The sequence below is a fragment of the Lissotriton vulgaris genome, chromosome 3_1 (genome assembly GCF_964263255.1).
Source record: "Lissotriton vulgaris chromosome 3_1, aLisVul1.2, whole genome shotgun sequence".
Classification (NCBI taxonomy): Eukaryota; Metazoa; Chordata; class Amphibia; order Caudata; family Salamandridae; genus Lissotriton; species Lissotriton vulgaris.
In genome coordinates this window covers 1,432,172,857-1,432,317,035 of record NC_141689.1, presented here as the reverse complement: position 1 = coordinate 1,432,317,035, position 144,179 = coordinate 1,432,172,857, and positions in this window count along the sequence as shown.

Here is a 144,179-nt window from a genome sequence, read left to right as displayed (position 1 = left end):
GCCTCGTCTGGGTGCTGATCGCAGTCTCCGTCACCTCCGTGGGCCAGAGGGAGATACAGGAAATCCTGCGGGTACGCGTAATGGTCCGTCTTGACTTATGGCAGGGGGCAAAGGTTGCAACGCACCAACCGGCGCGTAAGGTGGGGGAGGGGTCCCTGTTCGGGCGCCAAAATAATGTGGTAAATATTTGATTTACCGTCCTAATTTCTATGCAGGTAAGTACTTAAACAAAAATAACTCAATCGGAAAGAAAGACGCAGAGTCCGTGGTGTTAGAGTTCTTAGGGGTTTTATTCCTTAAAAAGGAATGGTTCTGGTACCGGATATCGGGTTCCTGACACCACTGGGGTGCAGGAAGGGATAGAGCATACATTATTGACAAGACATAACTTTTATACTTAAACCATATAATGAATACCAATACAGTAGGCGTAACAGCTGAGAGAAGCAAGATAAAAACACACACGTGTTAGCAATACGTAATCAAAAGGCGTGAACTAGGCGTGAACATAGAGGTGTGTGCTAGAAACGTCACATGTAAGTGTCACAAGGAGGTGGGTACAAAACAGAATTTTGCAATGTCAGCAGAAATCTGAGGCCTGGATGCGCGCGCAGCTGCATGACGTGTGATTGACGTGGAGCTGGAGGGTGCAGGGGACTTGACATTTACACTAGCGGAAAGAGACAGAAGTCTGGCATGTCAGATCAACTCGTACCTATATCATATCTGATATCTGATGTTTGGGAACCATGTTATCTAGAGGGAAAGGTCTCTTGGGCAGAGGCTATTCTATACTGACTGTGAGTGCGTGTATAAGCGTCTACGTGTCTGCATGAGATGCGAGGGGGCATGGGCCTACCATGGTAACAGAAGCTATGAATTACTTGCACGGAGACAGTGAGGCCGGGCCCTTTGCTCTGCAGCTGGAAGGATGTTTACTTGAACTAGTAGGCAGGAATGTATGTTTGAGGAGCGGAACAGATAATTCGAAGGTTGAATACAGTCTTGGCAGGCAGCAGGCTGAGCTAAGCGCCGTTAGCCGCGCAGGGAGTAAGGCAGGGGTCACGGGTACAGAGGCAGCCCAGGCTGAGGCGTTCAGAGTCAGGAGGCAGGAAAAGGCTCGATGGCAGAATTCAGAGGCCTACTTCGCCAGAGCCGAAAAACGTGTAAAGTACACCACAAAAAGACGTTGGCATGGCATACTTAGGAACGGAATATTCAACCCGTTCAGGGTGGATCTGAAAGAGGACATGTTAACGTTGGACGCAAATGTATTTGCGTCTTCATAGCTGGCACAGGAGGGAAGTTACATGCACTTTAAGCTTGTACATGGAGACGGTGGGGTACACGTTAGGGAACATTTCTTGACCATAAAATTTATATTTCCTCACACTGCTGGCCTGCCTGCACATCTACTTTTCCACGGCTTTCGTTTTCCGCTTGATTGGTTGCTTTGCTAATGCTTGTCTTTCAATATTTCTGTGCAGACCTGCAGGATTCCTGGCCTTCGTTGTTTTCCACCCCATGTGTGTTCGGCAAACCTTTTAGACAGGGTTTGTGTGCTCTGTGGCGTTTTCTGAGGCAGATCTGACATCTTGCGCATCGAGCACACACCACCTCGCCCCAATACTGACTAGAGACAACTCGGCACGGGAGAAATGCTTATTTAGTCAGAACATATTTCCTCTCAGACTGGAAAATGGAAATTCACGTTTGCTGACAAACCAGAGAGAAAAGAGCACTGCTTCCATAATAGCGGGTTGCACCAGAGGCAGCAAGCCCAAAATTCGGAGTACCATATGGTTAAACTTCTATTTTAGTATTAAACAGCAAACACTACGTGGTGCAGTGGGACCCCATGCAACAGATATAAACACGACCGTGAAGTAAAAGAACCAAATAGCTGACCAAAAAATGAAAAAGAATGACATATAAATCTATATTTCTCCCTACGCTGCCTTGACGTTATTTTCACAATGTGTGCTGGCGTCTAAAAGTTACTTTCTGAGTTTCTTTGACTTGAAAGGGATCCCGGCTGCACGCAATAAAGCCATGTTTTCGTGCGCTCAGCACAGTAAATGGACAGCCATAATGGTGTGCCCGTTTCAAAAGCAGGCTATTTACCACTTTTCAGCGGGCCGACTCTATCCACAGTGCGCCGATGTGACCTTTGTTCAATTCCTATTCATATTGTGTTGCCCACCCCTGCCGTGTAATTACAGGTCTTTACATGCTTTTGTCGAAATGAGAGGCCTTTGTGCATCTTATGCCTTCGAGCACCGCCATGCTGTAAGTAACTGGAACTTGTATTTCTTTACAAACAAAAATCTCTCTTTTTATCCGGTGACAGCCACTGATCCCACACGAGGACCCGTCTCACGTCATGGCTGTACGGGGGTGGGGCACACAGCAGGCAGCTGTGTTTACTCCTGAACGCACACAAATCCTGTTTTATAATCAGCTGACGTGACTGTACTGCACAGACACATTGTGCCGCCGACCTTCCGAAACGCGTCGGCACGTGAAGACAGTGTGTGTTGCCCACCCCTGCCGTGTAATTACAGGTCTTTACAGGCTTTTGTCGAAATTAGAGGCCTTTGTGCATGTTATGCCTTCGAGCACCGCCATGCTGTAAGTAACTGGAACTTGTATTTCTTTACAAACAAAAATCTCTCTTTTTATCCGGTGACAGCCACTGATCCCACACGAGGACCCATCTCACGGCATGGCTGCACGGGGGTGGGGCACACAGCAGGCAGCTGTGTTTACTCCTGAACGCACACAAATCCTGTTTTATAATCAGCTGACGTGACTGTATGATCAGAAGTAGAACCAGCCTGCTGCAGCAGAGAGCTAGAACGGAGCACTTTAAAACGATGCTGCTGCACCAGACAAAGAGAAGATATTGTTTTAAAGTGGCGGTGCTGTAAGTACAGCTCACCGATTACAGTGGTGCAGTGCTAATCTGGGCGGACCAAATCACAACCCAGCGGTAGTACATATGTGCATAAAACTACATATGTGCATTTCAACTGACATCGCACTGAAAATGTCAATTTTCAACTTTGCGCTTGTTGAGAAAGCACTTTTCAAAAGTCAGTCATGCGCTTCCTTCCACTTTCACAGTTTCAAATAAAAGCGGCTATTGCAGTGCCAGGGTGCATATTCACAGCTTCTCCCTTGACTCTGGAATTAAAAACGCTTAAGGGTGAATACAAGTATGTGCAAGTTTGTGTGCTTTGGTACTGAGCGGGGGAGATGACTGGTTCATGAAGTCGTGCTAGTTTTGTTTATTGTGACACTGGGTTTTGGTCACATTATTACATACAAGGCCATGTTGAGTTGACTGATTTGATATGGTTCACTGCCATATTGTAGCATTAGGACTGTTGCTGACTGTTCTTATATTGGCACTTTTACAATTTTGTTTCCTGCACATGGTGCACATATTGGTTGATCCACTTTTCCGCCACTCATTGTCGAGTGTTAATCAGGAGGTCAGCACATCAGGGTTTGGGAGAATATCACCCTCACACCCTCCCAACCCTCTCACCCTCACACACCATCACACCCTTGCCTTCACCCTCACATACCCTCACTCACCCTCACTCACTCACCCTCATACACCCTCATCAGCATAGCATAACAAAACATAGCATGGCATAACCAAAAAAGCATAGGATACACAACCTCACAACCCTCTCACCCTCACCCTCGCTCTAACACACTCACCCTCACTCACCCACCCACCCACCCTCACTCACCCACCCTCACCCACCCACCCTCACTCACCCTCACCAGCATAGCATAACAAAACATAGCATAGCATAACAAAACAAAGCATAGGATAGGAAAACATAGCATAGCATAACAAAGCATAGCATAACAAAACACAACAAAACATACCATAGCATAACAAAACATAGCATAACAAAACAAAGCGTAGCAAAACAAAACATAGAATAGTATAACAAAGCATAGCATAGCAAAACAAAACATAGCAAAACACAACAAAGCATAGCATAACAAAACATAGAATAACAAAACATAGCATAACAAAACATAGCACAACACAACAAACCATAGCATACATAACAAAACATAGCATAGCATAACAAAACACAACAAAGCATAACAAAACACAGCAAAGCATAGCATAGCATAGCATAACAAAACACAACAAAGCATAACAAAACACAGCAAAGCATAGCATAGCATAACAAAACATAACAAAACATAGCATAACAAAATACAACAACACATAGCATAACAAAACACAACAAAACATAGCATGGCTTAACAAAACATAACAAAACATATAGCATAGCAAAACACAGCATAGCATACCAAACACAGCAAAACATAGCATAGCATAACAAAGCATAGCATAATAAAACACAACAAAGCATAGCATAGCATAAAAAACATAGCATAACAAAGCATAGCAGAGCAAAACATAGCATAGCATAACAAAACATAGCATAGCATAACAAAGCATAGCCTAGCAAAACACAACAAAACATAGCATAGCATAACAAAAAACAACAAAACATAGCATAACAAAACAAAGCATAGGATAGCAAAACTAAACATAGCATAGCATAACAAAACAAAGCATAGGATAGCAAAACAAAACATAGCATAGCATAACAAAACATAGCATAACATAATAAAACATAGCATCACATAACAAAACATAGCATAACAAAACACAACAAAACAGCATAGTTTAACAAAACAAAACACAGCATGGCTGAACAAAACATAACAAAACATAATAACATAGCAAAACACAGCATAGCATACCAACACAACAAAACATAGCATAGCATAGCAAAATAAAGCATAGCATAATAAAACACAACAAAACATAGCATAGCATAACAAAGCAGATCAAAACATAGCATAGCATAACATAGCATAGCATAGCAAAACATAGCATAGCATAGCAAAACATAGCATAGCATAACAAAACAGCATAGCATAGCATAACAAAACAAAACATAGGATAGCAAAACAAAACATAGAATAGCATACAGCATCACTCAAGTCAAGTCAAGTCAAGTCAAGTTTGAATTTGTATAGCGCACTACTCACCCAGAGGGTCTCAAGGCCCTTGCGGGAGGGGGGGAGCTTTACTTATCAAATATCCAAGTTTTTAGATGTTTTCTGAAGGAGAGGTGGTTTTGTGTAAGGCGGAGGTGGGTGGGGAGAGAATTCCAGGTCTTGCCCGCTAAGTAGGAGAAGGATTTTCCCCCCATGGTGGATCTTTGGATGCGTGGGATTGCGGCGAGGGCTTGATTGGACGATCGAAGTTGGCGGGTGGAGGTGTAAAAGGGCAGGCGCGTGTTGAGGTATTCGGGTCCTAGGTCGTAGAGGGCTTTGTGTGCGTGGGTGAGAAGGCGGAACGTTATTCTCTTGTTGACGGGGAGCCAGTGGAGGTCTTTCAGGTGACCTGGAATGTCAAGGATGAGTCTGGCTGAGGCGTTTTGGATGTGTTGGAGTTTTTTCTGTAGTTTGGCTGTGGTTCCGGCGTAAAGGGTGTTTCCGTAGTCTAGTCGACTTGTGACCAGTGCATGGGTGACTGTTTTTCTTGCTTTGGTGGGGATCCAACGGAAGATTTTCTTGAGCATGCGTAGGATGTTGAAGCATGATGATGAGATGGCGTTGACTTGTCTGGTCATCGTGAGGGAGGAGTCCAGAATGAAGCCCAGCTTACGAGCGTGGTCCGTTGGTATGGGTGCGGTTCCCAGGGCCGGTGGCGACCATGAGTCGTCCCAGGCAGTGGGGGATGATCCTAAGATGAGGACTTCCGTTTTGTCCGAGTTCAGTTTTAGATGGCTGTTCTTCATCCACTCGGCTACTTCTTTCATCCCTTCGTGTAGGTTGGTTTTGGCGGTTTTTGGGTCTTTGGTGAGGGAGAGGATCAGCTGGGTGTCGTCTGCATAGGAGATAATGTTGAGGTTGTGTTGGCGCGCAATGGATGCGAGGGGACTCATGTATACGTTGAAGAGGGTGGGACTGAGTGAAGATCCTTGGGGTACGCCGCAGATGACTTCGGCGGCCTCTGATCTGAAAGGGGGGAGGCGGACTCTCTGGGTTCTTCCGGCGAGGAATGAGATGATCCAGTCCAATGCTTTTCCTTGCATTCCGACGTTGTTGAGGCGTTGTATAAGGGTGCTATGACAGACTGTGTCGAAGGCTGCGGAGAGGTCAAGTAGGATGAGGGCAGCTGTTTCTCCTTTGTCCGGTAGGGTTCGAATGTCGCCTGTTGCTGCGATGAGGGCGGTCTCGGTGCTGTGTTTGGCTCGGAAGCCGGACTGTGAAGGGTCGAGGGATTTGTTGGATTCAAGGAAGGCGGCGAGTTGGCTGTTGACGGCTTTCTCAATGACTTTGGCAGGGAATGGGAGGAGCGAAATGGGGCGGTAGTTCTTAAGTTCAGTGGGGTCTGCTGTAGGTTTCTTCAAGAGGGCGCTGAGTTCGGCATGTTTCCAGCTTCCCGGGAAGGTAGCGGAGTTGAGGGAGCAGTTGATGACGTCTCGGAGATGGGGTGCGATAATGGAGTCTGGTTTGTTGAAAATGTGGTGGGGACATGGGTCGGTTGGTGATCCTGAGTGAATGGTGTTCATCAGGCGGATGGTGTCTTCAGTGGTGATTGGGTTCCAGGCGCAAAGGTTGTTGGAGGGGGGTTCAAGTTCGGAGGTGGGTGGGGTGGACTGGTCTCCAAAGCTGTTATGCATGTCAGCGATTTTGTTGTGGAAAAACAAGGCTAGAGAGTAGCAGAGGTCTTGGGAGGGAGTGATGTCGTTGGTGCCGGCGGTGGGGTTGGTAAACTCTTTGATGATGTTAAATAGTTCTTTGCTGTTGTGGGCGTTATTGTCGAGTCGATCCTTGAATGATGATTTCTTGGTGGATCGGATCAGTTGGTGGTGTTTGCGGGTGGCGTTCTTGAAGGTGGCCAGGTTGTCAGTGGTTGGGTTTTTTCGCCAGGCTTTCTCGAGGGTGCGGCAGATCTTCTTGGATTTCTTAAGGTCATCATTAAACCAGGGGGCTTTTTTGCTGCCTTGCTTGATTTGATGGTTTTTCAAAGGTGCTAATTTGTGGGCGCTGTGGGTGATCCATTGTGTGAGGTTGGTGGCTGCTTACTTTGGGTCCGATGATTTTGCGGGGGGGTTTTGGTGAAGCGATGTGAAGAGTTGGTCGGTGGTAATTTTTTCCAGTTTCTTCGTGGAATTGGTTGTGGGTGGTTGTGGGTCGTAGTCTTTTTGAAGTTGAAGTGAACGCAGCTGTGGTCCGTCCAATCGAGAGCTGTGGTGTGATTAAAGGAGATGTGCTTGCTGGAGGTGAAGATTGGGTCGAGCATGTGCCCGGCATAGTGGGTGGGGGTGTCAACAAGTTGTTTGAGTCCGAGATTGTCGAGGTTGTCCAAGAGGGTGGTAGTGTTGCTGTCATTGCTCTTTTCCAGGTGGAAGTTGAGTTCTCCCAGTAGAATATAGTCCTCAGAAGGGAGGGCGTGAGGACTGATGAAGTCAGTGATGTCTTCGCTGAATTGTGTGCGGGGTCCGGGTGGTCTATAGATGAGGGTGCCTCTGAGAGTGGTCTTAGGGTCGGTGTGGATCTGGAAGTGAAGGTGTTCGGCGGTTGTGAGGATGTCATCGGAGCTGGTTGTGATGTGGATGGTGTTCTTGTGAACGATGACGATTCCTCCTCCTATTTGCTTGATGCGGTCCTTTCGGATGATTTTGTAGCCGTCCGGGATGGCTATTGCGATGTCGGGCGTTGATGAGGTGTTCATCCAGGTTTCTGTAAGAAAGGCGACGTCCGGCGATGTGGTGTCGAGTAGGTTCCAAAGTTCAATGGCGTGTCTGTGGACCGAGCGGGTGTTGAGCAGGATGCATTTCAGGTGGTTAGTGTTGGAGCTCTGTTTGGAGTATATGGATTTGCTGTGGGTCTTAATTCAGTCAAACTTGCAGGAGTGGCAGGTGAAGGATCCATGGGTATGTCCTGGAGCGGCTTGGTAGCAGTTGGGGAGTCGGCCGGGGTTAAGTGCAGAGAGGGTGGCGGCGTTGTACGTTATGCGGGCGGAGTGGAGTTTGCGGGGACCAGGGGGTATGGCGCTGGGCGCGGGCCAGGTGCGGGCGGGCGTAGACGGGCTTACCTTTGGCGCACCTTCGGTGCGCATGGGGCGCAACTGCTGCGCGTGAATGCTGCGCGCAAAAGCAACTGTCATAAGTGGATAGTGGAGGGGGGGTGGGGCGAGGGAGGAGCAGCTGGGAGGCGGGAGCGGGTTGGAGAGCCGGGCTGGGAGGCACAACAACAAACAACAAAATGGCAGCAAGCCAAAAGCGAAACAGGACGAGATTGGGGCACGAGCTATGAACTGGGCAGCACAGTCAGGCAACAATTATCAGAGCAGGCAAAGCGAGTGGCACAGTAAATAACAATGGCACAGTAAATAACAAAGCACGGTCTAATAGTAAAGCGCTACGATAACTTAATATTCAGCAGTGCGAGCAAGTCTGGCAATAAGCGCTACGATGACAAAAAATTCTAGCAGTGCGAGCAATGCGTGCAATGCGTGGCAATCAGAGCGCTACGATACCAGGTGGATGAGCAGGGAGCAGCGAGGGGAGCGACCGCTTCTGAGAAGCTCAGGACGGTTGACTTGACTTGACTTGACTTTTATAAGATTGCTACTGGCTCTACCAGCCAGTACTCCCCTGATCCCCTTGAGAATGGATCTAGGATTAAGACCAATAGATGAAGAAGTCGGTCTACGCCCTCCAACATACTGGCGTAGATTGTGGGTCACCCCAGAATTGTATCATTTCAGAATGGAAGTAAAAGAATTTATGGGTTTGCCTGGGACAGACAAATTGCAGTGGTTTGCCTATATAAAGAATCAGAGCAAGAGGTTGGGCAAATTGGAACTATGGAGCAATCCTGAAGTAGCCTGCGCAGAGTTGTCACGTGCTGACCTGGTGGGACTCCATCGAAAACACCAGAGGATGGATAACCTAGGCAACTCCGCGATGGGCTCATAAACTACAAAGTTCCTTAGAATTAAAGAGGAGTATAGAATGGAGCCCTTTCTGGATATGATCTTGCCCATTCCAGCAAGGAAACTCTATGTACAATTTAGGCATGGTACATTACCACTCAGGGCTCTCTCACACAAATGGTCCCAATCCAGGCTCCTCGAATGCCCAGCCTGTGGAGAATTGGAGGAAACTGAGCTCCACGTTTTCTTTTTCTGTCCTCATTACAAGCTTATAAGACAGCGCTGGCTAGTCCAGCTGTGTAGGAATCTGGGGTTCAAACATTATCACCAGGCCTTTAGAATTTTGAAATATGATACTTCTCCACCAACTGTATTTTCAGTTTCACGTTTCTTGCTCGCCATGTGGCGCAGGCGCTGGTCTTTTATGAATAATATTCCTTGATGATAGTGTTACCCTCAGCCCATTTTCTGGTTTGCTACATCTGTAATGCTCATTTTGCACAGTCCATCCTGTTCCTCCATTTTTAATCACTTTTAATATTTGTAACCTTTTGTATAACGTTTTTTAAACAATTTCTTGCTTTTTATGATCTTCAGTCGGATGTTTTTAGATGGATGAGTAAATGTATAAATGTTGTTTTATCGAAGTTAAGATTATTTGAACTGAACTGAAATTTTTATTTTCATGCTAAAACAAGCTTCGATATTTTAATTTACCAATCCAAGTGTTGTCCACCATTTTAGATTGATGAATAGAAAATCAAGCATATGACGCCTGGGTCATACCTATGACAGATGTCTGTGCATACTTCATCACCCATGAACACACCAGTAGCATGACACAACAGCCAGCAGCAGTGGCGTCATTATTCCTTTTTTCTTACAATATTGCACAGCATTAGGAAAAAGCCGGATGAGCATTGTCAAACGGCATTGGCAAAGACAATAGGCTCCAAAGACAAGACCTATTGGCTTAGCCAAAGCTTGTTATATTTTAATCTTTCATAACTCTTTTTCTCAAGTTCTTTACACAGATATGTACATTTGAACAATAAGAGAAGGAGTCACAGTGACAGTTCCAAGATTTGGAAACAGTGGTAAACTACTTACGTAATTTTTCTATTACTTTGGAGTAGATTTCTGACTTTAAAAACATTTTAAAAGAATCCTATGAATACAGAAATGTGCATTTGCAAAAGCAGCATGTATTTTAATTTTGTCTTTTCTCTTTCCTACCCTGAAAGCCGTTCACCAGAGAACAATTGTGTTTGTTACTGTGGTTGTCAACTGTCTACAAAATGTTTGTGATAAGACACAAATGTATGGATGTGTCTGCTGTCCCTGCATTTACATTGCCATCCATTTTGGAACGACCCCTTTATAGACCATAACCATAAATGTATCATCCTGGATAATCCATTGTGCAACTAATAATTGTAAAATTCCCAAAATAATTACTCATTGAATCAAGATGTAGAAGTTACTATGCCATGGAAGTAAATCATCAGTCAGGTGAGAGGCATTGTTTGAAATCTAAAACTGAGTTGAGCAACAATTTCATACATTTGACTGTGAACTAATAACTCTTGGGCACTATGATGATTAGTATCCAGTGTTTTATTTGTTAAGATTGTTTCCTAATTTATTTTGTCTTTGGGTGAGTATTAGTGGTTGTTAGGTCTTTATGTCAATATGTATATTCAGAAATGTTGCTGTTATTTTGTATTTGTATTGTTGATCGCCATTGGTTTCTCCTCATTTGCGGTCCATCTTTTGTTGGTTAAAAAAATATTGTTGTAATTCTTTATGGTACTTATAAAATGAATGCCTAAGGATGTGATGATAACTTAATCAAAAAAACACCATTTAAAAAATTGAAAATATTTCAATGTTTCCTTTCTCGTAAGGGTAGGCCCTTGAAGAAGAGAATATAAAAAATCCAGTGCTATAGAAGTTTCATCGCTTGTGCTCTCTACAAAATGAATAGTAGTCTGTGTGCGTAAAATTATTCAGTCAGTTCTAAAAAAAAGTTTTATGTTGTATCGGTATGGAGAATACAAGACCAAGGATTTGCGACAAACATGGAAAGGAAAATTCCCAAATGCAAATTGTCGTTTATGTGGATATCACAATGAATCGTTATGCCACTTGATGTGCGTCTGCCCTTCAGTGAAAGAAGCAAGAAGGAGACTTTAAAAACCAATTTTAAAAGAAAGTAACATTCACACCTGTAGACAAACCATAACTTGTTGGATGGGGGGAACATCAACCATCTTAATCTGTCGAGGAGTTGTTTCTTACCTTGAATTACAAACTGTTGCAAATAGTGGACAATGCTAAATGAATCAGATTATAAATGAGTTGGAAACCTTGCATGAATTGTAAAAAAATGTATAAATGATTTTTTATGAAATTTTGTTTTAAAACTTTGCAACTGATTTTTAATAAAATTTTTAGTATCATGCTTTATGGTTGTGAAAACCAAAGAACGTTTTTCGTGACTGACTATTCAGTCAGTCAGTAAAATCTTTATTCAGTTTACATTCAAGCCATAAAATAACATCCATTTGTCCAGCATATCACATGGCATGTATAAAAAATATCAAATAACATTATATTAAATAAAAACCTAATTGGTACATTTTGTTAATACATTACAAATACATCGGCAGCATCCATAAGTTGGCAGAAATCAATTGATGTATTTACATACAGCCTGAATACTAATCAAAATTCTTCTACCATATTTCAGATTTTAATGGCCTGGCAGATACAACTAGGTACTACTAGACAAACTTCCAGTGTTTGTGATAGCTGTAATAAGACTGTAATAAGACCAACGCCCGTCTACACTACACTGAATTATGCTTTATAAGCATCAGGTTAACATAGTGAACCGTTGGTGTACGATAATATTTACAAAAAAACATAAGAAGTAGCGTGCATTGAGTGGAGTAACTATAGTATGAACACCTTTGAAGATCTCTGGACCAAGCATGTCATCTGGGAAAGGAGACCAGAAAATAGTCAATATTAAGCCTAAACCGGGTTAACACAAACCTTCGATGTAAATTCGTCACTAAATCAAAATCAGCTTTATTCGGTTTAAAAACAAACCATAAAAGCACACAACAATTTCAGAAGTTAAGTACCATTTCCACGGTTTCTCAGAGGGTACATTCCATCTGGTATATACTTAAAACCAGAATTAAAATATATAAAAAGTTCAACATAAATGTGGCAACTCAATAATTCTTTCTAGTGGACAATACACATAATTCAAAACATTGCCACTCATACCCTTGGTGAGCCCAATTTCTGCAGAAACTCTAGTGCAGGTTAATACTATCTAATATTTGTCTCAAATCAGTTCAGGTTCCTTAATTTGGCACAAATATTGTTAAAAAGGCTGTGTACACGAGTAAAAACAACGTAAGATCCAAGAAAAATATACAAGTATTTCCAATCATCAGTGGTCGCTCCTACGCTATGGCGGAGAAGCCTCGCCCCACTGCTTTCTCGCAGTGCGAGAAGCCAAAACATAAACTGGTAATAACTTTTAGTTGTTACCATTTTATGTTTGCTTTGCAGGCGGGTGATAGGGCGGGCTGCTCTGCTTTCCGAGCAGGGCAGGGGAGGAGTTGTTTGCCCACTCCTGAGTGTGCACAGACTGTTTGGTCGGCCCTCTCAGGCCGTCCAAACCAGTCATGCGCACTTTGCCCTTCTCAATGCAGGCTGCATTGCAGACTGCATGAAGAGCAAGCACACCCCTTTAGCCCCTATTGTGTCATGGCACTCAAGACCAATCACAACACGGCACGCAGCGTTGTGATTGGCTTAGAGGAGGGAGCCTGGCTGTTCTGTTGGAGCCAGGAGAGCAGGAACAGTGAAGACTCGGGACCCCGGTGGAAAGGTAAGTTTTAAAAATCTTTTTTATACATTATGAACCCCCTCCTAAGTGCACCTCCCGCGCGACACCCCCGCATCTGCCCCCCCACCCGTGAGCCATGCCGGCCCCTACTGCCAATCTTCGGTAGCCATAGTCAAATTGTGATTCTCCCTGACCAAGCGCAGTGTCCATTTTGCACACACCCAGACAATGAACAAAGAAGATTCACTTAACCCTCCATCGTTATCCTGGATCTCACCACTGGCTTTAAAAATGCACAAACACAGTGGCAAATGCCAGAGGTGCTCAACAATTGCAAATAATATAAAGCATCTCTACATTTCCTGAGCCTCAAGGATTTCAAAATTGGCTTGATGTATAATATAAAAAAGGTTTACTACTCTGAGTGTCCATCACACAGGCAGGCCACCACCGACATCCCTAAATGTACGTACGAACCAGGGAAGTTCGAAAGTCAAACCACGTGCATCGAAAAAGTCTGATAAATCCAGGACTTGAAAGACCTTTTGTATTTAACTCAACTAAGGGATAAAAGAGCCCCTATCCAGTTTCACACAGTCCAGAATAATGTCTCTGCTCGCATTAGCCTCAGAGTTTGCCCATACAGTGACCCAGAGTAAATGGGTAGCCATCCTGGCTTTATCTATGATATACCTAAGCCTGAGCTCTGAGCGTAGGATAACATGGAGACTCAAGAGGGTAAATGCAGGAGCTGCCTACAAATTCGGATTCTAGCTGCTGGTATTGACATTGCAGTGGCCCCAAATCTCTGCACCATTAAAAGCAGCGGATATAAACCAGGCATTATAAAGATTCAAAAAGGGAGATACCATACCCCATCTGGCGGCCTGGGGCAAGTTAAATAGGGCACCAGCCGCTATGCTAAGCTTTAGGTGTGAGATTCTTATCTGCGGCTGCCAAGTGCCTGTGCTATTAAAAATAGCACCACCTAATTGAAATCAGTCACGCCTACTCTTGATCTCCCCCTCACCATCAATTTGAACATGTACGTTTTTCCTAGCCTATATGCCATGATGTGTGATTTCCCATAGTTATTAAACAAATCCAACTCACTCATAACAGATATGAAAGAGTCCACCGGCAAACTCAAAGCAACCAGAGTCCATGCCATGAATACCACATCATCTGCACAAAGCAGCACTGGTAAGGGGACTAAATAAATCATTGGGTCATCACTGGATCAGAGTGGGGCATAGATTAATAATTTACAGAACAAATAATAGAGGGGCCAGTATGCAGTCTTGGCACACCTTACTGGGCTAAGGGGAACATCAGAGAGTTCTCTAGCCAAACCGTACCTAACCTTCGCTTCCAGGTTCCTGAGCAGGATATACAGGAAGTTCACTAAGGCAGCCTCCACCCGTCATCACCATTTCAAGATATGGTTGTATACTGCCCTTATTTATTAAAAGTAAATGGGACAAAATGGTTGTTTTTTGGCACTTCTTCTTTGCTCTGGCCTCTTCACAAAATGTAGCAAATAGGAGTTTAATATCTCCCTACTAATCTCCTTCATGCAATTGGAATACTCACAGAATTCAAGTCTCCCAAGACCTTCACACAAGTCTAAAGATTAACAATCACATAAGACCGCTCCAAAAATAACACGGCCTTTTGGAAAGTTATCAATCAATCATTTTTTGGGAACCTTCAGCCCCATTAATTGATTCATTAATTTCCCCACATGAGGGATATCAAATCTTCAATTGTTGGGCTTAAAGGCTCCCTAAAAAGGACTGATTGATAACTTTTCAAAAGGCTGTGTTTCTTTGGTCTCACTGGCTACGACAAGGGATGACCAGGCTTCCTCGTTTATAGTTTTCTTCCTCTCTTGCAAAATAGTCTTATAAATACGTCTACATGTTTGCACTTCTTCTTTAGTTCTTTGTGTTCTTTCTTATGGCTACTCATAATCTTTTATGAACCCTCATACATGTAGAATCAAACCAATAATGCTGTTTTTCGCCCATTGCAAAATACGGTAACGTCAGAGCTGACTTAGACCTTGATTTGGAGTTTGGAGGATGGGTTACTGCATCACAAATGTGACTGATATCCCATCCACCTTATTACAAGTGTCATAGTATGTAATGCACTTGTTATAAGGTGGCCACGACACCCATCACGTTTATGACGGACTAACCCATACGCCAAACTCTAAATCAGACTCGTCTTTCCTCAGGAAATACATCAAATGCATTCTTGATGGTCGAGTCGACAGCTACCTTATCGGACCTCAAAATACTTTTTATTTTCTCAAGCTAGATATTAGTCCCTCAGGGTTCACACTCCTCCATCTAATCATGACGCCTTTACTTTCCCCACCTCAATATCAACTATAAGCTAAGGCGGTTTGATCCTACCAACTCCCACTTTATTCTCCAAAGTTAAAAGGTTATGGCCAGTCGTACAATAATTGTCAACTAAAGAATTGGTGGCAATGGGACTATGGTTCTAACCATATAGTATAAAATCAATAGTGCTGTGTGCACCTCTCCCATTAGAGATGGGTAGAGGAGAGGTTGATGAGGCACAAACCTCAAAAGTTATTTATTGCTTCGCAATATAAGTCCCCCGACACCACCACAAATCGACCATACCACAAACATCTTTTGGTGGAAGAGTACACAGGTGAGCAGTAAAGTTTCCCACCCACATAATACATGGCTCTTAACTCATGTTCTGGTTAAAAAATTCCATATCCCTTTCTAGAACTGTGATGATTAAATACATTGTTGTAAAAGTTTTAAAGCAAATACAATGCTAAAACATATGTTCATCTACAGACTCAGCATTTGGTAGAAATTGGAATGGCGAGTGGTGTTTAACACTGTACCTGGAATAAGAGTTATAATCATGGTTGATAACCCACCTTGTGCTCTACTGGATCAGGAAGGAGAAGAAGGGGTGTTATATATTGTATACCCATCTAAATAAAAGGCATTAGTGGCCCAGGTTTCTTGAAAGCAGAAAACAGTAATCCCATTAATGAACCTCAACCAAAAACAATGGTTGACCAATTTAGCTCTAATCCCCTCCATATTCCAAGAAATTAAATTGATTTTCATCCCATGAGTTACAGCCTGTAACACACTACCTTAATATCCCATGTGATTCACCTCATCTCATACGATTGGAGCACAAGGAGTGGAAAGTACACATGAAAAATGAGCAGCCCCACCATCTACCAAGGACCTGTTAGGCGTCCCATCCCGACTAAATACAAGTAATTCTATTTTTTCCCAGTGAACTAAAGGGTAAAAAGCAATTAGCAGTCTGACCACTGTCACTATTTTCTAAGTACTTTTATTTAAGCCCACTGAGTTAGGAATATGCTGTTTTTTCATAGTCCTGAGGTCTGTTAAAAAAAACATAGAAACAGCAATGTTTAAGCTATAAGGCAGCAAGGACCGACTCAAGTTGATCAATATCCTCTCTACAATTGCTAATGTCCTAAAATTGACCACCACAAAATTGCCCTTACACATATTCATACCCTGCCCACCCAACGTACCTTTTGAACCATGTTTATATCCTTAAATAAAACATGTGTATAATCCACCTGATTACGCACCCACGGTACCACATTATTTTTAGGTTCATCCCAGTCCTCCTTCTGCTTAAACTAAACATTTTCAGAACCATCACATATGGTACAGCTTCTGGGGATAGCTCTAGACACCATGGTGATTTATAAGAGATTATTTCTTACCAGGATGGACTCAGGGAAGGGCAAATGGTACCTCTTGTGCATGTGAAAATCTATTCCCTTTTCTAATCATATCAATCTGTGTGTGTCCTTTGCTGTGTGGGCCATCCTTCCTTTACCAAACCCTCTGTCTGTACTCCTTGGTTTGATAATTGTTCCTTCATAGACCTACTAGATGGTACTTGTATCAAATGACTCATTTTGATAGATTTAAGATCATTGCCAGCTCTAAACAATTGGTCATGGAAGATTCCACAGACTTCAGCCTGTTGTGGACCGCATCAAGCATACCCCATAAGAAACCTTCCATTGCAGCTATACATATATTAACCTTTTCTAAAAGGGCACTTTGTACAACAAAAAGTTCCTCTTTTTCAATACTCCCATTTGTTCCCCAACAATGGCATTTATTGTCCTCAGTAAAATTAATAGCTGGTTTGTTTCTATGCTGAGTATCTTGAGCTCTTTTTAGCTGGGGTGAACCAGGCGAAATGGTGAGTGAGAAAGATGTATTTGCAATTGCCTCAAAGCAAACACAAGGATTGCTCAAAGGCAGTCTACAATTCTCAGCAGACCTTAAACTATGGTCGGCCACTGTAGGCTCTGGGGCAAGGGGCTATGTCAGAACATCACAAACAGCGTGCTATGTAACTACCAATCTTTCCTCAATGTTGCTGATTCCTTTGCCCTGGTCATAAAATGAATAATAGAGGTAGATGGATTACATTCCTTTCCACCATGGAGCATTATCGATTTATTTTTGCACATGATCCAACAACTAGCTAAAAAACGAAATATTCAAAAACATACACTCCATAGGAGTTGGCCCAGCCCAGCCTCTGCCACGTTCTGATGGACTCATCCGGGACCACCTTGGACCGGTCTCTGTGAACATTGTTTTATCTTTTCTAAACTTCCAATGTATTTGAAATCGAGCTTGCGCTAACATAACCAAAGGTGTACTATCATCTATTGTGAATAGGCGCCGCACAACACCACATGATAATTGTTGCTTTTGCCTTTGCTCTAACTGAGAATTGCAAGCTTTGCCCATCTATGGGATTAAGATGTACCTTACCAAGAACAACCTCGCTGTCCCAGACTGCTCTGTACACAATGTTGCTGTTCATATTATCTGAATTGACTCTGGGAGCCTCTGAATATTATGTAATACTATTATAAGCGAATCTTCAAATGTATTCTGCAGTAAAAGGTTTTTTTTGCCTGTTCCTCAGTGGTGCATATCCTGAGAATGTGTGTTCATGTAATAGTGTGTGAAATCCTTTGTCTAAAGTCTTAAAAGAGGACCTGCATTTCTCATGCCAATGAAAACCCTGTTTTCCCACTCTTAGAATGCAAATCTACGCTGGATTTCAAAACGACCTAAAAGGGAAAGAAAAAGTTCTATGTACTAATGATCTGAACGATTGATGCTAACTGATCAATGCTATTTCATGGACCTTGCCTAACAATCCTTTAAATAAAGACTTGAAATGATGACCCGTATCTGTGATTTTTATTGAGAATGTCTTGGTCCTAGTTCATTACTGCATCATAAAAGAGATAGAGACAAGTCCAATTGGGGAGCACCAAATTTGGATCAGGAAGTACACCACTCCTGGTGTAATCTGTTTGCGCACACAGGGTAAGTCAATTTGATACTGATTTTTGTGCCAACAGATCCTGTAGCAAAGCTGATGTTTCAGATTTCATCTGATTATCATTAACTGAACCCATTTGGCTACAGAACTGACTACTGTACCTTCATGGTTCAGCAGGTTTCGCTCCGAGATTCAAATTAATTCTGCCCAATCCACTCCTGGATCCTGAGGACGAGGTAGCGGTAACCTAAAGAAAGACGAGGTGAGTATCAATAGTGACTTATGCGCATGCGACTGGTGAATGAGAAGTGAGCCTTAAGGCAGTCTACTTTGGGACATGTAGTAGGTGCATTGTGGTGCAATGCAGTGGTCGGACGATGAATTTGTTTGCTATGTGGCACTAGTTCTTGGACTTGTAGGGAGGCCAGTTATTGTGTATTTGATGAGATCTTTCAATTTTGTATATATTACATGTATACGGCATAAAATTGAAGAGAGGTATCTCGGTTAGATTTTGTTGAATTGTTAAACTGTCTGCTAAGGTTAGGTGTACTTTGCGGCGCTATCAGTTAAAGCAAGATAGGAACATAACATTTCTATCACGCAAGTGCATTATTCGAGCTCAGTAGCAGTTCAATCCTTGGGGCATGGGAGTGACCTAGCTGAGTACAGCAAACCCTGCAGGTCAAGAGTATACTGGTGTTTGAAAGTATGTAGTCTTCCTGGTATTGTAAAGGCTTCTGATTAGGTGAAGGGACACAACAGTAATTGTAGTGAAAGGAGTTCAGGACAGCTTGGGAGTAGTCAGGTGTTTACGTCATTTGGTGCCACGCATGGTTTGGCTGGAGGACACTGAAGCTGCGCTGCGATAAGGAGACTTTGACCGAGATGAGCTGCCATTGATAAGCAGATTGTGAATACAATCCTACAGAGATAGCATGGGATTTGGGTAAGTGACTGAAAATACTATCAGAATGGGAAATCATTTTTCAAAACAGAGAAAGATGTAAATAAGGAACAGAAATTCCCACTAGAAGGTACTTCACCTAGGAAAATGGCGTCAAAGTAAGGGTTGCACACGTTCATGTGTCTTAGTCAATGGCACAAATAAATCTCTATGAATTGGGATTCTCATTGTGCGGAAACTTTTACATTCCCAGAATCACAAATTTAAGGCAGAGAATGTATGACATAAAACCTCAGCCTAGATACCCACAGTTTGAGGCCCTAAATCCTTGGGAAAAGTTGCAAAGCAGAAAAGGGAAAGAAGTTTGCAATACAAATCAGTCGCAAGGCTTATTCATATATGAATGCTCAGTAAGATGAGAGGCAAAATATATGGAGGGAGGAAGTGATTTAGACAATTGGAGCTTACCCACTAGTAGAGGGTGAGGAAATAGAAATTGAAAAACCTAGTGAGAAAACAAAATCTAAGGACAAGGCAGAAGTAGAGATCAAGGAGAAAGATGCCTTCATGGATGTGCTTCTTAGATTAAGACCTCCCCCCTATAATGCACATATCGCACCAAGTGCTACAGCATAAGAGGATGAAACCAACACAAACACTGAGGTCACCCAGGAAGTCAGTGCAAACCCAAGTTACTCAGAGACCGCTGTTCCCCCTCCTTTACAGAACTTGACCCCCATAGCAATGGATATTTCACACTCATCAGTAACTCTGAACATTTACACTATTGCAACTGCCTTTAACATGTCACAGAGTCATAACCCTCTGAGAGTCGCTCAGGACATCACAATGGTGTCCAGCATAATGGCGTCATGCCCACCCTAGGGAGAGACTTTGGCAACCTCTGTGGTGGTAGTTCACAAGATCACTGTGACTCTACCAGTGAACACCTATAGTAAGGGACATGCCCTGCAAAGACTACATTTCACCCAATTGAAAGCAACATTTAATGAAATTGTTTAGGGTATTGTAGGGATGGGTTTCTTATGGCACTATGAGGAAAGCAAATTAATTTACATGAGCAAAGAAGCTGTCAGGGTGGTGCAAGAGGTATATGCAGATGGAGAGAGTGGCAGATGAATATGGATTTCATTTGACACAAAGAAAGAAGTTGCGAAAAAATGTCAGGATGACGAAGAGTGACAAAGAGTTGAAGCTGCTGAAGCCGAGGGGGCTAATGACACGTGTAAGAGAGTTTATTGGGAACATCAGGGACTGGAGGAAGACTGAACAGTTCGGGGAGTTGTGGTCCAAGAAGGTGAGGGCCAAGGTAAAACTGAAAAAAGGATGTCATTAAGGAGGATGAGGGAAAAGTTGCCGGAGAACTCGCAACAGCATATCCTTTAAGGGAAGTACAGGGAGGAGAATTTTTGCATGTCCCATAGTCTTGAGCGATCTTTTACATTTCACAAATTCTCTCACCAGGTTGAGGGAAAAACTTATAAGTGGTAGACCCAGAGAGATCAGATAGTTACCATTTCAAAAGTCTTATGGGAGGATTTGTGCATGTTGTTTGGTTTTGGTACATCTGTGAGAGGAATGTAAGCGAGCAGTGGACTGGCCGACGTAAGAACTCCCAAATACCCCTAGAGACTGTGGGCCCTATTAATCAAGTAGCTGTGTCACACTTACACCACGCAATGGGGTGCATGCGCAATGCAACTACTAAATGCGATTAATTCAGCCACACAAGGACACCCTGCATGGCCCTGAGTGGCATGATAAATCTGGAGTAACACAACTCAGTGCAAATTACTGCATTGTGTGTATTCGGCCCAAGGGAGACATTGCATGGTGGTGTGTGGGTGTTCCCACGCAACACCCTGGATGTTGATGCATTGCTAGATTTACTATAAGTGGAAGACCTGGGAATGCAAACAAACTGATACACCTCCCCAGGTGAGGCATACAAGGAGAAATACTTTTATTTCTCCTTGTTTTTCCTCTTTCTTTGTGTGTGGCATTCTGCAGCACGAATTGATAGAAGAAAATGTACCAGGGGATTGCTTTTGTGCTGGAAGGTGGCCCTTTTTGCACAAAAACAATCCTGATTACAATACTGTCACTCTTGCACCATGGTGCAAGAGTACCTGCATTGGCAGTAGGCTGCACAATGTGCACTAGTGCTGTGAAAAGGTAGGAATATGCAGTATTATGTTCAAAATTATGTTTTCCTGCCCTTTCCCTGTCACGCCGTGCAGCGCATCAGATGGCTAGCTACTCTGCTATGTGCTGCGTGACATATTGATAAATATGCCCCTAAGGTTCCCCAAAAGGAGATGCATTGTCCCAAAATCATCCGAACATCCCACGAACCCAAGAAATCTGTACATGCGAGTTCGAAAGGTTTATGGAGGCCAACGGGGAGCATAGCAGTCTAAACGAACCGCTCTTGGATAACATGGGAGTTGTTTCTTTTCTTCTTCGTGCAACGACTGCGACCTGATTTGAAGAATGAAATCATACAGGGACTTCTTTGCTGGCAGAGTAAATTCTAAGACAAGAGCCTACACTATAAAAAATAATATAGTGAAATGTTAGAGGATTAGGGCCATATGTATCAAGGAACCAATTTGCGATTCTGTAATAGCGATTTTTAAGAAATAGCTATTTCAGAATCGCAAAATGGTATGCATCAAGAAAAACACATTTTTTTGCAATTTCTTGATATTTCTTAATTGCGAATTTGCAAATTGTGAATTCGCAATTAAGGAATACTTTCCCATTCATTTCTATGGGCCAGGAGGCCCATACGAAGGAATGGGAATCTTTTCTCAATTTGCGAATTCGCAATTTGCTAATCGCAAATTGAGAATAATTTCAAGGGTGCATGGGTGTCCAAAGGACACCCTGTTGCACCCCTGAAATAAGCATAGGTGCACATGTGGTGCACATACATGCCCTAAGGGCATGTATGTGCGTCACATGGCACTTTGAAAAATGCAAAAATGTGCATTTTTCAAGGAATTCGCAACTTACCACCAACTAGAAGTTGGTGGTAATTTGCGATTCCTTAAGGCCATTTAGCACATTTTTTTGCCTTCTTACATTGCATTTCAGGAATCGCTAAATTTGCTATTCCTTAAATGCAATCGCAAAATAAGGAATCGCAAAGTTTGCGATTCCTTATTTTGCATTGGATTTTCCTTCATACATATCATTTTGCGAATTCCCATTCGCAAAGGGCGAAATTCCGCGAATTTCGGCCTTTGCGAATGCAAATTTCAATGACACATATGGCCCTAAATGTAACTGGCTGAAAAAAAGGTTCATGATTGCACAGAACCAGTGGGCACAGAATAAAGGAGAAAGGGGACATAAATTACCCATTCAAGAACTTTTGACCCCAGTGCAGGCATAAATATGCAGGGAGCATCGATAGCTTATGGATGGAATGCCCCAGACAACCCTGATAAAGCAATGATCGATGCCCAAGCCTCAAACCTCACAGTGCAGGGATTACTTCCCTGAGCACACCGACCCCCTTTGCATACTTTAAAGGTCCGAAGTAAGACATGCCACAGAATTCCCCTGGGCCATACAAATACAAGGAGGAAATCCCCACTTCCAATTAAGCCACTGAGTTCCCCATAAACCATTTACATCTCAGACTACCCCAATTCCTATGATGTTTGAGAGTTCCACAGACTTTGAACATTCCCAGTCCATCTCGCACTGGGATAGGCCTCATGAGGACACCACTGGAGAGTAGGCATCACGGCCAAGTACGCACAGGGAATACCAGTGAGCCACCTCTGAATCATCCCAGTTTACTTTACCCCACGACTATGCGGGGCCCGGTACACTCACCTACTACGTGGCCAGTCCTTGTGCTGTGGGCAGGGGAACAAAACCATGTAACCGCAGGTAAAGAGGAGGCTGCAGCAGCAGAGAAGATGGTGTGGAACAATTCCCGTCAGGTGTCCCCAGCGGACACCTGCTGAACAGTTCACTGACAAAATATGGGGTCCCATTAGGATGGCGGGTGGATCACCCCCCCTGGCCGGCAGCAGTCACTGCTGGCCCAGCGGGGAGATCCGCCTGCCATCCATACCTTAAAGACCCCCCGCCACATTAGGATGGCTGGGGGGTCCGCGGCAGACGGAAAGACCGTCCGCCGCTTTTCCACCAGTCGACTGGGCGGAAAAAATGCTTAATATGGTGGCGGTGTCTGCAAGACACCCCCATCCATATTATGATTACAGCGGAGATCAGCCTTTCCATGGCGCCGTTGCCGCCATGGAAAGGCATGCGGTCTTTGCTATCGGGGGCCGGTAGCGGGCCCCCAGAAAGTTGGGTGGTGGGAGGGTGCACATGGCAGTGGCATGGATAAAGTGGCAGGCACTGCGCAGTGCCTGTCACCTTGTGCATGGCAATGCACAACGTGCATTCCCAGCATTGTGGTGGGCGGTGCTGTGAGCACCACCCGCCAAATTCCTGGGAATAGGGATGCCACCACCACAGTGGCTGTGGCATCCTAATTGCAGCTGCGGGACCGCCGCACCACTTGCAGACTGTCCCGCATTTTGTTACGGTGGCGGGCGGATCATAATGGACCCCATAGACTCTAAATATTGAGTCAAAAATATCGTTATCAAATATATCGACTTTTTATACCTATAATTAAAATTGCAAACATATCAAAAAAAATATATATCGTCGCTAATATAGTTGTCTAAAATATCGATTTTTAAATATATATACATTTAAATAGTAAACATTAATAAAATTAAATAATAATTTTAATATAATAAAAATAAATATATTGAATATAGTATCTGAAAAATATAACAATTATTAATTTGAAATAAAACTAAAACAAACATATATATTAACATATTTATTTTTTACATACATCTAATTTAATATTAATAATAAAAGAATATTTTATTTGATATTTAATAAAACAAAATGTTAAATGTAATATAAAAAATAAATATATATATACATATATCCAATAACATACACATGTTTTTTTAAACATTTTAATTACAATTAAAAAATGAAGCAAACTAAAAAAATACAAAAAATAAATACAATATTAAAACCATTAATAATTATAAATATTATAATTTTACATAACCAAAACATATTAATATAAATGAAAACAATATAAAGTAAATTAGATTTTTTACAATTAATATATATACTATTCCCACTACAATTTATACAAGAGTAGACAAAGTGTTGTACTCAGGAAGTGTAAAATTTGCAAGTCCCACTACGCTCAATACATCAGTACAGGAAGTGTTGAATGAGGAAGAAGTAAAATTAACTATTGCCACTCCAGTCAGTTCAAGAGAAGGAAAAATGTTGTATTGTGGAGGGGTAAAATGTACTATAACCACTCCAGTCAGGGCAACAGTAGGGAAAGTGTTGGATTGTGGAGCGGTAAAATATACTATTCCCACTGCAGTCAATGAAACATTAGAAACAAACATATTCTCTTCAACGTAATAAAATAATTTCAGAAACATAGTAAACAAATAAATATAAATATGTTAAAATAAATACAAATATATTTTATATTAAATACTACATCAAATAAATACATATTATAATGTTAAATACATATAATAAATAACTACAAATATTATAATTAAAAACAAAAATATTTTTCATGTAAAGATATATTTTTATTTATAAATTATTTGTTAACAAAGCAATCTAAAATGTATTTAATTTAGTTACTACTCACATATTTCCCTACAAAATTCCCAACCTGGACCTAAAACAACTTTAAAAAGCTAATTATTTACACTATCAACATAAATATTTATCAACAAACTAAGGGCCTCATTACGATGGCGGTGGGACTACCACCGTCAGGCCATCGTGGCGGTCCCACCACCATCGGCCCGTGGAGGACAGTCCACCACAGTATGATGGTGGGCGGGTGAAGGCCTGGCAGAGAGACCATCCGCCACGCACTAACCGGCTCGAGGAACCAGTCGGACCGTTAGAGGGACTGCACTCCCTACAATAGTGGTGGTGCGTGCTTAGGCACTACCGTAGGGATTACAATGTCCCTTTCCGCCTGCCATTTCATAGTTGTCCACCTGTCATAAAAAGGCAGAAGGAAAGGGACTTTTTGGGCCTCTAGTGGGCCCCCCTCCCCGGCCCTCATCTCAGCTTTCTGGTGTGCACCTTTGGTGCCCCACTAAACATCCCTGCACTGTGGGGCAGCACCGCATGGTGCCTTTCACAAGGAGATGTTTACAAACATGTCTCTTAGCAGTGAGGCTTGTGGTGCAGCCATTTTTTGGGCCGCAGCACAAGCCTCAATGCAAAGAGGCATGTTTCCGACCACCTCCACGCGCTCAAATAGTGATCTGTCTGGCGGGACCGCAGACTCCCTGTCGGCCAATCTCATTCCCGACAGGATGGTGGTAGGACACCCGTCCGATCGCCATCATATTCAGGCCCTTATTATCATTAATAAAAAAATATGCATTAATGAAACATAAATAATTTGCTTCCCACAATATACCCCTAAAACACACAACAAACTCCTAAAAGTTTACAAAAAATGTATTGCACAATTAAGACACTTAAATAAGTATTATCAAATAAAACATTAGTTATTACCTAAATAAAATTTATTTTCCTTACACCATATACTCCTACAAAACCCACAATGTACACCAAAAATTTGAATTGCATATATTTAATTGCACAATTAAAAAAATTAACTATCAATTATATAATTAGTAATCGAGAATATAAATATAAATTACTTTAAATTAATTTACTTCCCAATCTGTACCCCTATAAACCCCACAACTCATATCTGAAATAAAAACTAAATTGCACTATTAACATAATTAATTATCAATTAAATAATAAATACAAATTAACTAATTATTAATTAATTTGAATTAATGTACTCTCCACCCTGTACCCCTATAAACCACACAGCCCACATTTAAATAAAATAATTCCTCAATTAACATAATTATCAATTATATAATTAATATTAATTAACAACTAATTATTAATTCATTACAACTAAATTACTTCCCATTCTCTACCCCTATAAACCCCACAACCCACACATAAAAATTTAGTAAAAAAATCATTGCACAATTAGCATAATTAATTATCAATTGAATAAATAATATGAATTAAAAATAATCATTAATTTATTAGAAATTAAATTACTCCCCACCCTGTAGCCCATATAAACTCATAACCTGACACAGTACTAAAAATCAAAAAAATGAATTCAATTAAATGTAATACCTACTAAAAATGTAACAACTGTATTAAAAAACATACAAGTCAAGTCAAGTCAACAGCAAGCTGTATTCGGTTAAAAAAAAATTAAAACCATCAAAGCACAGTGCCACAGAAAATTCATAAAGAAAAATCACTACATACATAGGATACGATTAATACCAACATACATGTTTTATAATTATTAGGAAAAGACCATTTAAAATAACTTTGCCCTTACAAACACAATACTTGGCATTCAATATATAATTAAAAAGATTGTCACCCACTGAAAATACATTTTAAAAATTCCATAGCAATAAAATTTCATACCAATAAAAATTCCTCAATCATGAAATCACCACAAGTACAAAGGTAGAAATCTCATATCATAGTACCTGCATCTTATTTCTTCGTCTAATTGCCCCTGTGATATAACTGGCCACTCCAAAACATACCATCGGGGACCTCAGACATTGCAGATATATTAGGGCTCGCCTGACCTGTTCAAAGTCCAAGCCCTTTAATAATGGCAATATGAATTTCTTGCTTATTGAGACATAAAAATCGCAAAAGAAAATCATATGTAAGCTGTTCTCGTCTGAAAAGTTGTCACAGGGGCATGGCCCAAGGACCCCCTCCTTCGAGAAGCCTTTTGGTAAAGAAAGTAGCCAGGGAAGCATGTTATACTTAAATCTTGTCAATACAAACAAATAAAATGGTTTGTTTATATACATTAAGTATGGCTGGATTCCTCTCCCAGTACTTAAAATTACAAAGCTTCTAACTGAGGGGTTGACCAGCTCACCTTGTTCCCTCGTTGACATAGACCTGTTAAGGAACTGGAGTTTAATGGCTTTAATAGCCACCTTGTTCAGCACCCTTGGGTTTGTACACAAGTCAGGGCTGCCCAGAATGTCCATTTGGGTTTTAACATATCTGAGCCAAGGAATATCAAGGGCTCTATCTAGGGACATGCAATCCTGGATTGCTTCTTGATTCAGATGGGGCAGTTGCTTAGCCCAAATTCTTAGCCAGCCTAATAATGGGGCCACAGCAATCTGGTCTTGGATGTAGCCAACTCCTAGGTCCTCATGTACATTAAAGTTAGCAGTGGAAACTGGGAGCGACAATAATTTCTGTAAAAAGATATTTTCTGCTACTGGTATTTCTCTAGCGTCTGTGTAGCCCCATACCTCACTCCCATATAAAGCCATGGGGACACACTTTGCATTGTGAATTTTCATAAGGGCTGGGAGTGGCTTAGAGCCTATCCGCTTGGCGAACCCCAGGACAGCCCATGTAAAAAACATACACAATAATTATATAATATACATTTAAACAATATTCTAAAATACCTAGCAATAATTAAAAAATGAAATTATAGCTAACTATATGTTTGCAAACTATATTAATGACTCCAATATTTAAAAAAATATTACTTACCTTAAATTTGATATACTTGACAACAATATTCTTGCTTATGATATTACTGTATCACAATATTTTTGACTCAATATTTTGTCTGAACACCCTGCCAGATAGCCCTGGCCTCTAAATTGCCAACCGCAGCCCTTACAGAATCAAAGCAGGCAGCAAGTAAATCCTATGTCTGGGATTGTATACTTCCGTGCCCGCTCACCACATGGGAGACCACTCCATGCCCGAAATCTGCACATCAGTGTCATACCATCGGGCTGGGATTGTCACAGCACTGATGGCCTGTATTTAACCAGCATGCAGTCTAATTGTTAGGGGTGGTCGGATTTGACCCCATTCTTGAGTGTTCAATGTAGATTCCTCAGGGCTGCGTAGAATGCTCTTTTCTGCAAACCTTATTGTGCCCCTGAGATCCTTTTGTGACTTTCCCTAAACCTCTTACAGACTGAAGCTACGGTATTTTGAGACGCTCCCTAATTAGCAGAAAAGGGAATCTCACCCGCGAATCCTTGCTTAGCTTACTGTTTGGTTAGTGACCACGCCCCCTCTACTCAGCATTCTGCTCCGTGAGGTTCCCGTAGCATTCTGAGATCCTGCTTTGCCTTAGTGATCCCGTTTGTGCTCTTTTCCTGTTCCTGTGGTTTTCGCCCTTGTGTCACGGTATTTCTGTTCCTGGCCTGTGTCCTAGCCGTTGTTTGTACCTCCCGCTCTGCTCCGCTAACTTTCTCCTTCTCGGCACTCCCTTCCCCTGTGCCTATCTCTCCCTTCCGCCTTGATTCCCCGTCTCCCCTTCACTCCTCGTTTTTGTCAGTTTCTTGCTGGCGATTCAGCTCTGTTATTCTCAGCGGTCATTTCTGTGATCGAAGGGGTTCTGTTTATGTGTGTTTATGCGCTACACTCCGTCTTTAGTTTACGAGTGGAGTGCTGCTTGTCTATCTCGTATTGTTACATGTACGCCCGCTCCGCTCTGTTCTAAGTTTACGAGTCGGACGTAGTGTGTTTATTGTCCGTGTTCTACGTTGTTTGTTCCCTCACTCCACTCTGTCTTAAGCTTAGGAGCCGGAAGTGGGGATTGTCTGTGTTGTATGTTTGTTTCTCACTCTGCGCTGTCTTAAGTTTATGCGCTGGAAGTGGGAATTTCTGTATCACTTTGTCTTTAGCTTTATAAGTGATACCAGTTTGTCATCAGCTGGCTTGTGGCCCCAGTCCTGCTCTGTCTTCAGTTTATGAGCAGGACTGGATTTGTGTGCATTCTGCCTTGGAGGTATCCTTGCTGGTTGTCACCCAGGTTCCCTTCTGTACCTCCTGGTTCTCGCCTTGACTACTAGCATAAAGCCCTGACGCTCACCTGGTGAGGTAAGTGGAATGCTATGTTGAACACTTAAGTATCAGCCCTGTAAATTACTGGTGAGGCTAGTATTGTTGTACGTTTATTTTCCAGTCATCTCCTGCCATCAAGACTGCAGCTACGTCACCTTGCTGGGGGAGAGTGGTATACTCCCTGGGAAAATTCCCCCCACACTTTTTGGTAGCAGCTGACTTTGAGCGAAGTTATGTCTTCTCGCTTGGGTCGTTGTTGTCTGGAAGTGTGTGGGACATTCATCTTTGCTCTTGTGGATGAACAGCCTCCTCTACCGAGGGGGATCCTTGACACTAATTTGATTAAGTAGAATCCCACTGTCTTGTCGGATGTTGAAGGATTACCGGGCCCCAAGCGGGAGTCTTGAAGCAACACATCCGTCATCTTTACGGGTTGGCCACTCCTCCCGGTCATCAAGTATGTATAGGACACAATTTTGACCCCAGCATTGCAACCTACAACCACGGGAGAAATAGATTTTTGTCATTCCAGTGAAACGCACAGTAGCTAAGGAATATTGAATATATGTTGGAAGAGTTAATATTGTATGAATTTATTTGTGTATGATTTCCTACTGAGCACTGTTTGACCCCTTCAGATTATGTATGTATATATTATTATTGTAGTGATCTGAGAGAGAAAGTGAGAGAGAGAGAGCGAGAGAAAGAGAAAGAAAGGGGTAGAGAGGGATAGATAGAAAGAGAGATAAAGAGAGAGAGTGAGGGGGTTAGTAAAAAAAACAAATAAAAAGTGTAGCGCCCAAAGTTTTTCTTAGGAGTCCTCAGCCAGTACTGCTGAATGCTGGTTGCCAAATAACAAAGGCATCCTAGTCTTCATTCCACCTCATGCATCTTCCTTCCCTAACCCTACATTTCTCTCTCTTTATTTCACTTTTGCAGGTTCTTTTCCAGGTGGTTTCATCATTCTCTCTGTTTTTTCTCTTTCTCTTGCCATTTTCTGCCTTTTGCTCGCTTTCTCTGGGTCACTGTCTGAAGATTTAACACAAGTCCAGGTCCCCATAAATGATTGCTGATGTCAAATGTCTGCAACCACAGCACAAATTAGGCACTAGACGTTAGACGTTAGACGTTAGATGTTAGACGTTAGCTAGACGTTAGATGTGCATTTATAGAGCGCGAATTGCTGCCCGGGGGCGTCCAAGCGCTAGGAAATACCGTGGACCCTCACTATGGCTCATGAGGGGAGAGAAATAAGCGGTACTTAGACTGGGTGAAATAAAAAGGTTTTCAGCTGTTTACGGAAGGCTAAACGATTAGGGTTGGCTCTGAGATGCAATGGAAGGGCGTTCCAGGCCCTGGCAGCATTGTATGAAAACGTCCTGCCACCGGATCTAGATCTTTTTATTCTGGGAGCCATTGCAAGGAAGGTCTGACTAGAGCGTAAGCTTCTATTGGACGTGTAGTGGGTAATGAGGTCCTGAGTAATCAAGGGGCCAGTGTTTAGGAAGGCCTGGTGTGCTATGCACAAGGCTTTAAACATGACTCTCTGGCGCACTGGCAGCCAGTGGAGGGCTACCAGTCCGACCCTCACTGACTGTCTGCAGGGGATGTCAAGTAGAATACGTGCTGCGCAGTTCTGAACTATCTGAAGCCTTCTCAGAGTGGAGTCCGGGGCACCAAGGTAAAATACATTATTAAAATCAAGGCGTGACTGAATTAGACCTTGTATGGCTGCTTGTTTGGCTTCCAAGGGAAGGAGAGGGAGAATTCTCCTCAGCATCCTTATGATGCCAAAGCATGTGGCTGAGAGTTTAGTGGCTTGTACACTAAAGGACAGAGATCTGTCCAGCCAGACTCCGAGGCTCTTGATACTGTTTTTGGGTGTTGGCAGGGAACCCAGACTAGGCGGCCACAGGGAGGCAGGAATGCTGAGGTCTGGGGGGCCTAAGAGCATCAGCTCAGTTTTGTCCCCATTCAGTTTTAAGGATGATAGGGACATCCAAGTCTTCACTTCCTCTAGGCACTCTCTAAGCCCGCCGGATGCTGGTGGATTGCCTTCCTGCGTCAAGGAGACCACCAGCTGAGTGTCGTTCGCATAGGAGATGATCATAATCCCAAATGGGCGGACGACATCCGCCAGTGGCCTCATGTACAGGTTAAAAAGAGCAGGACTTAGAGAGGAGCCCTGGGGGACTCCGCATTTCAAAGGTCTGCTGGTGGACACAGACTCACCTTCGAACACACGGAAGGATCTATCCTCTAAGAAGGACTGCAACCAAGACAAGGCTTTATCCTTAATCCCGACCTGGGACATACGGTGCAGCAGTGTGTTATGGCTGACCGTATCGAAGGCCGCACTGAGATCAAGAAGGATCACTGCCACTGATCCTCCTTGATCCAGGATTTTTCTGGCTTCCTCTGTAACCATGAGGAGGGCGGTTTCGGTCCCATGTTTTGGTCTAAAGCCCGTCTGGGTGGGGTCCAGTAGGTGGTAATCTTCCAGGAAGTTTATTGGATGTTGATTTATATATTTCTCCAGGATCTTGCTTACCCATGGGAGCAGGGAAATGGGGCGGTAGTTACTCAGGTCAGTAGAGTCCAAAGTAGGCTTTTTTAATAAGGCTCTGACCATGGCCTGCTTCCATACTGTCGGGACCGTGCCAGATGAGATGGAGGCATTTAAAACGTCCCTTATGATGGGCAGGGTGGTCTGTGAGGCTGCCATTATTATATCTGGCGGGGCTGGGTCATTAGGGGATCCGGATTTTACTTTCCGTGCTAAGGGTTGGAGGGAGGCGAGATCCAACGGAGGGAAGTGAGTCAGCAAGGGTAGATGTTGGTTGGAGGGGGGGGGGCTGTAGGAAGGAGAGGAGGGGCTGAGGGAGTTGGATTTCTCGGAGGAAAAGCAGAGTAGATGGAGCTTATTTTCTGATGAAAGAATTCGGTGACATTATTGCTGACAGCCAATAATAATTTAGATTCAACTCCCCTAGGAGTAAGTGTAGGCTTTTCGGGTGAGTGTGATGTGGTTTTCCAAATGAAAGTTGAAATCGCCATTGCTGCTCTGTTTAGCACTTTTTGGAGCCTTGACAGGACACTCAAAATTCAGGGTATTGCTATTGATAAGTCTACATGAAAAGATGACTTAAGTTACATTGGCTTAAAGATTGGAGGATCAACTGGGCTATAGGTCACATCTATATATTAGACTATTGGACGTGGCCTTTTTTGCACCGTTATCCCCACTTTACCACAGCTATTCAGTGCTTATGTGCATGTGCTCTCTCATTTAAACATGGTATGATTGGCTTGCGCTTGTTTGGCATATTTAAGTTACCTGTAAGTCCCTTGTACAATGGTATCCCATATACCCAGGGCCTGTAAATTAAATTAAGCTAGTAGGCCTGGAACGATGCTTGCACAACCCACAGAAGTAGTCTTTCAATCATGTCTCAGTTTACCTCCACATTGAATTGTCATTTAAAGTTACTTGCCAAGCCTGAAACTCTCCTTGTACTACATATAAGTCACCCCTAAGGTAGGCCCTAGGTAGGCCAGAGATAGCTGTATGGGCAGGGTGCTGTGTAGGTAAAACGTAAGACATATGTCTTTATTTTGTTGCATGTCCTGGTAGTGACAAATACCCTATTTAGTTTTTCAAAAGAGAGAGTGCTGCTCCTCTCATAGGTTAGCATTGGTAATTCCCTACTATGGGGCCGATTCCTACCTCGTTCGGAAATCACCGCGACCGAATCGTGTCCGGAATGCTTTCCATATGACTCGTGTCTGGGGAGTCAGACCCAACAAGTACGATGCATTTGAGTGCATCCGGATACGATTCGGTCGGACTCATATTGACTTCAATGGGAACCTTTGTACCAAACGCACACACAGGTTCGCATTGACAAAAGGGGTGGTTGGGGATAATCGTGCACCCTGTGGCAGGCACCCCTTGGCGCCTGCCACACTGTGCATGGTTGGAAGGGAGGGACCCTTGGGTACTCCCACGGGCAAGATTCAGAGGGCCCCGGGTGAAGGGGCGACTGCTACGGGCCCCCAAATACCAATTTCAGCAACCTTTTTTGATGCGGGCAAACCGAATCATAAAGGCTGTCTGAATCGTTCATCGTACTTGCTCACTTGGAAAACCTACTCCATAGAGCTGTACGATTCAACTCCAGAGGGCTTTATCTCTCCAAAAGCCTTCCGGAACCAATTTGGTCAGCTAAGGCTTACAAGGCATTGTACTTGGTCGTTCGGAACTGTGAACGATTTGGTCGGGAACAATGGGATCCGGATCGGATTAGGGAATTCTGCATTCGATTCGGGGCCCTTCCGAATAAGATCGGAATCGACCTCTATGTTTGTAAGTGGTAATTTCTGATCTGAAAAGAGTAGCATTGCCATGCTTTGTATGTTTGGAATAGTGATGATAAATCCTGCTTATTGGTGTAGGTCACGGGTACTCATAGTACGGCCCGCAGGCCACCAGCGGCCCAGCATGCCTTCCCTGGCAGCCTGCGAACCTTGCAGACATCTACCAGTGTGACTCGGAGACTCTGCTGCTCTGTGGGGGTCAGCCATAGTCAGAGTAGAGCTGCCGCACTAAAAGGTGAAATACAAAAGAGCCTCATTAACATGCGAATGGTCTTTTAAAGACCTGTTAAGTGCTCGGGTGCGGCTCTGTGTGTATGTGCCCCGAAGCTGTCTCAGCCCGGGCACACACAGGCAGGGTGAGATGACGGAGAGGGAGGGACAGGGAGGGAGATAGAGGGAGAGGGAGGGAGGGAGGGAAAGGGAGGGAGAAAGAGGGGGAGGGAGGGAAAGGGAGACAGAAGGAGGGAGGGTAAGGGAGACAGAGGGAGAGGGAGGGAGGGAGAGAGAGGGAGGTAGGGAAAGGGAGGGAGAAAGAGGGGGAGGGAGGGAAAGGGAGACAGAGGAAGGGAGGGAAAGGGAGACAGAGGGAGAGTGAGGGAGGGAAAGGGAGACAGACAGAGGTTGAGGGGAGAGGGAAAGGGAGGCAGAGTGAAGGGGAAAGGGAGACAGGGAGAGTGAGGGAGGGAAAGGGAGACAGAGACAAATGAGGGAGAGTGAGGGAGAGAAGGGAGACAGAGTGAGGGAGGGAAAGGGCGACAGAGGGAGAGGGAGGGAGAGTGAAGGAGGAGGGAAAGGGAGGCAGAGGGAGACGGAGGGAGGGAAAGGGGGGAGAGGGGAGGGAGACAGAGGGACAGGGAGGAAGGGAAAGGGAGACAGATAGAGAGGGAGGGAACGGGAGGGAGAGGGAGGCAGAGTGAGGTAGGGAAAGGGAGGGAAAGGGAGAAAGAGGAAGAGTGGGGGAGAAAGGGAGACAGAGACAGAGTGAGGTAGAGTGAGAGAGGGAAAGGGAGACAGAGAAGGAGTGAGAGAGGGAAAGGGAGACAGAGGGAGAGTGAGAGAGGGAAAGGGAGACAGAGGGAGGGAGAGTGCACGAGGGAAAGGGAGACAGAGGGAGAGGGAGAGAGGGAAAGGGAGAGAGAGTGGGAGGGTGGAAAAGGGAGGGAGAGGTAGGGAAAAGGAGGGAGAGGGAGACAGAGGGAGGGGACACACAGGGAGAGGGAGACAGACTGAGAGTGAGGGAGGGAAAGGGTGGGAGGGAGAGGGATGGAGGGAAAGGGAGGCAGAGTGAGGGAGGGAAAGGGAGGGAAAGGGAGACAGAGGGAGAGTGAGGGGGAAAAGGTAGGCTGAGAGAGGGATAGAGAGTGAGGGAGGGGAAGGGTGACAGAGGGGGAGGGAGGGAAGGGGAGGGAGGGGGAGGGAGGAAAAGGGAGGGAGGCAGAGGAAGAGGGAGACAGAGGGAGGGAGGGAAGGAGAAGGGAGAGGGGGGCAGAGGGATAGGGAGGGAAAGGGAGGAAGAGTGAGGGAGGGAGAGCGAGACAGGGGGGAGGGAGGGAAAGTGAGGGAGAGTGAGGGAGGCAAAGGGAGGGAGAGGGAGGGAGGGGAAGGGAGACAGACGGAGTGTGAGGGAGATAAAGGGAGACAGAGGGAGAGGGAGGGAGGGAAAGGGAGGGAGAGTGAGGGAGGTAGAGGGAGACAGAGAGAGAGGGAGGGAGACAGAGGGAGGGATGGAAAGGGAGAAAGAGGGAGAGTGAGGGAGGGAGAGGGAGACAGAGGGAGAGTGAGGGAGGGAGTGGGAGAGAGAGAGAGAGAGAGAGAGAGAGAGAGAGAGAGAGAGAGAGAGAGCGAGAGAGAAATGTGTATGCCGAGTCTGGTGGCTCAGTGGACGAAGGCATCCGCTGCAGGGACCAGTGATGAACCTCATGGTCAGTTTTATTTGTTGCTCTAGCCCCGCCCCCTCCCCCACTGACCCCGCACCCACTGGTGCAGCCCTCAGACACAAACCATACTGTAAATTTGGCCCCCGAGAGAAAGTTTGTGAGTACCCATGGTGTAGGTGGATCTTGCATTACTATTGCAGAAATGCCACTTTTAGAAAGTGGCCATTTCTATGTGCTTAGGACACTTTGAGCTTTGCAGTCTACATCCAATCCACTTCTATGGTAGAGTGACAGCTAGGCTTTGTGCATACTTTCCAGACAGCCATCACACAGGAAGGATTGGGTGTAACAGGGTTCCATCTGTATTCATGTGCATACTGAATGGTCTTCCTGTGCTGGGAGAGAGGGAGCCAGGTTGCACTTACATTTGTATGGGCTGTGACCTGCCCTCACACAAAGGGCTTGATTACCCCCTACTGATGTCTGGAGCCAGGGCTGGAGTTGAAAAGGGGTGTTGTGCACTTCTGCAATTTCTTTGAAGTTACCTCTACATCAAAGACTTTTTGAGTATAAGCACAGGGGCTCTGACCCCATGTTTTAAGATACTGCGTGGGACTTGTAACGAGACACGGCTGGCTCTACATGCTGCACATTACCAGGAGGGACCACCTTTGGGACTATCTGCTTTGTTGTGTGGGCATGTTCGCCTGGGCTGCTGGAAAGACTGCCACCTTGCAAGCTGCTTTTATCTACTGGCCTGTTTCCTGCTTGTGTCCAAGTGCTCGTCAAAGAAGGGGTGGCTTGCCCTTTCCTACTCTTTTGGGACCTTCAGGGATTTAATTAAGCCAGTGTGCATCAAGCACTTTTCACCTTCCAGAGAAAATTGTGTGTGTAGCGTGTCCTGAGCACTTCCTATTGTGCTGCCCTTCAAAGACCAAGAATTTTGTGCTTAAACATAAGCCGGCGCTGACAGCTCATCGGCTGGGCTCAGCATGCTGTGAATTTAGTGCCTGTGCCACTCTACAAGAAATCCGAGCTCACCGCCCGGCGAGAGGTTAGCATTGCCCTAGTGAGAAGAAGGGGGGTCCCCAGTGATGCAAGAACCACCCCATGTCAGAGAAGTGCTGTGCGTTTGTGCCATTCACCAGTGCTGGTCCTTATGAGTGGGTGACTGACCGTGCAAAAACCCACCCAATGTATTGTGGCTGAGATCAGAGACCCGCAGGGTCCCCTGGGATCACTGGGACCCACGCAGCAACTTCTGGCTGTTGCTTGCATCTACCTGGAGGACCCTTGATCTGTATTTCCACAGCGTGTGTGGCCCAGCCCCCCTTGCCTGCAAGTGCCACAGTTGCCGTACCGGTCCCGAGGGGCCGTACTTCACTGTACTTGAGAGCTCATTGCTGAATTTACCACATTACATTGAGTAGGTGTGAAGGGAGAATCTTGCGACCTATGTTGCCTACCCACATTTATCCTGCATTCCTGTGGTGTGAAAACTGTGGAGAGGACTGCTGGAGTGACGCGAGGACTGGGGTTAAATTCAAGGTGCCCCCGGGGGAATAGTAATGCCTGAGGTGACTTCCCGGGTGGGAACTCACTGAAAATACTGTAATTGCTGTAGTAGGTGCATTGCGGCTTCGGTGCCCTACAAAAGGTGCTTACTCTTTGTAGAGAGCATAATAGGAGCAAAGGTGTGTAGAACAAGTCAGGTGTGTTCTTACTGACTGACCATTATTGAGATACTTTTGGTAATTTGTACAGCACCGGTGATGTATAGTAATCTGTGGTGACTTGAGTGTGATGCTGATACCATGCTGCATTTCATGCCATGGGGGTTTAAGATATACTGTTTTTGATCCTTGCACTAGTCAAGAGAACGAGTATTACTTCAGAGACAGTATAATATGCACTATAATGTTTTCTTTCCCAATGTTTTGCCATGTAACAGTCGTTCTTTGATTACCTGCATTGTGATTTTTTAACAATTGCCTAGTTGGCGAAGTAATCACTGTTTTATGATGTTTTGGTCTATGTGATGTGTGTAATATACTAAGTATTTTATATATTCCTGTGTGCAGTCTCTTTTGTGGTGTATTTATTGTGTCACTGGTGTGAGTATGTTGCTCAAATGCTTTATACATTGCCTCTGGGCAATGTGGCCCATTGCCACATTGACTGACTGCTCTGGCCAAGCTACCAAGGGGGTGAGCAGGGGTTATCTTGGATGTGTAACTCCCTTACCCTGACTAGAGTGGTTGGTTCTGACTGGGTTGCGTGCATACCCTAGCCAACCAGAAACCCTATTTCTAAAAAAGACCATGGTAAGGGAATGCTAAACATATCCAATGGTGAGAATTATGGATTCAACCCAGTGTGGCCTGATAAAAAAGTTTTTTCTGTTTCAAACTAGTCACCAACATACTTCTAGAGCTTCTCATGAACAACCCTGTCAAAGCCAGCCAGCTGCTGCAATAAGTTCAGGATTGCCCGTTGGACCTCTCATCCACTATGCCAAAGATGTGTACTCCGACTTCCAGTGCTCCCCTTCACCCCACTGCAGTGGGTCACATAGGGAACCCCTGCTATACAATTCACATAGGGAACCCCTGCTATACAATTGAAGAGCATGTACAAACCCCTGGGATGCAAAGAAGTTGCTGTATTTGAACCATTACTGGTTTGTAACCCAGGTCTTATTTTGTGCTGTGACAGATGTACTGAACCATTTCAGGGCAAATTTAACTTTTGGTATGAATTACAGCATCCTTCCTCACTAACTCTAATGAGACAGGATTCTGTTTGTGAATCCTACCAAATGGACTGGGAATGCTGGGATTGAGGCTTGTGCATAACAGAAGATTCCCATTCGCCATTTTTTTTATTGCTGCCCCTGCCACTATACATCATGGGAAAGTGTGGCAACCGTCTAATCTCTCTTTGCCTAGCAAATCATAAAGGTTTGCAAAGTGTACATTGAGACTTTCAAAGCCATTAGGGGGTAAAAGACTAGTTTTTCAAAGTTGAAAGCTTTTTTTTAAAAACAGTACATATTCATTTCTGAAACATGTGCTCCTTTAAAAGAAAACAAAGGTTCCCGTATGGATATAAATGCATACTAGGGGATCCTGCTTGCTGTTTCTTGCAGGCCGCCATGGCTGTATTTGTAACCAAATAGCAGGGCATCAGAAACACCAGCTTGCCTAATTAATATCAATTGGGCAGGTCGTTCTGTATCCCCCAGGACTGAAAATATTCATTCATTCATTAGCTCTTTATTTAGATTAGCATCAGGAATCATAAAAATACAACAAAAACATCAATAAATGAATGACCATAGCATGGAAATATCATAACACGACCAATTAGCGCACAGGTTGCATTTCAAAATTAAAGACGGGTCACAAAAAGCCTGTGTACAGTTTGCAACCACTTTTTGAGACTTTTCGCTTAGTACTTCTGGCCCTAAATGACTTCTTTTTTGTTTGCCACACATGCATAGAATAGGATTTGATGCACGGGTGATTCATTTGCGTGGCAGGAAGCAATATTCCGCACAGGCTCACACAGAGACGCATATTCCATTTTATCAAGGGTATTACCGTTTCTACGAAGATCAGAAAATGAAGGGGAAATCCCTTGAAATTCGCGCGCAGAGCTCCCTAGCTACCTTCTGAAGAGGCATCCGAGAAGGCTGGCTGGCTGGCGGTCGTGAATGAGCTTAATGCTGCTTGCTTTTTTGGGGGGCGTGGCTTGCGCGCCGGCAATAGAGGACGTGTTCTCCGTGAGCTCCGCTACGGACTTTCCGCGGATGCCGTGAGAAATCAACAAAACCGCTTGTCGAGCGGTTTTCCTCACAACTATCAGCATCGGAAGGTGGGGACTCCGCAATGAAGCTATTTACCGACCGGAGAGACCTTGTTATCAGTGACAATTTGCTTGGGTAAATATTCCTTCACTGCGCAACGTGAATGGCCGCCATTTTGTATGCTGTCGATCCGGATATTTTCTCTGCAATGTTCCTGCTCTTTCCCCCTTCGCTCTGACGCTACTTTGGCAACATTTTTGTACATTACCCTACTTCATTATTGAGTTGCTGTGATCTATTTTTCACTATCGATGCTACTGCCGCTTTTCATTTTAAAAGCGCAATTTTTCCTCTGAGGTGGAACGACCGCCATTTTGTGCCTCTGGATGCCTGACCTCCTCCTCATGCTCGACGACTGTGATGAACGCCTCAGCGCCTCTACAGGTTTTTTTTTTGCTCTTCTCACCTCTAGTGACCACCAGTCTCCTTCAATTCCTTAATGCGCTATATATGTCTACATATGAATGTCTTGGCGCTGTGCTTCTTTTAATCTGATACTCCATATCGCCATGTCGGTTTGCCACAATATCAAGCCTCTGAATTAGTGGATGCTTCCTGTTTGTCCTCGTGTGGCTACTTTCTCACTTGCACACTGATAAATAGTGTGTCTCAGTACATTCTTTTTTGCCACAAGGTGTGCCCCTTTTCACGTTTGGGCGTCCACGCTCTATTTCATAGTCAACAGCATTACTGGACAAAGCTTTTTTCTTTCATCCAGCATCATGGCAAATATCTCCACTTCACCGAAGTTAGCGCAAACAGGTACAAAACCCAAAAGACATAAGAATGATCCACCCTCCCCCATAAACTCTTCGACTAATCCTGTTTTGGATTCCATCCTTGACGAGGTACGTGGTCTTCAACCGTTTATGTCTGCTACCAATGCTAAACTTCAGCAGATTGAGGAGCGCTGGGTGGTCATGGAAAATAAGGTTTTGAACTTAGAGCAACGTGTCAGCGATGTACAAGACCTCTCAAACAAGATTCCACTTTTGGAACAAGAAATCCACAAACTCAAATTACACACCGAGGATTTGGAAAATAGAAATAGACGCAACAACCTACGCGTTTATGGTGTTCCGGAAAATTTGGAGGGGTCTGACATGGTCTCTTTTATTCGGAAGCTTCTTCAAGAACTTTTGGAACTCTCCCCATCGACTCATCCTCTCAACATCCAGAGAGCGCATCGACTTGGTCGTATCAATTCCAACGCATCCAAACCACGTGGAATCATTATGCTATTCTTGGAATTCACAGAACTCATGGCTGTTCTAAAAGCTGCCAGGACCAAACGTCGTCTACAGTGGTCTGGCCACAACATCTTCATTTCCCAAGATCTCTCTTCTGCTACAAATGCTCGACGTAAGGAATTCCTGAACCTTCGCCCCACGATGAGACAACTTAATATTCAATATGGAATTCTTCATCCCTGTTTCTGTAAGATCACACACAACGGTCGCACCAAGTCATATGATGATCCACAGAAACTTCGAGACTACCTGATGAGCATCACACCGTCCACCATGGAAACTGCCAGCTAATGCCTCTTCTCCTATCAATGTTTTTCCTCTTCCACCGTCATTGCTTTAATTTATCTATCTTCACTTATCATATCTCCTCCTTCTATTTTGTTCTACACTTTCCTCTCACATCCTTGTGTTTAGCCTTTCTAATATGTCCGTTTATGGTTTGCTCGTGGGTCCTGTCCTCTCTCTGGTGTACCCGCGTCTCATGAATTTTGGTTACTGTTCTCCTTTCAGATCAAGCCTTTGTGCCTTGACCTGTTTTCTAATCCTATCTCCTTCTTTTTTGTCTCTTTCCTCTCTCTTTCGCTTCTCTTTCTTTCCTTCCTTCCTTCTTCTCAAGCTAACTCTGCTGTTTTATTTACTTTTCCGTCTCTCTCTTCCATGCTATTTCATCTCTCATTCTCTTCTTGAAATGAGCGTTCTTCCACTTCAATGTTTAACCGTTATTTTTTGTATTCCCCTATATAGTGATCTCCCTGCTGTGTGTTGCCTCCGCCCTTCGTCAATTCCCTCCTCCTTCCGACATGTGTAATTTTGTCTCTTGGAATGTTCGTGGTCTTGGTCATCCTGTCAAGCGTCAGAAGGTATTGTCTCATTTAACCAAATTTCATTCACAGGTTGTCTTTCTTCAAGAAACTCATTGCTCGGACATTGATTCTCTTAAATTGAAAAGACAATGGGTGGGTCAGGTTGTATTTTCTCCTGCGGTCAACAAAAAAGGAGGGGTTGCTATATTATTTCATAAGTCTTTAAATGCACAAATTATCTCCTCCCAAAATGATGATGAAGGTCGTTGGGCAATGGCAAAAGTGGTTATTCATAACAAAACAATGGTCCTATTGAATATTTATGGTCCTGTTCGTCCAGACCCCAAATTTTGGAAAGACATTAAACTGCTTATTGCATCCATTGACTGCCCTAATTTCATCGTTGCTGGTGATTTTAACCAGTGGTTAGACCCTTTTTCTGATCGTTTGTCTTCAAGTAAATTCCAACCTGACAAAACCCATAAGGCCTTCCAATCTGCCATTGCCTCTCGTCCTCTATATGACTCGTGGAAAGTGTGTAATCCTGATTTACTAGAATATACTTTTTTCTCTAATGTCCATCATACACGCTCAAGGATTGATTACATTATGCTTAGTAAGTCTCTCCTTCCCTCCCTTCAAAAATCTGTTATTGGCTCTATTTTTATTTCTGACCATGCACCGGTTTATACTACCCTGGATCTATCCATTAGTCCCTCCAGTTTTAGTCGTTGGAAATTTAACTCTTTTCTTTTATCTGATGCCACTTTTGTGAAAAAATGTACTGAATTTTTTCATGAATATTTCTCCCTAAATGACCCTGTGGATACTTCCATTCCCAACACTTGGGATGCTTTTAAAGCTTCTTTTCGTGCTTTTACGATTTCATATGTCTCTGCCAAGAAGAAGCTTAATAAGCAAAAATATGAAGATCAACTCAAACACATTAAATCACTTGAACACACTTACTTTTCCTCCAAATCCCCATCTGCCCTTAAGGACTTGATCCATGCCAAATCAGACCTTAATAAAATTATAACTAATGAAGCTTGTCATACCCTCCTTAAAATAAAATCTAAATACCATGGGGGTCAGAACAAAGCAGGTAAAATGTTGGCCAACTACTTGAAAATCAAATCTGAACGCAAAGCCATCGGTCCAATTTTTAATGATTCACTCAACAAGTTAGTTACTTCCGATGAAGACATTGCCGAAGTTTTTCACAACTATTACCAAGCATTATATACTGATGATACTCACCCTTCTGATGCTAACTTAACGACTTTTTTTGACGGCCTCCCATCCCCACCAGCCCTCCCTGTCGAATTTTCACACCTAGAACGTGATATTACCCTCCAAGAGATTACCTCAGCTATTCAATCCCTTAAGAAATCAAAAGCTCCTGGTCCTGATGGACTTCCGATTGAATTTTACTCCTCTTTTCATTCGTTTTTTGCTCCCAAACTCCTTCTTTTATTTAATTCTTTTATTTCTGAAGCGAAGGCCTCTGGGTCTTTTTTGGAAGCCCTCATTGTCATCATCCCGAAACCTGATAAGGATCATTCCCAATGTAAGAATTTCCGCCCCATTTCCTTAATAAATTATGATTGTAAAATTTTCGCTAAAATCCTTGCCTCTCGCCTTGATTCCATTATCCCTCGCCTAATCAACACTGACCAAGTGGGATTTGTTAAGGGCAGACTTGCTGCGGATAATGCCCGTCTTTTTTCCAATGTCCTTTCTCACAGCAAAAATGTCAAAACCCCGTTAGCAGCCCTTTCCCTAGACGCTGAAAAAGCTTTTGATCGTATTAATTGGCAATACATGTTTCGAACTCTCACCTGGTTTGGCTTTGGACCAAAGTTTATTGCGTTAGTCAAACTCCTTTATTCCTCTCCCCGTGCCAGTATTTTTGTTAACAACCAATTCTCCAGATTTTTTTCTTTGACAAGAGGTACAAGACAAGGCTGTCCCCTTTCCCCGTTATTATTTATCCTTTGCCTTGAACCCTTTTTACAGCGTATTCGTTCTAACCCTCACATCACGGGTTTAAAATTCCCCTCTGTCGAAACCAAACTTTCAGCATACGCTGATGATGTCCTCATTTACATGTCCAATCCTGAATCTTCCCTCCCTCCCTTTCTAGATGAAGTTCAGTTATACTCCTCAATATCAGGATATAAGCTCAATTTATCTAAAACTGAAGTGCTTCCCCTTAATTCTTTGTGTTTTCAATATATGTTCAACAATACTGATTTTGCATGGTGCCCTTCTAAAATTAAATACCTCGGCATATGGTTTTCTTCCTCTCTAAAAGATACTCTCAAAATAACATTTGATTCGTTATTTAAGAAAATTCAATCCCTTCTGCAGATTTGGTCTCCCCTATTTCTTTCTTGGTGGGGTAGATTAGATACTATCAAAATGATGATTACCCCTCATGTTTTATATACAGTCTCTATGCTCCCCTTCAAAATCCCTAAATCCTATTTTTCCCGTATCAATTCAATATGCACAAAATTTTTGTGGAACAATAAACATCCCCGCATTGGATTACAAAAGTTGGTTCGCCCTAAAAATGAAGGTGGTGTTCGCTTCCCTGATTTTGGCTCCTATCATTCTGCCTTTCTTATCAAACAATCCTTCTCCTTGGCATATGATTTTCTTGATACTCCTGTTCCTAAATGGGTGCTCCTGGAACGCTCTTTTTTGAAAGATTTCTTATTTCAACACGTTCCTTTCATGTCCAATTGTACCTTTATATCCAAGTATCCTATTTTAAAACATTGCCAATCTACCTTGCAAAAAGTTTTTTCCTCTTCCCTTTCCCCACTACAATGTTTTCTATCATCTGTAGTTTGGTACAACAAATTTCTTAGATATAAAGGTAAATCATTTTACTTTAAACACTGGAAAGAAAAGAATATAATGTTTGTACATCAATTTTTTCTTGATTCTAATCTTCTTTCTTTTGTGGATCTACAAAATAAGTTCAACTTACCCTCCTCTTTTCTTGCTGAATACTCTATTATAATCTCTGCTATTCAATCTCATTTATCCTCGTTACCCTCTTCCTCTGACTCTTTTTCTTCCTTTACTCCTGTCACCCCACTTTATCCTCTTTTTTCCACCCAACAACCTAAAGCTGCCCTTGTATATTCACTCTTATTGTCTAATTGCTCTGTCCGTTTTAAGTCTATAGTGGAGACTGCTTGGGAAACTGATTTGGATGTCTCCTTTGACACTGCATTGTGGGATCGTATATGGTCTCGACTCTTTAAAGTTTCTATTGCTGCACGCATTACCCAATCCCTACTTTTTATTTATCACAGAGTTGTTATTACACCGGTTACTATCCATAAATTTTCCCCATCCTCCTCTCCTTTATGTTGGTCCTGTTCTAAAGACCCTGGTACTCTACAACACCAACTTTATTATTGTTCACCAGTTTTATCCTTCTGGACTGAAGTTTGGAATATTTGTATGAAAATGTTATCTCTTTCTTCGCAATTGTCGTTTATACACATATTTTTAGGTTCTTTAGCTGATGATATAGATATTAGTACACCTTCCTCTGCTAAGTTGTTTGACCTTTTTATTGCACTTGCATTTAAAGTCATTTTATCGTGCTGGAAAGATAATTCTAAACTATCGGTCCACACATGGTGGAATTATATATGTGATGAACATAGAATTTCTATTGCCTCTTCTACCTCTATCCCTTTGAAAATTAAATCTGACTTACTATGGCTTCCCTTTACTTCCTATCTCTCTTCTAATCCTTCTCCCTTACCGCGTGCTCCTTGTCCCTTATGATCCCTTAGTTTTACTTCCTTATCTTCCTCTTTCCCTCCTCTTCTCTTTCCTTGTCTTCTGCTTTCCTACTTTTCTTTTCTCCTTTTCACTCCTTTTCTTTCTTCTTTCTCCTTTCTATCATTTATGCCTTTCCTTTCTCTATATAAATTTCTGTAGATTGATGTCTTTCAATTATTATTATTACTCATATGTACTTTTTCCTAATTTTTCATGACATGTTTCTTGTATCATTGTTTTAATGCTTAATAAAAATTTCTTAAACAAAAAAAAATGCTGCTTGCTTTTTCCTACACTTGAGGGAAATGAGCTCGGTTAGAAAGCATGACAGTGACAGCCACGGAGAGGCTAAAAATACCCGCGTCTGCCCCTAGAGTGTTTCTATTTCCCGCTGGTTCCCTTCCTTAAGCTGTGCAGCCAAGAAACGGAAAGCTGACTTCTCCACATCCGACGTCTGTCAACGAAGCAGCCCAAGTTGTTTTAAGAAAATGGCGCCCATACGTCAGAGCAGCAAGGTAACAGCGGAAGGCTTGACAACCACATCCCAATGTTATCATGTAACAAGTGCATTAGGCTTATGATAATCATCACCCACAACTCAAACGAACTGGCAAATATCAATAAACAAAAACATGCACCCTCGTGCAGCAAGTCTGTAGGGAAATTTATGGTGCCTGCTCTCTCTGTGAAAGGGACATCAGTGGTTAAAATCGAAGCAGGGTTGCTTCAGAAGGTACTCTATAAATTGAACATAACTAGAGGCTAAATTGCGCTTGAAAGAATGGAAAAAAGATTTCTGTCTTCGTACTAACTTAATATATAACAGTACAGAAAAATAAAGGCCTAACATACTAATGGATTTTCGAATTGCAAATCCCGCATTTCGCAAAAATCACAGGCTTTGCAACTACAAAATTCAAGGTCGCAAGTAACAACGCTGCATTTTGGTCAAATGTACAAAAATGTATACTTTACGACCCATTATCAATACATCAATAGGAAAATGAGGTGTGTGTTTTGTCCTGCTGGACACATTCTAGTTGTTCGAGTGTAATCCTACACTAAACACCCACCCACCACTGATGTCACAAGTGCACGTGACACAGTCAATAAAAGGAGCCGAGCGCACGTGCTCGGGGCTCATTTTTTTTTTTTTTTAGTTTAATAAGGTTTTTATTTTGGTTAAGAAAAATAGTACAGCATAATATAACAGAATGACATATAACAGAACCAATATGAGATAATCATGAAAGATAAGTGGAGATGAAAAAAAGGTTCAGAAAAAATATGAAATGGAAGAAAATAGTAGAGAGAAAGATAGATAAGAAAAGAAAAGAGAAAAAGAGGGAGAGAGAGAAGAAGGAAGGAGAGGTTAGGGAGGGGGATAAGAGGATAAGAAGGTAGAGAAAGGTAGCCAGGTAAGATCAGATTTAATTTTTAAGGCGACAGAAGAAGAAGAGGCAATTGCAATTCTATGCTCATCACATACAAAATTCCACCATGTATGCACAGATACTTTAGAGTTATCCTTCCAGCAAGATAAAATTACTTTGAAAGCAGTTGCAATGAGAAGATCAAACAATTTAGCGTTATACGAATGTAAGTCCAAAACATCAGATAAGGAACCTAAAAAATATGCAACGATGAAAATGGTTCAGAGAAATGAAAAATACGCATGCAATAATCCCAAACTGAGCTCCAAAAAGTAAGAACTAATGGGCAATCAAACAAGAGGTGTTTGAGTGTGCCTGGGTGAGAGGAACAGGACCAACAAAGGGGGGAGGAAGAAGGGGAGAATTTTGTTATGCTTACGGGGGTAATAAGAGCTCTATGGTAAAGAAAAAAAAGTGACTGAGTAATACGGGCTGAAATCGAAGTCTTAAATAGTTTAGACCATGTCAAGTCAAGTCAAGTCATAAAATTTATATAGCGCACTACATACCCAGAGGGTTTCAAGGCGCTTAGGAAGGGGAGGAGGATTATTTGTCAAATATCCACGTTTTAAGCTGCTTTCTGAACGCTAGGTGATTCTGGGTGAGGCGAAGGTAGGCGGGGAGTGAGTTCCATGTTTTGGCAGCCAGGTAAGAGAAGGATCTACCTCCCATGGTGGTCTTGTTGATGCGAGGTACAGTGGCGAAGGCTTGGCTGGAAGAGCGAAGTTGGCGGGAGGGGGAGTAGAAGGACAGTCGAGAGTTGAGGCAATCTGGTCCGATGTCGTAGAGTGATTTGTGTGCGTGGGTGAGCAGTCGGAAAGTAATCCTCTTATTGACGGGTAGCCAGTGGAGATCTTTAAGGTGACCAGAGATGTGTTCGTTGCGTGGGATGTCTAATATGAGCCTGGCTGAGGCGTTTTGGATTCGTTGTAGTTTCTTCTGGAGTTTAGCGGTGGTACCTGCGTAGAGGGTGTTTCCGTAGTCCAGTCGGCTCGTGACCAGAGCATGGGTGACTGTTTTCCTTGTTTCGGTGGGGATCCAGCGAAATGTTTTTCTGAGCATGCGAAGAATGTTAAAGCAGGAAGAGGATACGGCGCTGACTTGTCTGTTCATTGATAGTGAGGAGTCCAGGATGACGCCAAGGTTCCGTGCGTGGTGTGTCGGGATGGGTGCATTTCCGAGGGCTTCCGGCCACCAGGAGTTGTCCCATGCAGAGGGGGATTTACCTAAGATGAGGACTTCTGTTTTGTCTGAGTTCAGTTTCAGTCGGCTTTGTTTCATCCATTCGGCGACTTCTTTCATTCCTTCGTGAAGGTTAGTTTTGGCGGTGCTGGGGTCCTTGGTGAGAGATAGGATCAGTTGAGTGTCGTCCGCGTAAGAGATGATGTTGAGGTTGTGTTGGCGGGCGATGGCCGGGAGGGGGCTCATGTATACGTTGAAGAGGGTGGGACTGAGTGAGGATCCTTGTGGTACGCCGCAGATGCAAGCGATCCCAAACATCAACAGATAGTGAGAAAGATAAATCAGTTTCCCAAACAGTTTCAGTAACGGTTTTAGGCCTAAGGCCAACATTATCTAATAACAGTTTATAAATTAGAGCAGCTTTGGGGATTTGTTGAGTAAACATAGGATATAGAGGAGTGGAAGGAGTAAGGGAAGGGAGGAGATCAAAAGTAGGAAGGGTAGATAGATGAGATAAAATGGCAGAAGTAATAATGTCAAATTCTTTGCGAAAATGTGCAGGTAAATCAAACATAGTTTGCATTACATCAAATGAAATAATGGATGAATCAGAGAAAAATTGGTACACAAACATAACATCCTTTTCTTTCCAGTACTTGAAATAGAAAGATTTACCCTTGTACTTAAGATATTTGTTATACCATACGCTAGAAGAAAGAAAAGTTTGTAAGGGGGATTAGTCTTTCGAGAATACATTGTGCAGTAGAGTATGTGAGTATTTCAGTACAGGGTGTGTAGTCAAGAATGAACACTTTGACATGAAAAGGGATTGTTGGAAAGTAAAGTCCTTTAACAGGGACCTTTCGACAGCAATCCATCTGGGTAGAGGGGTATCATTGAAGTCGAATGCCAGTGAGAAGGCTTGTTTTATTAAAAAGGCAGAATGATACGATTGGAAATCAGGAAAGCAAACCCCACCTTCAGATTTTGGGCGTATAAGTTTATGTAAGGCAATACGAGGTCTTTTATTATTCCACAGAAATTTGGAGCAGATGGAGTTCAGCCGATTGAAATACAATTTAGGGATTTTCACAGGAAGCATGGATACAGTGTATAAAATATGTGGGGAAATCATCATTTTGATGGTGTCTAAACGACCCCACCATGAGAGGAAAAGAGGAGACCATAATTGAAGGAGCGACTGAATTTTTTGAGTGAGGGAGGTAAAGGTCAGTTTGAGTGTGTCACGCAAGGTAGGGGAGAACCAAATACCCAGGTATTTGATCTTGGAGGGACACCATGCAAAATCAGTTGATGCAAACATATATTGGTAACAGGATGAGTTGAGGGGTAGGACCTCCGTTTTAGAGAGATTAAGTTTATAACCAGAAACAGAGGAATATAAGCGGACTTCTTCTAAAAATGGAGGAAGGGAAGAGACAGGGTTAGCCATGTAGACCAGGACATCATCGGCATATGTTGAAATTTTTGTCTCAATCGATGACTGTTTGAACCCCTGAATTAGAGGGTTGGAACGGATTCTAATGAGGAATGGTTCAAGACAAAGAATAAAGAGTAAAGGGGAAAGAGGACAACCTTGTCTTGTCCCTCTGGATAAGGGGAACATTTTTGAGAATTGATTATTAACAAAAACACTAGCACGGGGAGGGGAATAAAGTAGTTTAACTAAGGAAATGAAGTGGGGACCAAATCCAAACCATTGTAAAGCTTTAAACATGAATTTCCAATTAATTCGATCAAACGCTTTCTCAGCGTCTAGGGATAGGGCAGCTAGAGGGGCTTTAAATTGTTTACTGTGGGAAATAATATTGGCAAAAACACGGGCATTGTCAGCTGCAAGTCTACCTTTCACAAAGCCAACTTGATCGGTTGTGATTAGTAGAGGAATAAGGGATTCGAGGCGGGCCGCTAAAATTTTGGCAAAAATTTTACAATCGTAATTAATAAGGGAAATGGGGCGATAGTTTTTACACAGGGAATGGTCTTTGTCAGGTTTGGGGATTATGACTATTAGGGCGTCCAGAAATGAGCCAGATGCTTTAGCATTTGCAATAAAGGAGTTAAAAAGTTGTAAGAGATGGGGACAAAAATAGAATGCATGTTGGCGAAAAATTCAATTGGGAGACCATCTGGACCAGGGGCTTTCGCTTTCTTGAGGGAGGTAATTGCCTTGAGAATTTCCTGAGGGGTAATTTCAGACTCTAGTTGATGGAATTCGGTAGGGAGAGATGGGGGAGGAGGGAGGTCTTCGAAGAAACGGGAGAGGTCATCATCATCAGGATGTGTATCATCAGTATATAGGAGTTTATAGTAGTTATGAAAAACTTGTGCAATATCCTCATCAGAGGAAACCGTTGTATTTGTTACTTCATTGAGAATAGAGCCAATTGATTTTCGTTCAGATTTAATTTTGAGATAGTTTGCTAGCATTTTTCCCGCTTTATTTTGACCCCCATGAAATTTAGATTTAACCTTCAAGAGGGTGTTACAGGCTTCAACTGTGGTAATTTGATTAAGATCGGATTTGGCTTTGATTAGTTGGAGGAGAGCGTCAGGATTCTTGGAGGAAAAGTAAGAGTGTTCTAGAGTCTTAATGTTGGAGAGTTGGGCGGTGTATTTGTCACGATTGAGTTTCTTTTTCCTAGATACATAAGAAATTGTGAAACCTCGTAGAGCAGCTTTAAAGGCATCCCAATTATTTGAAACAGATGTTTCGGTGGGTAGATTGAGGGCGAAGTATTCAGAGATGAAATCTTTAACTTTAGACATAAATACAGAGTCAGAGAGAAGGGAAGTGTTAAATTTCCATCGATTGAAAGAGGAGGAATTTTGGGCCAGGTCAAAAGTGGCATAAACAGGTGCATGATCTGAGAGAAAAATGGAACCAATTTCAGATTTGTGAATCGCAGGTAGAAGGGATTTGCTGACTAGAATGCAATCAATCCTGGACCGGGTATGGTGAACATTGGAGTAGAATGTATATTCAAGTGAGTTCGGATTGCATGTTTTCCACACATCGAAAAGGGGACGGGAGGCAATGGCTGATTGGAAGGATTTATGTGTCTTATCAGGCTGGAATTTAGAGGAAGATAGTCTATCTGAAAAGGGATCTAACCATTGGTTAAGGTCACCAGCTACGATAATGTTAGGGCAGTCAATGGATGAGATGAGGATTTTGATATCAGTCCAAAATTTAGGGTCTGGTCGGACAGGGCCATAAATATTGAGGAGCACCATAGTTTTGTTTTGTATAGCCACTTTTGACATAACCCAACGACCTTCATTATCCGACTGTGAAGATAGAATTTGAACATCCAAACCTTTACGAAATAATATAGCAACACCACCTTTTTTATCAAAAGCAGGAGAAAATACAACTTGACCCACCCATGCCCTCTTAAGTTTCAACGATTCGACATCAGTACAATGAGTTTCTTGGAGAAAAGCAATCTGAGCATTTAACTTGGATAAATGGGACAATACCTTTTGACGTTTAACAGGGTTGCCAAGACCACGGACATTCCACGTTACACAGTTACACATGATGGAAGGCAAGGGAGGAGGGTAACAACTGGGTCCAATACACTGCAGGTAAGGAACTACAAGGAGAGACAATGGAGACAGACATGTTAGAAATGAGAATTAAATACCAAATATAAACAAAGGCAAGACAAATCAGGTAAATATAGAGATACGGTAAACAAAGATGCAATACAGTCATGAGGCAAAGCGAAAAGGAACAATAAGGAGTACTGGGAAAAATAATAAGAAAAGAAATAAGAGACACAAAGAAGAGAACGGAACAGAACTGAGCAAGGGATAAACATGAATGGCCTGTGAAAAGAGGAGGAAAAAGAAGTGAAAGAAAAAGAAGGAAATAGATAAGAAACAGATCAAGGTAAAGATGCCTGATCTGAGAAAAAAAGAGAATACGTAGATAGTAGGAGCATGGAGACACCAACGGGGGCGCCCACCCTACAGAGCGAGGAAAACGCGGGAATATAGATAGGATATAATCAACACGAAGAAAAGTCGTAGTAAGTAATGACGAGAAAGAGACCGGGACAAGGCCACAACAGTCGTCAAGACAGAAGATAAGTGAATGCAAAAAATAGGAAAAAGTTATTTTCAGTCATTAGTGTCCATCGTGGAAGTAGAGACGGTTTAGAGGTATTCTCGAAGCTTCTGTGGATCATCAAAGGTACGGGAACGACCATTGTGGGTTATCTTGCAGAGACAAGGATGAAGAATTCCATATTGAATGCTCAATTCCCTCATACGTGGACGCAGATTAAGGAACTCCTTACGACGTGCATTCGTAGCATTCGATAAATCCTGTGCTATAAAGATGGTGTGGCCCGACCAAATGAGGCGACGTTTTGATCTTGCAGCTTTAAGAACAGTCATCAATTCAGTGAATTCAAGAAAAAGCAGGATAATACCTCTAGGTTTGGTCGGGTTAGACGTTGGACGTCCCAGACGATGAGCACGCTGTATGTTTAGAGGATTAGATTCTGGTTGGAGTTCCAAAAGTTCGTAGAGGAATTTGCGGATGAAGGACACCATATCGCCCTCACCAAGGGACTCCGGAACACCATAAATACGGAGGTTATTCCTCCTGTTACGATTTTCAAGGTCCTCTGTGTGAAGTTTCAACTGCTGTATCTCCTTTTCAAGAATAGGAATTTTCGTAGAGACATCCTGGACGTCACTGATGCGTTGTTCCAATTGCAGGACTTTGTTTTCCATGACGACCCATCTGTCTTCTATCTGCTTGAGCTTCTCATTTGTTGCTACCATGAAAGGCTGTAAACCACGAACCTCTTCTAGAATGGAATCCAGCACGGGGTTTGGAGAGGTGCGAATTGGAGATGGAGGGTCATTTTTAGGGCGTTTTGGCTTGGTTCCGGTGACAGACGATCTCGCATGGCCTGCATCCTGAGACATGATGTCAACAGAGGGGCAAACTGGGAGGACCGCAAGAATGGAAGCCACACCGTAACAGTAGAATTATTGAGACCCTATAAGCAGAAGTATACAAAGTACTGGAAAGAAGAGGTCATGTAGGAGGTAACATGTGGCAATGGAGAAGTAATACCACAAAACCTACACAGTAGGTGTCGAAATGCAGCAAAAATCAATTTTATGCGAAGCCAAGGAAACCATCCAGGAGTATGGCATTAAAGAAACAGCAAAGCGTCCATGAAATATGGGACCCAAGGTAATTATTAAATGTGTCACGATGGATTACCAGCATAGGAATGGAAGGTATGAAGTAATGCGCAATGAGCACCTCAAAATGGCCGCCGAGATGTATTGGTAATGAATTAGAAGTCCTGAGGAGAGCTTTGGCGGTAAAAGTCATGAAAAACGTAATGGTAGCAGGAGGCACATAATTTGGCACATACCTTGTAGCAAGTTGAGCATTCAGTGCAGCAAACGGGCCATTGGAGCGGAGGAAATGCCAAAAAACGGGACGCGAGCGCGGCGGCACAAAATGGCGGCCGCCCGCGTCCCGTGACACTTGGAGAGGAGACGGCGGCAAAAAGATAAGAAAGCGGCAATTACGAGCGCCGCTGCTGCTCGTAAGACACAGGGACCATGTTCCGCCGCGAAATGATGCCGTTTGCCGGACTCCGTGTGCGGAGAAACTTCAAGGAAACAGTCAGGATTCCCGCGTAGGTCCGGAGCTCACGGATGAAGCGCCATCCCACGCCGGCGCGTAAGCCACGCCCCCCGTGCTCGGGGCTCATTAACCCACCAGCTAGTGTGTGCCTGCGTCCAGTCATTACTCCAATGAGGGCCTAGGGCCCTTGACACAACATTGGTGACGAGGAGCGGTGCCTGTGCCCAGCGTGCAACAGCCATTTTCGTCGTGGGTGAAGGGGGGAGAGAGAAGCAGGGCAACATCGTGCCCCCTCCCCTCCCCCAGGATCGGCGATAGCCTGCAAAGCGGCCCACAGGGCTTGTGCCTTGCCCCAGGCACAGAGGTACATCACAAGGTGACCGGGAGCTCACCCCGCACCTCTCGTGTCCACGGTGAGCTGCCCTGCAGAGAGAGAGCGCCACTGATAGCGCTGACCGACCGGAGCCCACTCGAGTCGGCGCAGCAGCAGGGACCCCCACCGGAGAAGACTGCTGGCTGGGCAGAGCCCACTCGCCACGGCCGCAGCTAAAGAAGAAGGCCCGTCGGCCGGAGGTGAGCAATGAATGCCTGGGGGGCCATGTTAGAAGGAAGCGACCCCCCCCCCATGACTGTACATAAAGCGGAGCCCACCCGCGTAGTCATGGCGCCTGGCCGAGCTCTGGCGGCACACTATACACAGTGAATAAAGCAGCGCCTGCGGAGCCCACCCGCGGCCTGCCTGCAGCGTCCCCCGCCGCGCAGTGTGTGTGAAGTGCGGCGGCGGGGTGACTGAACTAAGGGGCGAAACGCCCTCAGCGTGTGGGGAGCTGCCGGGCGAGAGAGCATGGCAAGCGGAGCCCACCCGCTGTATGGAGTGACCGCGAGCTGCATGCGGCCAGCGGGAGTCCACCCCGCAACTGAAGAACCGGCCCGTCGCGGGGCCGAGGCATGAGGTGAGCCCTTCACCAGCAGAGAAAAAGATTGCAAGAGCCGGGGCCCAGAAGAATCCCATACGTGGCCCAGGTGCACTGCGAATCTACCCCTGCCGCCTGCACAGCATGAACACTGAGGGAGGCTGTTGGGGAGGGGAGGCGATGGAGGAGTAGCGCCCCGGGAGGCAGCCGCGGGCGTTAGTGTGGCCGAGCGGAACAGAGGAGCAGCTCCTGACAAACGGTGCCTGCCCCAAGGCCAGAGCCTGTTGGGTGGCCCCAGTGCAACCGGAGCGGCTGCGAGACAGCAGGATGCCAGCCCAATGCCGAGATTCAGAGAGCGACCGGCAACATGTGGAGAGCTGCCGGGCACAGACAACACAGAGTGAAGCCCACCCACATTAACGATGAGCAGTGCCCCCCCCCCTTCGCACCATAAACACTTTTGTGCCCTACTGCCCCAAAGACAAAAGAAAAGAAATGGGACTTACCTCTGGTCAGCAGGGACTCCAGCCCCCTTCTGTCCTGCACACTTCTGGACACCAACAGGTCCTGCAAGCCCGGGACCACAAGTACAAACAACAGAGAAGAAAGTTATCAACAGGAGGACGCTGCTGCTGAAGGAAGCCTGATCCCACACTGCCATCTAACGGACACTGGGTGGTACTGCACCACAAGAAGCAAACAAGCACAAGAAAAGCCAAGGGAAAGCCTACAGAGGGAAAGCAAGCCTGCAGCGACACGGACGAAGACGGAGACCCATCATCACTGTGAGGTGACGCCTGGTGGCCACAGGTGCTTACCGCAACCGCAGGAGAGACAGCATTACCCTGGACAGCAAGGAAGAGTCAAGACCGTCTACCGTAAGCAGCAAGATTCAAAGGCAACCGATGGAAGAGCACAAGTGTACCCCAGACGCGGACGGTACAGGACAGCGCCTGACAGTAAGGAAGTCACACCTCAAGTACTAGAAGATGTACGCAGCAATTACCCAAAGTACTGGAAGAAGCAGAAGTGCAGCACGCATGTGGAGTAGAGCAATGATGCCAGAGAAGCCAAAGAAGAGCAAGGAACAAAGCGACACTGAAGATGTACCGCGACGGTATGAAGTGAAGCACAAACTTGCAACTGCCATGCACAATGACATGCAATGAAAGAGTGACGCAAGATCACCACGCCAAGAAGCTAAAGAGCCTCACCAGCAGCGCACACGAGAAGTGCACCCACCGGAGAAGGTCCATGGAGCGGTGAAGTAACCCTCCGGAACCAGCAGAGCATATGAAGAGCACAGACAAGTGCGCCAAGGCAAAAGCACTGCAACGGAAGCATATGGCGATCCCAACGATCGTGGACAGCCAGAAGACTCACGAAGAGGAAGCTGTCCACCCCTTCTGGCAGCAAGGAAGATCGCCGAAGAAGAAAAGGATGATCCGACTAGCCAGATGCGCACCCACGGAAAAGCCGACCAGTCAGATGGTCGCCCGAGAAGGAAAAGAGAAAGCCGACTTGCCAACAGGTCATCGGAAAGCTGACCCGCCATAAAGGCGCAGCAAAGGTATTCTGCCAGGTAGTCAGGATGAAGATGTCCTGCCCGAAGACGTCCGTGAACTGAGAGATCAGGAGAATGTCGGGAAGAAAACCCGGAGTGACGGACGCAACACCTACAAGAATTGGAAGCAATAGGAGGCAAGAGAAAAGATCGCAACGACCGGTCCAGTCACAGAAGAGTGGAGAGAAGACAGTGTCCTAGAGCCAGGACAAGACCAGAGGGAAACAGGCGGAGTGCACGCTGCTTGAAGAAGCCTGGTCAGAAAGACTAAGATCGAAAGGTTACCGCACCGTGTCGTGAAGAGAAAGAATGAAGAAAGAAGTCATGTGGTGGACGCCAAGAACAACATCTGGGAAAGGTGAGGAGAGGTGTGATAAGTCTACACACTTACAAGAAGAAATGGTGACACACACCACAACATCGTGTACAGTGACCCACACGTCCAGGAGAACACTGATGGCACCAGGAACAGAACAGGCACCTATTCACAAGACCCCGACTACCAGTCGACTACAGGAGAGCACAGGCCGGACCATTGGCAACACCCACCTTTGGGATAGAGCTTAAACCTGGATGCGGAGAGAGTTCAGATGGCCTGAACGAGGAGAACTGACCAATCCACACCAGCCCATGGAGATCCAAGGGGCAAAGGCCTCAGGGACACCGGTGGCAGAGGGTCCCGACAAGAGAGATGGATCCATCGCCGTCTACCCTGCACGTCCCAGGAACAAGAGGAACTTGTGCGCAAAGGCAGGAGTCAGCAACTACCCTTCAGGTGGAGCTACGGTCTTTGTGAGGTAGTACCCTCATCGTCTCCTCCATTCACACGCAAACTGTGGAGTTGGAGCAAAGCTGTGGAAGAACACCCGGCCCAGTGGAAACCTGATGAAAAGGGCCTCCGGGACATCTCGTGGCAGGAGAACACCCGAGAGAGGGGCGTCCTAGTGAGAAGGATGTCTTTCAATCACTCCATCTGAAGGACTGGGTTTTAGAACCCAGCGGCATCAGGGAAAACGCCCGATGCCTTCGAGTTCCCCTGCCTTGGCAAACAGAGACACGGACACTTCTCGATGACGTCCAAGACCAAAGTTTATTGGCTGCAACCAGGAACAGAGGTCTACGAAGCACAACACGGGTGGTTCGCTAGAGACTGCACAAATTCAATGAGCGGAGCATGGTCTTTTATGCCAAAAATCAAGCCTCAGGCAACATTCCAGACTAACATTGATTCTATACAAACTGACCAATAGGAACATGACATTTCAAAAGTAGCGCATGACGACAATCCCACTTTCCGTTGTCCAGCCCACCAGAAATGACCAAGCACATTCCATTTTCTTTTTCAGTCAGGCCGAACAAACCCATCATAAAACCTCAACCCAAATCAGTGATTATGTCGTAAAGGAAGGAGCAGAAACAGATTGGAAGCAAGATAGATAGGTGGGTGCAGTGTACTATAAACTTCGGCATGTCCTGCTCTTTGATCTTTATCTGACCAGCTGCTTAGCAAGGAACTGGCTCAACGAGGTCAGCCTCGGGCAAGGGAGTCAGTTCGGCCAGGTCATTCAGAAGTCAGCTAAGGTGTACGTGTCCCAAAGACTCGTTCGGCCGCAGTCATCGGCCTATGTGAGGACAACCACACAAAATGGCTGCCGTACACAAAATGGAACCCGAAGGTTCAAACGAAATCCCTGAATACGTAGTGTTCTCATTGATCGATTAATGCGAAAACACTCGTACACACCACACTCGTTATTTATGGTCTGCTGACACCAAAATCGTCTATTTCCGACGACCTTAATTGAACGGGTTCAGACCACCGAACCTCAGACCCACAAACTACGGAACTACATACCTCCTTTTGCCCTTACATAGGCAATAAACCCAAACCCATGTCAGTCTGAATCTGGATCTATATTCATCAGATCATCGATATGTTGCTGTAGCATCATCCTAGTACTCAGTACCTCTCTCTGGACAGGTCTGGAATGAAAACGCAGCAGCTCGATTGAATCAGTTTACATACTCCACCTCGATCTGCTAGTATGATATCAAGGGCAACCCTATTTTGAAGTGTCATAAGTCTATCCGACTGGAGCTCAGCAGTCAAGTTACCAAGGGCACCGGCAGTTTCGACTATGGTGGACTCAACCACTCACGTCAACTGGCGAATATTCCTGCTGTTAGCCATCGGTCCCCAAAACGGAAGAAAACCCTTAAAGAAATCTCCCAACTCTTGCCCTGCAGTGTCTTCCTGACTGAAAACACCTCTGGCAACTCTCGTCTTATGGTAATCTGCCGCAGCTGTAAAGGTGGGAGGCAACAGGAAAGCAACAAAACATGTGCCCGAAAAGTCAGGGGGCAGCCATGTATACGCTTTGTCATAGCAAACAAAGTAGGTACCCTTGGCAGCTAAGAATGCTGGGGAAGACTGAGACGTAAATACGTAGGTATCAATACAAACGCTCTTCCCTAGCTGAGCTCTCGGATTCTTGCCATTACCCTGCAGACAATAGCGACCCTGATGGGGCACTATCCAAATCGGTGGAGAACTTTTCGCTCGCTGGTTAACACTCAGACTAACTCCATATCCAGTAACGTCCCAACCACTATATGGTTGCTTCTCATCTGTCGGAATAGTTTCAATGGCATTAGTTCCTTTAACCATGTCGACTATGCCTCTAGCTACAGCACTATTCTTCGGATTGTCTTTTGGTGAACGTAGGGGATAGACACTATGGGCATAGATAAACATCGTTCTGTAAGCCCAAATAGAACCATTTAAACTAAAAGGCAAAACCAAGTACGGAATACCTTTATCGGTTGTATGGGGCATTAGACCACGAATCCAACAATTCGTTGTGTTCATCACTAACTGGCGTTGGTGCAAAAGATGAATAAAGAAATTATTGGCAAATTCCAATTGTCTAACTACCTCATGTTCAGGCAAAGGTTGAAAAGAATGAGAAGAAATAGTAGGTGGAGGTGTAGGTTGCACAGTGGGAACAAACGTCACTTTAAAAGAGAAAGTCACATAACCAATTAAAAATATCATTAAAATCAATAGCAAAAACAAACACGGTATTAAAAAACTTAACCTTGATATCAGTTTACATATCTTATTCTTAAAAGTCATTGTCCTTGCAGGTCTCTCCAACTCAAAGAAATCCATCCTAACTAAATATGCTGCTCATGATGGTAGGGTGTTCTATGCTAAGGAATGACTCTGTCAACCCAGGGCAACTCCCTTAGGCCAACCAGAAACTTCGACCTAGTGTCTCGGGCTTGCACTCCAAAGACTTGGCACCGCGACCCTACAGCTGAACCCGGATGGCGGTTCGAAAAACAAAAATGAGTAGATCCTTGGTGGAGAGTTAACCTGCAAACAGAAAAATCATAAAAAACTTTATTTATCTATATTTATTTGTCCCACAACTCTTGGTCGCAAATTATAATGATCCTTTCCAGGCAATGTTTGGTCCTTGAACAAAAGATCAGGCTCAGTAGTGTTCAATCGATCCGGAGGAGGCACAGCTTTTTGCAAAAGATCGTCACATTCTCTCTCAGAGTTTGTACCAATCAGACGAGCATCGCTGAATGGCAAGAATCGTGGAACAGTGTCTGTTTCAGAGTCTGGAAGTCCCTCCTGGACCCACTGATTGTACGGTAAGGGCAATGGTGCTCGCTTACAATGTACGCCGTGGATCCAGTGTTTCTTGCCTTGCACTCGAACTGCAGAACGTGTAGACAGGAGAACAAGATGGGGTCCTGTCCAGCGGGGCTGATCGTTCTTGCTCCGCTGAAAATTCTTCACAAAGACCCATGCTCCAGGTTCAATAGCGTGGCCTGGATCTTCAGAAGTTCGTGGTAAACTTTCATGCACCTGTTGGTGTAAAACACGCAGTTTAGCCGTCAGTTCATGCAAGTAATCAAGCAACACAGGGTACTCAAGGTCGCTAAACTTTGTTGGTCTTGGTACGCCCCAAATATTCGCTGAACGACCAAACACAACCTCATACGGACTCAAACCCATTCTCGAATGCACAGTCATTCTCGTGGACAAAAGCGCTAAAGGCAAAGCATCTGGCCATTGCAATCCAGTGCTCGCTTGGATTTTAGCTAACTTTAGCTTCATAGTGCCATTATAGCACTCGACTAAACCAGCTGATTGGGGATGATTTGCAGCGTGGAATTTCTGCCTTATTCCTAATCCCTCACATACTCTCTTCATGACTTGACCCACAAATTCACTCCCATTGTCACTCCAGATGATTCTCGGCATTCCAAATCTAGGGAAAAACTCTTTGATAATGGCTTTTGCTGTGGACAAGGCAGTATTGTCCTTAAGGGGATAAGCTTTTACCCATCTAGAAAAGGAGCAAACAACCACTAAAACATATTTCAAGTTGTTGCATCTCTCCATGTGGATAAAATCTAGCTGCAAAGCCTCGAGCGGATACGTAGGAGGAGCAAAATGACCAGCTGGTGTTGGAGTTCCCTTACCAGGATTATACATCAAGCACATCATACAGTTCTTAACCAACTTCTCTGACAATTTTGGAATTCCCACATTCTGCCAAACCGGAGCCAACAATTTGCAAATCCCTTTCACGCTGATATGTGCCATGCCATGAGCCATTGTAACAACCGGAAGCACATACGCGTCAGGCAACAACCATCTTTGATGCTCGGACAAATCAGTCCAACAACCATTCGAATCCAATCTACCCTTACTTTCTCTCCATTCACTCAACTCTTTCTCTGTAGCTTCAGCTTGAATGGATTTCACACTCTCAATCGTATCTTCACACATACTCTTCTCCGGAACCCATCTCGCCGGACCTGCAACATACATTCGACTCATCACATTTCTCGCAGTTTCTTTCGAAACTTCATCCGCAAACGCATTTCCGCGACCAACACCATCCGTAACTTTCTTATGGGCGCTGCATTTCACAATTGCTACTTGCAATGGCAACGTGAGAGATTCAAGAAGTTCATTCACCAACTGCCCATGTTGGATCTTCGTTTCGTGCAAAGTCAAGAGCACACGTTCACGCCACAAACGCCCAAAACTATGAGCCACACCAAACGCATATTGGCTGTCAGTATACACATTCACTCGTTTACCTTTCGACAATACACATGCTCTCGTTAATACAATCAACTCCGCTGCTTGTGCTGAATTATGTGGGATACGTGCAGCTTCAACAATCGTATGCAAAGTCGTAACAGCATATGCCGCAGTCGTATCACCATTCGGCAACTTAAAGCACGAACCATCAACCCACAAAGTACCATCACACTCTGGAAGAGGAGTATCCCTAAGGTCTATTCTCCCTTTCATTTCTTCCTCAGTTCTCAGAAAACAATCATGTTGTTCTTCAATATCTGTCCCAACTGAAATCGGCAACAACGTAGCTGGATTCAATGTGTTGCATCGTTTAATGTGCACATGACTCGCTAACAATGTCAACTGGTAACCTGACAACCGAACACTAGTTAAATGCTATGTCTTCGTACGGTTCAACAAGGTATCCCCTGCATGTGGAACCATTACCACTAACGTATTATCCATAACCAAACCAGCAGACTGTCGAATTGAAACAGCCGCTGCTGCTGTAGCTCTCAAGCAACTCGGCAACGCCCTTGCTACCGGATCTAAGCTCGATGAAAAATAAGCACATGGACGCTGCTTATCGTCGAACTGTTGAGTCAACACTGACAATGCACATCCCTCTCTCTCGTGGACATACAATGTGAAAGGCTTGCTGTAGTCGAGGGTGCCCAACACAGGAGCCGAACACAACGCATTGCATAATTCAGAAAAGCTCTTTTGACATTCGTCAGTCCAAGGAATAGGATTTGGAGTATCCTTAACAGTAAGAGCTATCAAAGGCTTCGCTAACAAAGAAAAATTAGGGATCCACTGTCTACAGTACGACGTGATACCCAAAAATGCACGAAATTCTCTCTGTGTCGTATGAACACTCATTTTCGCAATAGCTTGAATTAGTTCTGGAGTCAGTTTCCTTCCCTCCTTCGATAAGAGGTGACCTAAGTAGGTTACTTCTTGTCGACAATATTGCAACTTGGGAAGAGAAACATTGTGATGGAAATCAGACAAGTGGCGTAACAACGATAAAGTGGCTTCCCTACAAATCTCCTCAGTATCAGCGGCAACTAGCAAGTCATCAACATATTGAATAAGGGCAGCACCATCAGGTAAAACCAACAAATCAAGTTGCGTCTTCAAAGCTTGACTATAGATCGATGGACTCTCGCAATAGCCTTGAGGAGCGCGCTTAAAGCGGAAACTTCGTCCTCCTAAAGAGAATCCAAAAATGTCCCTACTCTCCATGGCAATCGGGATGCTGAAGAAAGCATTCTTCAAGTCGATCACCGAAAACCACGTGGCAGTAGCCGGAATCAAAGTCAACAAAGCTGTGATATCAGGCACAACAGGAAACTGTGGAACAACAATCTTGTTCACTTCGCGAAGATCAATCACAAACCTATATACAGGAGGCTGTAAAGAATCAGTACTCTTCAGAACAGGCAGAACGGGACTATTGCACACATTACCTCTCGTTTCCTCAATGACACCCTTTTCGATCAGATCGTAAATAATCGCTAAAAGTGCACGCTCACCATCACTCGAGATATGGTACTGTGGAATGCGTGGTAACTTAGCATTCGCCTTCAGTGTCACAACATATGGAGGAATTTCCAGTAGGCCCGCATCGTTCGGACCAGTAGCCCACAGTGAATCGGGCAAAGAAGACAATTCAGGTGGAAGTCTGTCTTTCGACATGTACATCGGAGAGATCACTCTCTCACCCAAGGTAAGATGTACTCCTGACGGAGAACAATACAACGTCGCATACAATCTCTTCAATAAATCCAATCCCAACAAATTCTCATTACAACCTGTAGTCAAAAGAAGGGGTGCTTCGAACTTACGAGGTCCAACAGAAAGAGACAATGGAACAGAAATCGGATTCGTAACCGGGGCGCCAGAAAAACCTACAGAAACAATCTCAAAGCCAGACAAAGGTGCGCCAGGGAGTTTAGAGCGCATAATAGAACTCTTCGTAGCACCAGTATCTAGCATAAAAGGCTCTGACACACCTGATGCAATCACTTCAACATAAGGTCCACTATGATCTATGGAACTGAAACAACTCCCTCTCTTTGTCCATGGCTGTCCTAACAATCATTACCATCCACTTCCTCACCTTCAACATAGTAATCATCCACATAGTACTGTGCTGTCCTACCAGACGAACCCTGCTGTTGATCAAAAGTATTCATCGAATTCTGTGGAGGCAAAGAACGTCTGTTTTGTCCGCGACCTCTACCTCTAGGCGCTTGCTGAGCACCTCGACCTCTCACACCAGAAGCACCATTCGTGCGCTGTAACAAAACCAGACAACTTTTCTTGAAGTGACCCTCTACGGAATGACAACAATGTCGCAACTGTTCTCTCAATGTCACGGAGACTCACAATGGTCCCTTTCGCAAACTCGGAACGTATACGGTACAACTCAGTAGGAGCTAGGCATGGGCGGAAAATCCGTTCCGCTCGCGGATTTTGCGGATTTTCGGGAAATCCGCAATCCGCGAGATTTGCGAATCTCCCGCAAAATCCGCAAATCCGCGAGCAGCGGATTTTGCTCGCACTGCTCGCACTGTTCGCGTGAGTTCGCGTGAGTTCGCGCCCCGCGAATAAGTGCAAAATTGCAGAAATACGATTTTAGCAAAACTGAAAGTAACTACTTACCAGGTTCAAAAGTTCAGGCTCATCATTAGTAGCCATTTCCTGTAGTGCTTCCTGAGGGGCCCCTCCAGAGTTCAGTTGCCAGTTGAAACTATTATGTGACCCTGCTCTGAACCTCAGAATAGTTACACATATGCCACAAAGGTCCTGAATTACAGCTAAGGGAGACAAGCAGGAGCCAGGCTGGAAGTTAAAATCCATTAATCAGCCCCTAATTCATTATTGTCAGTTGGGGCAGGGCAGGTGTTGTAACTAATTTTGCAACAATGAAAGCACTTAGCAAGTGCAAAAGATCTCTAATCAGGGCGCACTAAGGAAGCAGGTGCCAGCTAAAAAAATATTCTGTGACACATTAATCAGCCCCAAATTAATTCAGGTCACTTGAGGCAGGGAAGGTGTGCTTTGCTTTGCCGAAAATAATGTACACTGGACAACCAGAGGGTGTGGTGATGAAACAGAGGGTGGCATGGGTGGGCCAGAGGGTGGCATGAGTAGTCAGAGAGTGGCAGTGGTGACAGAGAGTGGCAGTGATGAAGAAGAGTGTCCCAAACAGGCTGGACACGTAGAAACAACAAGTTCGCGAAACTTGCGACCCGACAGGTAAGTTCGCAATTTGCGAAAGTGTACAAAACCCTCGCGAACTGGCAGAAACACGGGCGAACACAAAAAAAAAAAATCCGCAAATTCGCGGGAATTCGCGGATTTTGCGGATTGTGAATCCGCAAATCCGCAAAATTCGCGAACGCGAGATCCGCAAAATTCGCTCATGCTTAGTAGGAGCTTGACCGACTTCGTCAACTCATTGTTCATGGAGGAACACACACATCATTTCGAAGACGTGCCGTTGCTTTGGTGCTTTCCATTGACGGAAGACATCCATAATACCCTCAAGATCATACTGGGAGGTATACGTAACCCATCTACGCGCCATATGATCCAAAACTGTACGCTCATCTGTAGCGGGCAATTAACTACGTGATTGTCTACGCTCAGTAACAGGAGACATACCCAATTGGCCCAACAAAGGAGAAAGGAAACCAGAAAAAGCAGCAGTCATTCTCTGTCTAGTAGAAGGAGAAGATGGAAGAATAAGAGAAGATGGAACAATAGTAGAAAAATCCAAAGTCGGAACAGACGGAGTATCATAGGTTGGCGTAGGAGTAGCAGACGAAGAAGGAAGCAAAGTTGGTGGCCTCTGAGGAGGCTGCGCCAAAGGAATAGTAACCAACGGAAAAGGAGCTGGCTGTGGAGGAATTACAGGTGGCACAACAACTGGAGGGTGCACAGCCACAACTGGTGGCGGTGGTGCCGTAGCACTCTGTGCATAAGGGGGTGGCGAACTCAATAGATGCGACATTAAAGGATCTTTCGCAAGATCTTTCTTTTCTTCCTGCTCTTTAGGCGGCAAAACTGAATAGCATCTATCTACCGCTAACTTCTTAACCCTAAGCATCTGTTCGCTCTCTTGCTCTTCCTCATTATCCCTATACGCAATAGCAGCTTGCACCATGGACATACCTCGTTCACGTTTATTCTTCTTTGCTAATTTAATTTCTTTCTGTTTGGCTTCTTTGCGCCATATGCGGAAAGAGTCAAACATTTCCGGCCAGGCTTTCTTCTTAAACAGTTTCACTTCGAGATTATCAAGAATCTCAGTTTCAAAACTACCATAATGGGGCCACTGTAGGACACCGTCTTTCCTCGTATACTTCACCCAGATCTCATTATATATAATAGGGCCCACACCATGCTTCACGTATAATTCATATGTAGGAGTTCCAATTGGAGGAACCGGACACGAATCCTCTAACCGGGAATCCTTAGAACAACCACAACTAAATAACTTTCCAAGTCTGCTAAGACCATGCATCTTGCTCACTAGTCTAGCTTCAAACTACAAGGGAAATCTCAAAACGATAATCTCGCGAATACACGAGTCCCTTGGCTTTGGGGCCTGCAGGTACCAAATCAAAGCGATCCACTAAAGGGATACCAAAACAAACTAAGGACTGGGAGACGCTCCACTCATACTTAACTGAAATGTCAATGGCGTCACCAGAAGACCCGTCAATCGTCTCGCTCTACAAACATGTAAGGCTCCAAGACAGGGCGACAGTCAGGGCAGCAGTCCTTCATAGCCGTCGGAAGGCGGGGAACCTCTCAGCAAAGACTTTCGGACCACGACGACATACAGGGGTCGATGAAGTGGTTGGCCTTCCTCCAGAATTTTCACACGAAGCTCTCCACGATCTTCGGGCTTGGACCGGTACCGCTGACTGAAGGACCGGGTTTTAGAACCCAGCGGCGTCAGGGAAAACAGAGGTCTACGAAGCACAACACGGGTGGTTCGCTAGAGACTGCACAAATTCAATGAGCGGAGCATGGTCTTTTATGCCAAAAATCAAGCCTCAGGCAACATTCCAGACTAACATTGATTCTATACAAATTGACCAATAGGAACATGACATTTCAAAAGTAGCGCATGACAACAATCCCACTTTCCGTTGTCCAGCCCACCAGAAATGACCAAGCACATTCCATTTTCTTGTTCAGTCAGGTCGGACAAACCCATCATAAAACCTCAACCCAAATCAGTGATTATGTCATAAAGGAGGAAGCAGAAACAGATTGGAAGCAAGATACTGCCAGATTCATGAAGCTACCATTTTGCGAGTAGCAAATAGTGAAAAATAGCGTATCGCTATTTGAGACTCGCAAAATGGCATTCATGATAAAAAGCGCGGAAAAATTGCGATTCGCATACGATCGCAATTGGCGATTGCGATCTAGCCGCAATCGCTAAATAATCGCAGTTTCGGCAATTTCCCATGCCGAAATAGCGATATCGCAAATAGCGATATCGCAATTAGCGATCTCGCTAACTGCGAGATCGCAAAAACAGGAAGGCGCATTTAGAGCCCACTGATGACATCAAAACCAGGAAGTAGGCTCACCACACCCACAAACCGAACACAGAGCCAGGGAGTGGCAGCAGGAAAGTTTGGAGCTCCAAAAGCAAGACTCTGCAGCACCCCAGCCTGAAGGAAAGTTCAGAAAGATGTCCCAGGATGCAGCAGGGAGCAGTGGGCAGGAGAGAAAAAGGAAAATGAAATTTTCTGAAGCTGAATTGGAGTATGTCATTGAGGGGGTGTGCAATGACTATGGGAAGCTGTTTGGTAAAGACTCTCGGAGAGTGCCAGAGCCCGAGAAGCGCAGGATTTGGCAGCGCATCCGCGCCAAGGTGAATTCCGTCGGTGTCACCCAGCGCTCCATCGACGACATCAAGAAGCGCTGGTATGACCTCCGAGGACGTTCCAAGGAGCGGATTGCTTTGCGGCTTGGGGACCAACTGGGCACCGGTGGAGGGGATGCATTGGCCACACCTAACACCCCATTGGAGAACATGATTGAGGAGACCATAGCGCCAGCAGCCTGCGTGGGGGTCATTCAGCTGGACTCCTCTCGACCCGGCCAACAACAAAGTCAAGGTAAGTGCCATGCGACTGCCACCCAGTCCCCTAACAATGCCCATACGTCCTGAACTAGCACCATGACATCCCCAAATATGCAGACCAAGCACACCAAAAAAGCCCCATTGCATTGTGGTACTTGTAGTGTAAGCATGAGCCCGCAGTCAGGCCAACAGTGCCAGAGCACTCATTGCTAAGTCTAAACAAAAACCCAGTCAGGGAAAGCAAGGCTGCGTGCATGTGCAAATTTTCCTGTGCAAGACACATAACATTAATCATCCACCCTTTCACATTACAGGTGCAGGGGATCAAGCCAGCACCGATAGTGATGCGCTACACATCACTGAGAGCCCGGAGGACACTGAGGGTGAGGGACAGTCCTCCCAACAACCTGGCACATCACATCAAGCAGCATTGCAGCCAGCACCACTCACAGCACCAACACCCTGTGCCGACAGGGCCACCCCTGCAGCCACTGCAGTGCAGCCAGCACCAGCTACAGCACCAACACCCCGTGCCGACAGGGCCACCCTTGCATCCACTGCAGTGCAGCCAGCACCAGCTACTGCACCAACACCCCGTGCCGTCACAGCAGTGGTACAGGCTCCACCACCAGCGCCTCGGAGACAGACGAGGCACACACCAGCTGGCAGGTCACAGACCATCGCACAGAGGCGCCAGCAGCGCCAGGGCCCAGCAGGCACCGGCAGGGCACTAGAAACACCAGACCTAGGCCTGGTAATTGAACGCCGCATGCTATTGCCCAGATGACAGCAGCTGTGAGACAGAACAACCAGCTGCTTGTCTCACAGCAGGACATGACCCGTAGATGCCACCGCCAACTACTGGCCCGCCTATCGGCCTACACTAGGTCTAACCATGTTGTTGGCCACGCCACATCTCAGCTGGCACGTCGGTCACTAGCTATGCAGGCACAAATGGTGCAGTGTTGCCAGGATGTGGCCAGGTCACTCGACCTGCTCACTGCAGCTGTGCTTGGCAGACAGGCCACTGGCCGGGAAGAAGCAGAGGGTGGTGACGACGCAAGTGAGGCTGCGTCGACCAATAGCAGTGCCTCCTTACCACCGTTGCCTCCACCTCGCCGCAGCATCCGGCCAACATCAGGGAGTAGGGCCAACACCGTCCCTGAGAATGCGGAGAGACGACTTGGGGCGTCTCGTCGTCAACATCGCTGAGGACTGTAAAAATATGAGGGAGGCCATGCAGTCGAGTCCTGCAAACCCCCTACCCCAGCATGGGGAGGTATGGAGTAATACACTCCCCATCAGACAATTTTTTTTTTGAAGGCCTATTTATTGTGATGTAACATTAAAGAATAAAGGTCATACTTCATACACACTCATGTCATTATTTCATTCGTCATGCATGGGTGCAGTGTTGTGATAGTGGTATGTGTGCACTAGAAACAGTTTGTAGTGATGTGGTTGTGGCGCCTGTGTCCTTCCGCAGGATCTTCTCCGCGGGCATGACGTACATGTGGAGGTGGCCGGTCGTCCCCTTCAGATTAACTGCCAGAGATGTCGACAGGTATCCGGCGCTTGGTTGCCATGTTATGTAGTATTGCGCAGACAGCCACAATGCGGCAGCACCCTGCTGGACTGTAATACATGGCCCCACCTGTCTTGTGCAGTATGCGGAACCTGCTCTTGAGCAGGCCAAATGTCCTTTCTATGCAATTCCTTGTCCGTATGTGTGCATCATTGTAACGCCGTTGCTGGGGTGTGGCAGGGTTGAAGTAAGGGGTCAGGAGGTATTCACGGAGGGCGTAGCCACTGTCACCTGAATGAGAGGAGCAGATGGTGATTGGCTGTGCTGCGCAGTTACTTCAAAGCAATGTGACATTGTTGACAAAGTGCACTTACCAAGTAGGTGTCCTTCACCGAACTCTCCCCTGACCAGTCGTGAGTGGAGGCCGCTGTGCCGGAATATGAAGGAGTCATGGGTACTCCCTGGGTACTGGGCCACAATGTCAGTGATGTATGACTTAGCATTGCACACCATCTGTATGTTCAGGGAGTGGTAAGACTTTCTATTGCGGAACATATACTCTGTGGCAGCTGGCGGGCAGATGGCGACGTGGGTACAGTCTATACATCCAAGTACATGGGGAAAATGGGCTACATTGTAGAATTGTAGCTTGGTCAAGTCCAATTCCTGTTGGCTCGTGGGAAATTTGATGTGACGCTGTAGCTGGGTGAGCATGGCGTCAACGAAAGTGTGGAGGCAGCGTGACATGGTGGGCTGAGATATCCCCCCAGCAGCCGCTACTATCCCCTGGAAACTTCCGAAGGCCAGGAGGTGCAGGCTACACAATACCTGCACATGTGTAGGCACCGCATTGGTACGGCTTGTTGGGTGCTGCATCAGGGGTCAAGGTCCTGTATTAGCTGCATTATCATTTCCCCATTCAGCCTATATTTTGCATATATCTGCTCTCTGGTTTGGCCCAGCAAGGTGACCCGCTGGAGGAAAATTCTGTCCTGGATCCTGTGTCTCCTCTGTGCTGCTCGCTGTAGCCTTCGACGCCTCACCACCATGTACATTCCTGGCATTGTGGCACTCCAAATGCTGTTGCTGAATGTCCTTATGTGTGATTGGTCAGGCCTGGACCTGTTGCTGATTGGCCAACGGTTTTTTCAAATGTAATTTTATCATGGCTTTTATGGTTACCACCTGGTTTGAGTTCTCCTTAATTTGCGCCGCGCAAACAGCGATTTTTGGGTTCTTCGCTATTAGCGATTTTTCATGAATGGCGATTGCGATTATTTAGCGAATTCGCAATTTATTTCGCAGAATCCATGGTTTGTCGCATTTTCAGATTCGCTAATGATCGGCTACCGGGATTCTGCAATTTTTATAGCGAATTCGCTGTTATGTGTTAGCGAATTCGCTATTTTGATGTTGAATGCCAATTACGTCAATTGCGCCCGCAATTGCATTTTCGCAGCGATTGCGGGCGCAATTTCACTTCATGAATATGGCTGATAGAAAGGTGGGTGCAGTGTACTATAAACTTCGGAATGTCCTGCTCTTTGATCTTTATCTGACCAGCTGCTTAGCAAGGAACTGGCTCAAAGAGGTCAGCCTCGGGCAAGGGAGTCAGTTCGGCCAGGTCATTCAGAAGTCAGCTAAGGTGTACGTATCCCAAAGACTCGTTCGGCCGCAGTCATCGGCCTATGTGAGGGCAACCACACAAAATGGCTGCCGTACACAAAATGGAACCTAAAGGTTCAAACGAAATCCCTGAATACTTAGTGTTCTCATTGATCGATTAATGCGAAAACACTTGTACACACCACACTCGTTATTTGCGGTCTGCTGACACCAAAATCGTCTATTTCCGACGACCTTTATTGAACGGGTTCAGACCACCGAACCTCAGACCCACAAACTACGGAACTACACATCCTTTGTAATGTAAAGCCAAGCTGCCTACAGTGAAGAAACCAGACGGACTAGTAGAAGACATTCATCCATCAAGTCTACCATCTGGTCATCCTGTTCGGCATCACCTCAAAAGCAAGATCTCAGTGGACTGACCAACACACTTCCACAGCGCAAGTGCAGCAGAGCACGCCCACCGAAAACCAGGACGTCGAGCGCAGAAGAATTAATATTTCAGCAGCAATTTCCACCGTCGTCATCAAGCAAGCAGCTGAAGAGACTCAATGTAAATCTGTAATTAGTGTATATTTATGTACTTCCTCCCACAGGTTCAGACTTTTGTCTTTCCTTAATTTTTATTAAATTTTGGGATCAATGTTGTGTCCTGCTGGACACATTCTAGTTGTGCGAGTGTAATCCTACACTAAACACCCGCCCACCACTGATGTCACGAGTGCCCGTGACACAGTCAATAAAAGGAGCCGAACGCACGTGCTCGGGGCTCATTAACCCACCAGCTAGTGTGTGCCTGCGTCCAGTCATTACTCCAATGAGGGCCTAGGGCCCTTGACACAACAGTGTGAAATGGGCAAACTTCTTTGATGGCAATTTGAAACAATGCAAAATAAAGTGTCAAGAATGACTACAGACTCAAATCTATCAAGAGTGCTGGTGTGAACCACTGTTGCTTCATGACCAGGACTTTGGAGGGACTTGATAGAAGCTCACCGTTTCCAGAGAATTGCACGGTTGGAATTGGTCGCCTTACAATTACATAAAGAAGGCATGATTCCCCATTCTCAGTGTTGGAGGTGTAATAAATTTGACTGCAATATTGCACATATATTGTGGTTCTACACTCCTTTGCACACCTACTAGGATAAGACATGGCAAATTCCGAAACTGATCCGTCGTCTACCCATTGTGCCTTGTGTCCCACTGGTCAAACTTCATGACGTGTTGTACATCCCATGAATGAATAATCATCATAGAAGATGGTTGGTTACCTCATTAGCTATATAAAAATGTGTGCCATCCAGAGGAGGAAATCCCTCTTTCCTTCAACACTGGAGGGCTGGATGGCTAAGTGGATGGCAGTGGCCACTCACGAAAATCTGATTTATATACGGAATTACCGTTTCCAAGAATTTGATGACATTTGTGGCAATTTCTGGAGAGACAATGATGCTGCTAATTGAAGTGCTAATGAGAGTTATAACACTTCATTGATGTGTTGCATGCTACAGTAATTGTAATCGTTAACAGAAAACTGTAGGAATTGTGTTACATGCTACCTAGGTTAATTATATTCTTGATTACTGGTTATTTGCTCGGTTTATCCATAAATTGTTCGATATTGTGTGAAATGAGTAGAAGACTGCTTGGTTAATTGCTAATTGGGGTACTTTTTCATTAGTAATTAAACCATATCCAGTGGCTTTTATTCATGGCCCCTTGTGTTCTGATCTTTCTGTTGTTTATTGCTTTTCTTTAAGAAACTATTTGGGTCTCATGAGACCTGACACTGATTTCTTAGGCCAGTCAGGCACCCGTTTTAAAGCTAGGGAGCTCAGTTATATTGTTTTTTACGTAATGATGGCACCCTCCCTGCCTGTTTGTCAACTATCCCTCTTCTATCAAACCCAGATTGGTAATATTCCTATGCAAATACTTAGTGACATGTCTTGGAGACCAATTCCTAATCCATTTTATTAGACCTGCCATCCTTAAGGTCATCTTCCCCGAAACATTTTGCTTTTGACCTTCATGTTTTGTTGTATCTTTTTGTTGGCTTTAGGAGTTTGAACACTTTACCACTACTAATCAGTGCTAAAGTGCATGTGCTTCTTCCCTAAACATGTGTAATTGGTGTATACCTGACTGACATATTTAATTGACTTTTAAGTTACATGTAAGTTGGTATACCATATACCCAGGACCTGTAAGTTAAATGCTACTAGTGGGCTGCAGCTCTTTTTGTTGCCCATAGAAGTAGCCTTCCAAACCTGTCTCAGGTCTGCCACTGTGGTGCCTCTGTGTGCAGTTTACCGCCACTTCGACTTGGCATTGAAACTATTTGCCAATCATTAAACTCCCATTTTTCTACATATCGTTTATCCCTAAGGTAAGCTCTAGGTAGCCCTAAGGGCAGGGTGATATGTAAGTAAAAGATAGCACATGCACCTGTATGTTTTCCATATCCTGATAGTAACAAACAGCCTATTTAAGTTTTCACTACTGTGAGGCCTGCTCCTCTCATGGGTTAACATTGGGAATTCCTTAAAACACTTTAAATCTGTAAATCTTGATCAGAGAGGAACAGCTTTTTCATGTTCGATTTGTTTGGAATGGTTTTTATAAATCCTCCTTACTGGTGAAGTTGGATTTAACTTTACTGTTTTAGAAAGGACACTTTTAGAAAGTGGATATTTCTCAGTATGTGCTGCTCTGTCTGCCTTGCAGATTGTCTCCAATACACATCTGGCCTGGGAACAGATACACTTATGCATTCCTTTCAGACAGCTGCAAACACTGGAAGGCTAAGTGTGTCTGAGTACTCCTCTACATGCATCTACATTCTGATAGTCCTGCCTGGACAGAATGAATGGGAGGGGCTAACACTTCACTTAAATAGTCCTGTCCCCACACAAAGGGCTGGTTTACCCCCCAAAGATAGCCTGGCAGGCAGGACGGGACTTAAAGGGGAGCCTGTGCACTTCAGAGAGCAGCTTTGTAGTCATCCCCACATCAAAGTCACTTTTAGGTATGAGTACTGGATCTCTGAAACCCAAAAGTTAGACACTTTTGGATCTAGAGCTGAAGCTCTGCCAGAAGAACTGCTGTGCTGCATAAAGGACTCAACTGGACTGCTGACCTGGAAAACCTTCTTCTCTTTTTGTTGCTCTGCTGCCTACTGCTCTCTGACTCTGCTGATGGAGAGCTGGAATCTGCCTGCTCCCAAGTGTTCTCCGAGGGCTTGCTGGCTTGCCTCCTGTTCTGATGAAGTCTCAGGGATACAAACGACTCCCAACTCATCACCTACAGCTTAAGGACCCATCTTCAATTCATTCCTGACCCGCAAGCGGTGCCTCTGCAGTCTTGGGCCCTTGGAAGTGGTTCTTGGTCCCTTGAAATCAAGCTTTTGGGCTCTTCATGACCGTGAACGGGTCCGTTTGCTCTGGGACTAAGCCACTTGCTCGACGGACCAGTGCAAGCTGCTGCAACATTTTCTCATAGCACAGCAAGCATCAGCGGCCATGACCTTGAGGCCCCGTCTCTCATCTGCAACACCCAGCCAACTCTTCATGCCTGCAGGATCATCGCTAGTGACGCTTTACTTGCACCCGGTGACCATCTCTCCCGCATTTGGGGCTCTTGTCTCAAATTGAGACCATAAAACTTCAGCGGAACCTGTTTGGAACTGTATCCGGCCCGCGCTCCATTGCAGTCTGCGTGAACTTTGGATTTACCCTGGTCTTGCATGACCTAAAGCAACCTTTCATCGTTATTAACAACTGAGCACTGTTTTTGGTTTATTATTTGAAAAATCTTTACTCCGATTCTCTTGGTCTTGTTTAGTTCATAAGCATATAACCTTTTTTTAACGCTGTGTGGAGCACTTTTGTGGTGTATTAATTGTGTTACTGTGTGTGTGTGTATGTGTGTGTGTGTGTTGCACAAATACTTTACACATTGCCTCTTCAGATAAGCCTGACTGATTTGTGCCAATCTACCAGAGGGTGAGCACAAGCTATCTTTTATTGTGTACTTATCTTACCCTGACTAGAGTGGTGGTTCCTGCCTGACCCGGGTGCATACCTCAGTCAACCAGGAATCCCAGTTCTAACACACTTCTTTCTATTTCCATTACCTATTTGTTCCCTTCCGCTGGTCCTTTCCTCTGTTCTCCACAGCTTCCTCCTCAATCCCATCTCCTCTCCCACTCCCATGCCTTCTGGCTTACATATCTTATCTTGGCATCCTCACACACACCTATATGTGTGCATTATCATGGCTACTGTTTTGTCTGTATATTTGCCTGCTACTATTCTCAGCCTTAGTTATATTTAGAAAGTTAGTCCAAGAGTGCCTTTTGTGGTGTATCTGGCTTAATCACATTCATGAATGTGTTTGATTTTATATGATCAGACATTGTATCTATTGTACTATAAGTCTATGAAAGATAACTGACCAAATGTATTATTGATTTGCAACTGCAATTACAAACTATAGAACAACAATGGTGAAGCACTACTAAATCAAACATTACAATAATTTAAATATAATACATTCAATTACAATCATTTTTCCAAGTTTAAATTAAAACGTAAATTCCCAGCTAAAGAAAAAATATGTTTTTTAGTATGCATTGATAATTATTACAAGTGGTGTACAAAGGTAATTTAAACAGATTTATGTATATTTTATTAAAATGTAATCTTACATTATTATTTAATTATTTAATACAAAAAGGTTGTTAAGATATTTTATAAGTAACCAATAAATATGTATTTGTTTTATATTTTTAAATTACATTACATTTTAACTATTTTAAATAATTTCAATTAATTTATCATTATTTCCTACAGGGTTTTATTTTAAGCTGACCCTTCACTGATTTCTATAGAAGGGGTTTGACCATATGTGGTGCTGGACTTATTTCAACTCTTAGCTGAAGTAATTTACTCTTGTTTTGGGCCCCTTTTGGCTGTGGGTACTTTAGAAGGGCAGTTTGTGAATAACAACATGCTTACTCTTTTGTAGATGGGTACACGTCCCTGCCTAAACCCCTCCCTAACTCTCACTCAAGCCAGTCCTTCCTAACCCCATCCATTTAGTATTATTATTATTATTAGGACTTATAGAGTGCATGGCTACCTGGAGGCCTCCCAGCTCTGAGCACGAATAGAAGCGAGAGAGAAGAAGGTTATTTGCAGTCGTTAAACAACTATGTTTTCACTTTCTTCTTGAAGGTGGATTCTGATACTGTGAATCTTAACTCCCTAGGAAGGGAGTTCCATAACTTGGGCCCAAGGTGGGAAAAGGCTCTTACCCCCCAAATGGCCCTTTTTATTCTGGTAATGTTTAACAATCTGTCAGAGACTGACCTCAGGTTTCTTTTAGGGATGTATAGGCCGACTGGATTTCTAATCTTGTTGGGGCCTGTGTTATTTATTGCTCTGTAGTAAGTAAGTATTCCTTATTTTCCACCCACTCTCTTCTCTCCCTTCCACATTTACAACTAAACTGAATACTTACATGTGCAGTGAATCAACAGAGTCAGGGCGGAGATCTACGCATAGAAAATGAAAGGCAAGAAGGTGGTGGAAACTCTGAATGTAAGATTGTGAATAGCATTTTGAAGTAAGTTTGTACTACTGAGAAGGCGCCCCCCGCGATTGGGGGAGGGGGCGCCCTTAGTTGCGCCACGGGGCTGAGCCTCCTCCGGGGCCCCTGGACAAGGAAGGGTGGTTGGGTGGCTGAGTTGATGTCATCAGGAGGCCCGGGGAAATTAAACTTAGCAGAAACCTAATAGGTATTTAAGGCTGTGCCTGGGGGTTTCATTCTCTTTGTCCCCTCAGACCACAGCCTGGCTACAGGAGCGTCGTCGACCACCCACCCACCCGGCAGAAGAGCAAGGCTTCACGGAAGCGGGCTGAGCGCTGACAGTTAACAACAAAGGGGGATGCACAACAAAGGAGGTGCAGCCATTCGATGGACCCCAGCAGGGGGGTAGATTCCACGTGTGCTCTGGGTAGGCGGGGAGGAAGGACTGACCTGCCGGTAGTCCTTGACTCTACTGCCCTAACCCACAATGTATGGACTGAGTAGAATCTTGGGGAGGCTGCCTGTGTTCAGGTACCCCGGTGGACCGGTGCGGAATGCGGTGCCCTGGATGTCCAGTAGTGCAACTGTTGGCTGTAGCGAGTTGTGGCCTGCAGGCACAATGCGCGCAGCAGAGTGGGACATTGGTGGCAGAGACGGCCTTGTTCAAATGTACGGCAAAGTTCTAGTGTACAGCCGAGTTAAAAATTTAAAGTGTAAAGTTCAAATGTATGGCTGTAGCGCGTTGGGGTCTGCCGGCACAATGTGCGTAGCAGAGTGCGACATTCGGGGCCGAGACGGCCAAGTTCAAATGTACGGCCAAGTTCTAGTGTATGACCGAGGTAAAAAGATAAAGTGTGAAGTTCAAATGTACGGCCAAGTTGTTCTAGTGTACGGCCAAGTTAAAGTGTAATGTTGTACCTAATTTCCTTACTGCCGTTGACATGTTGATGCAGCTAAAGTGTGATGCTTTGAATAATTCTTATATATCCAAGAAGGATACTTTTCTTTGGTAATGGTCTGTGGTAAATTTCTTGGATTGATGTGAATAAAAGGCTACGCCGTAGACAACCTACCCTGATTCTGAGAGTTCTTGGGCATAACCGGCGGTAAGGTGACAGTATTTGGGAAGGAGGGAATGCCACGTTCTCTGCATACTATATTGTAGTATTACAAAACATACAATAAAATTTAGTTTGTGAGAAGGCCCCTTTATCTCTGGTACAATTTGAGATTCCATGCATACGTTACACAAGCATATGAATCAAAAGTGAAAGGAAATGTTTTTCCAAGCATGCCTTTTTAAACCGTGAAAGAAATGTCAGCCTCAAATGCATCCTCTTATCGTTGCCTGCATTGAGAAGGCTGCAGCCTGGGCTTTTCTGCCTCTCACATAATGAGACAAGTGGGAGAGTGGTAACTTCCAGATGAGGGTCCAGGCTGTCTTTGTTTCACCAAGGATCTATTTTGCTCATTAAAACTCATCCAGCTATCTTTGTGAAAATATTTTTAGGGCCAGGGGCGTAGCTTGGTCAGTAAGATTGGGGTGTGTGAGCTTCAGATTGCCCTACAATCCAGCTGGCATATAATGTTTAAATAGATTATATGACAAGCAGGGTGCATTAGAGGGGTCTAAGGGGTAGTGAAAAGGGAGATGAACTCGGATAGGTATGAGTACTAAGAGAAAAAACACAATACTTTATATAAAAAAACAATATTTGTGAGGACTTTCTAAACAGAGAGGGAGAAAGTGTGGGTCCGATTTTTTCTGTTTGTACAAATTACTGGTAAAATCCGACAGAGGCTTCACCATACTCTGAAAGCACCTGGACCCAACTATTTGTTGGAAAATACAATTTTTATGGGGGTTTAACACCCCAAACACACCCTGAAGTTACGCCCCTGTTTAGGGCGTTACTTGAGATCCCCCAACCCCCAGGCATCATCTGCCTCAAGAGGCAAATTTTTTTAGAGTAAAGTGGGTTATCCCTCCGTCCAAGAATACTCTCAAGCTCCGAGACTTGTGATGTGTCCAAGTCAATTTTGTATACACCTCACACCATTTGACCCCCACCCAAGGTATCACAGGGTTCCCTTCCCCACAATAGCCTCCTAGTTGCTGCTGGGGACTATGGGAAGCTCACTAAGGGCCAGATGTACAAACCGCCAATTAGCGAGTCGCAAATTGCATCGCATTTGCGACTCCCAATTTTCACCTCACTAATTGGGATGCACAACAGTGTCTGAGACACTGTTTGCGATTTCCAATGGGGTCGCAAATTGCATGCCGCATGCATATTAATGAGGCTGTCGCAATTTGCTACCCCATTGGAAATAGCTGGCACAACCAGGGATGGTGGCCTACTGGGGTCAGCAGACCTCCATGTCTGGTACTGCTTTTAAATAAAGCAGGTTTTTTTGTTTTGTTTAATGCTCCCCATTTTCCTTAAAGGAAAACTGGATGCATTTTAAAAAAAAGGAAAATGAAACGTTTTTGTTTCATTTTTTAATGGCAGGTAGTGGTCCCTGGGACCATTGTCGACTCTGAAAAAAATGTTTGCGCACCCATTCACAAAGGGGAAGGGGTCCCCTGGGGAGCCATTCCCGTTGGCGAATGGTTGACCACCCTCTTGAAGAGGGTGGGAAACTGCGAGTGTTCTGCGAGCGCATTTGCATTCGCAAAAGATTCATACATAGGTGTTGGACTCCCTATTAGTAAGGGACGCTCTTGGAACGCCCCTGACTAATAGCGAGTCACTAACCCTATTTTGCGAGACGCTATTTAAATAGCGACTCGCAAAATAGGGTTAGTACATAGGCCACAGGTTTTTTGCGTGCGCAAACAGGTCTTAAGTCCGTTTGCGCACGCAAAAAAACGTCGTACAACTGGCCCCAAGTGCCAACTACGTAAAGACTGAGGATTGCAAGGGCAGTGCCAGGACCCCATGCCGGCTTCCTCTGGTCTTATTAATTGGCGTTTTCTCGACATCACGTGTCGTGTTTTCTTCCTGAGCTGCAATAGACAGATTCTCGCGGGCAGCCCATTTCTGGAATAGACTGATACTGCTCCGAGGGGAGACGCCTAGATAGATATGCAGATCACGTCTCTGCTCATTCATACATATCATTCGCAATCTTCCCCCTCTCTGCTATCAGGTGGCTGTTCATTCTATTTCATAATGCCGGCAGCCCTATCATCCACAGAGGGTACGGGGAAATCATATTTCAGATACATTATTCCGTCTGGTGTAGTGCGGCTAAATTTAGAAACAGAGAGAGAGGGAGAGAGCGAGAGAGAGATATGACATGGTTGCCCATTTCATTCATCTTCCACTGCACTTCGTCCCGAACGTCTCGCTAAACCTGCTATTCCGTCTCTTTTATTTTGCCTTGCCTGTTTCCGACTTGTCCGCCGGCTGTGAATATCCTGGTGTTTATCTGAAGATGATTGTCACGCCGCTGTCTCCAGCTGCCTTTGTCTCGCTCTAAAATACTGTCTGTTTTTCTCCCTATTCTCGTCTTCACGCTTTGCCTATTTTTTCGGTTTCCTTTCATTTTCCATTTCTGTCCTGCTATTGTCTCGCTCCTTCTTATTTCTTATTCGCTTAAATATTTTGCCTCCTGTTCATTCTGAGACATGAATCCAGAAAGTATTTTTGAGCACATAAAGCAATATCCATGAATGCTATTAACGTCAATCCAGTCAGAGATCAAGGCCTGCGCCTGCCCTTTTATTTTGGTATGGAGTTCATATTTTTTTTTGTAAATTACAAAAGGTGAAAATAAGTTGCAACTGACCGTGCGTAGTAGTGCAGACACTTACATAACGGACAGATTGTGGAGCTTGCAGTCCGTCCCTTGATGTCGTATGTTGGCGGGGGCGTATTGTGGACACCAAGGAGCATTGTAACACTGATGCTCTGAAGAGGAAAATATATAGTTAGCAAATATACTTATGCAATAGGTAGTATCACTGTATAGTAACTTGGCAATGATATACATAGCATAAACCCAGTGGCGGCTCTGCAATGGCGGAGGAACATTGACCCACTGCCTGGCTCAGAGCCAGCAAATGTAAATTAGAATGATGTTCTTGCATAGTTTTAATTTACATTTGCCGGCTCTTAGCCAGCACTGTTGGGAGGGGCGGGCCTAGGCATGGGAGGGGGAGGAGGAGTGCTACATGCTCTCCACTCTCTAAGTGCGTATATGTGTTTTGGCCTACCGTCTCAGGCCGACCAAAACACACAGGCGCACTTAGGTTTTCTCCAGCCCAGCTGCATTGAGCAACCGGGCTTGAGAAACACAACAGACTTCCTGGTCTGAGCAGGGCGTAATTTCTGCCTGCTCAGACCAATCCCCAGGGAGTCTGTCCCAGGGGCAGGCAAGAAGGGGAGATGAAGCGCAGGGAGACGCGATGCTGGATCGGCCGGCTGCAAAAGAAAAGGTTTTTATAATATTCAGTCCCCCCGCACAACCCCCCCCCCTGCTTTTACCCTTACCATGTGACCACCCCAGCCCACCACACTTCATTTATGGCACCCGCCACTGCATAAACCGGAAAAAATATCTCTGTTATCAAAGAAGGATAAAGTTGTTATTTGTAGGCTGCTACTAACCTGATGTAAGAGACAGTTGGGTATTATGACAAAAACACTGCACTCACAAATTTAATGCAATAGGACATGGTGGATTGAGTGGTTGGTAAGTGACATATATAAATATTTACCAAGAAAACAGTACAATGGTTGAATGTATTTAATAACAGGACAAGGTTAGAGATAGAATTGCAACCTTTGAAAAATGAATGTCTTCTATGCCCAATATGGGATTTATATTGTATGAGGGAATAAAAATGAACATATCTTGACACCTATGCAAGAGTAATATGGTAATATACATTGTTATTGATCTGGCTGAAGACTTACCAGGCTAGGCCATCCTTTTGTCTTGAATGGCACGTCCATATGTCAGGGCACCGGCTGGGGCAGAAGAGGAGGTAGTGGCAGATAGCAGATGAAATGAGGTGCATGAGCACATTAGAGGTCTTTAAAATTAAAATATTAAAACATTTTAACTCAACATATATGAGTATATTAAAGTGTGTTGATGAATGACAATCAAAGATATCATTATTTTAGTGTGTTAGTAATAATGATGTCAGTGGGAAATACCTGTGTGGGTGGTAGGGATGTGGTTATGATGGAGCAAGGATTCGCACGTAACGCGACTTGCTCTCTTCATGAACCTCGGCTTAAATCATAACTGTACTAACTCTGATTGTTTGTCATTTATTTGTATTTCCCCAACACACGGGTGTCCCTAGGAGGCTTGCCTATGTGTTTTTTATCATAATCAAGCTTGCACATTAATAAAATGGCCGCTTTGCAGAAATTCAGTCTGCGCATGCGTCGGTCATACCCATGTGACGTGACGCACTCGCAATCTGGAGGGAAAAGTTCGCACATGCGCAGTGGTGTTAAAATGGCCGCTTGTCACTAATCATGCTTCATGCTATCTTAAGCCGCTTTTATCTATGCATCTTTTCTGCACTAACTCTTAATGCTATAAGTATTATAAAATAAGGGATTAAGAGTAGTTGGTCATGGTGTACAGTGTATTCATTTTATTCTGTGTTATTAATTTGTTTTCGCTTACTTTTCATGTACCCCGTAAATGAGGGCCTTGAATTGAGGTTGGAATCCATCTTGATGCTGACGTATCACACACCATGTGACCTAAGATCTGGGACGTGCAGCAATGGAACCTGACCAGATTGGCCATTGAAAAGGGGACTGTCCTTTCCAGACACACCTTCGCCCTTGAAGAAATGCTATTTTTATTCAAAATGTGCAACAATGTTGCAAACCTTTTCTTCACTATTGTACTTTCCCACACGTAGGCCTGGGAACCAGGTGTTAGGGGGAGGGATAATGTCACGTGCAGTATAGGTGGTACCTATGACCAAACCACCTCCCTTGACCAATCAGAAGATGGGACTTTGTCATTTTGCAACATTTATGGGTGGTCTTGGGGACTTAAAACTGTATAAATAGCCTAGCTTAGCTTAGAGAAATTGTCCGACTTGTCCGACTAGCAGACCTGTCACTGACCCTACGAACTCTATAGGTGCCTGATACAGAGTGCTGCGGAGCATTCTGCCTGAAACTTTCCACAAACTCCAAGGGGTGGAAATTAGTCCTAAGTGCTAAGCGAAGCACTTTGCTGGGAGATTCGAAAACCCAATCGGGGTTATTGGCGGATTCCGTGCAGAAGAGGGGGTAACGCTGGCGTTGCATCCGATGCTGTAAGGGGTTGGTCGTGCCTTGGTGAACCCAGTCCTGACCCAGACCTGAGGGGTATCCTGTCCTGACTGTCCATGAGCTGTACCTGCTCACCTTCTGGTATTCCTAAATCCTTGAGGGTCCTTGTCCCGTTCTTTCCCAACTGACCCGTGGCCAGGGTTAGTCCTCATTCTCACCTAGGTAACTATTGACATAGGTGTCTGTCTGTACTTACTCTCAACTTTTCCTCCTCTGATTAAAGCAAATCTTGCCTGTGATATTCTCCATATCTCCTTTGAATGTCATTTCATGCAATTGATTATTAGTAAATGTTCCACTTTTACCCTTCCTATAGGACATTGCTAAACCCGACTGTTTATCTAGCTTGTTCCACTTATTCCCTTCCCCTTAGTATGATTGCCGTGAAGTTAGTAAGATAGCATAAGGTTTAGGAAATAGTATAAATTATTAAGTCAAACATTAGGTTTTCCTCACGTCCTTGCCCTAGATTAAACTGTATTAGATAAATGTCCATATGATTTATGCCCTATAGTGTTCCCTTTTACTCTATGATACTCACTTTGATCCAGAGCTACATTCTGGTCTTGATACTGATCATTGATGTATTACTTTGCATTTGCCTCCTTGTAATGGCATTTTCGTCCTAAACTTTTACTATATAAAACCTTTAAACCCATCAAGGTGTCCGTGGTCATTAAAGTAATATTGAAGGTATCAAATGTGTAAGTTAGAAATTTCTCCCTTTTAGGAAAACCCTTATCACCTGTCCACTGCTAGCTCCTGATCTGTCAAGAGAAATGTGCCTGTGGTAAGTCAGGTAAATGAATAGTATGTGGTGTAAGAGTCACCCAACCGATTACTCATAAGAGCGTGCGTGAAATCGCCTGGTTCACCTCAGTAAAACGTTAACATTGGAAATAATCACGCAAAGGGCCCAGTGCGTGGAAAAGTTTGGTGAGCCGGGTGACCCGCGCGCTCTATCAGTAATTTCTGGTAAGCAGAGGAATGGTTAGGACTAGTAAGATAGGTAGATAAGATAGTTAGAAAATTAAACCGTGAAAAATAAATGTGCTGCTAAAATTTTTATATTGATGATGTTCCTTAATTGCGCAACTGTCCTTAAAATGTATTAAGTGGTTTTAAATAATAATTTTATATATGTATTGCTGTTAAATATTATATGTTTTGTTAACCAATTGTGTGTGATTGTTAAGTGTTGTCTGAAATCCCCGGGGAAGTATATAACGGATGGTGAGTAGAATCCATCGCGTTCTGAGGTCATTTGTAGGGAGGAAAGGTTAGTGCATGGTTCAAGTGGAACTGGAAGCGCTAATTAGGTCTTTTTCAGAAAACTGTATGAATGAAAGTGACGGACTGCTGATAGAAACCTTGGTCTGATATCACCTAGTAAGGGTCACACTAAGGGAGTAATAGAGTCATCGGAGCTTGTATGATAGCAAAGGGAAACGCTGACGAACCCCAGGCTTAGTATATATCCCGGAAAGAAGTGGATGAGACTGGGTAATAGCAGGTTTTCTAATGCTTGCGTGAGGGTGGGCAAGAGAAGTCTATTCGAAGTGTATGAAAAGTAGACAGAAGTGGTTTACTTGCAGTAAAAGAAGAACTTTCTATCTCTTTAGAACACTCCTACACAATGGCGAATGTTATACGTTGTTGACTAAAATTAACAATAGCACCTTAGAGAAAATACAAAGTTTCCGTTACCTTGTGAAGGAGGGAGTCAGTCGAAGGGCTGCTCTGACGTCACTTCGTGCCGCGCTGGTATTGGTTAAACCAGCGGGGGTGTAGTGAAGCCGAAATTGTAAGGGAGGGGTGAGTGCCTGAGCGTGAGAACGCGTCTCGCGAAAAGGCCGCACACCCATTGGTCAAGAACCTTCGCAACCTCTGCACTGATTGGTTGTTGAGAAATTGGAGTCGCGCTAGCATTGGAAGCACAAACGAAGTAAACATTTTTCGCACCGAGCTTATAGGTTGTTACGAGCGGTGTATGTGGTACCCTGATTTTCTGCCTGATCCACGAAATCTAGGGTGTCATAAAGAGTTGATGAGAAAAGGCAGACCTCACAACATGTACGGAGGAAAGAGAAAAATGTCATTTGTCAGCAAAATAAAGAATTTCTTCAAAACTGACAAACCCGTACGAACTAGGGAAGGCGTGATCATTCCTCCGCCAAATACTCCAGCCTCTTTCATGATGTTAGAGAAAGGGTATCATACCTGTGTATGGTTAGAGAACTGGGTAAAGTACACTGCGGAGGATGGAGTTTTAGCCTTTCCCATTGATGGTACTTTTAACGGGAGAATCCTATTTAACCTGAGGACCCGAATGAATGAATTACATCCCAGACCTAGATTAACTCAGTATGAGGCTTTAGAGGAATGGGAAATTGAGGCTCTAGAGCGAGACAGACCCCGAATGGACAAGGGAGTGACCCGATGGTATCCAAAAATGGTAAAAGAAACCAAGGAGCAGAAATTGAAACAGTGGAGACAAAATATGATGGTAGAAGGGTTATTCCCCATGTTCGGAGCTAATGAAATGGCGGGAGGGAAGAAATGTACTGAGAAAACCAGACACATGATGCCCCTGGGTGAATCGGAAGATGAGTTCTTAGAGGACTTATTTATGAAAGGTCCCCCGCCTTATAATGAAGAAGCCAGATCTCAGAGCTCAACTACTCCATTGAGACCTTCAGGAAGAAGAAGCACTAGTGAAGCCGATTCCACAGGGATAGAACAGAAAAGAGCGGGAGGAGAGGGATTTGGTAGACCCGACCCCGTGGTCCCGAATTACAACCCCTTTGGTGAGGAAAGATCAGTTTTATCTACTCCATCTGCTCCGAATTTATATCCTTCTTTAGTACCCCAAATGATACAGGATCCCCCCATCAATCGAGTATTACACGAGCAGGAAAGGGATGCCCTGAGAGGACAGCGGAATGATCTCATACATGCCATAGCTCAGATAAATCCAAATCCTGAAGCCTTGACGATACCAGTAACCATTGGTCCAGTTTTTCCTCTATATGGGGACAGAATGAATACTCCTAAAACTCCAGTCATAACCCCAATGATGCCCCCGCCCAGAAGGGAACCACTCATTATTGATGACCAAGCAAGTGAATGTGAGTCCATGGCTTCCCTGATGGATTTGCCTAATAGGGAACCGGGACCTAGTATGTCTCGAATGAGAACTCAGACTGGAAACAAAGACGTACTAATAGAGTCCTCATCAGGAACTCAAAGGGCGACAGTGGTAACTCCCGAGGAAATAGAAAGGTGGACCCAAGAATTAGAAAAGGGAACCCCTCATCCGAAACCACTAGATATTTATAAACTAAGAATAGAGCTAGAGGAACTGAGCGCAGGGAATGTGGGTTTAGAACGATTGAATGTCCGGGAGGAAGATGAGTTGTTGTTCATGTGCAAACACCTTACTCGGAACGCAAAAATATACTATGACAAATTAATGGACACAGCAGTATGTATGGGAATAGATATCAGCAGATCCAAAGTACTACAGAAATCCTACAGAGTAGAATTTTCAGACAAAGATCTAGAAAACCTGAATACCGCAGGGAAGAAGACGCAGATTAAAGAACTGATAAACTTAGCACAGAAATGGGGAGATCTAGACAAGTGGAAAGCCAGATGGGCAAAGAAAAAGGAGGATAGCAAGGAGAGACCACGGACTGCTGAGTACGTCTTACAAGAAGCTGACAAACCAGAAAAGTTGTGTCCCATGAGAGAAGTCCCAGGGGGAAAATATGTCCATGTCCCTTGGTCCAGACAAGATATAGTGTCATTTACAAATGACTTTCCAAAATTACGGGAGAAACCAGTCGATTGGTACCGACAGGTCGAACGCTTCATAAAAGTTCAGAAATGCCTTCTGAAAGACCTGGATGGTTTTTTCGACATTGTGGTCCCTGTAGATTTGTGGACCGACTGCAAAATTGAAATTGATTGGCCTAGCGAAGAATATGCGAGAGACGAGATAACAGGAGCTCCCGCACCTGAAGTAATGAGGAAGTATGAGCAAGTCATACAGTACCTGAAGAAAAAGGTACCTGCAAAAGAAACTGATTGGACCCGCATAGATAGAACTACCCAAGAGCGTGATGAATCAGTCCACTCCTATTATGAAAGGTTATTGCAGGTCTTCAAAACTTACAGTGGAATCGATAATGTGGACTTGAAGGATATGACACATTTCTGTTATCGATTCGTGTTAGGATTGAGACCTGAAATATCCCAGTGGATTAGGGATAACAAAATCAGTTGGCAAGGGAAACCCATTGATGATGTTCTCAAATATGCCAAATACTGCGAAGATGAGATCGAGAACAAAAAGAAAGCCCTAAAGGAAAAGGTCATGTGGGCTCAGGTGAAATTAGCTGAACAACAAGAAAAACAGTTAAGTAAAATGACTAACAGTAATAATGCTCCAAATCCGAATGCTGGGGGTGGAGGCAGGCCCCGGGTAAAGATGAGTAGGGAAGAGGCTATGGAAAAATTCCCCTGTCACGGATGTGGTCACATGGGACATTGGAGAGATAAATGTCCGCAATTGCAGGCTGGTAATGCCCCCGTAAATGGTTTAAATCCACAGGTGCAGAAAGAGGGGATCCGAAAGACCCAACAGCAGGTAAATCAACCCCCGGTGCCACGCGCACCTAGACAGAATTTTAGGAATCAGGGTCAACAGAATGAAAGGGTCGAAGTGTGGGAAGGAGAGAATGAAAGAAATGCACCCATTCCACAGTACCTGTTAAATGATACTTTTCTCTGCGATGATCAATACTGACGGGGCCTGAGAGGGGAGGACAAGGAGTGCGTGCTTGGCGCCTCCTTACCGGTAGACCAGACTGGACCATACATTGAAGGAAAGGTTGAAGGGACAGATGTCACCTTTCTGTTGGACACTGGTGCTACCCGTTCCACTGTGAGAACAGCGGACGTTCCTAACCTACCCCTCTCGGGAGAAGCTATCCAAGTAGTGGGAGTTTCAAATCAAATAATCAGTACTCCGGTAACAGAACCTATGGAAATTTCCATAGGAAATTTCAAGGAAATGCACCGATTTGTGGTCTGTGATTCCAGTCCCGTAAACCTATTAGGACGAGATTTGTTGTGCAAAATGCGTTGCACCATCTTTTGCTCACCAAATGGTGTTGAAATTCAGACCCCAGATGAAGATGGCCTATATAAATTGATGTTGCTAAGGCCCGACACAGACATTAAGCCCATGTCCATTGAAAGTCTACCTGAAGAACTGCAATCGAGCGTAATACCTGAAGTTTGGGATTTTACTGGAAAAGATGTAGGCTTAATGGCAAATGTAGACCCAGTAAAAATAGCCATAAAAGCAAATGCTGTATACCCAAATACCAAACAGTATAAAATGAGTGCAGAAGTGAAAGAAGGAGTCGCAAAGGAATTAAACAGATTGCTCAAAGCAAACATCATTCAGGAAGTGATGAGTAGTCCCTGTAATTCACCCATACTTGGAATTAAGAAGCCTAGCGGAAAGTATAGGGTAGTGCAGGACCTGCGCAAGGTAAACCAAATTGTAGTACCTTGCTGTCCCATAGTGCCAAACCCCGCAGTAATACTGTATCAAATTCCTTGGGAGGCGGAATGGTTCACTGTCATAGACTTGTGCCATGCATTCTTTTCCATCCCATTGCATCCAGAAAGCAAATTCCTTTTCAGTTTTGAATTCAACAGCCAGGTCTATGTCTGGAATCGTGTCCCCCAGGGGTACACCGAAAGTCCATCGATTTTCAACCAGATTCTAAAGAAATGTCTTGAATCCTTAGTACTGCCTAAAGAGTCTGTCCTGGTACAGTACATAGATGACCTACTGGTGGCATCTAGAAGTCAAGACGACTGTGTCACTGATACCATTGCCTTGCTGAATCACCTAGGAAAAGGAGGACATAAGGTCTCACCAGACAAATTACAGTTCTGCAAAACCTCAGTAAAATATCTGGGACACCAGATAGAGAAAGGGATCAGGAAAGTCACTACAGAAAGAATTAAAATAATTCGAGAAATGTCACTACCAGTAACCCAGAAAGAAGTAAGAATGTTCCTAGGAGTTGTTGGGTACTGCAGACAATGGATCGTGGGTTTCGCAGCCATAGCTAAACCCTTGATTAACATGACAAAGAAAGGACCGGAAGACCCAGTTTGTTGGAATGATGAATGCATGACTGCTTGGGTAACATTGCGAAATTGTCTGTGCACAGCTCCAGCCTTAGGAATGCCTGACTATTCTAAGAACTTTGAATTGTTCTGTGACACGAGAGACAATTGTGCGCTCTCGGTCTTAACCCAGGAACATGGTCTGATTAGACGTCCCGTGGCTTACTTTTCAGCCGCCCTAGATCCAGTGGCTGCTGGATTACCTGGGTGTCTGAAAGCAGTAGCTGCTACCTGTACAAGCCTAGAGCAGAGTGAGAACATTGTGATGGGACATCCTGTCACTGTATTTGTCCCACATTCAGTTGTGATCTTGCTCACCCGAACCAAGACACAATATCTCACCCCTAGTCGGCTGACTAAGTATGAGAGGATTCTCATTGGTGCAGAAAATGTAGTAATTTCCCGATGCAACATTCTGAACCCTGCCACTCTATTGCCCCTTCCCATTGATGTAGAGGCAGGAGGTGAAATTGACCATAACTGCGTAGACTTGACTGAATTTAGCACAAAACCCCGTCCTGATATCAGAGAAGTGGCCTTGGTTGATGAAGACCTCAAAATGTTTGTGGATGGTTCATGCTTGAGACATGAGAATGGAGGTTTGAGTGCTGCCTATGCTGTAGTCACACTGGAAAGAACCCTGGAAGCTTCCTATCTGTTCGAAGTTAAATCTGCTCAAGTAGCGGAGCTCATTGCCCTGACAAGAGCTTGTAAAATTGGGAAAAACAAAAGGGTAACCGTTTATACTGACAGTCAGTACTGTTACGGGGTTGTTCATGACTTCGGCCAGCTTTGGTTGCAAAGAGAATTCATGACTTCCTCAGGTTCTCCTATCCGAAATGGAAAACCAGTACAAAACTTACTAGAAGCCATCCAATTGCCCAAAGAATTGGCTGTGGTCAAGTGTGCGGCTCACCGATCTGGAAATGACGAGGTGACAGCCGGAAACAGATATGCTGACCAAATTGCCCAGTACTGCGCCCGACACAAAATGTCCCTCCAAATTAAATTATGGGGAGGTGAAAGCAGCTGCCAACTGATGTTGTTTGAAAGATTGGGAACATGGGATGAATTGAGAGAATTACAACAGACAACAGACAAGAAAGAAAGGGACATGTGGAGGCAGGATGAATGTCGACCAAGGGAAGGAGATGGTGTTGTGGTCCATGTGACTGGTATGCCTGTACTACCTGAACGACTGGTTACCGCAATGGCACGGATAATACATGAACCAACACATATTGGGAGGGATGCCATGTGCCGTATGTTTGAAAAGGTGTTCTACAGTCCAAAATTCAGGAGCACAGCAGACAAACTTTGTCAGAGGTGTTTAGTGTGTCAACAGTTCAATGCAGGAAAGAAGACAGTAGTGGAACAAAGTACCATTGGGAGAGCAGAAGGTCCCTTCATTAGGATGCAGGCAGACTTCATAAAGCTGCCCCTGTGCAAAGGATATCAATATGTCCTGGTCATAGTTTGCTTGTTTTCCCGGTGGGTGGAGGCTTATCCAACAAAGAAGAATGATGCCCTGACTGTAGCTAAATTATTACTTAGGGAACTGATACCACGCTTTGGAATTCCAGAGACAATTGAAACAGACCAAGGTGGACATTTTTCAAACGAAGTCCTAAAGGAACTCTGCAAAGCATTCAAAATGGAGCAAAGGCTGCACTGTGCCTATCATCCAGAGGCTTCTGGAATAGTCGAGCAAATAAACGGCACTCTCAAGTCCAGGCTGGCAAAACTGTGTGACTCCACAAAAATGAACTGGATAGAAGCTTTGCCCATGGTGCTGATGAGCTTGAGAAGTATTCCAAACAGAAAGACAGGCTTGAGCCCCCATGAAGTGCTGATGGGAAGAATGATGCGACAGGCATGGGTACCTGGACACAAACTGCTAAGTATTTCTGATGATATGGTGCTAGAATACTGTAGGCAGTTGGGTGACCAAGTGCGTTCTATCTCTCACCAGATTGGAGAGACTGCTGTCGAATGGCCTACCACCCCAGCACACAAGCTGAAACCAGGTGACTGGGTGGTACTGAAGAAGCATACCCGGAAGAGTTGCCTGAAACCGAAGTGGGGCAAGCCTCGACAAGTGATCCTTGTCACCACAACTGCTGTGAAGTGTGCTGGTGTACCAAAGTGGATCCATGCAAGTCACACGAAGAAGGTGACTGGAGAAAACGCGACTGAAGCCGAAGGTAGTCCAGCTGAGGAGACTCCAGAAGAGGGTCCGGATCCCGCTGACATCGAACTACCAGGCACAAGTCAAGAAGTTGAATGGTTTCCTGTTGATGACCAGGTTCTTGATCCAATAAGAACCCGAAAATACTCTTACCTAGGTAGTGAGTGGGACAGTGCAGGTGAGTCAGAACAAGAAGGAGAAGGTCAGATCATCAAAGCCATCATAACATCTGATCAGGGAATAGGCCAAGTAGGGACAGAACAAGTCATCGACACTCCTCCTCCTGAGCCAGAGGAGACTGGAAAGGGACAGATAGTAGTCAAAGCAGAAGTTCATGCGGAAGAAAATCAAGAGATCGAAGAGCATGAACCAGGCCAGTTAGTAATAGATGAACGTGTTCAGGAAGAAGAGTCCAGTGAATCACTGACAAACGAAGATCAAAAACAGTCTACCCCTGAACTAGGTCAGATTAAGGACCAGGCAGAAGAAATAGATAAAAGACCTGGAACTAGTCAGACAGGTAGGGAAAAAGACACTGCTGAAGCAATAGTGCGACAAAGAAGAAAAAGCAAAAGGGTTCACGAGGAAGAGCAAGTTTCCTCGACTTCAAACCGGATCGAAAAGAAGGATGAACCCCGATATGTAAAAAGACTAAGAATAAGAATAAAAACAGTCGAAGAAAAACTAAAGGACCGAAAAAGGGCTGAAAGTGAAAGAAAAGAAGCCCGAGGAAAGTCCATCCGAAAGGGCGGCAGAGTAAAGAAACAGAACAGACTGTATCGAAGCCCTGAGTGGACCTATCTGGTGTTGGAAGAAATTGATGAGCCCGAAGCTTGTGGCAAGAGCAACGAAGGGTCCATTGCTGATCGGAGTTCTGACGAAGACCCTCCTTGAGGTGAAGCGAAGTAAAAACCTCAGCTGAGAAGAAACGAAGAGGGGTTGAAAAAGCCACCTGTAAGATAAAATGTCTGATTCAAATGTCACTGGAAGGTCCAGATTTAGCTGTTGCAAGACATGCTGTAAAATATGCATCTGTAGTGTAGTGGTGCTAGTAATGATATGGATAGGATTAACAGTGTTTATACCTTTTATGATAAGCAAAGACCCTAACATGTATCCTACAGACTTGACGACACAAGACGCAGAAGTTGTACATACTGAAAAAACACCACGAAGTGTAGAAAGACATGACAATGCAATGAGTCTGAGACATACACGACCCGACTTAGAAGCATCAGATGAGGGAGAACTACATTATCCCCAAATGAAGAACAGGACACACTTAAATGTTTTCGCAAACCTTTTAGTGCACTATGTAGAAGCTATGGAAATAGAAGATTGCTATGTCTGCATGATGCTACCTACTTCAGTAGCTGAAGGTGTGACATACCACCATTTACCCCTGACCTATGGAATTTCCTGTAGTATTTTAGCTAGTTTATTCTATAGAAGCACTTTACAGTATTATTACTCAAACACTGACGTTATCTTCTCAGAACTTCCTATTAGAGGGAATCTGAACCTTGTACATACCCTTGGTGGAGTGACTCGCTACATGGGGGAATATTTCCTGACTATAGGTGACATAGATCTTAATGAAGCTCGTAGAGACAACTTGACGTGTTCCTTACATGCACAAGAGAAAATGTTCTTGAAGATGGCAGAGAAGAGAAGGGAAAAGTTTCAGAAAAAGGCAAATGACGAACAGAACAGAACCCCTAGATGGGCAGAAAACATGGATAACACCTCACAAAGCGAAGTTACTCCTGCTCTGTTGCTGGATTTTGAACGGAAAGGGAAACTCTGTCTTCATAAAGAAAAGACTAGTTATTATAACAATGTATTCATTGGTTCCAGCGAGTGTGAACATAATTTCAAGGTAATTGGAGGTTGGGGTTTCAAAAATGGGTCAGAACCTGTGTTTCCAGGAATTTATTATATATGTGGAAACAAGGCTTATTTCAAATTGCCGGATCACTGGTATGGAAGCTGCTACTTTGGCATTGTCTTTCCGAAAATATACCATGTGAACAATGCAGCTGGAAGCAATGAGATTACTAATGGCTTAGTGCGTAGAAAACGTGAAAGTGTAGGAGAAATTATAGGTGATATTTTTAGCGCACTGATACCTGGAATGGGGGTAGCTCTGAATACTCATAGAATCTGCAAATTATCTACAGTAGTGGATCGGTTATCAACTGACACTGCTGCTGGATTTCTGATGATCAATACCGAAATGGTTGCGATCAGATCAATGGTTTTACAGAATCGCCTTGCTCTTGATACCTTATTGGCAAAAGAGGGCGGAGTCTGCAGGATGCTGAGGGCACAACATTGTTGCACTTACATTCCTGATAAAAGTGTCGAAATTAAGAAGTATATAAGAAACATTACTAATTTGGAAAAAGAGCTCAAACCATTAGAGGTTGACAGTGCCTGGAAGAGACTGACTGATGGTCTCTCCTCTGTAGGTAGTTGGTTCTCTAACTTAGGTAAAAGTCTTTTATGGAAAATACTGATGCCAATAGTTGGATTAGGTGTGATTGTTCTGATCATATTCATCTGTTGCAAATGCCAGAAATGCAGAAAATATGTAGTGAATAAAAGAGGAAAGCGAAAAGCTGAAGACTTAGAATTAGAAGAATTAAGAAACCAGATATATAAGAAAATAAAGAACAATCATACACACAGAGAGGCGGAGAGAAAGCTCAACAATAAATTCATTGAGGTTGAGATGGATGAATTTGATGAATGAAGTTGGCATCTGTTTTCATGTGTAGTGATGATAGTAAATATCATCAAAGAGGGGATTGATGGAGCAAGGATTCGCACGTAACGCGACTTGCTCTCTTCATGAACCTCGGCTTAAATCATAACTGTACTAACTCTGATTGTTTGTCATTTATTTGTATTTCCCCAACACACGGGTGTCCCTAGGAGGCTTGCCTATGTGTTTTTTATCATAATCAAGCTTGCACATTAATAAAATGGCCGCTTTGCAGAAATTCAGTCTGCGCATGCGTCGGTCATACCCATGTGACGTGACGCACTCGCAATCTGGAGGGAAAAGTTCGCACATGCGCAGTGGTGTTAAAATGGCCGCTTGTCACTAATCATGCTTCATGCTATCTTAAGCCGCTTTTATCTATGCATCTTTTCTGCACTAACTCTTAATGCTATAAGTATTATAAAATAAGGGATTAAGAGTAGTTGGTCATGGTGTACAGTGTATTCATTTTATTCTGTGTTATTAATTTGTTTTCGCTTACTTTTCATGTACCCCGTAAATGAGGGCCTTGAATTGAGGTTGGGATCCATCTTGATGCTGACGTATCACACACCATGTGACCTAAGATCTGGGACGTGCAGCAATGGAACCTGACCAGATTGGCCATTGAAAAGGGGACTGTCCTTTCCAGACACACCTTCGCCCTTGAAGAAATGCTATTTTTATTCAAAATGTGCAACAATGTTGCAAACCTTTTCTTCACTATTGTACTTTCCCACACGTAGGCCTGGGAACCAGGTGTTAGGGGGAGGGATAATGTCACGTGCAGTATAGGTGGTACCTATGACCAAACCACCTCCCTTGACCAATCAGAAGATGGGACTTTGTCATTTTGCAACATTTATGGGTGGTCTTGGGGACTTAAAACTGTATAAATAGCCTAGCTTAGCTTAGAGAAATTGTCCGACTTGTCCGACTAGCAGACCTGTCACTGACCCTACGAACTCTATAGGTGCCTGATACAGAGTGCTGCGGAGAATTCTGCCTGAAACTTTCCACAAACTCCAAGGGGTGGAAATTAGTCCTAAGTGCTAAGCGAAGCACTTTGCTGGGAGATTCGAAAACCCAATCGGGGTTATTGGCGGATTCCGTGCAGAAGAGGGGGTAACGCTGGCGTTGCATCCGATGCTGTAAGGGGTTGGTCGTGCCTTGGTGAACCCAGTCCTGACCCAGACCTGAGGGGTATCCTGTCCTGACTGTCCATGAGCTGTACCTGCTCACCTTCTGGTATTCCTAAATCCTTGAGGGTCCTTGTCCCGTTCTTTCCCAACTGACCCGTGGCCAGGGTTAGTCCTCATTCTCACCTAGGTAACTATTGACATAGGTGTCTGTCTGTACTTACTCTCAACTTTTCCTCCTCTGATTAAAGCAAATCTTGCCTGTGATATTCTCCATATCTCCTTTGAATGTCATTTCATGCAATTGATTATTAGTAAATGTTCCACTTTTACCCTTCCTATAGGACATTGCTAAACCCGACTGTTTATCTAGCTTGTTCCACTTATTCCCTTCCCCTTAGTATGATTGCCGTGAAGTTAGTAAGATAGCATAAGGTTTAGGAAATAGTATAAATTATTAAGTCAAACATTAGGTTTTCCTCACGTCCTTGCCCTAGATTAAACTGTATTAGATAAATGTCCATATGATTTATGCCCTATAGTGTTCCCTTTTACTCTATGATACTCACTTTGATCCAGAGCTACATTCTGGTCTTGATACTGATCATTGATGTATTACTTTGCATTTGCCTCCTTGTAATGGCATTTTCGTCCTAAACTTTTACTATATAAAACCTTTAAACCCATCAAGGTGTCTGTGGTCATTAAAGTAATATTGAAGGTATCAAATGTGTAAGTTAGAAATTTCTCCCTTTTAGGAAAACCCTTATCACCTGTCCACTGCTAGCTCCTGATCTGTCAAGAGAAATGTGCCTGTGGTAAGTCAGGTACATGAATAGTATGTGGTGTAAGAGTCACCCAACCGATTACTCATAAGAGCGTGCGTGAAATCGCCTGGTTCACCTCAGTAAAACGTTAACATTGGAAATAATCACGCAAAGGGCCCAGTGCGTGGAAAAGTTTGGTGAGCCGGGTGACCCGCGCGCTCTATCAGTTAGACAATGGATCTGGTTGTCGCTTTGCCACAGCAGGGGCTATTCTTACTCCAGCTGTTGCTACTAATGCACTTGATATGAGGAATGTTAAAAATTGTATATATAGCAATAAGAATATTATTTTTAATACACCTAATAAATAGTGGGTTAAAGCAGAGTACGAGTGAGTTGTGTAAGATGTGTGAAAATCTTTTGGATGGAGGAGAGTGTGACACATGTATGGACTTGTAATATAGTGGATGGTTAGTGGGACTTAGGGCCAGATGTAGGAAAATCTAATTTACAGATTCTAAAATACCGAATTTTACCGATTCGGTATTTTAGAATCGGTAAATGATATGTAGCTAATGTCTTGATTCGGTAAATGTTGCTGAATCGGTAAAATTCGGTAAATACCGATTCGGTATTTACCGAATCGGTATTCCCCATTCATTCCTATGGGCCTGGAGGCCCATAGGAATGAATGAGAATTACTGATTCGGTAAATACCGAATCGTAAAAGGGGGTACACTTTCAAGGGTGGCAGGGTGTCACATTGACACCCTGTTGCACCTCTGTATAGTGCATGGGTGCACATGTGGCAGACATGCATGCCCTAAGGACATGTATGTCTGCCACATGGCACAGTTTAAAAAAGCACAACATTGTTTTTTTGTAAGGTTTTCGATAATATTTACCACCAACTTGTAGTTGGTGGTTAATAACGAATCCTTACAAGTGAAAAGCACTCACTTGAGTGCTTCCTACATTAAGGATTCGGTAATTTACCGAATCGGTATTTAAGAATTCTGTAATTTATCGATTCCTTAAATTACTGATTCGGTAAATTACAGAATCCTTAAATTAGACCCCTACATCTGAAAAGCCTAATACCGGCCGGTAACGGCCGAAATGACCAAATTTCGTCTGTTGCCAACCGGTATTAGGCTTCCTACATCTGACCCATAGTTTCTTACCTGGCTTGACATTGGGATTGCCAGGGATAGGATGCCAATATAGCAGGGCAGCAGGGTGCCATAGAGCATTGTGCAAGCAAAGACAATGGATTCCGGTCACCAATTCTTGGTCTTAAAAGTTGTCACATTTGGGGTGCAGTGTCCACCTCACACCCCTGGGCTCTGATGCCACTACACCTGGTGCCCCATTGACAGCCATGCCTCTGTATAGCAGGTCAGGGTTCATGCCGGAGGGAAATGTACACCTATGATGGTAGGTCAGTGGCAAGATAAAAGCCCACCACCATAAAGCACCTTTATAGGCCTTGCCATTTGAATCCTTGAAACTTACTACTCTACCGACCTCCTCTTGGCAGTTTTATGTTCAGATCCCCCTCGCTGCGTATCTCCACCAAAAAGATACAGTCTGTCAACTCTAGCCACATGCTCTGCCTCTCCGATCCTCTCAAGTATATGGAGCATATCACATAGTTTCCTATAATTGTCATGCTTAGTGTCTCTCACTAACCTAGTTTTTTGCTGAGGCTAAATGAGTCAAGATGCTAGTTGCCAGCTTCCTCCCAGTACCGGAGGCCAAAAAGAGAAAGTAACTCAGCCAAGCCTGTCACCCCAGGGGGGAATGGGGAATAGGATGACTAGAGAGAGAGACAAGAGTGGGTCTCCGGATTCTGAGATTCACTTCTTGGCTTCTGAATCTTCCTACTTCCTTGGTCCTTCTGCAAGGAGAAGGAAGGGAACAACCTTAACACTGATTGCACTGCCCTGCAGTTCCACACTATGATTTATATGCTCACACTACTTTTACTTAACCAGCTTCTATACCTGATGGTGTCCCCTTTCCCACCTTTGATGCTCCGTCTCGCTTGTATGTTCTGTGGTGTGCTCCTGTGCGTTAAATACAAAGAACAATAAAGTACGGGTTTGTGGAAATATGAAATAATTTCCGTTAGCATAAGCTGAAGCCATTTTGGTTGTGGCATCCATTTTGTCAGCTATGTAATTCTTCCATCTTCACTGTTGCTTGCCCTTCAATTCTGCTTGAGTCATCAGCTTTAGTTAACTTCTTCTGTACTGGGTCAAAGCAATGTATGTGCTGAGCAAAGGCCTGTAGCTGCTCAAATGCACCTGGTTAAAGTTATATCTGTCAATTATTTTCTGCTATTGTAAACAGTTCTGTTGCCCTTGCCACTTTGCTGACTAAGTGATCTTCCATCTGCCCATGTATGTCGGTAACTATTCCTGTGTAGGCCTGTACCTTCTAATTTGTATCTACATGCTTACTCTACAACAAAGTGTGTTTATAAGCACCATGGTCTGTGTATTCAATGTACTACCTCCTGCAACACTTGAGGGTGTTGTATTGACGTAGTTCCGCTCATGAGTGATTAATAAACTTGTTATTTGAATTCCAGCTTCAGTGCCAATCTCTATTTTGTTGGTCTACGGACCCATGGACAGAGAAGGGTAACCCCTGCACCTGTGTGCTAATTAAAAGGCACATTTCCACAGGTTCTTACTTGATTTTATAATGTATAAATCAGGGGAAAAATTATAATTCCATACTGGGGACTTTGCTAAGCAAAGAGGTTTACCTAGGTGACAGTACGTCTTGGCACCAACTACTTTAATGGAGTACAGGGTCCTCAATATTGTTGCACTCTACCAATTATATCTAACATGCATAGGTCAATACCCATACAATCATCTGACATACATGAGCCAACATAGATACCTTCACATGATTTGCATAGATCCCCAACTATAGTAGTAGAGCAGTAGATTTATACATGCATCTTAAAACATAAACACAACAGTATTCCAGTAATGTTAGATATACATCCTTGGATTGGGGTATTTTATGTCAAACATTTGGTTTAAGCACACTATCTATTTGTGTGCTTGAGTTTGTGCTAAAACATAAATACACAAGCTCAGGTTATTTCTTAATTCAATAGTTTCCCCCCATTTCTTTGCAGGGTTTGAAAGAATGATTTCAAAATGTTAATGTATACTGTGACCCTTCTTGGCAGGGTACAACCTGCAGTTTTCGAAAGTAGGTAATTATTGACAATGTGAAGCGTTCCTGTGTGTTACCCCCTTTATTCCTTGTTGTTTTGTTTTTGCAGGGCTACCCAGGTGATGCCAGCGAGGGAACAGGAATTCCTGAAAAATTATGCAGTGAGGGAACAAGAATGGAGTAAGCCGCTGCTAGGTGCGGCTTCTCCGGAAGTGTAGTAAGTGGCTGTCAAGTGCCTGAAGCGCCTTCAAAGACAATCACGGCTCACAAAGACTACATGTCCCAGAATCCTTGGCGCTGTGGGAGGAGTATAAAAGAAGGAATCTGCTGATGCTGAGCGTCGGATATTCTGGTTCCGGACCCGTGGTGGAGAGTTGTTCGTCGTTGGAGTTCCTGTTGTGCTTTTCCTTATACCGTTGACTGTTCCTTCAGTCTTCAGAGTGTTTCTCTGTTCTTTGTTCCTTTCTTGCACCGGCTGGTGCGGGGAAGTGTTTTCGTGTGCTGAAACATCAACTCGGCGTGTGCGGTAAGCATACTGTGTTAGCCTTTTCGTGGTGTTTCACTCGGCGTCCCCGTTGGCTGAGCCTTCTTGCACCGGCTCGTGCGGGGAACGCCACGATTTGTGGTCAATTATTCGGCGTCCCCGTTGGCAGAGCCTTCTTGGACCGGCTCGTGCGGGGAAGCTAAGATTCGTGTTCCATTATTCGGCGTCCCTGTTGGCTGAGCCTTCTTGCACCGGCTTGTGCAGGGAACGCCAAGATTCGTGTTCCATCATTCGGCGTCCCTGTTGGCTGAGCCTTCTTGCACCGGCTTGTGCAGGGAATGCCAAGATTCGTGTTCCATCATTCGGCGTCCCTGTTGGCTGAGCCTTCTTGCACCGGCTCGTGCGGGGAACGTCGCGTTATTCTTTATTGCCTAATCCAGACCTGGGGGTTCGTTTATCAGGTACTGTAGTTACATTATTTAAGGGTGACGTAACCCTATCTATTTCCTTTTCTTGTCTCTTGCGAAATAGTACACTAGACACCTTGGTCCTTGCTATTGGGAAGTTGAATCGTTCTCAGCCACCATCTGTGTAGGCATGGTATGTCATTAGAAATAGCATTTTTTCTAAATAACAGGAAAGATACTATCCTGGTTAAGGTTTCGACTGTTTGTGTATTACAGGTGGAATTTATCTACGCTTCATACCCATACCTCGGACCAGATAGTAGGGGAAGAGAAGTAACTTCAGGGCCTCCTCTTAGTTTTATTACAGGTATAGGGTACAGGGGCTCTTGGAGTATTTTGGTTGTGTACACTCACGTCAAGAAAAGATACGATTATTCTTTATCTTTTGTCGTTACAGATCTCCCTCCCTGCTGTCCCCTTCCTTTCCTTCCTGTTTATTATTTTGCTTCTGCCCTCACTTGATCCTTCCTGGACCCAGGCTGTAATAGCTATCTGGGTTCGGTTAGATCAGGAGGTGGCCTTTATCACATCGACCTGCTGATTCTGAGGACTTGGAGGATAACAGTGGCGTCTGCACAGTGGGTGCCGCTTAAATAGGAGCCAAGCCCAACAGACTCACCGCTTCTCACGTTCTTTCGATCGTGTTTCTTTTGCACCCCAGGATTGGGCCCCTCCAGTTCTCCAATGCAAAGGGCCCACTGATGCCCTTCGCTACCACATGGATGCTCCATGTGACACAGAAGCAACACCGAGCTCCAGAGGCATCGAGGACACGGACGGCCCCTGAAGACTCCGCCCAAGACAGAACCAGGCCCAACAGTAATAATCCACCACAAAGACACTACAAGGGCTGTCTCTGCCTCAGTAATATTATTGTTCCTCTTGAGTGGGTTAGGCTGCATCCTGCAGCATCTAGGCTAATAGATAACTCCAACGGAAATTATTAAATACCATCTAGCAGAAATTTCTGCCCAGGTGTTGATGGGAATCTACATGTGTGGAGATCTCCACATGTATACTTCCTTTTGTGAATCAGTCCCAAAATATCTAGCACAAGAAAGAGCAGAATGTTCTCCCTAATAGGTCAAACAAATGTCTCACGGCTGACAGACATATTTTCCTCTTAGGACCTCATTACAAGTCCGATAGCAATCCAGAGGCATCTGGTATCATCAGCCACATCTGGGTTGCAAGATTTGCAGTAAACTCACAAGTGTTTCACTGGCTACACTGCCTACTACAAGCAGCAGAAATGTCTGGTTCAAGCTGCAGTAAAGCATGTGGAAGTACTGTGTGAATTGGGTACAGTATTCACAAGTCTTCTAGTATCTCACGATACAACCAAGAATCATTTTATATTTTCACCACTCTCTCTCCTTGCCCCCAGCAGTTACTGATGACACTGAAATCCATGAAGAGGGTGCTAATACATGGTCACTAGCCCTACTGTAAAAAGGCACTTAGACTTTCATCACAGTGTGGTAGCAGGTTACCTTAAATAAGAATGCTCATCCTCCCATTTCTAGAACTTCATTGGTTTTGCAGGCTAAAGCGAGGATTGAGAAGCTCTGCATAGTGTAGCGTGAAAGGATGAGGGAGACCTCACCCTAATAACAGATGTTTCTGGAGCACCCGTGACTATTACTGCTACAGTCGATACCCCTTCAGTGGTCACTAACTTACAGATATGCCACCAGATATGAAATCAAATGACTAGAACGTTTATAACTTTTCCTGCAGACGCTATGTCTATCCAATGCCTGGGGCCAAAGGAAGGGAAGTCCTTTTTCCAAGTACTGTCTATTAAGGTTTCCGCTTTACTGTTAAGCAGCACATGCTCCCCTTCATTTAATCTTTGGAAATGCTCCAGCATATTTTTAAGGGATCAATTTGCTTAGCTGAACAAAGAGATGTGTGTACTGTGTGTCACAGTGCAGTTCTATGATGAGATAGTTATATTTTAAATATGCAATTAACTTTGGGGTTCACTGTGCCCACTGATTTGTAATGGTTTCCCATGGCACTAGAAAAATTACAGTTGTAGAAATGACCAAAAAGAGGGCCAAAAAGATCTCTTCGCACATTTATTTTTTGGAGTTTCCCAAATAAAGTCAACGACATTGGCTGAAAGGACATTGTCACAAGAACTCAGGGCTCAATCTGAAGGCAGATAAAATAGTTATTCCCGCTGCCTACTCGGGTGTAGGGTTAAGTATCCACAGCATTCTTAGAGCGACAGAAAAGGTACTCTGTCTGGTCAAAAGGTTTTATCCCACTGAATGAGAGAGAAAATGCCAAGTTGTAGAATAAGAGACAAATGTGAAGCGATGAAGATCATTGTAGAGATAAAGTATAATGAATACATCTATGCATTAAGCGTAGAGATGGACAAACCAACAAATTAACAGGGAGAGCTGAGCCAGAGGTGAGCCAAGGGTCTGACTTCGATCTTCGAGCCCATCCACGACAATGTTTGCAATGTAAATAATACAATAAAAATCATATCAAATATATTAAAGTCTCTTCAAAATTCACAAAATTGTATTTTTTAACATGTAGAAGCTTTATTGTTAATACGTAACATTATAACACTGCTATGGGAAGTACTTACTTAAGCAGTGACGGCTGGCAACTACTGAGAGTGGCGAGGCATGCAAATGGTTGGCGGTGGGTGGATATGTGCACGTGCGCTACATGTAAGGTGCCTACATTATAAAATAAATAGTCACTTACCTTGTTTGCTGCACGATGCGTCCTCCTCGCTCTGGTCCCAGTGTTCTTCTGATCTCCTCCAGGCTCCAAGGCAGGCCCCACCCAAACTCTCCAAACCAATCCCGGCGCTACTCTCATGCTGTAAACTAGCATGAGAGGAGTGCCAGGATTGGTTTTTGCATTTGTCACCCCGAGTGGGATGGGTATGCTCAGACGTGAGTCTCATGCTCTCCACACCACTGGATTCAAGCAAGCCGGGCTGAAGACGGCTGGAATGCCAGAAACCGGTCCTCGGAAGCTTGTTTCCGGTCCAGGGAAGGCATGGCTTGGCAGTTCGGGCTGGACTGTTCCCATGAGGCACAGGGTCAGACTGATTTGCATATGGCCATGTCTGAACTGGGGTGGTGTGGAGTGCAAAAAAACGATGGATTTAGGCCCAGATCTCTGTACTGGGGTGAATGTATGACATTGTTCTGCATTCTGTCCATCAACTTGTCACGGCCACGTATTCTCAGGATCAGGTGATGCTATATGGGGTCCACCTCCAGACTGCCCCATGCTCAGAATTCAAATCACACTGAGCATAAAGTAATCAGGTGAGGGAAAATAAGAAACCAGGAAGGGGCTGGAACAGGACGGGAGGCTGTAATGAGAAACAACAAAGAAACACAAGCATTAATGATATAACAATGCTAACTACGCTCAAATATTCTCGCTAGGACACCACCTACCACGGGTACTAGCTACAATCTCTTCTTCTCCCTCTTGGTAGGTAGTGAATAACCTGAATCCACGATGACTACTAGTCTGAAATGCAAGAAAGAATGTCACCATTCAAAAAGGTATTCAATCAGCCCAAACACTTCTCCATCGTTCACCACTGTCACACACACCTTCCAGCCTTCCTGGTGATTCCAACAAAAATCCCCAAAAGTGTAAAGTCTTCAATCAAAAAATAAGAAGTAATGGTGCACCCAAAAACACTCCAAATATCCTCTGAGTAGTTCCAAAATTGAGCTCCAGTCAAAACACAGTCTTGGTATCACAAAGTTCCAATATCAGAAATCCAAAAGTTTATATATCAAACGCTGTAGCCCAAAGTCCAAAGTACAAGAATGCGTTTTCAACTACACTTGTAAGCTCCCCAGTTCATCTCGTAATCAAACTCACGGAATCCGGTAACAACAGGTGATGATGAATTCCTTCCGCTGCAAGGACTCCGCTAACACCAGCCGGTGCTAGAACAACGCTCAACGGCCGTTGAACGCTCCCAAGAGAAGCCGCCGCTTCCCACTCCTTCGTTCTCTCAGCCGAGAAAACACCGGCGAATGCGAAGAGCAGCTAGATAACACAGCCGCTGCACTTCTCGCCAGCACGCCGGAACCAAAACTTCCGACACTCCAAAACTCCTGCAGAGGCGTACGGCAGCCGCCGCACGATCTCCTTCCTCGAATGAGAACTCCGCCTTGGCCGAACGCCACAATGCGGGATACACACCAGTTCTAACTCCAATTACTGGTCAAAATCACGTACACAGTCCGCCAGTAATCAGGTACCTTTATAGAGGCTGACTCCTCCCTTTGGCTAAGCTTTCTGGGATATGTAGTTCTTTCATTATTGTATGATCATTCTAAATTGTCCCCTTTCGGGAATCGCAACCATGACACAACTGTGGTTTTTGCATTTGTCACCCCGAGTGGGTTGGGTATGCTCAGACGTGAGTCCCATGCTCTCCACACCACTGGATTCAATAAGCCGGGCTGAAGACGGCTGGAATGCCAGAAACCGGTCCTCGGAAGCTTGTTTCCGGTCCAGGGAAGGCATGGCTTGGCAGTTCGGGCTGGACTGTTCCCATGAGGCACAAGGTCAGACTGATTTGCATATGGCAATGTCTGAACTGGGGTGGTGTGGAGTGCAAAAAAACGATGGATTTAGGCCCAGATCTCTGCACTGGGGTGAATGTATGACGTTGTTCTGCATTCTGTCCTTCAACTGTGGTTTTTGCATTTGTCACCCCGAGTGGGATGGGTATGCTCAGGCGTGAGTCCCATGCTCTCCACACCACTGGATTCAAGCAAGCTGGGCTGAAGACGGATGGAATGCCAGAAGCCGGTCCTCGGAAGCTTCTTTCCGGTCCAGGGAAGGCATGGCTTGGCAGTTCGGGCTGGACTGTTCCCATGAGGCACAGGGTCAGACTGATTTGCATATGGCCATGTCTGAACTGGAGTGGTGTGGAGTGCAAAAAAACGATAGATTTAAGCCCAGATTTCTGTACTGGGGTGAATGTATGACATTGTTCTGCATTCTGTCCATCAACTGTGGTTTTTGCATTTGTCACCCCGAGTGGGATGGGTATGCTCAGACGTGAGTCCCACGCTCTCCACACCACTGGATTCAAGCAAGCCGGGCTGAAGACGGCTGGAATGCCAGAAACCGGTCCTCGGAAGCTTGTTTCCGGTCCAGGGAAGGCATGGCTTGGCAGTTCGGGCTGGACTGTTCCCATGAGGCACAAGGTCAGACTGATTTGCATATGGCAATGTCTGAACTGGGATGGTGTGGAGTGCAAAAAAACGATGGATTTAGGCCCAGATCTCTGCACTGGGGTGAATGTATGACATTGTTCTGCATTCTGTCCTTCAACTGTGGTTTTTGCATTTTTCACCCCGAGTGGGATGGGTATGCTCAGGCGTGAGTCCCATGCTCTCCACACCACTGGATTCAAGCAAGCCGGGCTGAAGACGGATGGAATGCCAGAAGCCGGTCCTCGGAAGCTTCTTTCCGGTCCAGGGAAGGCATGGCTTGGCAGTTCGGGCTGGACTGTTCCTATGAGGCACAGGGTCAGACTGATTTGCATATGGCCATGTCTGAACTGGAGTGGTGTGGAGTGCAAAAAAACGATAGATTTAGGCCCAGATTTCTGTACTGGGGTGAATGTATGACATTGTTCTGCATTCTGTCCAACAACTGTGGTTTTTGCATTTGTCACCCCGAGTGGGATGGGTATGCTCAGACGTGAGTCCCACGCTCTCCACACCACTGGATTCAAGCAAGCCGGGCTGAAGACGGCTGGAATGCCAGAAACCGGTCCTCGGAAGCTTGCTTCCGGTCCAGGGTAGCCATGGCTTGGCAGTTCGGGCTGGACTGTTCCCATGAGGCACAGGGTCCGACTGATTTGCATATGGCCATGTCTGAACTGGGGTGGTGTGGAGTGCAAAAAAACAATGGATTTAGGCCCAGATCTCTGTACTGGGGTGAATGTATGACATTGTTCTGCATTCTGTCCATCAACTGTGGTTTTTGCATTTGCCACCCCGAGTGGGATGGGTATGCTCAGACGTGAGTCCCATGCTCTCCACACCACTGGATTCAATAAGCCGAGCTGAAGAAGGCTGGAATGCCAGAAACTGGTCCTCGGAAGCTTGTTTCCGGTCCAGGGAAGGCATGGCTTGGCAGTTCGGGCTGGACTGTTCCCATGAGGCACAGGGTCAGACTGATTTGCATATGGCCATGTCTGAACTGCGGTGGTGTGGAGTGCAAAAAAACGATGGATTTAGGCCCAGATCTCTGTACTGGGGTGAATGTATGACATTGTTCTGCATTCTGTCCATCAACTGTGGTTTTTGCATTTGTCATCTCAAGTGGGATGGGTATGCTCAGACGTGAGTCCGATGCTCTCCACACCACTTGATTCAAGCAAGACGGGCTGAAGACGGCTGGATTGCCAGAAACCGGTCCTCGGAAGCTTGTTTGCGGTCCAGGGAAGGCATGGCTTGGCAGTTTGGGCTGGACTGTTCCCATGGGGCACAGGGTTAGACTGATTTGCATATGGCCATGTCTGAACTGGGGTGGTGTGGAGTGCAAAAATACGATGGATTTAGGCCCAGATCTCTGTACTGGGGTGAATGTATGACATTGTTCTGCATTCTGTCCATCAACTGTGGTTTTTGCATTTGTCACCCCGAGTGGGATGGGTATGCTCAGACATGAGTCCCATGCTCTCCACACCACTGGATTCAAACAAGCCGGGCTGAAGACGGCTGGAATGCCAAAAAGCGGTCCTCGGAAGCTTGTTTCTGGTCCAGGGAAGGCATGGCTTGGCAGTTCGGGCTGGACTGTTCCCATGAGGCACAGGGTCAGACTGATTTGCATATGGCCATGTCTGAACTGGGGTGGTGTGGAGTGCAAAAAAACGATGGATTTAGGCCCAGATCTCTGTACTGGGGTGAATGTATGACATTGTTCTGCATTCTGTCCATCAACTGTGTTTTTTGCATTTGTCACCCCGAGTGAGATGGGTATGCTCAGACATGAGTCCCATGCTCTCCACACCACTGGATTCAAGCAAGCCGGGCTGAAGACGGCTGGAGTGCCAGAAACCAGTCCTCGGAAGCTTCTTTCTGGTCCAGGGAAGGCATGGCTTGGCAGTTCGGGCTGGACTGTTCCCATGAGGCACAGGGTCAGACTGATTTGCATATGGCCATGTCTGAACTGGGGTGGTGTGGAGTGCAAAAAAACGATGGATTTAGGCCCAGATATCTGTACTGGGGTGAATGTCTGACATTGTTCTGCATTCTGTCCATCAACTGTGGTTTGTGGATTGGAGGGAGCTGCCTCTCTGAGCGCTCCTTTGGGCACTGGAGGTCTGTGCTTGCTCTCACTCCAGCTATCTAAGACAGCTGGGTTAGAGAGGTTTAAAGGGTGCACGTCTGGCTGGCCGTTGCACTGCCGGCCAAAGTGACTTGCGCACTTTAAACTGAAGTGCCCAGCCCACCACTCCGCCATGCAGCTGCCAATCAGCAGCAATGGCCCTGCCCCATCCTGACATTCGGTTCTGGATGCGGGCTAGTGACACTGGTTAGGTAAAAATAAAATGGTAATAAATTAACTTTATCACCATTTTATTTTTCATCTATGGGATTTTTCTGGGGGCTGTTTAGTAAGTGGGCGATGTTCCTCCACACTCATGGAGGAGCCACTCTTGTATTTAAGTGATCATTTTTAAACATGAAACAATAGTGAACTAAGAGGCAAGAAAGTTGTCAAATAAACCCTGAACATGGTCCAGATTATTATTGAACAACATTATAGTGTGTTAACCCGCTTCATGCGTCGGACGGCCCCCAGCCATCCGACGTCACAGTGGGCGGGGGCGTCGGACGGCCGGGGGCTGTCCGATTTGCGCATGCGTGGAATTTGCCTGCACAGCGGCGGAATTCCAGCCACGCCCAAAGGGTTAAATCAAGCACACTGGTTTTGTAAAAATGTCATTCAGAACACAGATATTCGAAACTGGTTTAATACGCGATAACGAAGGAAAAATACTTTTGTCGAAATAAAATATTTGCCTAAGAGGACACCATTTAAGAGGGGAAGCCGCGATTTATCCACGTTTTCTCCTTTCACTTTGCACCAAACAGCCAGTAAATGGTTATCTGTTTGTGTCTTCCATTGTGCTACGGCTTTGTTATTACCTCTATGCGTTTTTCTGCCGTTTCCATTTAGCGAGATCTCTACTCGAAGGTATTGGAACACTTTCCATTAGCACCATTTACATTACACAAGGCCACCACTAATTGTTTATAGAGATGGGGAGGTTAAGTGATTTGCCCAGGATCACAGGATATTGAGCTGATGCCGATACTCGAACCTTGTTCCCAAGTTCCAAAGTCCCCAGCTCTGGCCGTAGCACAACAACCAGGCACAGGGAGGGAGGTGCAAGGCACATGAAAGCTCAGCTTCAGATTCCAACAGGACCTCGAGCTGAGTCAGAGCCAGGCTTCAGGCTCGAGCCAGGCGCGAGCTTTCAGTGGCTCGCATACCTCTAAAAAGGGCAATTTCACAAGGTATTTGAGTGAGGGACTAAAGCAATTAAGTTGAATGGACTGGCCAAACCTCCAAAACAACTTAAAGGAGAAACATTCTGGTCATACCCATGCCATACTGCAGAAACCAGGTAAGCAGAATGGGTTGATTTACTGAATGAATTGGGGTTGAATTAGTTGTGCTTTTTTAAATAAATATATCAAAAGTATGATTTAGAAAATGGAAGTGGAAAGACATTTCTAGTTCTAGGACACCCCCGCGCCGCACGGCCACCAGCTGCTGCGTGTGCCCCCTCTCCTTGTGCCTCGCTGCCCCGGCTCTGCCGCGTGACCACGCCCCCTGCCAGCGAGCGGCGTGGTCTGTGCTAGATTGCTGCCCTTTGTCCCTGTCTCTGTTTTGTCTATTTGCTCTGTAAGTTTTCCTGTAGTACTGTATCTTTCGCCCCTTTTGTGCCGTTTTTTGCCTTCCCTGTGCCGCCCTCGTCGCATCCCTCCCCGCTCCCCGCTTCCCGCCATCTCCGCTAACCCCGCCCCTTTTCTTTCTGTACCCTCCCCGCTCCCACCTCCCAGCTGCTCCGCCCACCCGCGCACTTGGCCATATATGGCGACCGTGCGGCGCAGGTGAGTGTGACCTAGTTCTAGGACACCCCCGCGCCGCACGGCCACCAGCTGCTGCATGTGCCCCCTCTCCTTGTGCCTCGCTGCCCCGGCTCTGCCGCGTGACCACGCCACATGCCAGCGAGCGGCGTGGTCTGTGCTAGATTGCTGCCCTGTGTCCCTGTCTCTGTTTTGTCTATTTGCTCTGTAAGTTTTCCTGTAGTACTGTATCTTTCGCCCCTTTTGTGCCGTTTTTTGCCTTCCCTGTGCCGCCCTCGTCGCATCCCTCCCCGCTCCCCGCTTCCCGCCATCTCCGCTAACCCCGCCCCTTTTCTTTCTGTACCCTCCCCGCTCCCGCCTCCCAGCTGCTCCGCCCACCCGCGCACTTCGCCATATATGGCGACCGTGCGAACGCGCAGCGGTCACGCGCAGCGGGCGCGCCGATTGTGCGCCGAAGGCACGCCAAAGGTAAGCCCGTCTACGCCCGTCCGCGCCTGGACCGCGCCCAGTGCCAGGACCCCTGGCCCACGAGGACCCCGACCGACCTGCCTGACGTACACCGCTGCCACCCTCATCGCTCTCAACACCGGCCGAACCCCAGGATGCTACCGAGCCACCCCACGTCGCTCCCACGGACCCTTCAGCTGTCACGCCTGCAAGTTCACCTGCATCCGGACCTGCCCTGCACCAGCACCCGCCAAGCCGAACACCAGCAGCAACCACCTCAAGTGCATCCTGCTCAACACCCGCTCCGTCCACAGACACGCCATCGAACTCTGGAACCTCCTCGACACCACAGCCCCTGACGTCGCCTTCCTCACGGAGACCTGGATGAACGCCTCCTCAGCACCCGGCATCGCCATCGCCATCCCAGAGGGCTACAAGATCACCCGAGGGACCGCACCGCCAACCAGGTGGGAGGAGGCATCGCCATCATCCACAGGAAAACCATCCGTATCACGACCAGCACCGACAACACCCTAACCACTGCCGAACACCTGCATTTCCAGATCCACACCGACCCGAAGACCACCCTCAGAGGCACCCTGATCTACCGACCCCCGGGGCCACGCACTCAATTCAGCGAGGACATCGCCGAATTCATCAGCCCGCACGCCCTCCCCTCCGCTGACTACATCCTCCTGGGGGACCTCAACTTCCACCTGGAGAACAACAACGACCGCAACACCGGCACCCTGCTCGACAACCTCGCCAACCTTGGACTCAAGCAACTGGTGAACACCCCCACCCACCTCGCCGGACACACACTCGACGCCATCTTCTCATCCAGCAAAGACATCGCCTTCAGCCACGCCACAGAACTCCACTGGACGGACCACAGCTGTGTCCACTTCACCTTCAAAAGAACGACGACCCACCACCACCAGCAACAGGTTGTCCGTAGAAGCTGGAACAAGATCACCGCCGACCAGCTCGCCGCCTCCCTGAGCCAGCACCCTCCGGCCAACTCAGCGAACCCCAGCCAGGCCGCCGACAACCTCACGAAGTGGATCAGCAACTGCGCGGACGAACTCGCCCCACTGAGGACCCCGCCCAGCAGACCCGGCAGCAAGAAGGCCCCATGGTTCACAGACGAACTCAAGAGCTCCAAGAAGAACTGCAGAGCCCTCGAGAAAGTCTGGAGAAAGGAGCCCACAACGGACAACAGGACCACCCTCAAGCTCGCCACCCGGAAGCACCACCAACTGATCCGCGCCGCCAAGAAAACGGCTTTCAAGAACCGACTGGACAACAACGCACACAACTGCAAGGAACTCTTCAACATCGTGAAAGAGCTCTCCAACCCCAACGCCGGAAACAACGACATCACCCCATCGCAAGACCTCTGCAACTCCCTCGCCTCCTACTTCCACAACAAGATCGCGGACATACACAACAGCTTCAGCACTCAACCGTCCCACGCCACGACCACAACAACGCCGCCCACCACCACCCTCCGAGCCTGGACTCCGATCAGCACAGAAGACACCGTCCGCATGATGAACTCCGTCCACCCCGGATCTCCGACCGACCCCTGCCCTCACCACGTCTTCAACAAAGCCGACGCTATCATCGCACCCCACCTGCGGGACATTATCAACACCTCCTTCGACACCGCCACCTTCCCCGAGAGCTGGAAGCACGCCGAACTCAGCGCTCTACTCAAGAAACCCACAGCAGACCCCACCGAACTCAAGAATTACCGCCCCATCTCGCTACTCCCGTTTCCAGCCAAAGTCATCGAGAAGACCGTCAACAAACAGCTGGCCGCCTTCCTCGAGACGAACGGATCCCTCGACCCCTCGCAGTCCGGCTTCCGAGCCAACCACAGCACCGAGACCGCCCTCATCGCCGCCACCGACGACATCCGAGCCCTGATGGACAACGGAGGAACAGCGGCCCTCATCCTCCTAGACCTCTCCGCAGCTTTCGACACGGTCTGCCACCGCACCCTAGTGCAGCGCCTCAGCAACGTCGGAATCCAGGAGAAGGCACTGGAATGGATCGTCTCCTTCCTCGACGGAAGAACGCAGAGAGTCCCCCTACCACCGTACAAGTCAGAGGCCACCGAAGTCATCTGCGGCGTCCCTCAAGGATCCTCGCTGAGCCCTACCCTCTTCAACGTCTACATGAGCCCCCTCGCGGCCATCGCACGCCAACACAACCTCAACATAATCTCCTACGCCGACGACACCCAGCTGATCCTCTCCCTGACCAACGACCCCGCCGCCGCCAGAGCCAACCTGCACGAAGGGATGAAAGAGGTAGCCGAGTGGATGACGACCAGCCACCTGAAACTGAACTCAGACAAGACGGAGGTCCTCATCCTGGGCTCCTCTCCCTCCCCCTGGGACGACTCCTGGTGGCCCCCCGCCCTGGGCACCGCACCCAAACCGACGAACCACGCACGCAACCTGGGCTTCATCCTGGACTCCTCCCTCTCCGTGACCAGGCAAGTCAACGCCGTCTCCTCGTCGTGCTTCAACATCCTGCGCATGCTTCGGAAGATCTTCTGGTGGGTGTGCACCTGTTTCAACGCATTTTTTACAACGCACTACTTTTACAACGCATCCATTACAACGCGGATACTGTTACAACTCATGTTTTTAAAACGCATTTTTTTACAACGCAGGTACCCTTACAACGCATACCATTACAACGTAAGTATTGGTAAGTATATGGTTATATTTTAAAAGTTATATGTTTTGGGTTAAGGGGTATTTTTAGGGGTTAGGGTCAGTTTTGGGTTTTAGGGTTAAGGGGTATTTTTAGGGTTCAGGGTCAGTTTTCAGTTTTTGGGTAAAGGGGTATTTTTAGGGTTCAGGGTCAGTTTTGGGTTTTAGGGTAAAGGGGTATTTTTAGGGTTCAGGGTCAGTTTTGGGTTTTAGGGTAAAGGGGTATTTTTAGGGTTCAGGGTCAGTTTTGGGTTTTAGGGTAAAGGGGTATTTTTAGGGTTCAGGGTCAGTTTTGGGTTTTAGGGTAAAGGGGTATTTTTAGGGTTCAGGGTCAGTTTTGGGTTTTGGGGTAAAGGGGTATTTTTAGGGTTCAGGGTCAGTTTTGGGTTTTGGGGTAAAGGGGTATTTTTAGGGTTCAGGGTCAGTTTTGGGTTTTAGGGTAAAGGGGTATTTTTAGGGTTCAGGGTCAGTTTTGGGTTTTGGGGTAAAGGGGTATTTTTAGGGTTCAGGGTCAGTTTTGGGTTTTAGGGTAAAGGGGTATTTTTAGGGTTCAGGGTCAGTTTTGGGTTTTAGGTTAAAGGGGTATTTTTAGGGTTCAGGGTCAGTTTTGGGTTTTAGGGTAAAGGGGTATTTTTAGGGTTCAGGGTCAGTTTTGGGTTTTAGGGTAAAGGGGTATTTTTAGGGTTCAGGGTCAGTTTTGGGTTTTAGGGTAAAGGGGTATTTTTAGGGTTCAGGGTCAGTTTTGGGTTTTGGGGTAAAGGGTAAAAATAAATTAAATTTAATTATAATTTAAATTATTTATTAGCAAATAAATTAAATTAAATTACTTTGCATTATTTTTGGGGTTGTGGGTCAGTTTTGAGTTTTTGGGGTACAGGGGTACAGGGTAAAAATAAAGTAACATTTATTTACATTAAAATTAATTTACGGTAATTAAATTATTTAAAATTACATTAAATTATACTTTTAAAATTAAGTTACTATTATATTATTCTAATTAATATATACTTACCAATACTTACGTTGTAATGGTCCGCGTTGTAAAGGTACCTGCGTTGTGAAAAAATGCGTTGTAAATACCTGCGTTGTTACATGACCCGCGTTGTAAAAACTGCGTTGTAACAGTATGCGGAGTAAAAGTCCGCGTTGTTACATCATACATCCCTTCTGGTGGATCCCCACGGAGACCAGGAAGACCGTCACCCAGGCCCTCGTCACCAGCCGACTGGACTACGGCAACGCCCTCTACGCCGGAACCACCGCCAAGCTCCAGAAAAGACTCCAGCGGATCCAGAACGCCTCAGCCAGACTCATCCTCGACATCCCACGAAACAGCCACATCTCCGGACACCTGAGAGACCTGCACTGGCTCCCCGTCAACAAAAGAATCACCTTCCGGCTCCTCACCCACGCACACAAAGCCCTACACGATCAAGGCCCGAGCTACCTCAACAACCGAATCAACTTCTACGCTCCCAAACGCCACCTCCGATCAGCCAGCCACGCCCTCGCCGCCGTCCCACGCATCCGTAGAGCGACAACAGGAGGAAGGTCCTTCTCCTACCTGGCCGCCAAGACCTGGAACTCCCTCCCGGCTGACCTGCGCCTGACCCAAGACCACCTCGCCTTCAGGAAGAAGCTCAAGACCTGGCTGTTCGAGCAGTAACGGCACCCCCCCCCCCCACCTTAGCGCCTTGAGACCCTACGGGTAGGTAGTGCGCTCTATAAATGTCATTGATTGATTGATTGATTGATTGATCATCAACAGTATAAATATTGCAAACCCAAAGATTGTTCATATCATAACTGTATTTAACTACATCTAGAATTAAAAGCTTCATCTTAACTAAGCAACAGTTAGAACATAAAGTACCAAAGAGACTCATTCAAATTACAGCATCAGATGAGGAATTCTTAACCTTTTCAATGCGTCGGACGGCCGGGGGCCATCCGACGTCACGGTGGGTGCGTGCGTCGGATGGCCGGGGCCATCCTATCTGCGCACACGTCGGATTCGGAATGTCCGCCACAGCGAAGTGGTTAAGTTCTTATTGGCAAACAAATGTCATATTTATTTTGATCCCTAGTATCAGCAATGCAGCTTTCTCAGACACTGGCGGGGACAGTAAGTCTTGATGACAATTATTCCACATGATAAAAAAAGATGCCCTGGGAAATGGAATTTATCGGGTGTTTTATGTTTCTTGGTTGTCTTGTTTTCTACTTAGCGAAACATTTGTAAAGCGCTCTGATACCCTTCAAGGGTCAAATTTGCACTATATAAAACCTTATAAATATATAGATTAAATAAATAAATAAATTACTGCCTAGAATAAGTTTAGTCCTTCACAATGAGATTTTGTTGATTTCAGCTCTAGACTCCACACGTCCTAGTACTTAGTGGATATTTATATTTTCTCCTTGGATATAGTATCAGGTTTGACCTGCTGATATTTACCTGGAGAAAACGGCGAGGGTGCAGGCCTTATCACACCTCGTCATTGGAGTGAGCAGTAAACTCTGTACTACTTATTGTAATATGGAACCCTGCACTATCAGGAGTTTCTGGAGGGGTTGACCTTTTTACACCCTTAGTACTAGTGCCTGGGTATTTCATGCCAGATATATTTAAGAATTTAGAAAGACTGCTCATTCATCAATTTGTACCTATTTAATAAAAGGATTGTTTCAAGTCATAGTAAATTTTGGGAATGTTGCGTTTATACTTCTTATTTGTAGAGGGACAACAGTATTAATATTTACTAACAAATTCAATGTTACATTTTTTTAAGCAATGCCTGTTTGCATTCATCATTTATCAAGCAGCTATATATTTCCATGGGTCTGATGACTCAGAACAGACTGTTGGAATCTGTATTTGACCTCACGGCCATAGGTTTAAACCATGGCAGGTCCACCAGTCTTTCAACTTTGTGAGGTCAATAAAATTTGGACAATTGAATTGGGTAACAATAAACATCTGTTTTTAGCATGAAGATACCCCTCGGATTGAAAAAGCTTTAAAATTATTCCTCCCAGTTGGGGTAGATTACTGGAAACATGGGAAAGTCTTGACCTTCACCAGGTCATGTTCAGACATTTTTGAAGGAGTGGAGACACTACTTTTACATTTTTTTCATTTTATAACTGTTAATATCTATGATATACTGTTTTTAATAGCTTCGCGGTGACTGCGGGGCTGCTGCTGAGGAGACGGACCAAAAGCCCCAGGAGCCAGCGGGGCCAAGTGCCGAGTGGTTGCCCCTCCCTCCACCTCACAGAGAGGATTTAACCAACTAGTCTCTCCTGCCTCGCGGGACGCACGCAACCGTGCACTGGGCGAAGCCCGGGTCAAGGGCGGGCCCATCTGAGCCCGTCCGAGACTGTCCAAGGCTGGGCTGGGCCACATCTCTTGGTTTCATTCATATTACTGGTGTGCTTTAAGGGATAAGCAGCAGTGACAGCGAGTAGCCGGCTTGCCTAATATATCCAAGCGTCTTCCTTCCGGCTTAGGTTCCCCTACAGTCTTTGTAGAACTTGGTTGAACTGTTTGATTAATATTCAATTTATTTAATAGGCTTTGTGTTTGCGGTTCATGAAATTGTACTGTTTAATTAGATATTTTAGAAAATGTCAAAGTGTAAAGGAAATAAAATCCCTGTCGAGCATGCAGGTGTAACCATTGACACCTATCCTGCAAAAGCAGTGAGTGCTATCAATGTTGAAATTGATAGGGCAGAACGCCGACTTTCGTTATGTCTGGGGAGTTTGTCGGCCAAGCCCCTTGTACCCCTGATTGAACCCCCTGCAGAGCGTAGTGATTCCTCTAGCCCAGGTACTATACCCGCCAAGGCTTGTGTCGAGGTAGCCACAACACCACCGTCTATAGAGCCTGCAGATGCCCCCAGTCTGTCTGCTAGTGAGGCACCAGCTCCTAGAGTAAAAAGGGGATTAGGAAGCCTCAGCTTAAACAGGGGACAGCTAGTGTTGGTAAGGGATCCAAATCTACTCCTGTCCCCAATATAGGAGAGCAACTAGCTAATATTAACCCTGGGGCTCTAAACGGTATACAGGTTAACCAGATTATTAATGCTCTGGCTGCTAAAATTGACATATATCTTAATCTGTTGTTTGATAAATTAGATTTACGTAATGGAGAAGTCACTAGGCAAGGAGGGGAGTTAATACTCCACAATGAGTTACTTAAAGCAATGAAAGGTACACCTACGGAACGCCCTAAAAATGTCAGTCATTAATTTGCAGTAACATCGCCGACAGAGCTAATTGGCACTGTAGGGCGGGCGACGACCATTCGTGGGGGTGACAGTAACCAAATTATTGGCAGCAGGGAGAACATACAGGAGACTGAAACCCGGGTAGAGAGAATATCTATGGAGGGTAAAAGTTGCAATACAATAAATCTACCCCCAGATTGTTCTCCATATGTGGCAGTTTTGATGAATGTACCAGTCCTTAAACGAACCCAAATGGAAACCGATGATTCGCTTAAGAATAAAACGGTGCACTGTCTTAATCACCACTGTGGGTTTCCTGTGAATCATGCTGATCAGAGCCTTACAACTAGAAGGGTCAATTGGAAAGGCCCATCAAAAAAGAATATACGGGGTGACTGTGTTATTATTAATTTTAAAAAACCTTACTATGCTAGCACCTCTTTGATTAGAGTAGCAACTTTACCAATTAATGATCAGGGTGTTTCCCTACACCCGCTTGGCTTCTTTTATAGCCACTTAATGGATGAACCCCTTGGAGGGGCAACCCGGACCAACATATAACTAGAAGGGCTTTACCATCACAACCCCTGTTTGAGGTACCCGTGTCCAACCGATTCCAAGCACTTAGTACCCTTGATGTGAACGATTGACAGGATTTGGACCACTTTATAATTGATACGGCGGTTAATCATAAGTTTGTTGTCACAGAAGGGGAAAATATAGTTGGACAGGGAGCTGTGGTCCTGGATAACCCACAGAATGTCACAGAACCAGGAGGTGAAAGCTTTTTTAGTCAAGATGAGGGGGTGCCCATGAAGGAAATACCATCCAACTGATAGAGCCAGAATGTATATGTAATATTAAAGGGCTATCTATAGCCAGCTGGAATATAGCTGGGTTGGCTTCTAAAGGGGAAAAGTTGGGTTGGATGGACTTCCTTAGATCCCATGATATTATCTGTCTTCGAAAGACTTGGTGCACTGAATTGATCAGCTATGATGGGTTTGCCTCGTATCATCTACCAGCACAGGGTTCGGTGACTGGTAGAGCAAAGGGGGGCCTTTTAACTCTTGTATTAACAAGCTTGCCACTAGAAGTGAAAAGGTACCTGAACATCTGGGCTTATTTGCAGATCCTCTGGCTTTATCAAAAACATGCCCGGGATGTTCTTTTAATTAGTTTTTATAATAACATCTTCGATAATACACGGTCTAAAGTCATTAAGGATTTAGAGATTGTGATAGAGAAGTTGAGTACAGAGGAAAATGTTATTTTTGACTTTATTTGGGTTGGTGATTTTAATATTTCTATATTTCCTATGTCTACAACAAGGGTCTGTGGGGTGAAGAGAGATACAGGAGAAGATGATTTTCACTTCCCTCACAATTTATATGGCAAGTCATTAAATAAAATTATGGCATATTATGACTTTGAACTCTTGCAATGCGCAAGAGATGGTTGTGGAAATGTGATCCCTACTTTTACTGGCAGGAACTAAAATTCAACTATTGATCACATCTTGGTATCCTCAAATATCACCCCTTCATGTATGGTCCCAAGGATTGAAGAATCCTTACTCAGTGACCACAATTGTATTATTTTGACACCTGTAATCTGGGAAACCAGGTCTGTAAATACTGTGGGTAACATTGAACCGCATAGACCCAATGGTACTAGAATAAAATGGAAAGGGGTGCATGCGGATAAGGTGTTAAAAAATATTGTAATGGATTGTTCTGTTGAGATAAATGACAACTTGAATATTAACTGTGAGCCTGCATTGATTTTAGAGAATTTTATTAAAATTAACCATTCTATAGATACCATTTTACAAGGTTTGGTAACGGGGAAACTACTTATAACAAGGGATGGTTTAACCATGTTTGCACTACTTCCCTTTCGAAGTTAAAACAGGCGTTGATGAGTAGACCCAGGGACCCGACGCTTGTAATTAAACTAAGAGCAGATTATAAACTTGCCCTTAAGCGGAGGAAAAGAGAGTTGTAACAAGAGGCCTGGGATAAACTCACTCAGGCGGCCGAGACATCAAACTGCCAATTGTTTTGGGCAACAGTTAACTCCCCTTTTTTTGAAAATGATTGGTCCCGGAGTTAATATCTCATGTAAGTAGTGAGGCCTGGGTAACCCATTTCTCCGGTATCTTTAGAGCTAGTCATTGTCCAAGCGTCAATACTAGTTCCTGGCCTGTAGTACAGCTAAATTTTACCCTTGAATAAGTGGAACAAGGCATTTAAGCAAGAAAGGGAGGCAAGGCCCAGGGCCCAGATGGGGTCCCAATTGATGTTTATAAAGCTGTCCTAGTTTTATGGGGCCCCTTATTAACTATTGTTTTTAATGCTGCTGTAACTAATGTGGGGGGAATCCATTATTATTCCCATTTATAAGAAGGGGGATAAATCGGTTGCCAAAAATAACCGCCCAATTTCCGTTCTAGATTCCTCCATTAAAATTATGAGTAGGATTTTGTTAGTCAGACTAGAAGAGTGGGCAGAGGTCAATGGGATTTTAGCTAATACTCAATATGGTTTTAGGAAAGGGCGAGGAACGCTTGAACAGTGTATAAACCTAGACTTACTAGTCGAGAAATATACTCATGCTAAACAAGGTTCCCTTTACCTTTGCTTCGCGGATTTAAGCAGTGCGTTTGATTTAGTGGATCATTCAATTTTATGGCGATCGCTACTAGAGATCGGGGCTCCTGAGGAAATAATGTATTTTTTGGCACAGTTGTATGAAAGATTGCAAACTTCTGTTCGGTACGGGACTAGAGGGGAATGTACGCCTAAATTTAATGTTAGATGTAGCATCAGACAGGGCTGTGTCCTCACCCCTCTGCTTTTTACCCTTTTTATTAATGAAGTTGATGCAGCACTTAAATTAGTAAAATCAGATGCCCCTCAGGCAAAAGGTATAGATGTACCGGTACTGCTTTATGCAGGTGATGCCGTGTTATTGTCCAGGACCCCAATTGGCCGTCAGCGGCTAATAGACAGGTTCGCTGATTTTATAACTAATAGGAAGTTGCAGATCAATAAGAGTAAAACTTATATTATGGTTTGTGGCAGCAGTCGCAATAAACCTTATTCCTTTTTTATAGATGGACAGAAAGTCCAACAAGTGGACACATTTTGCTATCTAGGGATTACTTTTGCCAGAGACAGAACGTGGTCTCACGAGATACTAAATGTCCGGGCAAAAATTGCTAAAAGTGTCCACGGAGTCTTTATATTTGCAGCTAAGTTAGGCGATAGACGCATTAGTGACATGACGGAGATCTATCAGTCCAGATCCTTTTCAATCGCACTATATGGTGCTGGTGTGTGGGGATACTATCCCAATAGTGGTTTACAAACTGAGGAAAATAAGTTCCTCAAAAACTGCTTTGCCTACCAACTTCAGCACCTACAGAGTTAATCCATAGGGAAGTTGGGATTAGTTATCTGTCTGATCTGATAGCTTTAAGGCCTCTACTGATCTGGAGATCCATATGGCAAAAAGAGGAGACTGCTTTTCATAGATTAATTAAAGACTGCCTTGAATTGGATAACTATCTTATGATACCCTGGCTAAAGTATATTGTACATAGCTTCAAGGAAGTTTACGATTTAAATATTATGGATGACCTTAACGCCGTAGCAGAGATGCCCAAAACAGTAATGAGGAATACGTTTCTGTCATATAGTTTAAAGAGGCGCCTGAGCTACAGGGGGCAATTAACGACATGTATGTTTTATAATAAATATTTAGTCTTTGAAGGGATCCAGACATATTTGATCAAGGTAACATGGATATGTTCTCACCAGATTAAGGTTCGGGTTGGCGCATCATTTGGTAGCTTTTCCACACCTTAAAAAGCACCCGGTTGGTCCATGCCCTTGTGATGGCCACACCAAACAATGCACACTGCACTTTCTTCTTATATGTGATCTTCATTTGAATGTTCGCATTGCTTTTTTAAAACCACTGTTTTTAAAATATGGTATTTTTAATGTGGATGCAGCGATGAGGCTGCTTTTTACCATGCAGGAACCAGATATTTGCTTTTTTACTGCAACTTTTTTACTTAAATCAATTAATGCAAGAAAGAGAATGATATTTTAATTGCTGTTTCCAATGGTTTATTATCTCTGTACCGTGTTGTCTAAATTTGTATGATGATGTATTTCCTTTTATGTGCTTTTATGGTTGTTTTTACACGAGCCAAATAAAGCTTAATGAAATGAAACAATGAATAGCTTAATTTAAGATAAGCATCAGGATGTAAAGGAATGGAAACAAGTGTGTAAGTCCTGAGATCCCAGACTTGTGCTGAGATATATATCCAGACCCAGAATAATTGAGGAAGGGACTTATTTCAACAAAGGCAGAACAGGCGAACCATGCTGGAAGTGCCTTAGATGATGCTGCTGTGAAAGGTTCAGGGACGACTTGGCCTGGATGTTCGGGCTGGACTGTTGCAAAAATGGAGCAGCGTCAAGACTGATATACATATAGCTGGATCCAGACGGAGGTGGCATGGTGTGTCGAATAACGATGGAGTGGGATGCAGCCCGAGTAATTATTAGTGGCTGAGATTAATTCAACTATTCTATCAATCACTGTTTTGTATTCCTTTGTCATTAAAGCGGCATTGGGAGCAATGGAGCCATGAAGAAGAAACCCTCCCATCAGCCCTACAGACAGTGCATGTATACATTACCTCATGTGCTGGACCTGAGCATATTGCTCCGACTCAGGGCGTGTGAAAATATCAAAATATGTGGAGGTTTACCACAGCGGGCCATTGATCACAAACATCAGGGACCTGCAGCACACTGGAAAATCAGAATGCAGCTTCCAGTAGCCCACACAGTGATTACTCAAGGTTCTGCAAGCCCTTGACTGTCAGTCACTCAGCCTGGGAGCAGGTTCTGGCTAGCTTATTAGGCAATCTGGCCGTGCCAAAGGGCTGATCAGTATGTTTGCTGATGTTTTGGCTGTTAGTAAGTCTATTTTTAAGGTCTGGTGGGACCGCTTTCACTGTTGAGTTCTCTGATATTACCACAAACATTGCCTGCAGCAAGCAGAAATACATGCATTCTCTCATGCCTTGCAAAACATCTACACAACTTGTCTTTACAAGTTCAAAGTTGCCTCAATTTGCAAATGCGGTTCACTTTCTTAGCTATTTGATTCTTTAATGGGGCACACTTTCAATTTGGTGCCCGGGTCTATTATGTGTTCCAGTCCAACCCTTCTTGGAAATAATATTATTGCCTCAGCAGCAAGCTGCAGTTCTTCTCTACAGAGGCCTTTTTATCAGCCGCTGTGGGAGTGATTAAGGGTAGGAAAAGTATGCCATTGAATAGTGGATTAGAATGGGGCATCACTGAATAGACAGACATGCTTTCCTTTGTGGGCTGGGCATGTAGTTTGGAATGAGTGTGTTTGTGTGTCTGTCTATACATGTGAAAGTACCTGTGCATGCACATTATTATGTGTGTGTGCATGAGAATGTGTGTGGTGAACACCCCCCTCACCTTAGGTGGCAGCCCTCTTGCATGTCATTCACCTGGTTACTGCCATCCCTTGGCATGTGATGGTCACCACCCCAAAGCTGGTGGTGCAACGCCTTGGTGTCTGGCAACAATTATTCCTTGCTGGTATCTGGAGGACACCACCTTCTAGCCTTTGGATGCTACCATGCACTTGCATGTGAAAGCTACAAGCCTGTGGCCTCTGGTTGCTACCAAGCCATATATCTTGTGGTTTTACCATCTGTTATCTAGTGGCCCTAATCACTGGCATCTGGTTGTCATCGCCTCCCACTACGGACTTCTTTATTTTAGTGTATTTGTAGGCAATGCCATGGCCTTGTGTAAGTTTGCCTACATTGGTATAATGCAGGAAGTCTAGGCTGTGAGGTGTCCCATGCATAAGGAGCCACCATGTCACTATTTAATGGAATTCTAGGCATCAAAGTGGCCCTGGCATAAGGTGACCTTTGTTTACATAAGGTCTTTCTATGGTGGCAAGAGCATAAGTGGCTCTCCTTTACATTTCATGGCCTTTCTAGGCATTATAGTGGTTCTGCATACATCAGCCCTTCTTGGCCATGCTATTAACATTCTAGGCATGATGATGGCCCTTGTAAATATGGCTCCTCATCACATGTTGAGGGCATTCAGTCTTAGGCATTGTGCTACAGATACGCTATGGTGACAATTCATGAGTTCTGAGGGACATCTGCAGATATGGAATTTCACTACCATATAATGGTGATCTATGCAAGTAATAGTAATACATGGGCAAAGTAAGCAGATTCTACCCTTTGAGGGATAGTAGTACAAGATGACACTTACAAATTGGTATTTGGATGGCAAACACACTTTTTCTTTTTTACAAAAAAATGTTATTTATTGAGCAAAAATGTTACTTAAAAATTTTGAGAAGATTTTATTTGGGAAATATGAGTTTAACGCACAACAACAAACATGCAACATACATAATAATGGCGTGCAGTGCTTTTCTCTGTCCAGTACTTCTATAATTGAAACTTATGTCTGTGTTTTTGTGAAGCCACCATTGAATGATGATGATCCAATTTCCTCTCATACAAATGGGCCATAATATATGCTTCAAAAGGCTCCAATAGACAAGTGAGCCTGCATTATTATGTGTGTTGGATGTTGTTTGTAGGGTATTACCTTAAGAGACTTTGACTGAGAACGGTAAGTCAATAACACTTAGAAACTAACAGAGGGTGGGGGGAGTAACATTACTAGTCCTGATGAAAGCCTCAGACCCCAAGTGGCCACTGCAAGTGGGCTGAAACATGTTGATGAAAAAAACAGGGTGTAAGGATATTGTAAACCTTTTGTAACACCTGTGTTACATACATTTTATTCAAACTAGAGGTAGCTAATATTAACGGGACACTTGGTGCCCTCCAGGTATTTTTATTTCTTAAAAGCAGATCCCATCAGAGAAAGTATCCTGATTGAAAGGAACCAGGATGAGACCTGATGATGAAGCATGACACCAATAGAGTGTTGGAGAGTCAGCAAAATAACCCAATAGGGGTGCTTTACATGAGGATGATGTTTTTACCTGAACTACCATTTAGCAATAGGGTACATGATACTCATATTTGGGAGGGAGAATTCTATGATCCCCTTTGTCTAGAAACCTCCCTCCCCCATTCTGGTGGAGTGACTTTGCACCCTCTCACGAAGTTCTGTGTGTACAATGTAATGTTACTACCATCGTCTTAATGCTGACTGACTAGGAGGGTAGTACACCTGGAACTCCTGAAGGGTCCACAGCTGTCCTTCTCCTTGTTGTTCACAAAATGTGAAGCTCTGCCATAACCACACTGCCTAATTTTCCAACAGCTGGTGGTTGCTGCACAGGAAATTGAGACCAAATTGAAGCAAGAACTCTTACCCAGGCTGTTCAAAGTTGACTTGTGTTGCAACGGGTATAGATAATTCAAAACAGGTGTGACTTGGTCCATTGATGGGAACATAAATGAACCTGAAGAAAAACAATTCTTTCCTTTTTCACATTCCGCGTCATATTTTAATAGATGGTGCGTTACTCTTTTCTTTTGCATTCTTCCAAGATATATGACCCTGGAATGTATGAAGTCCATGTACTGAACTGATGTACATTGCACATGAGAAATGTTTTTCTGAATAGTGATTTGCTTTGACGGGTTCATAGGAGTCCCTGGTTAGAGAATCTGTAAAGTGAGAGTTGGCTGGTGATCCGGCGTGCAACGACCATAGGGCTGAGAGGGCATTAGCACCCCCCATCAGGTGCTCTGGCGTGGGCTGGCTGGGCTGAGGCTGCTGGCTGGACCTTGAGCTACATCTAAAGTATTCCCAACAATAACAGTTAGAGTCCTGAGAAGCCTCTGGGTGTTTTTATTGCGTTCTAAAATCCCTGCTGCCTGCCTGTCTCATATCATATAATACATTATAGTTTCAGTGCTATAACAAAAAAACAATAACCTACCATATTTAATGTGGATGGGTGGAAATTGGCAGGGGTCAGAAATGCCATTACCACGTCGCACACCCATCCACAAGTAGATAACAGTGGTATCCAGCAACACTTCCACTTCAACCTGTGAGCCACAATAACTACCAATCACAAGGTGGTTAAAAGACTGTGCTGGGCCAGAAGAATTTTGACTTCCATAGAAAAAGTCAATACATTTAGGCCAGCCTATTTAATTATAACATACAAGTTAATAGAGTTGGGTTTATTTCATGGTGCCGTGAAGCCAGTGATATTGCACAGTCCTATTAGAAGAAAGATTGCAGCACACATAGAAAGAGCAAAATGCCATTAATGATTGTTTCTGTGCAGGGAGGAATCCCTTCCAGCACATAAACAATCATAAAATAATGACGATTTGCTACTTCTCTGTGTGCTGCAGAATGCAGTACTCATAGAAGTAACAAATTGCCATTATGGATTTTTTTTTGTGCAGGAAGGGACATCTTCCTGCACATAAACAATCATTCCCTGCAACCCAGGCAACCTTACACTACGGTGCAATGGTGCCTGCATTGGCACTAGGCAGCTAATTTTAGCATTAGGGAAAACACAGAGGTGCACATTATTATGGACATTATTATTATAAATACGGCGCATCCCTGCCTTTTGGAAATGTCGAAGCACGGCGCTGGCCAAATTTGGTGCAGCTCTGTGCTTCGACATTTGTTTGTTAATCTCTCGCAATGAGTCTACAAGAAAATTGATTGCCAGGCTGGAAGGATGATGATCTCTCAGTCCATCCAACCATAAAAGCAGCTCCCTCGTCTGCAGCCTACTGGGGCTTTTTCCAGTGTCCCCTGTGGAAAGTCAATTTTTTCATGGAAATATAATCGCCTCAAATTGGTGGGTTGGTGTGGTTTGTAGTTCTCATAGCCGATTTCCATGTGTTTTGTTAGGGGTGAGATGCTGGTGATCAGAAATGCTTTGTTCCCCGGTGCTCTGCCTTTAACCTATTGCGGTTTCGGGCTTTTATATCAAGAAAATACAAAAAAATAAGTGCCTGCATCTTTTATACTGGTAGAATCAGGGGTTTAAATGGGTCGGGTCCTGCAGGGGCTGAGCACCGGCAGTTTTTAAAAGGGGGCATCAAACTGGGTCCTTATCTGGCTCTGTTTTCATGCCCTGGCACAGAAAGCCCTGATTTTCCACAAATGGTCGGGTTGGAGTTCCATGCCCACTAGTGTGTAAACAGGAGATGTACGCATGCTCACTTCTTACTAACGGGAGAGCTCAAAGATAGAACAGAAATTAAGTCTGAGTTCCCCTCTATAGTGGTCTTTTTAGCAAGGCAGGCCTGACCTGAGTGTCTCTGCTTCAGCGCTACTGGCCGTTCAGTGTAATGAACTCTGTAGCGGCCTTCCTGGCCTTTCGGGGACACTTGCTGCTCCGGTCCTTAAATAAATGAAAAAGACGAATGATGAAAGTAAGTAACAGATCTCTCTACGTCAGACCCCAGCGTGAAAGATGAGGCTCGTGATGGACAAAAAAATGGCCAGCCTGAGCCACCTACAAAAGCATGAGAGGGGCCGGGCGAATGCTGTCAATGGATGGTGGGAAGGGGAACACGAGGGAAGTTGAGACCCCCTGGAGAGGCAGATGTGGTGGTGTGAGAGGGAACAAGAAAGTGAGACTGAGTAACGGAGATAGGAGTACAAGCAGAGATAGCAAGGGAGTAGCAAAAACAGTAATATCACAGAGAGAACAGTAGAGACTGAAGGAGGCAGGCAGAGCAGCAGAGCTGACCGGATAGCAACAGGGAAGTAAATAACAATGAGAGGGGCTAACAGAAATGTAAAGAGTAACAGTGAGGGGGCTAGATAGTACTGAAAGACAGTAATGAAGAGGAGTAACCACAAAAGCATAGAGAAGGTGTGGACGTGGCTGTAAGAGACCTTGTTAGACCTGGCACCATTGGCGTGGGTCTCCCTTCCATTTTTTGCTGCTGTCTCCTCTGGTTTTGCTGGTATTAGATGCTCTGGGCACTGTGCCACTGCCATTCAGTGCCGCAGCACAAATGCTCCCTGTGTAAATATGACTGTAAAATTGGTATATCCCTGATTGGTTTATATGGTTTACCTGTTAGTCCTTATTAGTGTGGTCTGTGTGTGCCCAGGGATGGTAACCCAAATGCTGCTGGTGGGCCTGCAGCGCTGCTTTGCGCCACCCACAGAAGCAGCTGGAAAAGTGTTCCTCAGACCTGCCCCTGCAGTGTCTGCATGCAGTCCAGAACTGCCATCTTGGCTGTGAAGTGCCCACACTTCCCAGCCCCTGAACCTTCCCTTAGCTTCATGTCAGTCACCCCTATGGTAGGTGCATTGTGTGTGTAAGGTGGGACATGGCTTGATATGTGTAGCATGTCGTAGTAGTGAATCACCCTCCATTTTGTTTTTCACTGCTGCAAGGCTACCTGTTCTCCATAGGCTAGAATGGGCAGACTGGCTATTACATGTTATAGTCCTATCTGACTCAGGGAACATGGTAGAAATTCGAGTTTAGTATGCCTGAACTCAGAACATAAAATACATTTGTTAGTGAAGTTGGTTTTAACATTCTGTGTTTGAAAATACCACTTTTAGAAATTAGGTATTTTCTTGCCTAAGCCTTCCAGTATGGCTTGCTGTTATGTGTATTGGCTGTCTGGGTTTAGAGGGGCAAGGCAGGCTGAGTCAGACCTGGGTTGAATAGAGAGATCTGCATTGAGTACTGAGGAGGGGTAGCTCCTTGGCCTGCATAGGGCTGTGCCTGGCAAGGTGAATGCTTGCTCCACCTCCTACTGTGCGTCTGAGGGCAGAACCCCTCTTTATGAAAGGAAGGATGCAGCCTGGTAAACAAAGTGCTCCAGGCCTGAGCAGAACTGGTTCTGGCTAGGTTCAGTGACTAGAGACTTTTGAGAACAAAGACTTTTGGGGTACAAATATCTGTGCCCAGACCCCTGATTTTGGTATTGCTCCTGGATGTCAAGAAGAACCTCTGTCTGTGTTACTGAAGGAATCTGCAGTAGAGGACTGTCCTTGTGCTTGTGTGCTGTTTCTTGGATTGGTCTGCAGTAGTTCCCCTTGGACTTGGAAGAAGAGGGAAAAAGCACCTTTGAGAGACTTTTATTTTGCTAAGCAATCACCCAAGGGCTAGAAGAGAGCTAGTCTACTGTTGGAGTCACAGGCACATTTGACTCCCCCACCAGCCTCCTGATTCCTCCCAGCGAGGATTTCTATCTGCAGGTGAGGCCCCTGTGAGTTCCAGGGCCTCTAGTTCTACTACAAAGAAGAGAGTGCTGAAAATCGTCCCTAACGCTGTTTGCGAGCCGCCGCAGCTGAAGAGCATAAGAAAAATCATTGCGTTGCTGCCGCTGAGTGCACTCAACCCAAAGATCACCACATCACACGCTTGCGGGCCACCAAGTGCTCGCTAACCCCAGAGATCACCACATTGCACGTTTTCGGGTTTTTCGAAGGCTCGCTAATCCCGGATCATTGCCTCGAGATCGTCGCATCACGACGGCCGCCATTTTGCTCGCATCGCACCCGGATCGTCGCTCCCTCGTGGGGCTCCATTTTCTTTCATCTCAACAAGATCGCACACGCAACAGGATCAGCGCATCATCCTCCCTTGCGGCAAGGATTCAACGCATCGCTGGCCTAGCGTGAAGAAGTCTGTCGCTTTGTCCCGCATGCACCCGCAGACCGGCGCATCATCCTCTCTTGCGGCCAGGATTCATCAGATCGCAGGCCTAGCATGGGGAAAATCATTGCTACAGTTAGTTTGCGACATTTTGCTTGTTTTGCTACGAAATCCAGATACTTTGTAAGTAAAAGGGTCGCAGAGACCCCTGCTTTGAACTGAACCCCTATTTGAACACTTTGAATTCTTTTTCCAGCTTTTCAGGAGTACCCCCCCCCCCTCTTTCAGTATTGTGGCTTTTTACCGTTATTGGTCTGGTGTTAAGGCTATATATAAAGACACTTATATTTTATAACTACTTGTGTGGTGTCCCTTTGTAGTGCCCATCACTGTGTTACTGTTTATAAATTCTTTACACACTGCCTCCGAGATAAGCATAGCTGCTTGTGCTACGTTACCACAGGGTTGAGAAGGGGTTATCAAAGGGTGAAAAAACAATTGGTAGTGGTGTTCCCTGAAAGTGAGTACCCGCACATCAAAATATATATAAGTGTAGGAGAACTTATTCGTCAGGGCACAGAAATGTCACAGTTGCTGTAAGTACAGCTGGAGTGCTAAAGAGACCACTGTCACCCACTACCAAGGGTGACTAAAGCAAATCAAGATGACCTCCTGACACAGAAAATTTAAAGGGTCAGTGCAGCACAATCCAAATTGCAATATTCAAAATGACTTATTGGTCTCAAGATTATTCAACAATACAGTATTAGTAGTACATCAATACATTATTGTTAGACAAGATGACCAAATCGAAGACTTTATGCGTGTGATTTTCTTATTTTATTCATGTATTCGAATTCAAGTCAAAAGCAGCCAACACGTGTTTCGTCAGTACAAAGTTCGTACCCAGACTTTCTCAAGGCAAAAGTGTATCTTAGATGAATCAGGCCGCTTGATGTCGTGGTATAGTAACCACAAGAAATATGTCAGTCACTGCAGGAAATGGACGTGGTAGCAAGCAGGAAAAAACAAAACCAGACAAGTCCCGGTATGAGATGAGACGCAGTAGGAAGATTCCTAAGTTAAGTTGGTAGATCGGCTCACTAAAAAGGGGGCCGACTTGCGTCCTTAAGGACTGTTTCCAGCACGGGGTAGAGGTCAAAAATAAAGTTCCACTACACTGTTAACGGTATTGGATTCGAGTGTCACCTTCTACGTCCATAGATAATACCCCAAATCTTGATTAGTAAAAAACATAATATACCAATCTGAGTCCTGCTCACAAAATGACGAAAAAAGAAGACAAGGTGAGAGGCGCGGCCCTTAATTTCTATCAGTGTAAGTAAGTTAGAACAGGAACAACGACATCCATACACCTGAGCGACAGCGTCCCGCACGCCTAATAACGCGGCTGGAGAACCGCACGCTTCCTCGCAGTAGTGTTAGTTAGATCAAAGAAATAACACCAACATCCGTAATCCTGAGCGACAGCGTCCCACACGCCTAATAACGCGACTTAGGCAGAAGGGTCCCTACTTGGACTGTGGCCAGCCACTGCCAACTAGAGACCGCCATTTCTAACATTGGTGGTCAGCGGTGAGGATCTAGACTTGCATTTGTGATCCCATACAGTAATTATAGTGTACACTACTAGTGAGTGCAGACCAGAACGTAACTACAGACATTTTTGAGGTTTTTTGATTCTATTTTTGATTGATATCGCTAGTTATTCCTACAATGGGCAAGCCCAGATCCAATGCCTCGGAGGATCTCTCCTGGAAAGAAGAGAGATTAGATGCCTACAATGCCAAGCAGCTCAAGTATTTTTGTAAAAGATTCACAGTCCCTATCACAGGCCTCATTAAGAGGGAGGGGTTTTACAAAGCACTGAAGGCCTGGCTAGAAGCCAGGGATGCCCCTAAGAATGTGGGAGAGCCTGGGGGGAGGGAGAGAATACAGGAGAGCAGCAGTTGGAAGTAGTAGATTTGGTAGGCAGTAAAGCACTTTCCAGCCCAGGCACTAGTGTGTCCTCAAGGGGCCTGTCTCCAGAAGAGATGGAGGACAGGGAGAGAGATAGGCAGCATAATATGGAGATGGCTAAGCACCAGATGGAGGGTGAGAGGGACCTAGAGAAAAAGAAGTTAGAGGTTGAGATAATGAACATGAATTTTGTACATGAGAGAGTATTGAAGGAATTGGAGATTAAGGCAAAGAGTGTAGTGATATCCCCCTCTGGTGGCAGCATACCTGTAGTGCATACTGAGAGTAGAGTGTATATACCCAAAGAAGTTATTAAGGATTTCCACAAGAGTAAAGATATTGGACAGTGGTTTGCAGCATATGAATTAGCCATGGTGTCCCATCGGGTCCCTGAGAAGGATTGGGGAGCTGGGTTGTGGGGGTGCTATGTCAGTGAGGGGAGGGATACCTTGTTGGACCTACCCCAGGAAAGTAGAATGGTTTATGCCCACATGAAGGAAGCGCTGATGACCCACTATGGTTTAACCCCTGAAATGTATAGGCAGAGGTTTAGGACCTGCAAGAAGTTAGAGGGTACCACGTGGGTTGAATATGTGTCTTTTTTTGCAGAGTAATGGTGCGCTGGGTAAAAGGTAGCAGAGTAGAAACTTTTGAGCAACTGTATGATTTGATTGCTTGGGAGCATTTATCTAGTAACTGTTTTCCTGAGCTACGCCAGTACGTGATTGATTGCAAGCTAACTAACCCTAGGAAGCTTGCTGAGAAGGCGGACCGATGGGTGAGCACCCGGGTTCGCAAGGGCCCAGTAGGAGACTTCGCCAAAGGTGGACAGGGTCCCCAGCTGAGAAGTGGGGGGGACAGGGGTAAACCTAGGGAGGTTCCAAGAGGGCCCCAAAGTAATTCCAAAGGTAACCAAGCAGTGGTATCCGAGCCTCCCCAAGAGCAGAGGTCAGGGCCCGTGACAAGTAGGCCTGTTCAGAGGGGGCCCCTTACTTGTTTTAAGTGTGGTCAAGTGGGCCACCGGAATTTTGATCCCCAGTGTCCCCTGAGGGACCACCCTGCACCAACCTGTGCACCACCCCGCCAGCTTGCTAGTGTTGCCCTGGAAGAGGTAGAGATGGGCCCCTAAGAAGGGTGGGATCCCGTAGAATTGACCCTTGTTTCATTAGGAGGCTTTGAGATGGTCCCTAAACCAGCCCTGCCTGAAAACACTAAGAAGTACAGGCAGTGGGTGACCATCAATGGCCATAGAGTGGAGCCTCTAAGGTACACAGGAGCCAGTGCAACTGCTGTCAGCTCTTGGTTGGTGTCCAAAGAGCAGGTTGTCCCTCATGCATTCTACCCTGTAGTGTCAGCAGACAACTCAGAGAGCCAATGTGAGGTGGCTCAGGTTCCCTTTGAGTACGGGGGGGGTCTAAGGAACTCTTCAGGTAGCTGTGAGGCCCGCCATGCCTGTAGACTGTCTGTTGGGCAATAATTTAGAGAACTCCTCGTGCGCTACTGCGGAGAGGAGAGCTCACTTACAAATGTTGGGTCTGCCTGAGTGGGTGTGTGCTACCACTATGTCCATGGCAGCCAAGGAGGGTGTTGAGAAAGATCTGGGACCCAGATCCCTGCCTTAGAGAGGAGGGGCAAGAGGCACGGGAAGCCAGCCCCCTTCGTTCCAATGGCCCAGGACAGAGCAAACCCTGAGGGGGATGCCCTGGAGCCTACCGGGAGCAGAGTGCCAACCTGGGGGACCTGCCTGAGCTGACCCATTGGCAGCAGGAAGGAGAGCCCACCAGGGAGGAGTTTTGTCATCAGCAGAGAGTTTGCCCTTCTCTTGAGGGTATGCGGCAACAGGCTGCAGCCCAGGCAACAGGTGACCAGTCTGGTTCACATTTGATTTATTGGGAGAACGGTCTCCTGTATAGCGAGCCTAAGGCTGCTGAGCTGGGGTCAGCCCGTGTGCTGGTGGTGCCCGCATTCTTCAGAGCCTTCCTACTGGGGTTGGCTCATGACATTCCATTGGCAGGACATCTGGGGCAGACCAAGACCTTTGAAAGGCTGGTCACCCACTTTTATTGGCCCCAGATGCGCAAGAGTTTGGACACTCATTGCGGGACATGGGAGACTTGCCAGGCAAGTGGGAAGAGTTGGGGTAAGATCAAGGCGCCACTCCAGCCCTTTCCAGTTTTTAGTACCCCATTCGAGCAAGTGGGCATTGACATTGTGGTGCCTCTGGATCCCAGGACAGCCATGGGCAACAGGTTTATCCTGGTCCTGGTGGACCATGCCACCCGGTACCCTGAAGCTATCCCACTCAGGACAATGATGTCCCCCGTGGTGGGACGTGCACTGATGGAGATTTTCTCCCACACGGGGTTCCCCAGAGAGGTGGTGTCTGACAGGGGCACAAATTTCATCTCCCAGTACATGAAGTCCCTGTGGAAGGAGTGTGGGGTAACTTATAGATTAACCACTCCTTACCACCCCCAAGGTAATGGTCTGGTTGAAAGGTTCAACCAGTCCTTGAAGGGTATGATTATGGGCCTAGAAGAGCCCCTGAGGCGTAAGTGGGACATCCTCTTGCCATGCTTGTTTTTTGCCTACAGCGAGGTGCCACAGAAGTCCTTAGGGTTCAGTCCCTTTGAACTGCTCTATGGCCATCCGGTAAGAGGGCCTCTGAGTCTGGTCAAGGAAGGCTGGGAGCAATCTCCCAGGAAACCTCCCCAAGATGTATTCAACTATATCTTGGCCTTCAGGAACCAGACTCGGCGTTTCAGAAAAATTGCTGTGGCAAATCCTGAAGCCAGCCAGGAGGAAATGAAACACTGGCACGACCAGAACGCCACTCTGGTCAAGTTTCAACCTTGTCAGAAGGTTTGGGTACTGGCCCCAGTGGAGCCTGGTGCACTCCAAGATAAGTGGACCGCTCCCCTTGAGGTGGTGGAGTGCAAAAGTCCAGTTACCTACTTGGTGGACTTTCAGTCTACCAGGATCCCCTTGTGGGACCTGCATGTGAACCGCCTGAAGCCCCACTTTGCGAGGTCTGTAGTGGGCATGCTTCTTGCCACAGATGCTGGAATGAAGGAGTAGAGTGAGCCTCTTCCTGACCTCCTGTGTGCATGAGAGAAGGATGGGTCACTGGAGGTCCTCTCCGACACACAGACCCCTGAGCAGCAGAGAGATTGTCACCAACTGATGGGGCAATTTTCTGATATGTTTTCCCTGGTGCCTGGTGTCACTGAGTGGTACGTCCATGATGTGGACACCAGAGACAGTCCTCCTGTCAAGCACAAGGCTTACCGAGTGACTGACCGGGTCAGGGCCTACATTAAGGAGGCGGTCCCCAAAATGTTTGCCCTAGTGGTGATTGAGTCCTCTAGCAGCCCATAGTCCTGCCTCGTGGTCTTGGTACCAAAAGCTGCTGTGCCTGGTGCCACCCCTGAATTCATATTCTGTGTGGACCACCGAGGTCTCAATTCAGTCGCAAAGACCAACGCGAAACCCATCCACAGAGCTGATGAGCTCATAGATCGGTTTGGGGCTGCCCGGTACCTCAGCATGTTTGATCTAACATCTGGGTACTGGTAGATCGCCTTAACTGATGGGGCCAAGGAGAGGTCAGCATTCTCCACACCAGATGGGCACTACCAGTTCTGTGTGATGCCCTTTGGAATGAAGAATGTCCCTGCCACCTTTCAGAGGTTGGTCAAGAGGTGGCCAACCAGGTGTTGGCTGGGATGGAGGATTTCAGTGCCGCCTACCTGGATGACATTGCAGTCTTTAGTTCCTCCTATGAGGACCGCTTGCGCCACCTCTTGGAAGTGTTGATGGCGCTGCACAGAGCAGGCCTCACAATCAAGGCCAGTAAGTGCCAGATTGGGCAGGGTTCTGTGGTGTATTTGGAAAACCAGGTTGGGAGTGGCCAGGTGGCACCCCTACAGCCTAAGATTGAAACCATCCTGGCATGGAAACCTCCCAGGCCCCAGACCTAGGTGAGAGCCTTCCTAGGTCTCACGGGTTATTACAGGAGGTTTGTCAAGGGGTATGGTAACATTGTTGCCCCCTTGACTGAGCTGACTTCTAAGAAGCAGTCAAAGATTGTAAATTGGACTGACACCTGTCAGAAAGCTTTTGATGCCCTCAAGACTGCCATGTGTACAGCACCCATCCTCCAGGCGCCCAATTTTGTTAAGGAATTTCTTGTCCAGACAGACGCTTCAGAGCATGGGGTGGGGGCTGTTCTCACTAAAGAAAATTAGACCCTCTGCACACCAATAGAAATATTGTGTTAAATATACAGACTATTTCATTTAATCCTACTGTCACGTGGTGCTGCCGCTCAAACTGACTGGCTCACGTCAGTGCCAAACTAAAACAACAAACAGCTACTGTTTGAGAGCGGCGCACTATTCACAAGCCCCCGTGAGATGCTCTTGTTTAAACACAAATTTTGCCTTCAATATCTTTACATCAATTCGTAAATCAAATTTTCTCTTCCTAACTTATTGTCCATGCAACTTCCTGTTGTTGTCACAAAAACAAAATTCAAATGCTTGAAGACGTCATATTTTTAATGACAATTTTCTTTCTTGTTTTTTCTCTTCTTTGAGTACATTACATCATGTACATGGGTTCATCACAACATCGTATTCAGTCAATCCCAATGCATTTCGGTATTGAGATACCTTCGTCAGGGGAATACTGTAATTAAAACCAACATAACGAAAATCATCAAAACACAGAATTGGGAAGTAATGGACCCAACCTCGTGTAAATGCAGAACATTGTCAGGAATTACACACAAGACTGTACAAGAAGGCAACAGACCGCAATAGTGCGCTGCACTATAGCAGCTTTCACACCATGTCTTTAAAAAACTATTTACCTTAGTCCCAGTTTTTGCGGGCTCGCAGAATTTGTTCTCAAGAAACAGAGGGTCTTCAAGAGATGGAGACCATGGCACAGGCATACAAAGACAGAGGGTATCCAGAAGAGGTACTGAAACAGGCCAAGTTTAAAGCGAGTCTCAAAGACAGACAAGAACTACTAGTTAAAACAACTAAAGAACCATTGAAAAGGGAGGTGTTTGTAACCAAACATTCTACCGCTAGCAGATCCATCAAGAAAAGTATCTTAAACAGATTGGAGGTCATTGAACAGGAAGCCGACTTTAAAACAGTGTTTGTAGGCAAGCCTTTGTTTGCCCACACTAGATCAAAGAATTTGAAAGAAATATTGAAGCAACTGCACACCAGAATAGGTACTGTCCATCACAGAGGTATGGTGAAATGTCTCAACTGTGGCCACTGCAGTATGTTATGGTAGGGGATGTTTTCCCACACCCACATACAGGCAAACAAATTCAATTGAGACATACGTCAGACTGCAATACCAGCATGGTAATGTATGCCATCAAATGCCCCTGCAGGCTGGTATACGTAGGGAAAACCACAAGGAAGGTAAAGGTTCGCATCACGGAGCACAAGAGCATGATAAGAACCATTAACCCCCAAGTCTAACCTGGCCATGCATTGGGAAGAGCGGCAACACACCATACCACAATTGCGATTTACTGTACTAGAGAGTATAGATGAAATGTTACATGCTGACACTAACCGCCAATTGTCTCAAAGAGAAACATATTGGATTCGGAGTCTGAATACGCTTGAACCATGTGGTCTCAATGATAAAATTGAATTTATGTGCTTTTTATAATTTGTAATAATTATGAATGATGTAACATGTATGATTCAAATATTGTTTTTCATCAAGACATGTAATGTAATTTTGTCAAAACCAGGACCGAGTGAAATGTGCCAGGGATATGATTATCCACCGATTATGTACCGAAACTCCATAGAACCTTGAGCATAGGGGGCTGAGTCTAGTTTACACGTTAGTCCAGTTATTTTTCTAACACCTACATTGTGTTTACATGATCAGATCACTTCAAGATGGCGCCCGCCATTAGAACAGACGAGGAGTCCGTTTTTAGTGTTTAGTCTGAAGGAGGCGGCTGCATTTAGGAAACAGGAAACCGCCTATGAACAACGTGAGACGGAGAGAGGCTGGTTAGATTCAAAGAAGTCAGGTAAGAGGCGGTTGTCGCGTTATTGCAACATGCGCCTATGTGAACTTGGGCGCGCCAGAATAGGGTTTAACGTCGTTTCTTAACTTGCAGAGCTGAAAGAATTAGCGGCAAGTTCTGTGCAGAGACAGAGCAGACGGGACATTTACAGACAGTGGATTCGACAGGTAGGCAGCATTTTGACACCGGAGCCTGTTAAAGAAACAGGGAATGTTGTTAGCAGGCATTGACAGCATGTCATTTTTTCAGACAGGAACTCAGCATATTTAATAGAGTGGCCAGCAACCGGCTTAGTAGTTCAGGTACGAATATCTTTGATATTGACCAGCATGTGGTCGTAGAGTGACACCGGGTAGGTTGGTATGCAAGTGGTTATACACAGAGATCGTATAATAGGAGCACAGAGGCACCAGCATGTTTTTGATTTGGGACTCGTTATGACAAAATTACACAATGTTCTGCATGCACACGAGGTTGGGTCCATTACTTCCCAATTCTGTGTTTTGATGACTTTCGTTATGTTGGTTTTAATTACAGTATTCCCCTGACGAAGGTATCTCGATATCGAAATGCATTGGGATTGACTGAATACGATGTTGTGATGAACCCATGTACATGATGTAATGTACTCAAAGAAGAGAAAAAACAAGAAAGAAAATTGTCATTAAAAATATGACGTCTTCAAGCATTTGAATTTTGTTTTTGTGGCAACAACAGGAAGTTGCATGGACAGTAAGTTTGGAAGAGAAAATTTAATTTACGAATTGATGTAAAGATATTGAAGGCAAAATTTGTGTTTAAACAAGAGCACCCCACGGGGGCTTGTGAATAGTGCGCCGCTCTCAAACAGTATCTGTTTGTTGTTTTAGTGGGGGCTGTTCTGTCACAGATCAATGAGGAGGGACTAGGCCAACCTGTAGCCTTCATCAGTAGGAGGTTATTTCCCCTAGAACAGAGGTGGAGTGCAATTGAGCGCAAGGCATTTGCTGTGGTCTGGGCACTGAAGAAGCTGAGACCATACCTGTTTGGGACTCACTTTTGATTTCAGACAGAGCATAGGCCCCTCAGATGGCTGATGCAGATGAGGGGTGAGAATACCAAGTTGTTGAGGTGGTCCATTTCCCTACAGGGTATGGATTTCACAGTGGAACACCGCCATGGCACAGAACACGCCAATGCTGATGGTCTGTCCAGATTTTCCGCCTCAGTGAAGAGAACCCCCAAGGAGATGGGTAGTTTTCCAACATTTCAGCTGGGGGGGGCACATGTTAGACCTGGCACTATTGGCGTGGGTCTCCCTTTCATTTTTCGCTGTTGTCTCCTCTGGTTTTGCTGGTATTAGATGCTCTGGGTGCTGTGCCACTGCCATTCAGGGCCACAGCGCAAATGCTCCCTGTGTAAATATGACTGTGAATTGGTATACCCCTGATTGGTTTATTTGGTTTACCTGTTAGTCCTTACTAGTGTGGCCTGTGTGTGCCCAGGGCTGGTAACCCAAATGCTGCTGGTGGGTCTGCAGCGCTGGTTTGCGCCACCCACAGAAGCAGCTGGTAAAGTGTTCATCAGACCTGCCCCTGCAGTGTCTGCGTGCAGTCCAGAACTGCCATCTTGGCTGTGAAGTGCCCACACTTTCCAGCCCCTGAACCTTCCCTTAGCATCATGTCAGTCACCCCTATGGTAGGTGCATTGTGTGTAAGGTAGGACATGGCTTGATATGCGTAGCATGTCGTAGTAGTGAATCACCCTCCATTTTGTTTATCACTGCTGCAAGGCTACCGGTTCTCCATAGGCTAGAATGGGCAGACTGGCTATTACATCTTATAGTCCTATCTGACTCAGGGAACATGGTAGAAATTCGAGTTTAGTATGCCTGAACTCAGAATGATAAAATATATGTTTTAGTGAAGTTGGTTTTAACATTCTGTGTTTGAAAATACCACTTTTAGAAAGTAGGGGCCAGATTTATCAAGGCTTTTGCGTCTCGCAAACGGCCTTTTAGCATGATTTGCTATGTATTTAAAAAATTCGCAATTTAAGGAATCGCAAAAAATTGCGATTCCTTATTTTGCCATAGCATTTAAGGAATCACAATTTTTGTGATTCCTTAAATGATATGTATGTAACTTTGTGAAATTGCGATTTTGTGTTAAGAAATCGCAAATTACCACCAACTTGAAGTTGGTGGTAATTTGCGATTTCTTTTAAAAATGCCCTATTTGGCATTTGTGAGGGTGGCATGTGACACACATACATGCCCATAGGCACCCGCGGACCAGCACATCATCCTCCCTTTCAGCCAGGATTCATCGCATCTCCGGCCTAGCGTGAGGAAAATCATCGCTACAGATAGTTTGCAACATTTTGCTTGTTTTGCTACGAAATCCAGGTACTTTGTAAGTGAAAGGGTATCAGAGACCCCTGCTTTGAACTGAACCCCTCTTTGAACACTTTGAACTCTTTTTCCAGCTTTTCAAGAGAACCCTCCCTCTTTCAGTATTGGGGCTTTTTACCGTTATTGGACTTGTGTTATGTCTATATATAAATATACTTATTTTTATAACTACTTGTATGGTGTCCCTTTTTAGTGTCCATCACTGTGTTACTGTGTATGATCATAAATGCTTTACACACTGCCTCCGAGATAAGCCTAGCTGCTCATGCTACATTACCACAGGGTTGAGCAGGGGTTATCAAAGGGTGTAGCCCCCTTACTCTGACTTAGGAAGAAGGGTCCCTACTTGGACTGTGGCCAGCCACTGCCAACTAGAGACCCCCATTTCTAACAGACATCGAGGGAGTAATAGAGACTGTAGAAAGCAGCATACAGATGGAGTAATGGAGGTACAGAAGGCTGCCAGAGAGTGAGGGGACTGGGAGACAGGCGAGACATTCTGAGTGAAAGAGTGACAGAGTACAGTCAAGAGGCCATGGCATGTATCACAAGTAAGTACTTGCTCTCAGTAAAGTATTTTGCTATTTTATTATCCTTTGCTGAGTGAGAAATCGTGATTTCCTTAAGCAGGCAATGCTAGTTCCCACGAGTTAGGCCACACCCTAATTGGTTTGGCCACACCCATTTTCCCGGGTTGCCACGCCCCTTATGAGACCCTCTAGTTTTTCCATCCCACTTAAAGCCCTGGGTGGAATGACTAGTACTTTGATTTCAATGGGGTGTACTGGCATGACTAAGAAACAGAAAAGACTGGAAATGTGTGTGCACAGATTGCCCTCTTGCATGAAGGAATAGAAGCAACCCTGCTGGTGCTCTGTGGGACCAATTATTTTGGGGTTCCTTTGACGTGTTCTCCATTTCCTTTCCAAAGGCCACAATGCGCATTTTAAAGAGCCATTCCACACCACTGACTCATTCCGCCTTCGTTGTGACAGGCTTTAGGATAACAAACGCTACAACTATAACGCTTTATAACAGTACATAAAGTGAAGTGCCATTTCATTTAAAAAATGCTTTACTCCAAGTTATAGGGTGCTAACCCTTTGGCGTTCGATGTGGGTCCAGAAGTGCTGGGACCCTGTCAGATAATCCGGATATCAACACAAAAAAAGTCTGAGTGAAACAAATCTACATGGAATTCATGTCCATTGGCAGTGGTTATCCCGAACAATATCCATGAATCTAGAGATCCTGGACCCATTTTGGACACCCCTGTATTTGAGTGTAAGGCTGACAAAATGAGATTTCTATAGCCAGGTTCGCCAATACATCATTTTAGATTCAAATGTAAATCGCGACAAGGAATTGAACTCATTTGCATAATATATTCTGCCGAGTTGCCATGAAACACTCACTTTCTGTATGTGTAGAGCTTGCCATCTGTCAGCTCTCTATTCATATCTGTCTTGTTCCTTCTATGAATTGTAATCGCGCGAAAATACATTTTGACATCTGCAGTTGTATTTGTACATGTCTGTGCAAGTAAAAGAGGAATGCTGTGGGAATGGACTGGGCTGGGGGCAATGCCATCTAGGAATTACCTGTTTATCTAATTAAATTAATTAAATTGAGATTGAAATGGTATCATGAAAAAACTGCTAAACATAATTGAAAATGGTACCCTCTGAATCTATTAAGATCTCATTGCTGGTCACAGGTTAATTGTCATCAGTGCCATAGATTCATCATGGATGTTTGCAGGGGGCTTCACAGGTCCTGCTAGGGGTCCCCAAAGTCACTTTCCCACTGCCTCTCCATGTCAGAAAGGCCAACATGTAAAGGCTGTCTGAAACAGACATCATAATCCTGATAGCGCTGCCATTTGGGGGTTATTTGTCCGACTGAAGCCGCGACGGGCTCTATGAGCCCGTCAGAAGTGGAGAGGAATTCCCCGCGGGTTTCCCTCTGACCACCAGTATCGTATTAAGGCAGAGGGACCGAAACCTCTGATGCCTGGCGGAAAACCTCCGACGAGCTATTGGACGGCTTTCCGCCCACATCATAATGAGGCTTTAAGTGATTTGCCCAGAATCGCAGTATGCTCTGCAACACAGAGACTCGAACCTGGTTGCCCAGTTCCCTTGTCTGCTCTGGCTGTAATTTCACATACATGTAGAGGTAGGGTGGCAAGCAGAAGCCACTTGCAGGCTCGGCTTGCCATGGGCTCGGGTTCCCATAGGACCTCAAGCTGAGCCAGAGCCAATGTAGGTGTAAACTTCTATATTACACAGATACTGTTGCATGACCAAAAGGCTTCCCACCCAGCAGCCTTATTAAGGAATTCGATTACTAGTTTAGGACTGTGCCCTAAAGCAAGGCAAAACTGAACTGTCATCTAAACGAAACAGGAAACGCACATTTCTGCCTAAATTGGTATTACGATGCATGCAGTAAGAGTGTCTGTGAAATTACCATACATAAAATTACCAGGGACAAATCCTCACAGCCAAAGTCAAAAGTGTTATTCCCAGTTCCTGGTATCTAACACTGGCTGCAGAATTACTGCATCGCAATTACCATTTGTAATGGAGGCATAAATGTTTCTGGGAATCAAGTCATGTTAAAGAGATAATTAACTACCAACTACGTACCTACTTTCTGATTTTAATGTTCCTAACTGGTCTCTGTGGTGTTTGCTTTTAAAGAAAGAAACTGGTTTTCGCTCCTTCCTATAGTGCTTTTTTAATGAAGTTAGAGTCAGATGTATGAAGCATTTTTGAGGTTGCAAACTGACTGATTAGGACCTAAAAGTGTTTTTTTGGTATATACAAGCACCACACTGCAATACAGAATCGCAGTTTGGATTTGCGAATCAATTGTTGGAAGAAGCGCATGTCTAGGGCTTCCCTTTCAAAAGTCCCATTTGCAGTAAGTAATGTTTATTAATGTTTTGCAACTAAATTATGGTCATAAAACATGCATTTTTTACCGACTACTGTAAGGAAGTGTTTACCATTGACCCCTTCCCCTTTGATAATGTAAAAACAAATATTCTCTTAAAAACGGAAACTTAAAGGTTTCATTTTTTTCCTTTGAAAGCATATCCCATTTTCCTTTAAGGAAACAAACTGTGTTTTAAAGATCAAATGATTGCTTTATTTAAAAGCAATCACAAACATGGTGGTCTGCAGACCCACAGGCCATCATCCCTGTGATGGCTTGCAAACTGTGACTTACCTCATTAATATTCATGAGGTAGGTCGATTTGCGACCCACTAGGAATCGCTATTTCAAAAATAAAAGATTCATACATTAGAAACAGCGATTACCTAATTGCGATTCACAGAAAATCTCAATTAAGAAATTGCTATTCCTAATATTAGTACATTTGGCCTTCAGTAAGACTTTATTTCCACTTTTAAAAGGCCCAATGGCTGTCAATTCTTCAAAAGATTAAGATTTTGCTACTCCAGCAAGGATTGCCCGGCAATAGTATGCAAACTGGGGCTAAAGAGCAATGTCATCGAAGAAATCTCCAATGCTTCAATTGACGACCTAAGAGATGGGAGAGGATGTGGCCTAATGGCTAGAGTGTTCGACTTTGAAGCTGGGGAACCGGGTTCGAGTCTCGGCAAGGACCGTCAACATCCTGTGATTCTGGGCGAATCACTTAATCTTCCTGTGCCTAACAAAATGAACAAGTCCATCTGTAACGCAACTGGTGCTCATGTAGATCTCTGATACCTTCGGATTGAGTTCCTGCTGTATAAAACTCCATATAGAAAAGAAAGAGACCATGGTGTTGGGTACATGAGTATTATTAGGTGTTTACAGGAGATTGACTGTCAGAGGCAACAAGCAAGTGAGCTAGGACTCTGTCTATTTGGGCTCTCTGCTGTCATAGGTTATGGTCATGGAAAGGGTTCAGTTCTATTGCACCTGCCAATGAACATTGCAAAATATTAGAAAACTGCGCACTTCTTCAGTTAAGCGCAAACTCTTGCCATATCCGCTGTAATAGTAGATTCACTACCTTGCCAAGTGTTCCATTTTCTGGGGAACGATTTGTATTTGGATCACAAAATGGAGGTTGTTTACAGTGGGTGTGAGTCTGCTAGTGGAATATTATCATGGAAGTTTGCATGCGCACTACTACTTCCTGTACATGTCCTGTTCTTAACACTCTCTGAAAGGGGAAATGGACCTAGGCCTGTGCAAAATTCATGTAATTACCTCTGTGGAAATTACACGAAATTAATGAAAAATTGTGCAAAATTACAAGAAACGCTGATTCAGAATTTTTTGCACTTTTTTTGTACAAAACGCTTCTTCATGTACATTTTTGGAATTAAGGACGTGTTGTGGACTAATAAAAGGTGCAAAATCACACATAACACACATAACAGCAGCTCGCATTCCTTTTGCTCGCTTGCTCCCGGATTCCCACAAAAGGATTTTTACCCAAATGGAAGTTCAATTACACAACATGGCGTAATGGCAAAAATTCAGACATTTTGCATAGCTAGCATAGCATAATATGCAGGGCACTAGTCGGGGCCCGGGGTACACACGGGTGGATGGCGTCCACCCACTCTATCACAGGGGGTACTCAGTTGGGCACCACTGAATAATGTGCTGAACTCGTCCCGGTGTAATAGCCGAACACTGGGACTCATTCAGCAGCGCCTGCACGTTGTCTGCTTTCCATCTGCAACAAGCAACAAAGTGCAGGCAGGGACGGGCTTTCTCATTTTAGACTCCTGCTGGGCCCATAACAAAGGCCGAATTTGAGGGGTCATCAGGCCTCCTTTTGTTCAGTCTCTTGGCTAGGAGCAGTCAGGAGCCTCACACCTGATGCAAATGAAGCGAAGGGGGGGGATAAAGGCTCACACCTTGATAGCACTTCACACATACTTAAGAGAGACAAGTTTTCACTTTGTTCAGTCCCTGTTTAGGAGATATGCATGCACTGTAAGAATATCAGATGTGTTGGTCATTCCAGTATTTACACAAAGCAAATTACATTTATATAGAGCTTACTACACCTGAGGAGGCTGTGAAATAATTTAAGTACCACTATTTTTTCTTGTATAGCCCTACTCATTCTAATGCAGGGTGTCAGAGCACTTTACATCAACACGTGCATATTACATGTACAATAAATCATATAACTTTGTATATTAATGTACAGGATGTGTTAAATAAAACTGGGGGGTTGCAAGGTGCACAAGGCACATATCATCTTCCATAGCTCACTGTGCTGTTGTCCTCGCAATGCGCTAAAACGTACACATGATAGACCTGCTAAACATATATGTGAGGGCTTTAGATATGATGTCACTTTTTGTGATGCCACTTCCTGTAAAGTCATGGCTTGTGATGCAACTTTCTATGATGTCAATTCCTGTGATGCCATGTGCGATGTCTTGCGCCGTATGTTGTGCACCGTGATGTCACATGCTGTGATGTCGTTTACATACTTCCAAACTAGGTCAGTACCCCCAATTCTTTTTTTAGGACTTGTGCCCTGATAATATGCATCGCCTTCCAAAAATAAATCACGCTTTTGGCGAGTTAGCCCTTCTTGCATATGGAGCACTGGGAGATTGCACAAATACTGCTGTTCCAGTAGTGTTCAATGGAAATTCTGTGGAAGTTTTAGAGCATTTCATTGTTAAAGGTATATTTCCTAGCTAGCTACTAGTCACCTATATTTTTGAATCATGGCATTAAAACTTTATAGCAGCGTCCTGATAAGTTGCAGGTATAAAAGGTTTTATTGTAATAGTACATGATTTGCATTTTATGTTTGTCTCACTAGACCAAGGGCCGTATGTACAAACCTTTCTGGGAGATCGCTTGTCTGAGCACGGGTTGAGGTGAAGATGTATTTGTTCTACAAGGACATTCACAACTTAACCTTGGCAGCTGAAAACCTGTTAGTCTGGTGTCTTCTCCCTTTGATTGTGCTCACTGAACCTGCTCTGACTGTTATTAGTATACACATTTTGCTCAACTTCGTACGTGTCATCCCCAAATGTTGCTCCAGATGTCAAGTGCACC